Genomic DNA, 136,460 nt, shown 5'->3' on the forward strand with positions numbered 1-136,460 from the left:
ATCTAATGGAAGACTTTCGTGATATTGTTTGTTGCGATAATTCTTGGTTGACCTAACTCTAAAGTTCTACATTCAACTCGATCACTCACACATTCATACAAGAATATATTGGAAATCATATAAAACGAAACAGATGCAGTCACATTATCATTTAGGGCCCTCGCACACGGCGACTTTTTGTAGCGATGCAGTCGCGCTGCTGTTGCGCGTTCGTAGCGCGTTGGCATCACTTCTGTAGTGCGTTACAAATGCGACTAACGCGCGTTAATAGCGCTATAGTGATGCTGTCGAAAAGTCACCGTGGGCGAGGGCCCTTGGTGGTATAAAATTGGGAAAAAAAATTATGAAACTTATTTTAAAATCCTATTGCGGGTGATACAGAGGAACAATTTTGAAGGAGGTATTTCCACTTTCAAATGAAAATATAGGTTTGCTTGAATCGGTCAAGTTTGTTCGTTGGTCGAAAATAATTTCATACCAACTCTCAAGATCATGCTGCTTTACCTCGATCTTATACACTTTATTGCCATTGATTTTTGTTGTCCTTGTTTTATTGTCATTGCTAGGTCTACCAGACTCTACCTTAGGATGACTGACCTCTAGCGAAGTGTCAGAAGACACACTACCTCTAGCATGAACAACTTTCGTCTTCGAATAGTTTCCGTATTCGAAAAAATTCGATACTCAGCCTTCGAATTAAACGATAACGTGACAATTATGATTTTCAAAATATATTTCCTGCAACCATTTCTCATAATAAGTTCTCTTTACGACACGTTCACAAGGGCGCTGTTGTAGTTTTCGTGCTAAACCTTTTGATGGCGATTGGAATACGCAAAAGATTCGAACTCGAAAGTTTTTCGTGCTAGCCTTACAGACCTCTAGCGAAGTCTCAGAAGACACAGAACATCGTTAAGTAGTTGTAGTATTTTTCCTCGCACTTGTTCTTGTTCTACCACAATTCTGGTGTCATTTATCAGTAACATTGATACGCGAATACCTATAATATTCAAAGCATAGGTACTTTATAACCACTTTAAAACATTCATACATAAGTCTCACACACACTCATTCTTCTCAAAATATATTAAAAAAATATAATTCTCTCACTTACACGATACAGTACAGTATAGTTACAGGAAGACCATTTTTTAGAACCAAACTTACCCCATTAAATTGAAGACATATGCAACCAAAACCTAAAAATATTTTTAATGTTCCTAAAACCAAATAAATAAAATGAGGTTAAATAAAAAAAAACAAAAAAAAAGGAAAAAAAATAATAAACGGAATGTAAAAAATAACTTATCACTATTATATTTGGATACAAATCTTACATTTATGATTATACTTTACATCTATAAAGCTATATAAATGCTGGTTTAGTACACAGAAACACCGAAACTACACACAACGACATAATACACTTTTACTATGTTTTTAACCACTTGATCATGTTAAAATTGAAAAATTTAGGGAGTCGAAACTAATAGTAATAATTGACTGGTTGGTAGGCGAAAATTGAAAGGAAAATAAAATAAAATCAAATAAATGAAAGTATAAGTTTAATAAATGAAATATAACTAAACTATAAATGAATAACATCTAAGATACATTTGTGAAACATAATATACGTTTACATTTACTTATACCGATGGTTATAATTTAGATATTTTACAATTACATGTTTATATATTGTCGTTCGCACAGAGCTTTTATTTTTCTTATACATTACCTTATATTTATTATATTTAATTGCTAAATAAGTACAACATTAAAATGTACTGAAGATTATCTACATGCAAGCCATGTACATTTCTTACGTCTATAATGTTTGATTATTACATAATAACTTATAAAATAATATTAATATTAGTGGTATACTTTTATTATTAGTTCACACTCATCTATGCATAGGTAGATACACTTGATTAAATTATGAATAAATATTATATTAAAACCAAAATACTAAATACTTCCAGAGCGATTGAAAAGTACAAGTTATTTAGTTAAAAAAAGCTTTTCAGTTGAATAAAATTGAAGTCAGAGATTATTTAATTATTCAGGAAGTGTATTAATTTTTTCAATTTGATTATTAGTTAAAATTTTGAGGAAGCAATAAATATTACTTCTTAAGATCTAAAAATCAATAGTACCTTAACCTTCACCCAAAACATCGGGGCTTTATAAGGCAGGCAGCTTAAACTACAGTAAAAAAATCAAAATGCATTTAAAAAATTAAATACGTTCATCGTCGACAAGCAAATCAAAACCCTATTATATAGGAGCACGGTCGCAATTGCAGGCGGCGCCTCCGTGGCCCTGCCTGCACTGAGCGTTGCACCAAGCTGACCATCCTTCAGCCGTGTTCAGGACTCGAGCTGACATCAGGTGGGGTAGTGCTGTGTTCTTCTCGCAGGGGGGGCAGCCTGGAATAAGGGGGGAGTGAAAGAACGGTCTATTCCAAGCGACAATTTGGTGTCCTTTGATCACCCATGGATAAGATGACCTGGGTGATCAAAGTGGACTCTAGTTCAATTTATTTCGGTTTCCTTTGATCACTTATAAATAATCACACCTCTGAATAGTCACATGTCCAATTGATATTATTGTCTGTGGTGCATATCTTTTCATAAAAGTTACAAAACTTTTGTTGAACTAAACTTTAACTTCGAACTCCTTCTAAGTTCTTCTGATTTATTTCGTTGCGGGTCCAATGACAGTTTAACTTTCCTCCGGGACAAACTTGACCTTCACTGGTCTGGTTGGGTTTTTATTGCCGGTCAAGCTGTAGATCCTGGCTACACAGGAGTTCCAGCGGTGGGAACGAGAGGTGGGAATAGTCCCGTATAAAATATGTTCGTAGTTATCTACAGTGAAAGAACTGCTAAAGCTTACCACTAAGCACGTAGTTGTCGGAAACGCAGAAGGAGTGGCAGATGGCGCCCCAGTCCACGTCCTGTTCCTGGGCCTTCGCCTGGCAGCTGCACAGTGGGTAGCCTGGGAAAAAATAGGATGAAGTAGAAATGACACGAGATAGGAGCAAAAACACTGGTGAATTGTAGCAGTGCAGAAACGGTGGAACCTGTTTTTTGTGACATTTTCCTGTGAGGACCTTTGCTGAAAATTATCTTCGTAACTGCAGTCACAAAAACGATCGAGATTAATGCAAATATATCTCACAAAATACCTTTTTAACCTACCGGGGGTCCAAAACATTTATGGATCACTGGGATTCAAAAAAGGATTTAACAGTAGATATGCAAAATTATAGAATTATGCAGCTATTAAATAGAGGAAACGAGATACGAGATAGAAAAAAATATTTGTGAATCATTTTCCTCCTTGTATTTCTTTACAATCACTATAAATGAAAATGGCAGGACAACTATTTAGCATTCAGAAGTAAATAATAGAGTTTTTTTAAGAGTTGGCAGGGCCCCCGTTTATTATGGAGCCCTCGGTACTAGTCCAGTGTAATGTACCTGAATGAATGAGGGTTCCGTTAGTGTGTAGTCTACTAACCTAGCATGTTGTCGCACAGGGCAGAGCCGCTCAGAGCCGACTGGAGGCCTACCAGCATCAGGTCTTAGCATCGGGCCAGCTGCTGCTGCTGACAATATCTTACATACATGATACCTACCTCTTTTCTTAAAGGTTACTAAACCTTTGTCACCTGTCATCCGCTTTGTAATGGAAGGAAGTCGAACCTCATCTTCGAGCTCCTATGCTCTTCTGATTAATTTTGTTGCGGGTCCAATGACAGTTAACTTTCCCCCGGGACAAACTTGACCTTCACTAGTCGGGTTATTGGCGGTCAAGCTGTAGATCCTGGCTACACAGGAGTTGCAGCGGTGAGAACGAGAGGTGGGAATAGTTCCGTTATACATGATACCTACAAGTTTTGGGCACACGTCGACCCTCGGCTCTCCGTGGCCTCGGTATAGCTGGCTGCTGATTGGATGGGAATTTTTAGATATTTTCTCCCAACAAGTAACAGGGATACTCATTTGGCTACGACTCGTTGGGAACAAGCGTCAGACCTTAGCATGTCGGGCCGCCTGCTGACAATCTCACATGATAGCTACATGGTGTACTAACCTAGCATGTTGTCACACAGGGCAGGGCACACCTCGACTCGGGGCTCCCCTTACGTGGCCTCCGTCTCGTTGGCGCCGCTCAGGGCCGACTGCAGGCCTACCGGCATCAGGCCTTAGCATCAGGCCACCTGCTATCTCACATACATGATACCGACCACTTTTCTTAAAGGTTACTCAACCTTTGCTTGTCTCCTGTCGTCAGCTTTGTAAGAAGTCGGACCTTATCTTCGAGCTATGTTCTTCTGATTAATTTCGTTGCGGGTCCAATGACAGTTTAACTTTCCCCCGAGACAAACTTGACCTTCACTGGTTGGGTTTTTACTGTCAAGCTGTAGATCCTGGCTACACAGGAGTTGCAGCGGTGGGAACGAGAGGTGGGAATAGTCCCGTTATACATGATACCTACAAGTTTTGGGCACACGTCGACCCTCGGCTCTCCGTGGCCTCGGTATAGCTGGCTGCTGATTGGATGGGAATTTTAAGATATTTTTTCCCAACAAGTAACAAGGTTACTCACTTGGGTATGACTCGTTGGGAACAAGCGTCAGACCTTAGCATGTCAGGCCGCCTGCTGACATTGTCTCACGTGATAGCTACATGGTGTACTCGTACTAACCTAGCATGTTGTCGCACAGGGCAGGGCACACCTCGACCCGGGGCTCCCCGTACGTGGCCTCCGTCTCGTTGGCGCCGCTCAGGGCCGACTGCAGGCCTACCGGCATCAGGTCTTGGCAGGTCGGGCCGCAGGCGGAGCCTCCTAGCCCTGTGGGATGAAGTAAGGTAAGCTAGATGTCCTATTACATTGCTTTCTTTGAAGTGCTTTGTTCGGGCTTGTTATTCGCAATGAATTGCTTATATGTTACTTTTTAATTTTTAAACTTCTTTTACTCATATATTTTCGAACAACAATGTACTTTTATAATGAGGGAAACCTGTAACTATGAGTCTAATTCTTGTAACTAAAAATACTAATGTGTCACTGTTGGTTTCTTTAAATGAATTACTTACAGGGACAAATCTCACCCCAACTGTACACATTGTAAGATGATTTTATCATCTTCATTTGTTATAACATGTCCATCTAAACACAATAGGTACATTAAGGTCATTTAAAAGTAGTTTCGGCAGGTAAGTGGCCAACCTTACTGTCAGTTAAAAATTGTCAAGATGTTTAATCGCCTAGCTTGTATCAATATTTATAACCGTACCTATGATATGTATTTTAAAAACTGTAAACCCTTGAAAAAGAGGCTGACAATAGTGACGTGAGTTTCTTGCGCTACTTCTTCTCAGCACTGCTGCACTGGGCCATTTATTGTCCCGAAGCAGCGGTAGGGTTAATACTGGGACATGTAAAAGAGCCTTTTAAAAGCCTACTTCCAAAAATAATATGAGTTTTATTAAGCCGGCCAAGGACTGGGCATATTCCCAGTAATGTAAAATAAAGTAAAAAAATTTAAAATAAAGTAAAGTATTTTTTTATGGTGCATGCAACAATTATTTAAGTACTTATGTTTATATCCGTTGTCTAGTACCCATAGTACAAGCTTTGCTTAGTTTGGGACGAGCGGCGCAGTGTAAAATGTCCAAGGATGTTTATTTATTTAAAAAAACTTATCCCATAAAACCATATTTTGACTAAAATGTAGAGTTTGTTAAGTTATGACGTGTAGAATTAGAAGCTTGGCTCTTGGCTCTGCATTTTAAATGCTAGTCATATTATTACTAGCATTTTCAAATGTAGAGCCAAGAGCCAAGCTTCTAATTCTAATATTATTGTGGTCTCGTGTTGGAAATATTTTACATGGAAGTGTTTTTGGTGGGTTCCTAATATTCAAATTACTTATCAGGTACATTTTCGGAACAAATCTCAATTTAAACATAGACAGACATAGTATTTTTGACAATAAATAGCAGCACTTAACTCTATTCAAATTGATTGTTTTAGTGTTTTAGTAATTGATAATATTGATAAAATCATATTTTTGGTCTAGCTAATAAGAAATTAAGTTAAGCCAAAATAAGATTTGTGAAATTTTGCTGTATTATCAAATATAAAAAAATTGTTTGATCAATTTAAAACCTTGATCTCTTTTTTTTTCGTTATTTATAAATAAACAATATTAGACATTAATTTAAGCCAGTGTTGTTATACGATTAATAGCAACGAATGGAATTAATAAGAATTAATAAAAAGTGGAAACATTCCGCAATATCGAAATGTTGAACAGTATCTTGTATTAAAACAGGCTTTTAACTATTTGCTTTACTCAGAAAATAAATATTTAACAAATAAAATACAGAGAAAATAATTAATCTAGAAACACAGAATAAAAAAAAATGTGTATGTGGAAGAACAATTTTCATATTACAAAATGATTTTATGACCAAAAAAACAAATGCTTACCTGAGACACTCCTCCTGTATGTTCACCATTTAATTTTCTGTTTCCACCAAAATGAACCACAAAAACCGACTTAAAAACACAGCACAGCACTACAAAACCAAAAAAAAAAACGAAACAAAAAAGACCGACCTGCGTGACACAGGTCCGCACAAAGGTTGTTCCGGGCGCTCACTGACGGCGTCCAGACCCCGTTCCCTTTTCGGAACTGAGCCAGATATATCCTATTCAGTTCCCCTCTATCATACTTCAGTTGTAACACCACCTCGGGGGTAGCTATCTCTCTCTTTCCATCCCCGTCCTCGATTTGCTCGAGGCTCCGACTCGATTGGTCGGCGAGTGCCATCCCTATGACCACGCCCACCGTTAAAAGTTTGAACGCTGCCATCTGTGGAAAACGTAGATTAAAAATATTTGTTCTAAAATGGCGGCTGTCTTAACGTCAAAAGATAAAGGAGTTTGCTTTCTGGGGAGCAATTAGGCTTATTTGAGGAAGCCAAGATTTATTTTTAATTTACTGCCGGCCTACTTTGCAGGTAGCTCGGGTAAATCAGAAATAATCTTCTCTTTGTTAAAAGGCATGAATTCACAGTACACAGGATGAATTTTTAAAGCTCGGCTGACTGCCAAGGTAGTACAAAATGCTGAAAGATAATTCCTTAATTATAGCTCTTTCCCACGAAGACATCCCGTTTTTTTTTTGCAGAAACTATTTTTTTGCAGGATCGCGTTTTGTAGTATACTTACTTTTTTTTTTTTTTTATCCACAACGAGGAAGCTCTTGGCCTGTATCTCACCTGATGGTAAGTTACTTACTTGTTTTAATGAACATTCCGTTTGGATTATCCGCAGTGTTCCGCAAAAATCCGATCTATTCTTTGTAATTCGAATATCAAACACACACTTGTGTGTCCACCCACACGACTAGTCTACTTTTATGGGATCCTGCATTACTGGATTCCGAAAAACTTATATGTCCGCAAAAATATAGAGCAATTCACGAAAAAGAGCGATTTGCATAACTTTAATACAAGAAACAAAAATAAACTTGCCGTTCCAAATTTCAGATTGCATAAGATTGGTAATTCATTTATGGGAAAATGTATTAAATTCTTTAATAAATTACCACAAACTGTTGTAGAACTACCCATTCATAAATTCAAAGCACATATTAAAAGTACCTTAATGAAAAAGGGCTACTATAAAGTCGATGATTATTTAAAAGATAAAAATGTTTGGGATACGTTACTGCCTAGCTCGCATAAATATTTATAACTTTGTACATTTTAAAGCATGTAAACCTTTGAAAAAGAGGCTGACAATAGTGACTGAGTTTCTTGCGCTGCTTCTTCTCAGCACTGGCCCATTTATTGTCCTGAAGCAGTGGTAGGGTTAATACTGGGACGTGTAAAAGTGCTTTTTTTAAGCCTATTTACAGAAATAAATGAGTTTTATTGAGTTTTATTGAGTTTTTTTAACTGGACTGTCATGGTAGAGGGATAACTGTGGCGTACAATATTGTAATTGCATATCAGAATCTACCCACCACCGTGCTCTATATCCTTTATAACTGTGCCCGCGACTTCATACGCGTGAAAATAGTTCGAATAATGATTCCCGTTTTTGTAACATTTTCTTTACTGCTCCGCCCCTATTGGCTGTAGAGTGATGTTATATAGCCTAAAGCCACCTAAAGCCTTCCTCGATAAATGGGCTTCGTTCGTTCGTTTCAGCCAGATGACGTCCATTACTGAACAAAGATATAACCCCAAGGATTTCCGTAACTACCAGTCCTGCTTTGTCCAAATGGGCTATCAAATAAAAACATTTTTTTAAGTCGGACCAGTAGTTCCTAATATTAAAACGTGTTCAAGGAAACAAACAAACAAATTCTTCAGCTTTATAATATTAGTATCTAGATTATCTGGGGAACAGAACATATTTGTACATAATTCGAGGCATATGTGGAAACTTTGGCTCGGGACAAGTTTGGCAGCCCCTCGAGCTGTATGCCCCATATCACACTTCCAACTTGGTGATATTCGCGAAGTACAGCCTTCAGGAAAAGGGTAAAGATATGAATTTATGTAGATTTAGTGGATATGTTGTTTTCAAAGAGGCAAGTTAGAAGTTTTCTCCTTTCTTACAAGTAAAGAGTTCGTTCCCGCAAACTGGACTGTCATGTGAACACACTTGTGTTTGAAATCCGAATGCAAATTCAAACGAATTTTTTTTGCGGGACACTGCAAAGGGGATGTTCGTCTGAACGTATGTATAAAACAGGATCCTACAAAACAGTTCCTGAAAAAAACGGGATGTCTTCGTAGCAACTGGCCCTAACTCTACCTTATATGGAGCACCAACCAGTAACTGACTAAAATGCGCTCTCACCATTTCATAGAAATTAGACTCAACTATACAAAATACCATAGTTTTACCTTCTTTTCCATCGTCCTTGCCTTCTAATAAAAAAATGCTGTAACTCTCGTTACTCAGAGATTAGTAATAACCATAACGAAATTGTAATTAACTAACGCGTATTGTTTCAGCAGGTCGTTCGATTCTGTTACATTTTTGTAGCAACTTTTGACAAATTGACATATAATATTATTATTTTTGACATATTAAACATTGTTAAACAAATAAAATAAAATAAAATAAAATATTTTTTCTTTTTATTTTGACTCGCAAATGGATAAGTAGATGATACCAATCATTTCAGGACTAAAGACTTTATGCCCTGAAAACCAAATGTATAGTTTTCAGTTGCTATAAACTTCGATTTTTGTTTAGAAATAGTCGTTGTGGGAATGTTCTATGGCTGAAATGATGATTTAAAACTAAACGTACTTCAATGGCTCATTAATTGTGAGCTTGAGCTGTGTGGTCGACGCATTGTATTGCTCTTTATTAGTACCTACGCGTGTACTAATATTAATAAATACGAATTCATAACTCTGGCAATTTAGTAGGTAATTTTCAAGTTATGGCACGACCAAGAGAAACAGCTGATTCATTTCATATACTTTGTTAACCTAAATTAGGTAAGAAATCAACCATTTTGTTAGTTTCAAGCACAATAAGACTTTCTGTGACAAACGAAAATTACGCTAGACTGAACGACAACAGAATCTACTTTAAAACTTGTTATTTTAGAAGAGAAAAACTTTTTCATTTCTCTTCAGCATCATTATCTATTTTGCCATCGTCTATCCTCAAATCCAGCCAGATGAAAACTTTTCGATAAAAATTGGCAAAGTTCGAAACGTCGTCTGTCATTTCCCCCTCGGGAGATATAAAAGTTTTGCTATCTAAGAAGAAGTATTATCACCTTGGCTTGTAGGCTATAAAGATGGTGGAATAGGTATTTTGTTATTTACTGAGTATGCGTGTCTTTATAACGAATTAAATTAAGTATCAGTCCCCCAATTTTGAATTGAGATTTTTAATTCGAGCGTGCTCATTTTCAGAAACGAAAATAGGTTTAAATTCATATCAATATTTAAGTAGAGATTGAGCATTCTCTCAAGCTTAAAATCACAACTTAAAATATAAAGAGAGATTAACATAATATTATTGACTTAATACCTTAAATAATAATGAAAAACAACTTTTAACTATACTACGTCCTCATACCTAATTGATTTTATGGCGATAAAAACTGTACATTTATTATGGATCGCTTTTTATGAGCTGTCAAAATATTTTCACTGTTTCCTTCTAGATAGAGCTGGTATGAAAATACTTACGTTTAACGTCATTTGTAGGTTCTGTCTATCACAATCAACTGACCCAAATATATTGATTTCAAATCAAATAAAAATGTAAATTAAGTATCACAACGAAAATGACCCAGCTTTCCTACATCATTGGAAAAGTTATGAATGTTGAAATTCATAATATTCATTCATCATTCATTCCCATTTCCATTGAATTCTAAGATGACTGAAAAGGCTGCATAACGATCAAAATGTACCCTTTTTCAAATAAATCATGATCATTTATCAAAACCATTCTTGTAATAGCAGAAATTGCTCCAGGCCATATTTCAGCGTACCTATATCGCTTTGAAACACATAATTGAGTTTCTATGTACAATTCCAAACGTAGTTATATACAAAAGTAGGTATCTATGTACAAAGCCTCCGGTCAGATCAATACCGAGCTGTTGCTGTCTCGCTCTGCACGTCCTTTTCTAAGGGGGGTGGGTGGGGGTGGAGATGGAATGTAATTTGTAGATTTAGTTGAAAATATGAGCAAATACCAGTAATACTGCTAATATTGTAAATTACGTTGAGATTTCAAGCTTTTAGATAATGGATTTATTTAACTAATTAGATACGGAGTTCCGTTTAGGAGGATTTTGGTCTAAGTATCAGAAAGTTTTATCAAGTGATTGTCTGTACGCATAGTACAAGCTTTGCTTAGTTTGGGAATAGAAGCGTAAGGATATTTGATTTGATTTTATTTACTTTGTTTAACAAAAGATTATAATATAATAAATGAATTCGTGTTAATTTAATGCATACGTGGAATCGGTGGGGACTTCTTTATTTTTTTATAAGTATTTAGTTCTTTATACGAATTACAAGTTGAAAATATATTTATTAAAGTCATTTTCTTGCGTTTTTAGAGCTTTCACATGTAAAAAATAGACAAAATATATACTTAACCTAGCTTTTGCCCACGGCTGAAATTAAATTTGTCACAGATCATTATAAATTATAGCCTTTAAGTTATTTCGATACAATGTAACATAAACAATAATGATTTAAAGTTTTATCAAAATCCGTTCAGTAGTTTTTGCGTGAAAGAATAACAAACACACATGCATACAAACTTTCGTATTAATAATATTAGTAGGATTATTACTGTTATAGATGACCCAAAAACACGTTACAACTTCATGATCCGATAGCGCAGATGGTGGTTTAGATACGCGGCCGAAAGCAAAACGGATTTCATAAAGTTTACGATCTTAATTAATTTTCTTCCACCAACTCGTAATAAATTACTTTTATTAGCCGAAGTTTATTTAAAATCAGTAATTAATTTCAAGTTTAAAAAGTAAGTTAGATAATTGTGCTTTGTTTAGCTGAAAGATTAACATTGTCATTATTATATTTTTTACGGTACATGATTAGAAAATAGTTACAATCAATTAGAAGAGAAACTCGTATACTACATCAGTAGGTATTACTACTCAGTATGCTACAACTCCAAATCCGGTTTTTCTGGTTATCCAAATAAACAAATAAAAATAATAACTAGACTTAGTTAATCTTTCATGTCAATTAAAGACAGGCTGACAATAGTGACTGAGTTTCTTGCGCTGCTTCTTTTAGTATTTTAGGCACTGGCCCATTTATTGTCCAGAAGCAGTGTGTAAAAGTGCTTTTTAAAAGCCTATTTGCAAAAATAAATGAGTTTTATGTTTTTTTATAAAATAAACATAAAAACAGAGCGTCTTTCCTGAATTTTAGAACTATTTAGTTATTTAACTTACATAAATTAAATATTAAACTAAATATTTAACTCACCATACGAGACGCCATATCGGATGACCGCCAAAACCTATCTAGCCCGATAGTGGTCTGCTACTGTCCACAATCACTTAATACAGACCAATGGAGCTGCAGAACCTAAATAACGAAACTACACCTTTTTAAATTTGGCTTTTTGCAAAACAAATTGGGTAGTTCACACCAACCAATACCAAGTCACTTTGGTAACCAATACTTTAAAAAACAGACAAGACCAACTTCTTTAAAACACTTCCGTCTCGCCCTGAAAATGTATCTCAACAACAAATGATATATTATCGAGAGTACCTAGTAGATAAGTGTTGGTATCCCGAAGCAAGTTATAAGTGTCCTAAATGAGGCCTGCATACCTACGAATATTAAAAAATAAGAATAATTTTTAACTAAAATGTTAATTCATTTTAACGTAGGCGCACACCGTTGATTTTTAGTTGGCCGATAGTTGTGCCCGATTTCAAATTGTATGAAAAATCGGCCAAATCGAATCGGCGTAGTGTGCGCACTCCCATACATGCCCATACTGATCAACTGCCCGACTAAACTATCGGCCGACGAAAAATCAACGGTGTGCGACTACTCTTAGTTACTTTGAAAGTCAATAAATTATCACTCGATTATGCGAATAAATGTCATAGACCCCATTTCCATAATGTAGTCGGTATGTAGAGTCACATTTTGAAAGCTCATAGAAAGTAAAATTGGACAAGTCCACGGCCCTTGCAAAAAATACTTTTTTTCGGTCTTAAAGATAAAAAAAATACCTTTTTTTAACCTGTTCGTCGCCCCTTTTTAAATTACTTTCTTCGATTATTAGCACAGGAAAATAACAATTTAAATGGAATTCAGTACACAATCTGTGCGTGAAATACTCTGTGGAAATCTGAAAGCTTTAGATAAGTCTTATCTGCGGGTTTCCGAGTAACCTTTTAGCTTTTATCTGACGGCGCCGTGCTTGCTATCTCGCTGTTTGAAATACCTTATTTTCAGCTTTATAAATATATTATGTTGTACATTCAAAATATTTGACTGGAAAATTGTCCCGTAGGCGTTTTTGTGCCCCAAAGAAAATTTGAATATAGAGAATGTTGAGTAATGACAACACTAAACATTTATTTTATGGTTTAGAGTTTAAAAAAAGCTAGCTCTATGTCTATGGTCACTCTGTGGAAAAATTGCCGACTGAAAAGTTTTGTTTTGGTGTGCTCCGTTGTACTAATTATATTTTGCATGTGTAAGATTGCAATAAACAAGCAAGCGAAGATTATCTAATTAATAAAACCCCATAACAACAATAGAGAACAAATTATACATGACATATAAAAGTAGTACCGCTTACCTACTTGCCGGTGATGTTATTAGTGAAATATTTTGTGGATCAGACCAGTAGTGGCCAGAGAGATACAGGATGTCCCAAAATGGATAAGTCAAACGGCAGGTTACCTTAGGTTTATATGAGTAGCTTGGCCTCAGACCTACCATTAAAATTACGAAAAAAAAATAAGCACATGGCTAATCCAAAATATTCTTATTGAATTTGAATTCAAGGCCTATTTGTCTCCTCCATAGGTTTTATTAGATATTGCAATAGTCTCGAAAATACGCAAGTAGTCTTTCAAATAGCATAATGTTATTACAACTGTTAATACTTTTATGGGAGAACAATAACAATGCAAATAAAGGATTCAACTTATGACAGTAACATTTATTTATTTAATGATTTTTCCACACATTAATTTTATTTAGTTACTTGTTTATTTATTTTTCAAACGAATGTTCTGAATAGTCTTCATGCACGAATGATAGACCTCACCTTCGTTTTGTACCAAAGATTTATTGAAGTACTTTTCCTATTATTTAAACCCCAATGCCACAAAGTAATATATAAGAAAAATGTTTATAATATGTGTATAGAAATATATAACAATTTACCTGAAGAACTAAAAGTACTTGAAGGGAATGTATTTAAGAAGAAATTGATAAAAAACTGAGCCATGGTTTTTATAGCATTGACGAATATTTTAACTTAAATAGATAGTGTATGAATTTTATTGTGACATCTACATTTAACTTTTGACATTGTGAATTTATTAAACTGAAATATTAATACATTAATTTGATTTGTGACATTGTAATGTTAAATAATAATCTGACTGATAAAATTTTTGTACGTCTGCTTGCAGGCTGAATACATGGGAATCATATTAGCTATAAGATCTGCTTTGTAAAACGAGCATGTAATTATGTAGGTATTCTAGCAAATAAATTATTGAATTTGAATTTAGAAACCTTACTAATTTCATCATCAATTTGCAGCATTGTACACTTAAAATATGCTTACACGAATACAAACCACCAACTCGTGTTCCAGATGCAACATCGATTTAATTTAATTAATACCACCCAGTAGGCGTGGTGAAAAATAACCACGCCTTTCACGGGGGTGAATTTCACCCCAAGGAGGGTAGAAAGGGGGGTGAAAAGCGCTCTCAGTGGAAATGTCGCGATTTGTAAGTCCCAGATTTGGGCCGCGAACTTTTTTGATGGATTCGTTTGTAACGAATATGTGACAGTTTTGTCGACGTGTGACAAATATGTGACGTTGGGATTTGCCGTGAGAGCAATTTTGGAATGTTACACGGGTTGGGCTTTTAGCGATAGAAAAGAATAGATTTTTATCGGAAATTATCCCTTCAAATACCAGCGAATTGAGACACATTAGAAATCAATGGTTTCCGAGGTCTCATGCAGCCACTTAGGCTGCGTTGCACCATCTATCTTACTTTAACTTTGACAAACGTCAAAAGTCTGTCAAACTTCATACAAAAAACACCGGTTAGCGTTACAGTTACTGTAATTAAAGTTAAAGTTGGGTGGAGCAACTCCGCCTTAGTGTTCCTCAAATTAAACGAAAATTATCATGACTAAATGCTTGTAATAACAATATTTGCATCAGATTAATAAGCCTTGAAAATCTTAAAGTAAAAATTACGTAAAAGAGACCTCTATCAAATTAAACTTCGCCCTGCTGAAAACACAATCACTAACTGAATAGAATGAAGCACAAAACTAGGTTCAATTTCAAGAATAGCTTGAATCTTTTTGTTGAATTCCAATATTTATACCAAACATACGAGTAGTCATATTCTCAAATAAATTAATCATTTTTTAAGTCTTTGACTTTGTTTTAGACAGAAGTTGGTCACTGACGCTCGTACTCACAAACGATACTTGCTTAAGTGAAGCAGCAAATCGAACGCACAGCGTTGAATAGAGCTCTGTGATTGGTTCGTGTGTCACTGTGAGACCTCATAGTAATGTCTGTGAATACGGGCGTAACTGTACCTATAACAAAACGGAAAGATACGGCATGTGCTTACGTTTCCATCTAAAGATGGAAAACAAAACAAAAAGAGAAACGTTGTTTTTTTTTATTAGAACTTTAGTTCTAATCAAGGCTTCAGCTTTCGTAATAAGGAGCTTAAACTTTCAAAAACCAATAACGAACCATCAAGCTACGTATTTAATGCATCTAGACGTTCCACGCCCACAAAAGCTTGCACTCTGAAAGCTTTTAAGCGATGGAGCTTTATTAATGCCAAAGTTCAAGCATTCAGCGTGGGTGTGTGGGTGAGGGCTGTACGTGGGCGATGTGGTTGTGTGGGTGGATGCTACGTGCGTCATTGCAACCCTTGCTGAGGGATGGGTTAGGCACAGTCCAAATCATTTATAGATGACCTACAATGAACTGTCCAGATTGTGAGGAAGGCGGTTATTAGTTTCGATCATTGCCACGTTAAACAATGACATTAACGTTGAACGTTGAACAATACTGGGTTGTTAGTTTTTTTTTATCCACAACGAGGAAGCTCTTAGCCTGTATCTCACCTGATGGTAAGTGACGATCAGGCCGAAGGTGGAAGCGAGCTTCACCCGGAATCCTCAACACGGAGGAACTGGCTATCTTACCTCTAATTGCCGGAACACAATAATGCTGTTAACATTGTTGTTATGGCGACAGACTTAGCTGGTGGTAGCTAGCCAGGCGGGCTTAGAATAAGCCCTACCACCAACCAAACCGAACAGAAAAATCTGCCCCCACTGGGAATCGAACCCGGGACCTCTGCGTCTGAAGCAGGTGCTCTTACCACTAGACCACAGAGGCGGGTTTTGATTTATCTCCAATTCAAATTATCCATGTAGACCCTTATCAGGGCATTCATGTGGCAAATACCTTGACCTACCTCCACTTCGGGGCGTTACATCTTTCTGTCACACATTTATATTTTTTTCATATTTACATATATTATTTACATATTTTTTTAAGTAACTGTCCTCACCATAGGTTGTCTGGAAGAGATCGCTTCATAGCGATAAGACCACCTAGTTGTACCTTGTGTGTTCCTTTTCTTTCTGTTCTTATCTTTGGTGTGCAATAAAGTGTATTTATTATTATTATTATTTATTACAGGAATTACGAATGTTCGTTCATTTCACACGACGTCAACTCACCTGAAATAAGGCCTTCCCAAAGATTTCTAAAATGAGGGTCCTGCGCTGCCCGCATTCAGGTGCTTCCGTGACCTTTACTAGATCGTCGGTCCACTGAGTGGGAGAACTGCCTACACCGTGTCATTCCAGCAGGTATAAAATTATTCATTAGAAGGTAGGCAGTTTTCAGGGCACTTATGTCATCCAAATATAACTTGCCCTACCACCACTTCAGGACCTCATAATATCGGCTGGTGCTGAGTTGTGGCTGAACAAACTTAGACACCTTTGGCAGCCTCTTGTTATAAGATAGTAGGTACAGTTTTAAGTAGAAATTCCATGTAGGCAAGTAAAATGCCTTCTTGTCAAAAAATAATCAATTCAGAGTATCTTTTTCTCATAAGGTTTTTTCTTACTCTGTAATTTGAACCGCCGTTTTACAAAACAATGTAGTACTTGTAAAAGTAACCTTAATTACACCTACACATTAGTTATTCGCCAGTAAAAATCCTGTCAAAATCAGTCCACCTATCTCGAAGATTTTTTGGTTTATGTAGCAGCAAAAGAACCTATTGAACCTATTCGAGTAGGTAATATTGGTTTCAACCATTCGTCCAAACGAAGTAGGTATTCAGTAAGAAGGTCCTAATAAGAATAAGGCCCCTTTTACGATATCAGTAAAGGGTTGGCCATCTCTTTATAAGCCTCAGTGCTGCCCCCGGAAGATTCCATTCGCCATTACCAGAGGCAAGCCCGAACGTCGATATAGCAAATAGGTCATTCCCACCTCCCACCCCCGACCTAATTCAACCCCCCTTTACCTCCGACCTTTAAACAACGCATGCGCGGAGCTCGGAACCTGAAGCCCTGTAGCTGAAACCCCAGTCAGTCTCCAACCTCCCAAGCTAGACCCAGCTAGCTGAAAGTTGTTCTAAAAAGCCTTCAGTATCTCCTTACATATATGAAAAACATATACAGTTCGCTTAAAATCCGTGAACGTATCCTTTCCATAGTAAATCTAATCAACGACCCCCATCGCCACATAATCATCTGTTTCTCTACCAAAAATATATCCTACAAGTAGTGCTAAAGATTAATTAGTCTAACCAATTTGTTGTTTAATTGTTAAGCAGTTTATTATAAGGTTGGTATCAATTTTATTATTAACTTTTGTAGAAATAGATTTAGATGTTTTTTCACTTTCATACTTCTTCATACATTGTATCATGTGATTGCAATTTTGTGTCTTTTACGCATATGCAGTAGATTTAAAATGGAATGATTTAACTCTCATTGAATCTTTTTAAACATTTGAAAAAAAGAACGTTAAAGTCTGTGGAAAAAAGTGACATTTAAAAATGGCCGTTCTTTGTGTAATGAAATAAAAAAATTAACTATCTGTTTTTTTTTGTTTACAGAATAGATAGACGATAGCAAGTAATGTCAAAACTGACCCTGGACGGCTTTTTTTCATACTGCAAGCAAATAGCTGAGCACATACAGTTGGTTAGTTGAACATAGCCGCCATCTTGGTGTCGTATCGATTTTCTGTGTCCGCCATTTTGTGATTCCTTTGTGCGCATGTACTGAGGTTTCATTACGTGTTCTTACTTTAGATTTTTGGTTTTGCATGTTATGCTTTTGTTTCTAGCAATTATTTATCCAATTATTTGTAGGTAGTTAGTTTTCATAACTGTTTGGTTAGTGAGTTATAATTTTTCTTCTAACATACAGTCATACAATGTGCATCTTTTCATAAAGTTATAACATACTACAACTGAAGAATTTCCATTAGTTAGTACCTATGCTATAAAAACCTATTTAATTTAAGACCTCGTTAGATCATGTTTTAGAAACAAATATTGCTATTTGAAATCATACCCCTGTTTTACTTTGTTTTATCACTACCCTTAATATAAGTCTTAGAAAAACCCACTTTATTTCTTTAGAATACTATGATTGAAATAACGCAGAAGCTCGACATCTTAACTGAATTATAAAGAGCTGTGGTTTTCAGTATTTTATTACAATCTTCTACTTCTATACTTTTACATTTGTACAACAATTACCGGCTAACATAGAGACCAAACGACGACTATTACCCCCAAATTCCCAGTCTTGCTTACAGCATATTTATGTATAATAATATCGTTTTGTCTGTCTGTGCAGGGTGAGAGGATGGCGTCCCTGTCCGGCCAGAGCACTCCCAAGCTGACCTCCTCCGTCGGCAACCTCTACTATGACTGTAAGTCCATTAAACTTAAGACTTTACAGGGCACTGGCAACATAATAGCCACTAGACTTTGAACCTTATTAGTTTATCATAAGGTCGAAAAGCGAAGATTTTTTTGATATGCTGGGCCCTAAAAAGGGTTAAAACCATTACATAGTGGGAAAGCTCTTGGCCTAAATCTCTACTGATGGAAAATGATAAATTAGGCCGAAGGTAGAAGGCAGAATCCTGAACCTCAGAGTTTTTATTTGACACTGGCTGGTCCCGCGAACTTAAGAATGCCATAATAACTTAAAAAAAACTTCATTTGAAACCAGAAACATAAGAATTTATTAAAAGAGATAGACATGTGTGAAGATGGCGGAGTTCCAAACCAAACTAGTTTCTTTGTAATTTTGTACCCAATGGTATTTTAGTAACTATTCTGAAATTGGAGGCGGAGACAAATCCAACGCATCGGTTCAGTCGTTCTACAGTTATTTTATTAGTTTTCTTATTTTATTAAGAAAACCAACAGTAGACATACATAAATCAGTTTATTTTTGCAGCAAAATTGCAACTAGGTATATGTGCAATCGCCTTACAAATATTAGCCCCTACTAGCAAAGTGTCAGATTACACCCACATCTAGCTAATCTACCCTCAGTTATGTCGTTTCCACCGGAAGTGACGCCCTCCCGGAAACCCTGATAAGCGCTGACATTTGTGCAGTGGGTAGCTGTTGTTTTCTGGTTGTTAGCAGTGATGGAGATGTAATTTAAGTTTGGTACTCTATGGATTAGTGGTTAAAGAATTGAATCATCCCGCCCCAGTCTAAGGTTCAAGAATCGGTTGGGACACAGAGATTGAGTGAAAGGTCCCCTCATTTTATAACCATACTAGCTTTCCGCCCGCGGCTTCGCCCGCGTGGAATTTTGTCTGTCACAGAAAAACTTTATCGCGCGCGTCCCTGTTTCAAAAACCGGGATAAAAACTATCCTATGTTCTTTCCCGGGACTCAAACTATCTCTATGCCAAATTTCATCAAAATCGGTTGCGAGGTTTAAGCGGGAAAGCGTAACAGACAGACAGACAGACAGACAGACAGACAGAGTTACTTTCGCATTTATAATATTAGTTGGGATCATAATGAACATAGTTGACAGTATAATGTCGTACAAAAAATATTTTTTAAATCTTTTTTGTAAAATATAAAGTTATATTCAGCTGAATAATGAGTTTAAATAGTTCTTGATCTGGTGACGTCACAATTATTTTTATTGTACAAAATGTATGGAGAGACGAATTTTGACAGCTGATAAAAGGCATGTCAATTGACTGGTGTCAACTACCCTCTATTTTACGACGTGTTTCCAACACTTTAAACTGAGTTCCAAATCAAATCATTAACGCCCGTATTCACAAACATTACTATGAGGTCTCACAGTGCGCGTGGACGCACAGGGTGACACATGAACCAATCACAGAGCTCTATTCAACGATGTGCGTTCGATTTGCTGCTTTACTTAAGCAAGCATCGTTTGTGAATGCGTAAAAAAACATTGACACATTTTAGCTTACACCTCTAAAACATCGATTTAAATCGTCACATCCACTCTAAAATCAATTAAGGACCCCCAGCGAGCCGCGAAGCTAAATTAACTAAGTTATTAATTACCCCAATGACATCGCAAATGGTTGAAGTCACGTGTGCATTAACACTGCTTCGTTGTGACGTCATTAATTGTAAAACGACAAAAAGTGGCTGACTCTGAAAGCAGCGGGTTTGATTCCCTGACTTTGTGAATAAAGCAACGTATTGATTTATAGACAAGTTAATTATCTTTTAAAATACTACGGGTTAATACACAAATTACTCTAAATCTAATATTTTAATAATGAATACAGCAGCAATATGTCAAAATTACATAAAATTGACTTTAAAAATATGATATAATAATCACATCGCAATGGTAGACTGTAAATTAACACAAAAATAAAATTTTTGAAGACAAAAAATACTATATTATGGAAAGTTTGTTATTTTTAAAATTTAATTTACTTTTAAATCTAACTAGGTATTGTTCTCCAGCCATCGAAAGTATCGAAACACATGATGTCGTGCCCTGCGTGCTCTTGTAGCGGAGTATTGAGTTGACACTGTAGGTTTGTTGTCGACACGACAAAAAAAAAGAATTTAACTATTATTACGAATTGACAATCTTCTTTTTGTTAAGTTGGTATATACGTAAGTAGTACATTACCATCCCAGTTACTCAAAATTACTATTGAAAGTATGCAAATTGCTACGAATTAGTGCTACGTACTACGAGTTCTACGAGCACTACGAGTCGCGTGCCGTAGCCGTAGCAGGTGACGGTCGTAGACTGTAGCGCGCTACAGCGTAGTACACGTACGTAGCTACGGAGCCAAAAAATCGTACGTCATACTCATACTTTTAAAAAAATACCGCACAAAATACAGGGTAATTTTTTCAAATTTTAGGAGCAGCTAAAATCAGTAACTTAATCGATTTACGTAAAGAAATCATTTTTATTTCATACTAGCTTTCCGCCCGCGGCTTCGCCCGCGTGGAATTTTGTCTGTCACAGAAAAACAATATCGCGCGCGTATTTGCTCACCGTTTAGACCTACCCTGGACTACGACAAACATTTTAAAACCAAAATCAGGTCAATCGGCCCAGCCGTTCTCGAGTTTTAATCGGACTAACGAACACCAATTCATTTTTATTTATATACAGGGTGTCCCGTAATGCAACGTCAAGCCGGTACTGGGTGTTGAGGCAAGTTATGCTGGTTATCAGAAAAATATAAAAAAAATCTATGTGTCATTTTGTCAAAATAATAGGCATTTAAAAAAAAACAAAAAAATCCACTCCCGGTGACGGTCTTTTTACTCGTGTTGCCACAAATCTTCACATTTTCCAAATTTTTTTTTTGTTATGTTACCCTGAAGAATGCTTCTCTAAATTGTTATCAAAATTACAAAACCAGCTGCTCCAGCTTGGATGAAAAAAATACATTATTCCCAATAAAATTTTCAAAATAAAAATTTTCCCTAGTTTAAACTGACTGTACTGAAAAAAAATTGTACTACGCCAGTGTGGCAAGTGACGTCATAATTTGGCGCATTTAGTAAGAATTCCAAAATGGTATGACACTTGGTAAATTCTTGCTGTAATTGTCGACAATTTTTGGTTTTTTGGAAATAAACCCGTTCTTAACTTTATCTACCTTGGTTAAAAATTAATATTCTAATGTGCCCAAAATAGTTTTTTTTTTAAATGCCCATTATTTTGACAAAATGACACATAGATTTTTTTTTATATTTTTCTGATAACCAGCATAACTTGCCTCAACACCCAGTTCCGGCTTGACGTTGCATTACGGGACACCCTGTATAGATTTAATATTTTTTATTCGCTGTTCGAAATTAACGCACAAATTTGAATTTAAATTTGAAATTTATCACACACGTGGTTAATTTACGTCATCGAAAAATACATACATACAAGTAACTGCAAAGCTTAATATACATAATGGTGCGCGAAAATAAGCCTTAACCTTTAAAAGTTAAGATATAGGCACACGCGAATTAGATTTTCAATACTTTTTTGTGAAAAATACCACGATTAAAAATAGTTAAAAATTAAGGTATTAATTGTTAAATTGTTTTAATAGCTTATTAAAAAAATTTGGACCCGCGTGAAATTTCATTTTCCACAGATCGTCATAAATTATATGCCTATATGTTATTCTGGGTTATAAACAATAATACTGTTAAGTTTCAAGTTTCAAGTTTCTTCAAAATCCGTTCAGTAGTTTTTGCATGAAAAAGTAACAAAAATCCAGACATCCAAACTTTTGCATTTATAATATTAGTAGGATTGGCTTTAATAAGGTAGTCTATTTCACTCAGCACTTGAATCGAGCCGCAGACCCCTAGACCTCGGAATAAGGGATTTACCCGACAAATAGAAAAGTAATGACACCCCAGTTAACCGACCCCGCACGGGACCTAGTGTAAAATTACTTACTCGAGACAACCCTAAGCTTGAGTGTCAAAGAATAAATAATTACAGAAGATACATAATATTAAGCTTTTCATAGGTATAATATGTAGATCGTTTCATCCACGAAGACGCTCCCCACCATTCTTCCGCTAATGTTTGAGTGTTATCGGTACACGCTATATCATCCATGAGTGCACACGCACACTACAATAATGCCGCTCGGATTGCTCGGATCAAACTCCCCGCACCCCGCGCGACCGTGACCAAAGATTGGTGGGGCGCGTCTTTGTGGATGAAACGATTTGTATTACTTTACGTAACCCCTCTTTTATGGCTACTAGGTACCAAATCTATCAGTATTTTTCAATGGGATATTCAATGTTCTATGAAGTTCTCGAAGCTCTCTATGAACTATATTTGAGAAAACTGAGGTAAAGCTATTTATTTATTTATGAAGCGAAGATAAAAAGTAGAAACTTTAACTTCAATTATCCAGTAGCGCGGTAGAATGATAAATATACTACAAATACTTGGGCGAGAAAGAATATGAAAAATAAACTAGTTTAAGAAACAGAATTTTCAAAATTAACCTAACTTTGATGTCTAACGCCCGTATTCACGAACATTACTATGAGGTCTCACAGTGCGCGTGGACGCACAGGGTGACACACGAACCAATCACAGAGCTCTATTCAACGCTGTGCGTTCGATTTGCTGCCTCACTTATGCAAGCATCGGTTGTGAATACGGGTGTTAAACCTCAAAGAAATTACTAATTTCGGTACAGTTTAACCTTCCTCCAGGACAAACTCGGCCTTCACTGATTGGGTTTTTATTAATCTCCAAGCTGTAGATCCTGCTACAAAAAGAGAATTGGAAATAGCTACGTTAATCGACTGACACTTCTACCCTCCAATTTTTAGTCTATGCCCCAATATATCCCTGGATTACGCGCCCATTGCGCGCACACGCCGGCCCATAGACAGCGATTGTTTTCTTTATTTACGGCCATGGACTGCGGTTATTTGTCTATGGCATTAGCTTGGCTTTGGTTTATGGTTATTTATTTGCATGGATTTTCTGAGTGACTGGGGGTAGTAGAGGATTTTCATAATGTCTTTTTAAGATTTTGGAGGGAGTTTGGCTGATAAATTCTGATTTTATGGTTATAGAATGGTATAAAAATGTCTTTGTTTTCTTCTTAATAATTGAATATGGACTTACTTTCATATACATGGTGTTTCTTTGTTCGGATTGCAAACGAAAAGGATTTATCCTACTATTTAAATAGATCCTTAAACTTATCAAAGCAAATGAGAGCCCTTGGCAGAATAGTTTCTATGTTACGCTACGTTTTTTATATGATGTATCACGGCTCTGTGTACAAGCGTTTTTTTATCCACAACGAGGAATCTCTTGGCCTGTATCTCATTATCTTACCATCAGGTGAGATACAGGCTGATCAGGCCGAAGGTGGAAGCGAGCTTCACCCGGAATCCTCAACCACGGAGGAACTGGCTATCTTACCTCTAACTGCCGGAACACAATAATGCTGTTAACATTGTTGTTATGGCAACAAACTTAGGTAAGATGGTGGTTCTTCTTCTTATCGTTTCGACAACAAACCTACACAGTGTCAGCCCAAAACTCCGCTACAAGAGTGGCGTTGTCAGCAGCATTCATTAAATCCTCCTGCGTGCAGTTGCTCGGGCACTCAGGGCACGACATCATGTGCTTCATCGACTGGGGAACAAAACTACACCATTCGTTGGAGCGCGTAGATGCCTGACTTATTCACAATCATAAATAGTTCGATCGTTTCAGCCGAATGACGTCCATTGCTGGACAAAGACCTCCCCCAAGGATTTCCACAAAGACAGGTCCTGCGCCGCCCGCATCCAGTCACCTCCAGCGACCATAAAGTGCTAAAAATTAAATTAAACTTCATCATCCTCATCATCTCAGCCATAGGACGTCCACTGCTGAACATAGGCCTTCCCCAATGCTTTCCATTTTACCCGGTTGGTAGCGGCCTGCGTCCAGCGCTTTCCTGCTACCTTTGTGATGTCGTCGGTCCACCTGGGTGGACGTCCCACGCTACGTTTTCCGGTACGCGGCCTCCACTCCAGAACTTTGCTGCCCCATCGGCCGTCAGTTCTGTGTACTATGTGCCCTGCCCATTATTATTAAACTTAAATCCCTTAAATTACAAAACCAACAATAAATCAACAATTAAATTAAAATGCCAACCAATTCCAATTTAAGTTTAAACCGTACAGGACCCCAAAAACTTATCAATTAGGAAAAAAACACGGAAACTCACTCTTGCTTAATCCTCCCTCCCTATAGAGGGCACCGCTAATTACAAGGCTCAGGGAAGTACGGGGTTCGATGCTCGGGAGGTTTAATTTTATAGCGGCTTTCGATAAGACCCTTATTGATGGACAGTTTTACCGGAAACGACGTTGTAAGTATCGAAATTAGGCGGGCACTTTTGTTTATAAGGGCTGATTTTTCAATCATCGAATATTTTTTAACTGAAGAATAACACCTGTTTTCACAAACGATGCACGATGGTTGCTTAAGTGAAGCAGCAAATCGAACGCACAGCGTTGAATAGAGCTCTGTGATTGGTTCTTGTGTCACCCTGTGCGTCCACGCGCACTGTGAGACCTCTTATTAATGTTTGTGAATACGGGTGTATGAATATTGACAGTTTTTGTATGGAAAATGACAATTTTATTCTGAGATATTTAAAAGATGTAAAACTACCTACCTACGTCACGCACGTGGAAATGCCTGGCCCACATATCGCACCTTCGGTAGAACAAGGGCACAATTGCACTTTTTGCAATTTTACAGGAGAGCTATTTTAAGATTTTTATTGGATTGAATATGGTCTAGCTCTGATAATATTCCTGTGAGGACCACTTTACAGGAATATTATCAGAGCTAGACCATATTAAATCCAATAAAAATCTTAAAATAGCTCTCCTGTAAAATTGTAAAAAGTTCAATTGTGCCCTTGTTCTACCGAAGGTGCGATATGTCATTCTAATGTCACATGACGTTATGGCACTCATTTTATTTTTGCAAGTAGGCATAAACACGTCCCAGTATTAACCCTGCCACTGCTTCGTGACAATAAATGGACCAGTGCTGAGAAGAAGCAGTGCAGCGCGAGAAACGTTATTTATTTAATTTATGACGACGCCAAATCATTGTTTTCCTTTAAAAAATTATTAAAAATATACGTACTAAATGAGATAACAATAAATTAGACATCTGTATTTTTAATTATATACTATTAACAATAAATTAAACATCTATAACAATTAAATTTTATTAATTAATCTCATGCAAATACGTCAAATTCTCTATACACAATTAAAATTACATTTATTGCATACAACCATATTATTTTTTACAATCCATTTAATATGCCGCATCCAATTTACAAAGTTCGCTCAGTGCGCATTACATCCGTGGTTGACTGGCGTGTGGCGACTCGTTATGCTTTGGCTCGAAGTTGTTTGTTGTGTACCGTCACATTATTTTTATTTTTGTTTAAATGTTGATAATTTGATTTTGTTTGTAATTAGTTGTACACTCATTATGTTTAAATAATTTAAATTGAAATGTTTCTCAGGAAGTGAATTATTGTTAATTCTTATGAGAAATAAAGTTCTTAAACCGTTTTTTTTATTGTAAACTGAAGTTTAAGGTTTTCTGTTTTCAGTTAATTTTATGTTGAGATAAACTTCCGGTTCTCGCTTAGCATGGATTTATGTAAACAATTAGTATTGTGAATGTATTTGCATTCGCATTATAAGACATGTAAAGGCCTAGATAAACTCCAACTTTTTCTTCATAATCATCATTCCACCAAAACAAAACTTCAAAACGAAAATGGATTCCCCGACGGCGAACCAAGGAACAGATAAAAAATCCATTTCCCTTGCAAATCCCATAAGCCTCGCTCTATCAATCGCCGGTCGAGCCGTTAGATGTGATGGATGGCTGAATCAATGACTGGCTGGCTGTGTGAATGGCCCTTTATCTTGAGCATCTTGTGGCTTTGGAATATTATGCCCGTGGTTTTTGCGCGATCTTTTGGGTGATATAAAGATTGTTATTATTCTAATACTAGCCGATGAATGATACTGTTTTTTATGCAGAACAAGGCAGGTATTTGACCGCAATCGCACCTGATGTTAAGTGAGATGCAGTCTAGGATGGTACATATCTGCCTTGTAATGTAAGTGCCTATTCCCTCTCATCTTGAAAAGGCCTGGATATGAAGCGAATAAAAGATGAGTAAACTCTATAAGGCAATCGTTAATTGATTTTTAGACATACAGCTGCTCAACTGTACGATGAGGTAGCCATCCGCTAAGAAAGTATTTTCCAAAATTCCCCTTTAGGGAGATGAAACGGGGTGTAAAACGTAACGGGCAAAAGCTAGTAACATAAGTTTTCTTATCAGTAATAGTTTATATTTTACTGAAAGTTACTCGGTCTGTCTATTTAATTTTTCAATCCTCGGATAACTTATAACTGAAGAATAGGTTTGACGCATTGACAGTTTCAGTATGGGAAATATGTCAAAATAACAAGTTTATTCTTCAGTTAAAAGTGTTTTTATTTTATTTATTTCCACACACATTATCACTATCTTTACAGGTACTTAAATCCTAATGCGATAGCATAACTTAATCTATCATAACTTAGTTATCCAACGAATGAAAAATCTGCCCTTAGTAATTACATTATTCAACGACTGGAATAAATCGTCTATCAATAAAAATGCCAAAAGAGAAAAGCAAAAAGTTTATCCAATAAAACACATTCCGTGGGGCAGCCTGGAATGCTGTAATTAAAAGTCTCTCAAACCCTAAACTGCAGCTGTGTTGTTTGTTTACCCTACGCCAGTGGTCCTCAACATTGTACTTGGGAACGAGAATTAACAATGTATGTATGTACTGTGTATGTACAACTTGATTTATTTACATACAGTAATGTCAAACTACAAAACTAAGTGTTAATACCTATGTGCAACAAAGTTCACGTAAGTACTATGTGTTTGTTAGGATGGTTCCCGCAGAAGTACATCTGCTTGTTCTGGCTATTGGACAACTTGTAAATTACCTACCTACATAAAATTTGTTAATTTCTCATGTAAGTGACTGTAAGGTATTTAATGAGAAATAAATGTTCTTTAAACTTAAAAACCTAACAATGTAGGGTTTAGGTGAGTTTAGATTTGAAAATATCCAAGAATTATCAAGATTTTCACTTGTATTATAAAATCTGGTGGTATCTAAAAGTACTTATCACTGCTATTGTGAAAGATGGAGTTAGTTATTCTTATTAGTTACATAAGTTAGAAACTTATCTTATTTGTTACTTCTATTCGTATAGGTTATTTTGTTATCCTGGAAAATTTAACTGATTCTGATAATCTTTAAAAAAAACTATTTTTGTCTCGAATAACTTAACTACGATATTTGACTACACACAAATTAAAACTTGTTTAATGTTTTCAAGTTTTGATTGTCTATTCCTGAAGAGCAATCAATCAAGTAAAGACTTTGTCAAGCAATTCTTTTTGAGGCTTTCTAAATCAATATCAACATTCAGTTTTCTCACTCTCTCATTATTGGTAGCTGTCACGTTGACACGTCACGACCAAATGTTTAGAACCACTGCACTGCACGATAAATTGTACTTTAAGTACCATTTATGGAGAGTGTTTAATCTAAATTGAATCTTAAGTCAAGGGACTAGGGCCGTCTGGATTTAAGTGTGTTTGTGTAGATGTTATTCAACAATCACCCTTATGTTTACTGTCGTAGGAGTGTGATGGCACGTGCCGTTGTGGGGTGGCCAGTATTTTGGAGACTGTAGGACAAATCCTTAATTTTTCCATTATTTTATCTCATTTTATTGAGATGTACTTTGCTTTCCCTTGATCCCTTTGCTTCTTAAGAGATAGGTATTTAAAATAATGGTTTCGGAACGAGAAGGTACCTTATTCAAAGTTAATAGAGATAAATGATGAATCTCTAGAAAACTATAGGCGCGTCAGCTACTTGACTAGAACAAACACCTGTAAGAGACCTTATTTTGGCCAGTAATTTTTTGCTTAAAAATAAGTACTTTAAGTAGCCTTGTATCATACTGTGTGGCTGTTACAGATGATCGCTTAATTAAAGAAAAAAAAATGCAGTTTGGCACCAAATTACTATAAGTGAATAAATTATTTTTTAACCGACTTCAAAAAAGGAGGAGGTTATATGTTCGACTGTATGTATGTTTTTTTTTTTTTCTATGTATGTTCACCGATTACTCCGTCAATTGTGGACCGATTTTCAAAATTCTTTTTTTGTTCGATAGGGTACACTTCTGAGGTGGTCCCATTGTCACCAAGTCAGGATCTGATGATGGGATCCTAGGGAAATCGAGGGCAACCCTCAAATTTTATAGGCACGTATATCGTTTTTCAAACTTTTTCTTAAGTTATTCAAGTATTTGTTCCTGGAAATCATCATCTCATATTGATGAGGTGATGATAGAAGGTACAACTCCTTAATGCTTAGGAGTTGGAGGATAATTCTTTTAATTTTATAGATAACTATAGTTTCTAAATTTATTCAAGTGTTTGCATCAGATAGTCATCATCTCATCATGATGAACTGGTCATGGTAGGTACAACTCCTTAACGCTTAGGAGTGGGAGGATATTTTTTTAAATATTATAGGTACAATAGACCCACAGTTGTATTCTTTCATGTTTTTAAGGTAGGCTGACGGTTTAAGGTCTTTTTAGGTTGCCGATATGATAACCTGTATTTTGTAGGGAATATTATTTTACACTTGACGTGAAGAATATAGTCTCAATGTACTGCCTACCTTCAGTGGTAACATCAAGGTAATAATTAGTTAACTAAAAAGCAAGAAATAAGTTAATTTTTATAAAAAAAATAAAACCGACTCCAAAAAACAAACACTAAAAAGTAGAAAAATAATTACCTACTAATTACTTATATATTAGGACGAATTAATGTTATACCATGATTGATACTTTTGGAGTCGGTGCAAGCAAACTTCACACGTTTCATAATCTTGGCACCGACTCCAGAAGTATCAATCATGGTATAACATTAATTCGTCCTAATATATAAGTAATTAGTAGGTAATTATTTTTCTACTTTTTAGTGTTTGTTTTTTGGAGTCGGTTTTATTGAGACTACGTTGTTGTATGTTCGCTTTCGATACGGATGGGTTATTTTCAATCTGTATTTTATTGTGTATAGTTTTTATCACTTTTATATCCCAACCTCAACGTCAACGAAGGTCACTCCAACCCCAGATCGGTAGTCGGAGTGTAACAAATCGTGCGGAGGGGTTTGTAAGTGAAATTCCTGACGTTCGCGGGCTTTTCATCCCCCGGTCGCATTTGGAGGGTTATGATTTTAATAAAAACCTTTGGTGTACTGACAGTTCTACTTTTGGCATGAGAGTTGTTCTTTTCCAGATTATCACCATTTCAGCCATAGTACATCACTGATGAACATAATATGATGATTTCAACAATGGCCAGTTGGTGACTTTTCCAGATTAATTTCGTGAAAATCTTTTTTTTTTAAGTTTTACATGTGTTTGCATTTGCCAAGGAACGTTTATTTCACTATTTCTCGTTTTAACAAACGTTAATAGTGCTTCTAACCAACAAGTTGACTGACTAGGTAATTTAAGAAACTAGGTACTATTTTCAATCAACTTTTAGCAGACTACAACTTTACCTGCTTAGTACATGGCTTCAAACTCATTTATATTGCAAGTAGGCTTTTAAAAAGCTCTAAAAGCTCTTTTACATGTCCCAGTATTATTTTAACCTTACCACTGCTTTAGGGCAAAAAATAGGCCAGTGCTAAGATGAAGCAGCGCAAGAAATTCCTATTCACTCATTGATAAAGAGCAAATTTTTATTCCAAAACTATTGTTCATCCCCAAAAAATTCATACAAAACGAAAAATGCCCAAGAGAAGTCACAGGCGAAACCTAGTTTAAACAAATATCTCCCCAAACCATCTACAAATGGCATCTCACTGAGATAGCAAAGAAATGTACATCCCAATCGGCTTATAATGTCCAAAACATAAGCTTCCCAAATTCCCCCATTTTCCCATCGGCCCCCTCAGTCAAAACTTAACCTTATCACCTAAAGATAAAGTCAAAAATAGAAAAGCATTCTCCAAATGAAATGGCATCTGGAGTATGATGTAATGCTTGACAAATAAATGCTGCTTTAAGAGCTCTTAGCATTAAGTTGTTGAGTAATGGAAAATAAACCTTTTGTGAAGGTTGGAGGGTTTATATTTTGTTGTAGGTTAGGTGTTTGAAGAATGAATATGACTTGTCTATATTTTGTAATTATTTATTTGTGTTAATCAATCATAATAGGTACCTATATCCCTTAGAATCACATAATATTAAATAGTAGTAATAGAGACTCAAAAAAGAAATGGTGGTAAAACTATTTATAAAAGGTGTCAACCAAACTGTGGAATGGACTGTCGTCTGCGGTGTTTCCGGACGGATACGACCTGCAAGCTTTCAAGAGGAGAGCGTATCTTTATCTTAAAGGCCGGCAACGCACCTGTAACGCCCCTGGGTCTGCGGGTGTCTAGAGGCGACGGTAATCACTTATCATCAGGTGATCCGTCTGCTCATTTGCCTCCCGTCACATAAAAAAAAAGGTAACCAAAACGTATTAAAACAAAAAAACTCCAACACCCCATCTATAGATTTACCAAATGTACAGCTTACTAAGTTGTGGAACCATAGCTAACCAGTCATCCTTAAAAGTATAGTTTTCATCCGTATCAAATTTTTTAAAAAGGAACTACCTAATTGTAGTAAAATTATGGGTAGTAAACTACCCTCAAATCCTAAATTCTTGGGGGAGGCCTTTGTCCACCAGTGGAATAATTGGTTAATTTTCTATTTTCCATGATTAGTACTTTTTAAATGTAACTTAAAAGACGTAGTCTCTGCGTCATAGGGTTTTTTTAACCAAAAAAAGACACATTGAAAGTGCTTCCAACCTCTTCAAAGCGTCCCTCCATAGGGTCGTCGTGCGACTGACAGCCGACTGATAGCATTAACTGCGATTATAACAGCTGGGGCCGGTCGGGCGAGCGAGGGTTAACCTGCCCGTGTGAATATCCTTGGTTGGGCGGATTTTGCTGGGGTAGTGGTAGAATGGCTTAGTGTGAAAAAATATAGGCTCAATTTTGGCCAAAATTATGCACCTGAATATCACCTGTAACAGTTTAAAAAAAAATTGAAAATTACGCTTTTAATAATTTTCAGTATGTAAAAAAAATCAGTACCCAACTAAAAAAGTTTCAGTAATCAATAATTCACTAAGTTTAAAAAATCTAAATTGAATCCATCACTCAATACACAAATCAAGTAAACAAAAATACCAAATAGTTTTAAGTACTGGGCAACAACAGTAATCTCACGCATATTGGCATTTAATTTTTTGATAAGCTTTATTTTATTTCCGTTTATAAATTAATTACCAAATAAACAATAAAATCCACTAAAACACTTCTAAAACATTTTATCACTTTTAAAAGCCTAGGGCTCCATAGACCCTCGAGCTACAGAGGGTTGGATTACGGCAGAACACTTTACCTCCCGGAGTGATTTCCCATGTATTACACGTACTTAGCGAGGGGCTAATGGGAACTAAATGTCCTACATGGAAGACGGTGGGAAAAAATCAATTAATGAATGCACTTTTTAGAGTTAAGAGGATCACGATTTAGAATTATTGATTGCCATTAAAAAATAAGTAAAAGAATTTAAAAAATTAAACCAACGTAAAAAGAAACTGAGCAAGGTTCTAAATTATTATTATTATGTTCTCGTTACTTTTGGCTTGGTATTGACTTCGAACAGACCAATAGGTAAAAAAATAAATAGATAAAGAACCTCCTACTGTTTTAAATTCGGTTTAAAAGTCGGTTTTTTGTAGTGATTGGCCAAACTTATAGGTTTACATCTTAACGGTATTATAATACCTAACATTCAGATGTTAATATGTTAATGTAAATTACTTTCACGTTAAAACAATGTGTTTACGCAACAAAAACTTCAAAACTCTTTTTTTTTAGAAATTTTCATCAAACAAGAAAGTTCCTATTCAAAGTCAAAGCATCTGTTTTCCATCCAGTCTAAAGGGCAAGCTATCCTTCACAAGAACAAAGCCTTGATCAGGGCACAATAGTATGATTTACAACAATACTCTTTATTTATACAACCTACAAACATCTAAAGTACCTCACTGAAGTTCTAAAAGTCTTTATTTTACAGGAATAAGGTTTAAATTAGAATAAACTCATGTTAAAAGCCCGTATATAATGTTTGCCTTTCGTATATTGAAAATCTCAAGGCACATATTGTTATAGCAATACTGCGTGCATTTTTATGCCTTGCTTCCATGGTTTTCTAAAGTAACCCTTGTTGCAGAGCAGCTAAGGTTGGTTTTACGATGGTTTTGGTCAGAGAACAGTATTTCTGTTTTCCCCTTTTGCGATCCGGGACACAAATCAAAGACAGCTGGGAACAGAAGTTGGCACAATATGACATGTTGGGGTGACCAATTTTTATGGAAAATTGTGGATGGTCTATTTTCCGAACATGGGGTTTAGTTTATACTCGTATTACGGCTCACATCTTTGGCAGTAAACAAATTCTCCCTGAAAATATTACATTTCTTACAAAATTAAATAGCCATTGCCATTTACGAAGAAAAATACAATACCTACACGGCCGCAGATGCAAATAGGAGTAAAAAATGATAATGTATAAGTTGGTACCTATGTTTTATAATTATGTAAAAATTAATGAAAACACAGGACCTAATATACAACAGGTTGAAACTCCTTAGTCTCTTAAGGTTTAATTTAACGTTAAAGAACTCCTCTAAACCATTTTCAAGCAAGTCATCTCAACACAAGTACCAATATTACATTTACTTTTTAGAAACGTCTCAGAAAAAGAAGAATAATAATAAATACCCTTTATTGCACACCAAAGAACAGAACAGAACAGAAAAAAAGAAACACACGGACAGGTACAACTAGGCGGTATTATCGCTATGAAGCGATCTCTTCCAGACAACCTATGGAGAGGAGAGTTACATTTAGAACATTTTTATTTTTGTTTCTATTAAAAAATCCCATCCCAAAACCCACACACACCCTACCGCCCGCATTCCTGGACAGGGGTCGTCGCGTTTTAATCAACGGCGCACATTGTCCGCGAGCAGTGACGCCGCATCTGCATGGTTGAAAATTGGAGGGGATTTTGGGAAAAACCGGGCGGTTGGTGCTTTGGACCGTGCGTAGGTGTTTTAGGGTTAGTCTTTTTTAAAACATATCGTATGATATTTTTACTTTTCTTGTCAATAAAGGCCGAAATATCAAAATGGCGGTAGTTAGATATCACCCATCCCTGTCATAAAAGGTGTCTTAGTTAAAGCCTGGTCCGTGAGCACGTAGAATCCCGTCCAATGACCCCAAGCTACCCATCTTTATCGCTCGCGCGTAATTATGTTGCTGTTGCGACTAGGGCATGTAATATCGGAAGGTTTTCAATTCCGATATTGGATTCCGATATTAGATCTCAATATCGGAATTCCGATATTAATATCGGAATTGAGTTCATGTGCTACAAAATTAATATTTGGTTATATTCGTAAGAATTCTGGATTGTTTACAATAAAATAATGATTTTAATCAAAATCTTTAATTTGGTACAAAACAGCACTTCATAAAATTGAAGTATTTTAAAACCATGTTTACGTTATGGGTGTCCATTGCATTTGGTTTTTTATGTGACAAGAGGCAAACGAGCAGACGGATCACCTGATAATGAATGGTTACTGATAATGAGCCTATATGGACTAGCAAATAATTAAAGTGTTTTTGTAAAATCACAGGTATCAAACAAACTTTTACTCCTTCATTATACCTCCTACCCTGTTTTATGTTGGCGGACCGAATTTTAGAGTCATTCAAATCACGTGTTACAAAAATTGTAGAGAGTGGTAAAAAACTTGAATATGCTTGTAATTTGTTCCTTTTTCATATCCTATTGAACATAATAATATAACCTCCTCCTTTTTTGAAGTCGGTTAAAAACCACGAGCCATCATCATCATCATGTCAGCCATAGGACGTCCACTGCTGAACACAGGCTCCGATGCTGATTTTCACAATGGCCGGTTGGTGGCGGCCTGTATCCAGCGCCTTTCTGCTACCTTATGAGGTCGTCGGTCCACCTTATGGTTATGAGTCTTACGTTGCGCTTTCCGGTACGTGGCCTCCACTTCAGAACCTTGCTGCCTCATCGTCCGTCTGTTTTGCGTACTAAGACAGAACCGTTGGAAGACCTTATCACAATGCTCGAAGACCTTAATCGAGTTTCCCAACAGGTAGGCCTTCGGATGAATATGGAAAAAACTAAGCTTATGTCGAATGTCCATGTTGCTCCTTACCCAGTTTCGGTTAGGAGCTCAATTCTCGAGATTGTTGACAAGTAGTTAAGTAGATGCAATTTCGACAAAGAGGTAAATCGTCGAATACGAAGACGAAAGTCTTCAATTAGTGTGTAGTTACCAGTGATGATATACGGCTCGAAAACGTGGCCTTTGAATATAGGGCACAACGTGCTATGGAGAGGGATAAGCTTGGTGTTTCTTTACGAGATCTAATCAGAAATGAGGAGCTCCGTAAACTAACTAAGGTCGCTGACATAGCCCGACGGATTAGCAAGCTGAAGTGGCAATGGGCAGGGCACATAGTACGCAGAACTGATAGTCCAGTAAAATTAATGTTTGAAAGGGAGTCGAGATGTTGTTCTTTGTTGACCAAGTACCTATGGCAATTGCTAAAAATTGATTTAGAACAAGTTAAATTAACCATAAATAGTAAAGATATTAAAATATCTGCAGTGGAACAAAAAGTGATGGTGAGAGACATGATAAAATCATTGGTCTTTGCCAATCATGTACTTTGGGCTTTGTGGCTGTGGAGTTTGAGGTGTGGTTTGAGGTTGTGGCGAGAAACGCTTTGTATAAAATCTCAATTAAAACTTTTATCTGATTCCGATATTACGATATTGGGTCGCTCAATATCGGAATTGAAATATCGGATCTCGCAGTCCGAGATTCCGATATTACGAGATTCCGAGATTCCGATATTCATGCCCTAGTTGCGACTGTGCGACGGGCGCCCGCAGTGAGTGTGCGAGCGCGATAAGTAACCGTGTTGCAACGATATTTGCCTCAGGCACAGGGTTTTGCTTCTGCAGTGGATACTAGAATGAGGATAAGTTCCCGTGGTATAGTTTACACCGATATTGTCTCTGGTACGAGTACATTAGAGAGGGTCGTGCCCCTGCGGTGGAAACCACAGAGACATCCCCTTTTTGCAGGATCTCGTAGCATATTTTCGTACTTTAATATTAACGTTCACACAAACATCCCGCTTGCAAAAACCGGTCCCTCCGAATTAGGACTTCCAAACATACATGTGTGTTCCCACGACAGTCCAGAGGTGGAATTGTGTAAAGCAATCGTAATCATTTGACAGTTCATAACGTACGATAAAGTCAGTTAAACAAAGCGTTTGACAGAATAATCGTACGTTATGAACTGTCAAATGATAACGATTGCTTTACACAATTCCACCCCAGATTTGCGAGATCCTGCATTACTGGATCTCCCATTACTGGATCCCCCATTACTGGATCCCCCATTACTGGATCTCCCATTACTGGATCCCCCATTACTGGATCCCCCATTACTGGATCCCCCATTACTGGATCTCCCATTTCTGGATCCCCCATTACCGGATTCCCCATTACTGGATCCCTCATTACCGGATCCCCCATTACTGGATCCCTCATTACTGGATCTCCCATTACTGGATCCTCCACTACTGGGACCCGCATTACTGGATCCTGCTGAACTAGAATGCCGTGGGAACGAGCACTAACTAGTCTTAGTCCAGTCACTGAATGCCTTAACGACGGTCTAGAGAGAAATCCGTGGAACACAATTTCTGACCTCGGGACTTTGTTTAGCCTAGTTAGGTGGTGAACATAGCAAAAGTCCCTTAGCCCTTGAGCCGGCGGGGAGAGGGGGGTTTAAAGGTACCACTTTTCGGTTTTTCGCTTAATCCTCGGAAACTATGCGTCCTGGTGACATAACTACTAAGAACCAAAAAAAGCTTAATCAATTTGCTACAGGTGAGACCGTCAAGTTTTTCTATATCTTGTATGGTTTTTGCGGCATCTGCTCTAGAAGGTCTGTAAAATTGGAAATTTTATTGTTGTCTTACATGTTCCTTTGAGGAGAAAATCGACTAAATCAACATTGAGCAAACACTATAGACATGCGGGAGCATGTTAAGCCTAGTTCCAGGGAGGGGACTGCACTGTGCGTATATTTAGACGAACCAATTAAAGCCACTTTTGACTCCTCATCATTCAAAAACTGCTGTGCATTAACACTTCAAATTTGGCTCATGTATTGAGACTTGCAAGATAGACATCAGCTTTAAATTTCATAAATATACCTCAAACGGTTATTTAGGTATTGACGTTCAAAAATCGATATTTAGAGCACTAAAATCTATCTATCNAACTGCAGTTGTTTCTCGCAGCGATCCTGCCGTACCGCGAGGACGCCAACACGCAGACGCGCGAGTTCCTGGCGCGCGTCGTGGACGTGCTGCTCGACTACGTGCAGCAGGTCAACGACCGCAACGAGAAGGTACGTCGCTAGCTTTTAAGCTTCAGCTACCAGTGGTTCCCAAACTTATTTAGTCTACTGCCCACTTTGAGAATAAATTATTTTTTAGCGCCCCCCATTTTGTAGTCAAGAGTTGAGCTCAGTCGATGTCTAAGAGTCCTCCTAGTAGATGACGCCTCCCAAGCCTCAACACAACGTCCGGATTTTTTTTCTGGGTCTCTTACCGCCCCCCTTTAAGCCTGCAGCGCTCACAAGGGGGCGTTATCGCCCACTTTGGGAAAGACTGAGCTAAACCAACGCGTGCAAGTCGCGTAGACGATGGCGATTACTGGTGCGTGCATAGGCCAATGACAGGACGCGATGATGTGAACTCATCGCTACAAATTCATCGACATCTGATCGCCTTTGTGCACGCCGGCTGCACGCATTGGTTTGGCTGAAACTTTAGAGATTTCAAATCGATATCACAACAGAATTTTTCAAAATGTCAATGACGAATGATCACGAAGTAGCTGCGTGCTAAAAAGGCAATAACCGAAGCGATTTTGGAACTAAATCTGTCACGAATGTTACCCACTTCCATTCCACCAGCTTCCTTCCATCACCAGGGAACCATTACCAGACGCACGCCCTTTTATATTGCAAACAGCTAGGGACTGGAACTGGACTGCTTTTGTCTTTCCCGTGCATTATAATCCGAATCTCTTCAAGGTAACATTGAATAGGCACGTACCATCCTAGATTGATGTCACTCAACATCAAGCGTGTTTACAAAAAAAAAATACTTAGAACTTTTCATTTATGGTCTATCTTAATTTAATGACCGTACACCTGTAGGCCTAAGATGCGCCCCGCGATAAACGGATATCACGCCATTTTATCGATTTTCCCCATACATTTTGACGTCGATAAAAGTTATCACAGCGTGCATCTTAGGCCTACTGAAGTGGTTTTGTTATTTCTTTTATGTTCCGTACACGAACCTTTTCAAACTTGTTGCACTACTGCTGGACTACTCAACCTCCATTGGTTGAGTTTAATTGGCTTCCAAACAGCAGATCGTGCGTTGTAGGAGTTGCTGTTTTAAAAAATGGTGGCGTTAGTTGCAGGCAGCTACAATTTGCACCCTCCTCCCCAGATCCTAGAGTTCAAGATGCCGGAGGAGATGCTGAAGATCCTGGACCTGCAGCTGCATGAAGAGCCGCTGCCGCTGAAGCAGCTGCTCGAAGACTGCAAGATGGCGCTCAAGCACCAGGTCAAGACAGGTCAGTGCTTGTAACAGGACAATATTAATGTGACGATTCCGAAACAAAATTATAGTCCAATTCCGTCAAATAAGGCATTGGTGATTGACAGACTATTACCGGACAGTGCGCGTGAACGCACAGGGTGATCGAACATACGAACCAATCACAGAGCTCTATTCAAAGCTGTGCGATCGATTTGCTGCTTCACTTAAGCAAGCATCATTTGTGAATACGGTCGTTAAACTCACTCGTAATACAAGCATATTTATATTTAGCTTAAACATTCTTAACGGGACCTGTTTGCAAATAGGTTAGTATCATTTCTATCTTAACTATTAAAGCGCTTACAGAATTCAGTATTAACTACCCCGCAATAGAGTTACTCGAAAAGTCTAAATAATCCGGCAATTAGTAAGTAGGTACGCTGTAGCCTGTAACTCTCTGATGCGCAAAGAGATGTCGTACTTATTGCTGGAATCGCACGGAAAGTGAAGTTTCTTCGGCTATAGTTATAACTAACCACTAAAAACGTTTATAAACTCAGCATTACCTACTCTTTAATACGAGTAGTAGAATAATTCCAAATGCCCCCGCAATTAGCAAGTATTCCGCTCCGGCGCGCGTGATCCTTCCGCGCCGTTTGCGCAGATGATGGGATTGTTTGACGGGGGCTGCGTTTTATAGTGCTGTCTGGTGTAATCCGAGGGGGTTTACTGTGCTAGACATCGCGGGTTCGATCCCCGCACATTGCGAGTAATTTTACTTGTGAGTATTGAATGCACCACATTCCTATTCTTAGGAAACTCACAAACTTTGCGAAATGCTTCTTTTGCTAAACACATAAGTAAATAATCGTTTTTTACTCCTACCTATTTATTATACCTAATACCAAACATAGAGAATTATTAAAACAAAGTGTTTTAGTTAGTTATTTCTAACTTTTTATTTACAGTGAAAAAGTCAAATTAATCATTCAAAACAAACTAATTCTATTACCTACTTGGGTAAAGTAAATATATAATTTATTATCTTAGGTAATTTATCTTATTTTGGTTTGGCTAACGCAAAAGTTAAACATACCTTAAACAAGTTCTATAATCCAACATTCCAGCAAACATTCAATCGAAACTCTTATAGACCTATTAGGGCACTGTATCCGGGCCTCAGAGCGCCCCTGCCGGGATCCGAACCGATCACACGCTCGGTCTAGCGTGAGCCACATCGATTGTGACCGACGGGCTGCTTTTGATGACTTGAGCTTGGAAACCATTTTTCATTTTCGCTGTGTGCACTTGTGCAGTATATTTATACTTCACTACATTATAAAATTCTACGCAAGGTCTGTCTGTCTGATAAACTAAAAAAAAATACTGAACGCTAAAGTCTTCTTTGACAGACCAATGTTCACGCAGGCGAAGTCGAGGGCAAAGTCGTCTCAGCACCAGCCAATTTGGTCTGATCTGAAGTGGTGGTAGAGTTACCTATAATGGGACGTTATAAATAATAATAATAATAAATAACTTTATTAATACACAGTATAACAATACAACACAACAGATTTAAAAGAAAGAGACGAATGCATGTTAATAGGGCGCTCGCTCAGTTTTAGTTGGGACACCTTGTAGGATGTCCCGACACTGATTTTCAGCAGGAATCATCGTGTTTGCATCAATCTTTGACATTAAAGATGAAATTTAAACAAAGGATAAGACTCTATTATCATTCTAAAGTACGCAGGGCTCAACTTTTTACTAAAATCAATCATAAATTGAGTTAGATATTGATGGAGAGCGGATGATAGATATCAGCGAATGGATTACCATAACGTACGGACACAATGGTCCGGGCGATCAATCCATAGCAGTACACAATACACATCGTTCGTACTTATAAAATTGTTATATCTATGTTTTACTAGCTTTTGCCCACGGCTTCGCCAGCGTGAAATTTTGTCTGTCACAGAAAAACTGTATCGCGCTCATCCATGTTTCAAAATCCAGGATCCTAAGTATGTCCTTTCCTGAGACTTAAAACTATCACTATGCCAAATTTCATCAAAATCGGTTCAGTGGTGTAGGCGTGAAAGCGTGACAGACAAACAGTTACTTTCGATTTATAATGCTAGAGTAACGTAGTGTACCAATAGTGACCGATGAATACCAAACTACGGCCCATCCCCAACCGCACGTGCCGTATTAATAACCCCACTCAACTTTGGTTTGCAACACCTACAATTGAATGTATCGAATTAAGCACAATGTAGCAAACTAACCGCACAAGCGTCAATCAGCTGAATGCTTCGTCAGACCGGGACCGGCATAGTAATGTGGCACAATGCGGTTAGTTTTGGAGTATTGAGTTAATACGGGCTGGTTTGGGACGAAATTGAATTGCAAATATTGCAAAATACACGTAGTGTTCTTACGAATACACAGAGCTTAAAATTTACTTTCGTAGTAGATACTGTAAAATAAAAAAATAATAATAAAAATAACATTGTTTATTCTGTACATAGGCCCTTTCCAGGGCACTTACACACGTTCCAAATATAGCTTGCCCTACCACCACTTTGGGGCAACATATGGGCTGGTGCTGAGAAGAAGTGGCAGAAGAAACTCAGTCATCTTTGTCAACCTCATTTTCAATCAAATACAGTAATTTTTAACTACCTACATGACACATAATTATGAGATTTTACTTAATCAAGCGGTCAATAAATAAGTAGTTAGATAGGTGTAGCTTCAAACTTTGTCCCTTATAATAATCCGAAGATTTAATGCTTATAGAAAGCTTATTTTTTACGACCGAACGCCATTTTTATCACAAGAATTAATGACCATTTTATCTTTGCCTTAACCCCTCAAAAAACTATAACGTCTCGATATAATCTGTGGACCATTGACGGGAGATATGGCGGGAAATGCATTTGACAGGAGTCCTCTAGAGGGCGCTGCCTGCGATGGAGTGCCCTAGATTATCTGTGGCGTAATGTATAGCTTTTGACAGGCCATTGTTATGATTTTGAATCAATTTTTGGAGTCTGTGGGATAGATAGAGGAGAGCTGTGAAAAGTGAGGATAATAAGTAGGAGGTCGTTGTCTGTGGATAAAAATAAACAAATATGCAGTTAAATTAATAAACTGGATAACATTTGGGTTAGAGCATTGTAGACGCAAAAAAAGTAATTTTAATATTCTTCTTAAAAGTTTTTTAGCGGTTTACAAAGGTAGGATCAATACCCTAAAGCCAGACATATTGGTTCATCATCATCATCATCATCATTCATCATTTCAGCACAGACAAGACGTCCACTGCTGAACATAGATCTCCCCCAATGACTTCCAGCATCCAGCACCCTCTTGCTACCTTTATGAGGTCGTCGGTCCACCTTGTAAACTAGGGGCAGCAAGGTGGATTTGCTGCCCCATCGGCCGTCAGGTTTGCGTACTACGTAATTATCAATATAATTAAAGTTCCTATAATTATTATAGTAATAGTTAACTCGAAGAACATAATATCACTTTATCAAAATTAATATTACCAAATAATAATATATACAAATACATCTGACATTGACCCCCAAGCCGCTAAGTCCTCAATATCTGAACCCTACAAAAATCTCTAACCCTAATCCAAACAAACAACCATTATTCTTATTTTAATAAATATCCCCCAACGCTGGGCGAATTGAACCGAACAGTTCGCGCGCGTAATTTCTATTAAAACCGACGCTGCTGCCCTCTGGATGCAGATTAAAGTGGGATTATGGCAACACCTGACTCGAATTAATTGTTGGTAGGGTTGACAGTAAATGCATTTTGCGTTACTGACTCTACATTTTCTTACTATAGCCTGACCAGGAACATAAAAACCCTGGCATAGAGGCGCGTCAATTGCATTTGATAGTGCAACACTGAGTACAGTCGTACCTGTGTTAAATTAATAGGCTAACTTTATGTATCAGGATTCAGGATTACGGGCTAATTTGATATTTTCATAAATTAACGAAAAAATATCATTATAGGTAACCTGGTTTAAATAAATTAAATGAAACCATCAATCAAGTTAGTAGGATTTATTTTATTATTCATCAATAATCAAATTCAGAACTTGAATATTCAACTGCAATGTCTGCTCATGAACGCTTCAAACTCGGTACTTCTTTCCCAATTCCATAAAATTCAACACTTAGAAAGTGACAAAAAACTTTAAAATAGGTATTTGAAACAAACCACAGCTAATTTTCATTAAACATGTCAGTCAATTTGACAACCTTTGTCGGAAACATTATTCAATGAAAATATTGTCCGAACCCTTAGTATTTCTCTTCGATAAATACTTTAACACATTGTGGACCACTTTTCTTTCACGACTATAAAAAGATGTTAGCAATTTAATTCACAAAATCAATTGCGCAAATTTAAAATAAAGTTTGTTTACACTTTGACAGCAATAGACTGACATGCAAGGTGACATGTCAATGAAGTTTTCAGTTACTGTTGCCATTAAAAGAAATTAGTACCATTAGTTTTCCGCAACATGGCGAGGGTTTTTATGTTCCTGGTCAGGCTATACATAAATTCTATTTTATCAGTGGTAATTTCTTAACGTCAAAAATAACATTACTGAATAATCGTTAAAAAGGACAGTAAAACTAAGATTTTATTAACTTGAGTCTTAGGTACTTGCTTCATATGGTATAAAATATTATTTATTTATTAAAAAAATCAACGAGATTACTTACACCACAAACTAGATTAAGAACAATAACAGTTGGTTACATGATAAGTGCAAACTAAATACAACGTATAACCTTAGAAAACGACCAAATTAATTTAAATTTCATATTTGACATTTTTGTAGCAGTTGTTGCAAATATGAATTACTTTAGCACTATCCAATGTATTTTTAGAATCCATTCAAGGACTTCCAGATCTTTCTAAAAATTTTATAATAATCTCATCAGTTTTGTAGCAACCCTAGCTCAGAGCCCATCTGTTGAAACGTCAAGCATTCTGACGTATTAATATTTTGTGTCTGGCAACAATGGCTTGCATCCTTCAAAGTTATTTACAACTTTACCGCATGGAATTAAAGTAGCTTTTTGTGCTAGTATTTTTTATGATATCATGTGTCAGTTGTTTTAAATGAGCTGGATGATAAAATGACTTGTAATAACAGTAAATTAAGTGGTTTAGCTTTTTGAATTGAAATGTGGGAATTATTAGAAATAAGCACTGATTCAATTTGTTACTACTAGAACTATGTACAGAGAAATAATGAATAGTGGTCAGTAGTGGTCATACATTTTTCACCTCACGCCCATGTGCCGTTAGCGAAACGGCCGTGTCACGTATTTTTAACCGACTTAAAAAAAGGAGGAGGTTATATTTAAGATGTAGACTAGTGTAGAGTTTGTTTAGCTCAGAATCCTAAGCGGTCGCACAATAATATGAGACTTGTGTCGATTTAAAAAACTCAGTAAAACTCATTTATTTCTGTAAGTAGGCTTTAAAAAAGCACTTTTATTTGCAACTTGAAGAGTTACTTAGGTCTTAGTGCGCGCCCTTATGGCCAGTAGACTGACCTAGCTCACTCTGACATCAGACTGTAACTCGCATAAATAACCTGTCTGACACTGTCTGATCAAACCAAAGTTCAAACCGTCTCGACCAGAAGGGCGCGCAATCCTCATCACGCATTGGTTCCCGCTGAAAACCAGCTTCTCGGCATGACGTTTGTGTCATGTCGCGATTTTTGCTGAGCGGGCATCTATTCAGCATATGTTTTTATTTATCTTTTATGTATACTGTTGCTTTGTACATATACCTTAAATTGTGCTGAATAAAGACATTCTTATTCTTAGGGCTTGTAGAGTTAGGGCGTGTTGACTCTACATGAGATCTGATAACTTTTTCACACTACCGTGTCATTACTTATGTGATTTACTTAATGAATGGCAAAAAAGATGGGATACGTCAGTCAAAGGACGTCACTTATATAAATTCTTCCCGAATGTACGCGAACGTCTAACTAGGCGATGGTTAGAAATCGACCATTGCTCGTCGCAGTTCCTCACGGGACATGGCAACTTTAAACATAAACTTCACGAATTCAAACTAGTTCCGTCTCCTTTTTGCGAGTGTTCCACTGATGATGTCAGTCATGAGCAGTCTGCCCATCATATCTTGTGGGAGTGTGATCTTTGGAAACATGAACGTGATATAATGCTTAATTCAATACAACATACATCTGTTTCCGCAATTTATTACACCGATCTTGTCGCGACAAGGAAAAATTTCCGTGCTTTTAAGCGATTTTGTGAAAAATATTATTGGCAGGTAGTTGCTAATTGCTCATAAGATAGGCCCCCTTAATTTAATTTATTGTCCGTGGTGCATAATCTTTTTCTTAAAGGTTTTAAACCTTTGTTTGTCACCTGTCATCCGCTTTGCAATGGAGGGAAGTCGTACCTTAATTTCGAACTCCTCCTATGTTCTTCTGATTAATGTCGTTACGGGTCCAATGACAGTTTAACTTTCCCCCGGGACAAACTTGACCTTCATTGGTTGGGTTTTTGTGGCGGTCAAGCTGTAGATCCTGGCTACACAGGAGTTGCAGTGGTGGGAACGAGAGGTGGGAATAGTCCCGTACCGTGTCATTACCATTAATGCCTCTTCTTGGCAACATTTATCATGAGAATGTTTTTGGTGCTATAAGGTCCGGTTTCCACAAGGCGGATCAAAGCAGAGCGGAGTAGTGTTTTGGATAACCAATCAGATTTCATTATTTCCACTTCTCCTTTTTCCGCCGCTGTCAAAAACTATAGAATAATTTGACGGCCTGACACTTTTGTGCTCTGCTCCTCTCCGCTCCGCTTTGGTGAAAACCTGGTTTTTAAATATCTCGTAGGAGACTATTCATAAATTATACCATATTGCTCCATTAATTTGCGCCACATTACCGTGCCTCTATCAAGTAAAAGTACATCACTTTTACAGACATATTCAACCCTAAAATCCCAAAAAAACTGTCAATTGATACACTACATTCCCCTGGGCCGGTTTATCGTCCCGACCAGAGGACGGGATGAAATCAAAACAGGGAATTCAAATTAGATGTATTGTCGTGTTGGGGCACACGATAAGATTGGTTTACTCTGGGGACTTTGGGGAAGTCGGTTGAATAACATTGAATTACTAGGAAGAGGCGGTTAAATAGATAAGGTTGTGGGAACATAATATTCTTTTACCATTGCTTTCTTCGCATAGATGTGGCACAAATTCTAGTGCGGAATTTTGCAACATTATGGCTGACTAATATTGACTATAAACTGGTCTTTAATATTATAATTTTGGGAATTTCAGTCTATGTAGAGTCAATAATATTAAATAACTAAAGACATGTACAAACTGATAGATATACATTGACGACTACCATACGAAAAGAAAGAATTATACAGTAATATTAGTCAGAGAAGTTCATCGTCTTGACACATGCCTCTCCCAACTAACAATTTACCTATAAACATTTGAATGTATATTAGTACTGTCGCTCTTTTATGCCATCGCAATTTTTATAGGAATTTAGATAGCAGCATATTTTTATCAGGCCTTCATAAGAATGATATCTACGACCCCACTGCCTTTCCAAGGTAACATGACCGCGGTCGGCCGACTGATAAAAAGAGGAAATTGCGAAATAAAACTTGCAGACGAGGGTGACCACGAGTGCCACGATTCTATAGACTCGGGAGGTATCAAGTTTGAAGCTGATAAAAAATCTTTAGTAAAATAAAATAATTATGTTAAAATTAAAACAGTTATAAACATCCTAGATTGCATCTCACTTAACATCAGGTGCGATTGCGGTTAAATGCTTGCCTTGTTTTGCATAAAAAAAAAACGGATATCACAAGCAGTACGGTCACAAATAAGTAGCCATTTTAAAGACCGTTCTCATCAATGAGAAGATGGCCTTAAGAAAATAACTGGCAGTACTAGATGAAAGATAAATCGTATATTGTGGCCTTATGAGTGTAAGCACGAATGACTCTCGTAATGGCATCGTATTCCATACAAAACCGTAGCGGTGCTGTTTTGTTTTTCATACAGATAAAATGATTAATATTGATATTTTGTTCATGCTTCGAGTACAGCAGTGTACTCCCACAACCTTTAATGTGGAGTCCGACTTAGCATTATTTTATTTACTATACGCATTCATTGGTATTTGTTAGTGTGTCGTCGGTGTAGAGTGCCGACGGTGCACGTTGAGGGTTCATGGGTCGCCCGGCGGTCGATGCTGACGGTGCAGCAGTATGTACGATCGTGCTCGTACAAATATTATCATTGCTTATTGAATATTAACACAAATTGAAGGACTACAAAAGTGTGGTCACCCTAGCACCCAAAACACGCCCCCGGGAATAGCGGGGGAGTGTGAATAGAGGATTGATTGTTTTTTATCATCAGCGCTGGCGAGATAAATACTTTATACTCACTGTAGGGTTTGTTTATTATGTGGGAAAAATATGGTGATGAATTAATACTTGGTTAAAGGCGACGTTTTTGTATGCTCATGATATTTAAAACTGACTTTTTCTAGATTATAAAACTGACGTGAAACCAGAAAAGAAATCATATGAAAGAGAAAATTTCCCTTTTAGAAAGTCACCCAAGTCACTTAGGTTCAGAAAAAATGTGTTTCGTATTAATAAGTCTTAATAATTTACATCCATTAACATTGGGAGTATTTATTATTAAAACTTACTACGAGTAAAACTACCGGTCGATGGCATATCAAGCTTTACACTTTGACCATTTATGTAGTTTTCTAACGATTCTGCAATAAAAAGGTGTCTTACGTGCAGTTAGGTAGAGTCTGAATAAATGCCTCTACCCTACTTTACCTAGAAAAAAAGAGTTTTATAACGCCATAATCATTATCCTAAGGAAATACCTACGTGGACCTCTTTTACAAAAATTACCTCATTCAATAACCGACCTAATGTCAAATTGAAAAAAAAAACGGCGGCCGCAATATGACCCGCCGAACGAGCAAGATGGCGGCTTACGGCTAACGACGTTATAAAAAGGATCTGCGTCGGATAAAGAAGGGATTCTTTAGATTAACCACGTTATTTATGGATGCATCAATATAATGGCAGAGTTCGAACCTTTTTATGACATGATACTTAGGTAGATAGACATTCTGTACTTAATGGATCTTCGACGGGTTAAATTCTGATATTTATTGGACTAATCACTATCGGGATTATTCCTATTTCTCCTCAAGCTACAGCTGTATAGTCAGGATCTACAACTTGACCGCCCATAAAAACCCAACCAGTGAAGGTCAAGTTTGTCCCGGAGGAAAGTAAATGTCATTGGATTCGCAACGAAACCAATCAGAGAACATTAAAATTAATAAGAATCGATTGGATGAAGACTAATCCATAAGCTATTAGGCTATTAATATCAATAAACGTGACACCCTAAATTACTTAACATTGTCTTTTTAACAAGTTGAAACTGAAAGTCGCTTCAAAATATTTACGAGTATTAAGTAAAATCGATACAAGGCAATTGTAAGAAATGGCTAAACCACTTTAAAACTTCACCACACATTTTAAAATACATCCCAAAATCTTCAAAAAGACACCCGAATAGTTTTCCCCAATTGCAACGGATCCCGGAAGTGTTCTCCATCCAACATGGCGGCACGTCCGGCGAACAATCGCGGTGAAATGGCGCGCAGTATTACTTCCGGTGTCGACAGTTTGGTGGACTGTGAAATTGGTGCTGGTAGTGTAAGAGAAAATTACTCTTTGGGGATCGAATATCTTAAAAAACATTGGACGCAAGAAATCAACACGTAATGTGATTTAGGTACGGTTTTTCCTGACTACTTTCGTGTAAAAGAAGGTACGAAATGTAGGGTTGAATTTGTGCTGTAACATTTATTATGCGAATGCGTAATAACGCATGGTTTGGTCAAATTAGGCGGTCATAACTGGCCGTCCAGGGTTCGACCCGTGGTATTCTCACTAATACCACAGAATAATAAAATAAGTACTAATACTGCTAAGACACGACCACGACCAATACCCTCCGCGGTCATCCCACTCTACACTGTGGGACTTACACGGCTCGTAGAAGCAAACTATGCTACTTATTAATATTTTTTGTAGCGTTAAGAGTTGCATCTCAAACTAAATTATTAATACTTTAAAAAATCGAACTGCCCAAGGTGGGAATCGTCAAGACCTTTCGCTTGCCAGGCGCTTGCTCTTCCTACTGAGCTACTTAAATGGATGAACCCGTCGAAATTTTCAAGTGTAATTCGCTGTTACGGCCGCGTTTTATTAAATTACGATTGTATGAGGTACTGTTTCAACTTCAGCTAGTGTGGTTAATCTCTAAGGCTGGTTTTATTGTCATGCGGACTGTCAGTGCGGATCGCTCCGCACGACCGATTTGTATGAACTACTAGGGAGCGGAGCGGTTCCTCCGGACCGCATTACTCTAAAACGCTCCCTAGAAGTTTATAAAGATTGGCCGTGCGGAGCGGGTCCACAGAGGACGGTCCGCGTGACACTAAAACCAGCCTAAGAGCAAAATATTTATTTATAAGACCTTTCCTTGATGATTTATCTTTGTCCCCAGGCCACCCCCACTTCTTCAACCAGCTATCCTGCGGGCTGGACATCATTTCCCTGGCCGGCGAGTGGCTGACAGCCGCTGCCAACACCAATATGTTCACGTACGAAATCGCGCCGGTCTTCATATTGATGGAGAATGTGGTGCTCCAGAAAATGCGGGACATGATCGGCTGGAAGACTGGCGACTCTATCCTGGCCCCAGGTATGAGCAGGAATTTTATTTGGTTATGATTTGTTATGCTGAAGTTCTCTTTTATTTTGAAACTAGCGGCCGCCTGCGACTTCGTACGCGTGGATCCCGTTTTACCCCCTTCATCTATCTTACGCGGTTTAGATTTTTTCATACAAATGTTTTTTCCCGCTAACTCCCGTTCCCGTGGGAATTTTGCAATATCCTGTTGTAACTAAGCTTTAAGTTTATTAAGGTACCTGCATGCCAAATTTCAAGCGTCTAACTTAAGCGGTTTAGATTTTTCATACAAAAGGATTTACCCGCTAATTCCCGTTCCCGTGGGAATACTATAACCTGCCCAGGAGTATGAAGAATAATTGTACCAAGTTTCATTAAAATCCGTCGAGTAGTTTTTGTTTCTGTAAGGAACATAGTACATACAGACATACAGACAGACAGACAGACAAAAAATTTACTGATTGCATTTTTGGCATCAATATCGATAATTAATCACCCCCTGATAGTTATTTTGAAAATATATTTCATGTACAGAATTGACCTCTCTACAGATTTATTATAAGTATAGATTTCTTGAGTAGCGATCACGGACAAATTAGTAAAGTTCGCGGGACTGGATGCGGACTGCGCGGGACCGATCATTGTGAAAATCCTTTGGTGAATCCTTTGTCCAGTAGTGGGCGTGCTTGGTTGAAACGTTAATATTATGTGCTATTAGTGGTGTACCAGAATCTCATGGCAAATAGGGAAAATAAACTTTGTTGAGAGCAATACTGGGGAAATTGGAATAAACGATCTTGATACTGTTTATTTTTTTACTTTTATGACTTTAATATTAATGAACATGAAGTACGAATATACATTTTAGGTAGGTATGTGTATGAAGAATGTTGTACATCGGGAATGTGTCTTGAAAAATAAATAAATCGTATTATTAATTTAAGTAACTAATTTTATTATGCATCATACTTTTAACTTATCACTTCATTCAGAACTAGAAAACGATTCTAAGAATTCCACTTGCAATTTCTTGTTCTTCAATAGATGATCAAAATAAAGAGATAAAATCTTTTTCAATTTTCTTTACATGGTCATAACATTTTGACCATTCCCCTGCACCAATTTGTGAGATATACATGAAAACCCCGATAAAGCAGCTATTAAGAATAATATAAAAAAACATAACCCTCCTTGTGACGTAATTGGGAAATAAACTAAATGTATCAAAATATTTCAGTCCAACTTACTGTCAACTCGACGACGCGCTTTAGAATCAAAGATTGACTTTGAATTATGCCTTATTTTACAATTCACATTGAAAACAATATGACTTGCTTGAGCTTTTTCGATTTTTTCACAAAAATAACAAATAGTCAAGAAGAGATTACAAAATTTTTGCAGCGGCTGACAGATTTCATAATTTTCTTTGACAGGTGACAATTAAACCATAGACAATTGCCATATGAAAAACACACTTTTCCAATATTTTTGTTTGCCATGAGATTCTGGTACACCTATAATTATCAATCTATGCATGATATGCTGAACAAGCATAATAAGATACAATAGATAGGTAACTATTGAAGATTCAGAAACTGAGACTCGAGAGTAATTTCCTTATCATGGCAAAGCATCAGGGGGTGACTCAAGTCGCGCTGATTAGTACTCACTGGCGCATCTGCATGGCAAGTCTACGGTATAATCTCCCCAATCAATCTGTACAGCACGGTGCCTGTTGCTCTGATAATTAGGTCCTCCTGCAGTGGAGACTGCATGACCTGATGATGATGACGTTTTTCTTGCAGGTGGTTCCGTGTCAAACCTGTACGCGTTCCTGGCGGCGCGCCACCACAAGTTCCCGCAGTACAAGGAGAAGGGGCTCACCAGCATCCCTGGACACCTCGTCATGTTCACCTCGGACCAGGTGATTATTGCTACAGGAGGAAATTGTATCACTTATACTTTAGATCTTTGTGGGATATGTTATGAATGAAATGAAAGGAGCATGAAAATGGCTGGGTGGTGTAGGGAAATGAAACATTTTTTTTTTAAAGATTATTAGCAATGTGTATTGCACAAATTACTAATAGTCCCGTTAACCCCTCGTGTTAAGCTAAATAAATTTGTGTTACGAGTAGGCTCACCACAATTAAATAGTCGAGCGGCGGTGGGATTCGAACCCGCGTTCGACGGATCTCGAGTCGGCCACTCCGACCCCTTCACCGTTCGGCTTAATTGTTCAAGTTCTTTCAAGATGTCCGTGTGAGTTCACAGAAAAGTGCCAAGATTCTTCACTGAAACACAAGGAGGGCGGGGATCATTATTTAGTTCAAAGTTTGTACTTGGCACCGGCTAAACATGAAAACCGGAAAATCGATATTTCCAAACTATTACGAATGTTACTTTGTCTAGACTAGAAGACTAGATTAGAAGCCGACCAAACTATCGGTCGACTAAAAATCTATAGTCTGCGAGAAGTTTTAAACGTCCGAGCTCTGTCACGTTTGAATCTTTAGACTCGCAAACTACAGTACAGAATTTATATGGAAACGGCTGACACCAAATCAGTATCTGTGCGTTAATTGCCATGTACTGAGTGTCCTTACTATATTTCACCAATACTTATTGTTAAACTTGTGTTACTTATGGCTGCCGCGTGCGACACAAGCACAGCTTAGTGCAGCAGCCGCTAGAAGAACTGTTTGTAAACCTTTTGTTGGTAAATAAAATACTTTTTACTTTACATTACTTTACCTCCATATTGATACTGATTACCAGCCCAACTATCCTCCGACAAAAAAAATAGACTGCAGGGTTTCTTAGTCTAATCGCTCTGGTTTGTCCCCAGTGCCACTACTCCGTGAAGTCCTGCGCCTCGGTCTGCGGCCTCGGCACGGACTACTGCATCAGCGTGCCCTCGGACGAGCGCGGCCGCATGATACCCTCGGAGCTTGAACGGATGGTGCGCTACCACAAGGACCGCGGGAATGTGAGTGTGGAATGTAGTGTAGTGTAGTGTAGTGAAGAACGAAAGCATATGAAGCGTTGCGGCGCCGCACCGCTCGTGTGCCACAGATATTTCTAATGTATGTAAAATGACGTATCGACACTACTCCGGCGTCGCACCACCGCAACGCATCGTGTGCTTAGGCTTTAATGTTTGTGGGTTTAATTATATCTATCTCAATACTCAATACTCAATAGTTTATTGCTTCCATAATGTTTACAAAAGGTGTTATTGGTAAGGTAAGATACAATTATGGACCCTCTGATATAATTATCTGAAACCGGGTTTTGCGTGGTGCACCTGAAAAACCTATTAGAAACTTTTGTGCTTCCCTGTCTTATACCTTATCATCCACAATTCTATCCAACAGTAGAACTATGTGCTTGGCCGAGAGGGAATGTAGTCTTTTGGTCAATGGCTCAGCCAGCAGACGCAGAATTAATTCAGATTTCATATAACTCATGGTCGGTGCAACGAAAAAGTTGTAGAATGGCGACCACGGACTGGGAAGTGTCTGAATCTGGGCAGCGCAGGCAATACTGGAGATAAGATTCAAATTAAAAATTCAAAAAAATTATTTTGGAAACAAGAAAATTTGTACATGAAAAAGCGTGTACGATAATAGCCGCAATAGTTTCAGAGAACTGTGGTGCGACTACTAACGCCCACTTCCGTAAAAATATTCCATAAACATACTACTTTAGGCGTGCTGTTTGAATGTGTGTGATGTGTGTATGTGTGTGGTGTGTGTATGTGTGTGGTGTGTGTATGTGTGTGGTGTGTGTATTTGTGTGTTGTAAGAGTGTGTTGACTTTAAAAATATAGAACCCAAGTTACCCGTTTAAGAGATGGTGCGATAATTTGCCGAAACTGATCGGGGACTGGGATTCCTAGAGAGGCACTAGGCAGCCTGGCTTTCGCAGTTAAAGTGGAGCCGGACAACAAGGCGAATGTATGAGGCTGCCATTAGTGTATTAACAACCAGACAAGTTTTTCACGACTGGTCAGTTGTGACTGCTCTGAACTAGCTGTACATTTTCAGCTGCCTAGTGCGTGGCCTCTCTTAAGTTTAACCACACCAACGCGTGCAGATAGCCATCGCCGGCGCAATCACGGCGCGATCATAGGCCAATGACAGGTCGCGTGAACTGTCATGTTCAGCAGTATACTTCATTTCATTTGTTAAATCGGTTCTCATGGTGTATGACGTCGAACGTCGCACGTCGTTGAAGCATTAGACGATAAATAGGGATCATGGAAGAAGAGCTTTGTCCAGAAGTAGACTTCATTTCATTTGCTATCGGTTCTCATGGTATCTGACGTGGCAGGTGCCGTTCTTCGTGAACGCGACGTCGGGCACGACGGTGCTGGGTGCGTTCGACCCGCTCATGGACATCGCGGATATCTGCCAGAAGTACGACATGTGGATGCACGTCGATGTGAGTACCAAACACTTTTAAATAAACAAGTATAGAATTGAAATTGGGTAGTTAACACCAATAGCTGAAACCAGCGTCGTGGAAGAGTAAATACAAATCCCATCAAAAACATTACTTGTCAAAAAAACCAAGTCTCGCAACTCAGTTGTTCTACGGTAAAAAGTTGTGAGATCCATGTAATACCAAGTCCAGGCCAGGAAATCTTTAACGTTTTACATAAATATATTGATTTACACGTGTTTTCATGCGATGGCCAAGTCAATATATTTATGTAAAACGTTAAAGATTTCCTGGCCTGGACTTGGTATTACATGGATCTCACAACTTTTTACCGTAGAACAACTGAGTTGCGAGACTTGGTTTTTTTGACAAGTAATGTTTTTGATGGGATTTGTATTTACTCTTCCACGACGCTGGTTTCAGCTATTGGTGTTAACTACCCAATTTCAATTCTATACTTGTTTATTTAAAAGTGTTTGGTACTCACATCGACGTGCATCCACATGTCGTACTTCTGGCAGATATCCGCGATGTCCATGAGCGGGTCGAACGCACCCAGCACCGTCGTGCCCGACGTCGCGTTCACGAAGAACGGCACCTGCCACGTCAGATACCATGAGAACCGATAGCAAATGAAATGAAGTCTACTTCTGGACAAAGCTCTTCTTCCATGATCCCTATTTATCGTCTAATGCTTCAACGACGTGCGACGTTCGACGTCATACACCATGAGAACCGATTTAACAAATGAAATGAAGTATACTGCTGAACATGACAGTTCACGCGACCTGTCATTGGCCTATGATCGCGCCGTGATTGCGCCGGCGATGGCTATCTGCACGCGTTGGTGTGGTTAAACTTAAGAGAGGCCACGCACTAGGCAGCTGAAAATGTACANTTGGTGGTAGATGAGTAGGTCATAATATTCGTCGTGGTTGCGCCGAATTTTGTCAGTGAGTGCGTGCGCGCCGCATACGTATATTGGCGCGCTCACATACAAACCGCGCTCGGTGCGTTTCTATGAAGATGACCTGCTCATTTGTATTATTTACTCTGGTCGCGGCCTTCGTCACTGTGGGCCACATCTGCTGAGTCGGGTCCCTTTGCTCTTTCTTAATGTTTTACTGTATTTTTTTTCAATTGTCCTTTTTTGTGCGATGTTCGTTGCAATAAATGTTTCTTTAATTCCTTTTATAAATGTAAGACACAATAACTTTGTAAAAGCACTTCATTCTAGTCCAAAACCAAGTTTGATTTCGATTTGATTTTTAGTTTTGAAATAAAAAAAAAAGTTCGCGGTCTAGTGACGTCATCAGAAGTCATGCAAAATCTGAGACGATTACGTTTTATGTTGGACGTCCTATGGTTGAGATGATGATGATGATGATGTTTTTTGTATTTAATTTGTCTAGTGATGTTACCTAAAATAACTTCAAGTTACGTTTACACGGTTACGGGCACGTTTTAAGCCCTATCATATAATTCGAAAAAAAATGCAGATGTTGATGATAAACATTGTTGTTGTTCCACCAGGCCGCCTGGGGAGGTGGTCTGCTGTTCTCCAAGAAATACCGCCATCCCCGCCTCACTGGCATTGAGAGGTAAGTTGCAATAATGTATTCCTTCATTTATTTATTAATTTAGGTAACCCATGCCCGATCAGACTACATTTCATTTGTTTAACAATGTTTTTCTAGCAAAATGTCCTCCCTCTTCCCCAACCCGTCTGACCAGCGTGGGAAGTACATGCCAAATCCTTCATTAGCTTCTGGTAAATTAGAAATATACATTTATTACAATATGGACAGGGAGAGATGCGAGGTCCTGCAGTGGACTAAATGACCTGGTGATAATGATGGTGATGATTATAAGAATTTGGTATTGTTTCTGTTCCGTCATCGTAACTTTTCGTTTAATTTTCATAATAATCGCGGGTATCGATGTCTCTGCATAAGTATCAATGTAGTGACAAAACGCAGTCAAACTAGGCTGCTTATGCGCTCCGTCCTTCGAGTTGGAATTTTATTGACAACTTGAGGGCAGTCACGCTATGGAGGCCGCACCGGTCACATCGCCATCTTCTATTCGTATCCAACGGGCCCGTCGACGCGTGTGCTAGTCACCCTCCCATGTGATCTCAACTTACCTCATCATCTACACGCCCAAATGTGCTAGAAACCGAAGGAATTCCCAACTGCTGCTGCCCATACTCGAGGTGGAACTGTCAACGATCTGCTCAAGGTACGTGAGTGCATAGTATTTTGTCACTGCGTACTGCTCGTACAGAACATCGATCCCTTTTTACCGGCAAGCCTTCTACGGTTTGATCCAGGTGTAGCAGGAAGCCACCAATCGCCTTTTANCGCTTTGGAGGCCGCACCGGTCACATCGCCATCTTCTATTCGTATCCAACGGGCCCGTCGACGCGTGTGCTAGTCACCCTCCCATGTGATCTCAACTTACCTCATCATCTACACGCCCAAATGTGCTAGAAACCGAAGGAATTCCCAACTGCTGCTGCCCATACTCGAGGTGGAACTGTCAACGATCTGCTCAAGGTACGTGAGTGCATAGTATTTTGTCACTGCGTACTGCTCGTACAGAACATCGATCCCTTTTTACCGGCAAGCCTTCTACGGTTTGATCCAGGTGTAGCAGGAAGCCACCAATCGCCTTTTAATCGTGGTGCGTTTGCTACAGTTTCTGTTTCTGTATTGTTTCCACAAGGTGGACCGACGACCTGATAAAGGTAGCAGGAAGGCGCTGGGTGCAGCTTGCTACCAACCGTGCGATGTGGAAGTCATTGGGGGAGGCCTATGTTCAGCAGTGGACGTCCTATGGCTGAGATGATGATGATGATGGTTGTGTAAACACACCGTAGATTCATGTAGCTTTTTTCACGAAAAAAACAAATAAAAAACGAGCGAACAGTTACTTTAGCACCGAACTTCAGTGGATAGAAATGCATTAATAAAAGTAGACAATTTAAAACCACGGTTTGATCGGAATCCACTCGGTAATGCGGCGGGCGGGCTTTCGCGCATTAGTGCCATCAATCACGCGCAGATGGCGCTAAACGTGCGCCAATATGCGCGCCCGACCGGGTGACAAGCGGGCCAGGGCTGCCACTAACTATACTTACGAGCAAAAGTTTAATATGGAATCACCCTTGGTACTTACAAATAAACTCAGTAAAAACTCAGTAAAACTCATTTATTTCTGTAAGTAGGCTTTAAAAAAGCACTTTTACACGTCCCAGTATTAACCCTACCACTGCTTCAGGACAATAAATGGGCCAGTGCTGAGAAGAAGCAGCGCAAGAAACTCAGACACTATTAGTCAAATATTTGAAGTAAAAAAAAAGACAAGAGCCTTTAGATGTCTCATAATCGTTTTGCTCTGAGACCAATATTTGGCAAGTATAACCTTTAAACTGATGCCTTTTCAAATTTAATCTTCATAATTATGTGAATGACAATACAATTTTGAAGCCACGATAATGAAGGTGGAATAGCCGACTCGAGATCCGAGGAACGATGTTTCAAACCCCGCTGCCACCGGAATACTATGGTGCAACCACTCGTCACAAAAGCACATTTAGCTTACCACGACGCGAGGGATTTTTATGACTTACTAGCTTTTGCCCGCGGCTTCACCCGCATGAAATTTAGTTTATCACAGATCGTCATAAATTATAGCCTATATGTTAATCTGGGTTATAAACAATAATACTGTAAAGTTTGATCAAATTCCGTTCAGTAGTTTTTGCGTGAAAGAGTAACAAACCTCCAGACATCTAGACATCCAAACTTTCGCATTTATAATATTAGTAGGATGAATAAAAAAAATATAGAGATTATGAATAGTGATTCATAACTCACGTTTTTAGAAAAAATAAAAATGTATATACCAATACTTTCACAAAAGATATCAAATATCAATGCTTTGTAAATGACAAAGTAAAAATACTCAGTTGTAAAAATGAGAGCAACCCTAGAAAATCAAGGATTAAACATCGGCTACAAGAATCGTAGCGTCGTAGCACGTAGCAGCTCGCACGTCACTCAAGCGTCTACGATTAATTGCTACGAGCTACGCCGTAGCTGCTACATGCTTGACTGAACACGGCTTCAGTTATTTTTACCCGATCGTATTTAGAAATAAGAGGGAAATAAAAATAGTAACGTTTTATTAGCGCTGGTAGGGCAAAAAGATTATGAGATAATGTAAAAAACTTAAAGTTAAAGCCTTTAGCTCTAACTTTAAGTTTTTTTAATATGTATTAGTATTTTTTCTCTTTATCTATACCTACTAATATTATAAATGCGAAAGTAACTCTGTCTGTCTGTGTCGCTTTCATGCCTAAACCACTAAACCAATTTTGATGTTTGGCATAGAGATATAATAGTCTAAGATCCCGCTATACAACGACCTTCACCGAGATGCTTATTTGATGAAACATATTTTATATTCAATTTAACATGTCAATAATTATATTGCTTAAGGGTTGCCTAATAAATTTCAGTCCAGGATATGATTAATTAATCATTAAAAAAAGTTTTATTTTTAAATATTTCATCGGTTTGATTATTAAACAAACTCCATACCAATCGAAAGTATGAAGCCCATAGAATATGCAAACGTTAGGTTGCCTATTCTTTTCCAGTCATAACTCTCGGGTTGCCAGGTATAAACAGGTAAATTGATAGAGCATTTTGCATCGGTCTGATAATTTAATCAAATATAAATGAAAATAAAGATTATTTCATTATGAACACGGTGGTATAGGGTTGCCTGCGAAAAATCAGTCCTGAATGACGGTTGTCGAATTTTGTAAAGTGAAATTAAAACTGAAAGGTGACATTTTTCGAGTAGTTGGCAACATTTGGGAAAGACGAGTTGTATGAGGCGTTTGTGTGTCTTGTCAAGAGGTGTCGCTTGGGTGAAGAAATTTCTCCAGTGTTGCCATGCTTTCGGAGATTTGGTCCAAAAATGTCGAAAGTGGAAATAACGACTTCCGGTCAAAAATTTGGATGACGCCTCCTGCAAAAGGGTCGTACAAATGACATTTGACCATTTTCATCTCGATCACCTGGCAACACTTGCAGCTATGGGGAAAAGTATTTTTTTTCGACATGGGTGTCTTTAAAGTTAAGGACGGACAGAAGGAGATATGGCAGAAAAAATCCAAAAATGGGGTTTGGTCGGTTATACGACCCAAATTATGGGAAAAATCCGAAAATTCAGAAAATCAAGATGGCGACCGAGTGAGCGGCCATTTTGTAAAAAGTTTCAGATTTCTGATTTTTCAAATGCATTTTTTGGGCAGTTGGCAACATTTGGGAAACTCGAGTTGTATAGAGCGATTACGTAGTTTGCTAAGGAGTATCGTTTGGAAAAACAACATTTTCCAGTGTTGCCATACTTTGAAAGATTTGGTCAAAACATGTAAAAAATGGAAATAACGACTTTTGGTCCAAAATTTGGATGACGCCTCCTGCAAATAGGTCAAACTAATGACATTTGACTATTTTTATCTCGATTACCTGGCAACACTGGCAGTTACGGGGCCACAAAATTTTGGGACTTGGGTGGTTTTAAGGAATTGTTTCACGGGATTGGTTTAAGTTAGAAAAAAAGTAAAAATGGGTTTCGGCGCGGAAAATGGTCTAGATTAAGCGAAAAATGCAATAAGTATGGCAACACTGGAAAATGTTGTTTTTCCAAACGATACTCCTTAGCAAACTACGTAATCGCTCTATACAACTCGAGTTTCCCAAATGTTGCCAACTGCCCAAAAAATGCATTTGAAAAATCAGAAATCTGAAACTTTTTACAAAATGGCCGCTCACTCGGTCGCCATCTTGATTTTCTGAATTTTCGGATTTTTCCCATAATTTGGGTCGTATAACCGACCAAACCCCATTTTTGGATTTTTTCTGCCATATCTCCTTCTGTCCGTCCTTAACTTTAAAGACACCCATGTCGAAAAAAAATACTTTTCCCCATAGCTGCAAGTGTTGCCAGGTGATCGAGATGAAAATGGTCAAATGTCATTTGTACGACCCTTTTGCAGGAGGCGTCATCCAAATTTTTGACCGGAAGTCGTTATTTCCACTTTCGACATTTTTGGACCAAATCTCCGAAAGCATGGCAACACTGGAGAAATTTCTTCACCCAAGCGACACCTCTTGACAAGACACACAAACGCCTCATACAACTCGTCTTTCCCAAATGTTGCCAACTACTCGAAAAATGTCACCTTTCAGTTTTAATTTCACTTTACAAAATTCGACAACCGTCATTCAGGACTGATTTTTCGCAGGCAACCCTATACCACCGTGTTCATAATGAAATAATCTTTATTTTCATTTATATTTGATTAAATTATCAGACCGATGCAAAATGCTCTATCAATTTACCTGTTTATACCTGGCAACCCGAGAGTTATGACTGGAAAAGAATAGGCAACCTAACGTTTGCATATTCTATGGGCTTCATACTTTCGATTGGTATGGAGTTTGTTTAATAATCAAACCGATGAAATATTTAAAAATAAAACTTTTTTTAATGATTAATTAATCATATCCTGGACTGAAATTTATTAGGCAACCCTTAAGCAATATAATTATTGACATGTTAAATTGAATATAAAATATGTTTCATCAAATAAGCATCTCGGTGAAGGTCGTTGTATAGCGGGATCTTATACTATAACGTTTTTCTGTCACAGACAAAATTCCACGCGGGCGAAGCCGCGGGCGGAAAGCTAGTTTTGACTATTTGTAGAAAGAAACTTTATTAAACTTTCACTTTGATTATTTTAATGCAAATTTTTGTAGCTTTTGCGACTTGTAAATGTGTCGGTTACATAAATTTCGTTTTCACGAAACAATAAAAGCTTAGGTTCTTCTGGAATTGAAAACTGAGATATGATGTCACACTAGCCGTTCGAAGTACGCCTAATTTCACTATCGTATTTATTATACATAATTATAACTAAATTTTTGACAAACGTCAAAAATCTGTATACAAAAACACCGGTTATCGTTATTGTTACTGTTAAAGTTAGGTGGTGCAACTCAGCCATAATGTTTATTTGTATGAAACGCCGTCTCATACAAATTCTACTCGATTATATTCAAGGAGGTTTTATATGCAAAAAAATATCGAATTATTTTGACTTACATACTCAATCAGCACTCTTGATTTGTAAATAAGACATGTCCCAAATCCAGTCGCCCGTATCTTCCTCAAGCGGTCCTCATTAAGCACTCTCAAGCACTCCGCTGTCACTCACAGCCCTCCCTGATTAATTGCCCCCTCCGGATAAAAAACAAAAACGCAACATTCCCGAGCTCTCGGACCATCCATCAAAAGGATTTAAAGCGGCTGCTTTTACACCGAACTGTAACGCAATCTATATACTTACACGTGTGTATATTACTATCATTAATTCAAAATCAAAATCAAAATCAAAATAAAAAAAAATCAAAATCAAAAATATTTATTCAGTTTAGACCACAAGTGGCACTTAAGATCGTCAAAATATAGTAAAAAGCAAAGGGGCACTTTACATGTCTCCTTATCTTTTGGGCCCTACCAGCGCTTCGAGACAAACATATTATGGCAAGTATTACGGTGAGAAATCATTCAATAATGTCATTACGATTGGAATGAAGGAATGATTCATTTCAAAGGAAGGAAGGACAGTAATATTGATGTCATTATGAGTGTTAGGCACCAGTCTCACACAAAAATGTTAAGTACCTACGAAGCATACAACATAGGTACCTACTGTAAGAACTAGTTAGTACCTAATAATAACATAAGTTTGAAAGAGTTTTTTTATTTTTTTTATTACTTACTAGCTGACCGGGCGAACTCTATTCCGCCTTAAAGGCAATAAATAAGTCATCGCAATTTTTCCTTATTTGCTCACCGTTTAGACCTACCCTGGACTAGACAAACATTTTAAAACCAAAATCAGCTCAATCGGCCCAGCTGTTCTCGAGTTTTAATCAGACTAACGAACAGCAATTCATTTTTATTTATATAGAAGATAGATTATGACTGTTAGTTTCGGGTGCGCATTGAAAAGGTTCGTCAGTTTTCAAATTGATTCCTTCAACGAATCGCGAGCACATATTACCTTTTGAAACTATGTTACAGAATAATCTCGAGTTAGAGAAAATAATCTTTAACTGTTCGTCAGTAAAGTTCAAAATTATCCAGATCAAAGTTGTTTGACGATTTATCTTGTCAAGAAGATTATTATGATTGATAAACTAAAACCTTCTTGTTGGTTCAACCTGCCATTATTGTTTCTATTAAATAAAAAAAAAAACTATTGTCAATTGGTCAATATCATCATTGCATTGCACTGATGGGATAGAAAAATAAACAAGCAAAACCTCATTTGTTAGCAAACGTCATATTTATTTAAATGTTAGCAGCACTGTTTCTTGCACTGTTATGTTGGCAGGTTTGACTTTTACAGTACCTAGTGCAAGCGAAAACCGACACTAAGGTGACGAACCTTTTCATTCTGCGACTGTACATAGCTACATATTTATTGTGTACATTAATGATTGTGGAAAATAGTAAAACAATCCATTTGTTACCATTCATTGCAGTCAAATTCCCAACGAACATTATTATTGCAATTTTTTCTCAATTAATTTCGTTCGGTGTAACGCCCAGCCTTAAACCGATCAACCCCAGCCTTTAAAGGGGATCAGGGTTCGCATCCCGGCTGAGTCAACAGCTGATAGTTCTCTCCAATATTTGCACCCTTCTGCGGGAGTTGATAACCAACTAATATGCATTTTAACTTGTTTGTTATAACAGAAGGTAATTTAAATAAACGGATTTGTCTCTAGTGTTAATTGTTTTTAATGTTTACTTAAAATCAAGAGCGAGGTTTGAGTATGCAAATTGTATTTGCAAAAGCTTTGGTTTGTTAAAAATCGCTCTGTGTAGGTCTTTCGAAAAGAAGTTTCGTATTTTACTGGTACCTACACATATTCCCGTTAACTTCTTCACATAAGATAATGTTAGGAATGGTTGCACGTCAATAATCCAGCGGTAGACGGAAATCGAACTAGCGACTTGTCGTTTTGGTAGTTGAATGAAATCGTTGTGAGTCAACTGGGTGACTATTTTCTTCCGCCACTTCTTCTCAGCACCAGCCCATAATATGTTGTCCCGAAATGGTGGTAAGACAAGCCGTATTTGGGACGCGTATAAGCGCCCTGAAAAAGAAAGTTTTGATTTGATTTGATATACTGAAGAAGTATTGTAATTTCTTCAAAACGATTTTGTTGTTCAACAATCGTATATTAAGTAGACCTAGGTAGTATTTTAGAACTAAATGCTATACAGGATGAGTGTTATAATGCGTCTGTACAATACTTACAATTTACTTTTCTCCCACAGGGCCGACTCCGTGACTTGGAACCCTCACAAGCTGATGGGCACCCTGCTGCAGTGCTCCACTGTGCACTTCAAGTACGAGGTGAGTCAATAGCCTGCAAATAAAGAATTATGTCGATTAAGTTCGACAGTTAGAAGTTAGCCAGTTCCTCTGTGGTTGAGGATTTTCAGGTGAAGCCAGCTTCCACCTTAAAGATAAAGATATTTTTATTTATCAGAACATGTGTGGATAATATTGCAATACAGAAATATATTTTTGGTGTTAGTAGGTTTTGTTAGTATCAACATGTCTTACCAATATTCGGCGTGTATAAATTATAATTAGTCTGTTTTTACAAGTCAATACAGCGAAGTCAAAATTATATAATATTCAACCTTTGACCTGATCATCACTTTCCATCAGTAAGATGCAGGCCAAGAGCTTTCTCGTTGTTGATAAAAAAGTCTTTGGTTTTGTTAAGCGTAAGTTAAAAAGGTTCAAGAAAGATAGTGAGTAGTCAACAAAACAAGAACTGGGAGTCTTAGATCGGGATCGGTCGATGGAAAATTTAAGGAGACCTTTTGCCCATCAGTGGAATGGTAGGTATGTTAATAAAGGAAAGAAACTGTTACGTTCAGAAATAAAATTTTAGATACTTTTGAAGCTATCTGGTGTTATGTAAGTTCCACCGTTTTACACTTTAAAAAGTCCAAAAAAATATCATTTTAGAGGATTTTGACTGAGTCTATGCTTGGCAATTTTTTGTTATTTGATTTCTCAATCAGATCAAACCAAAACTGCCCCTTAGTGTCCCCTCTAATGCCTCCTATAATTAGCTTCATAATCACGCAATCAATTATACGCAGAAGCCATTAAGTGCAGGGTAGACTCGTAAACGATGTCTGTGGATAAAAGCTTTTGTCTACTTCGTTGTTAGGCCATTTAATAGGTACCTGTTTGTTAATTTGAAAGAAATAAAATATATTTATTTAGTATCAATTTCTCCTTATACCCCACGAATAGACTCACATGCATACTCCTACCTGTGCTCCTACTTCGAACTCCTCCTATGTTCTTCTGATTAATTTCGTTGCGGGTCCAATGACCGTTTAACTTTTCCCAGACAAACTTGACCTTCACTGGTTGTGTTTTTATTGGCGGTCAAGCTGTAGATCCTGGCTACACAGGAGTTGAAGCGAGAGGTGGGAATAGTCCTGTATGCATACTACTAGCTCACATCAATATTTATAAGACTATGTATTTTATGAAGACTGTAAATCCTTGAAAAAGAGGCTGACAATAGTGACTGAGTTTCTTGCGCTGCTTCTTGCAGCAGTGGTAGAGTTAATACTGGAACGAGTAAGTGCTTTTTAAAAGCCTACTTGTAGAAACAAAATTTATAAAAAAAAAGAATTTTTAAAAAGCATTCGATGCAAGAAATGTTCATAAAAATACTTGCTGAGCAAAGCGTAGCAGAAAACAAATAATAAAAATTGCAATAAGAAATTGTTATTTCAAATTAGTTCCCAATTTTCCAATAGAAAAGTTTCACCAAAAAACTTACACTCAAAAAAGAGCAATCAAAGCTGAAATTTAAAACGTATTCCTTTGGGATTAAGGCTCTAAATGCGAGTAGATGTCAACGGAGGAGAGGAGGGCAAATTGGCAACATATGCTGGCAAGTGTCGGCGAAGGAATTTAATTAAACATGGCACGTGCCGCCGCTGGATAGGGCGGGGAGAAGGGGATATCGATAAACTATTTTTAGGCCTGATTTCGAGAAAGATGGCAAGCGTAGGACATCCACCCACAAGGTGGACACATGGCCTCTTAAAGGTAGCAGGAAGGCGCTTTATGCAGGCTGCTGCCATGCCAATCGGTCAATCTGGAAATAATTAGGGAAGGACAGTATATCCTGTGGCTGAAAAATGATGGTGACGATGATGAAACTGTTTGTAAACAGTTCATAATAATATTTAAGCGCCTGATAACTTCACGATCGTTTTTTCGGAAACTGCAGATTGGAAACTCAGTAAATAACGTGAAAGTGTGTCTGAAACTTTTTCGCTGCTTATCACTGGCCCACGTAATTTTCACAAAGTATTTGAAGGGTTAATGTTATGTTAATGATATCGCAGTTTTAAAATCACATCGCAGCAAAATAATGATCAAGTACTACGCGCGCTACTGATGGATCAATGCACAGCCTAAACCGCTGATCGTAAAGACCTGAAACTTGGACGGTATGTTCTTTATATGACGTAAGCATCTGATAAGAAAGGATTTTCCAAAATTCTACCCCTAAGGAGGTAAAAAGGAGGGGCAAAGTTTGTATGAAATAACGAGATTCCTTCGTCCAATCTACTTAAAATTTTGCATAAGCATTCTATAACAGAATTAATGGAAGACGTGTTTCGTATTTTAGTGAAATGCACCCCCTAACTATGTTAAAAAGGGGTAGAAAGTTATTTTAGTGGTGATTTGCTTCAAAGTTGATATTAATTACTCATTAGTGCATTTTTTACAATCATGACGTCATGTTAACGACTACCATACTCTAGGGGCCTCCACTTAACCTCGGAGTGGGTGCCCGCTGCGTGCGCTCGCCCAACAATGCATAGTAATGCATGAAAGTCATGCCGCGGGCACCTGCTTGCGCTGTATACATAAACTCATTTTCGCGCGAGAGTTTTGGCGGAGGCCCTTGAGGTAGTGGGAGTAGTCTTGAGGAAAAGCTCCTTCTCCCACGGCCAGTGGCATGCTGGAAGCTTGGTGATTCTAGCACCCGTAGGAAAATATAAAAAAAAAGTTTACCAATAATACTGCGGTAGGTGTAGTTTTCGATTTTGTTCACCGGATCAAAGGCCGAGCTGCATATTCATAAAATATAAGAAAAAAATATTTTCATGTTTATTTAACCTGATTTTTATATTTTAAAAGTATTCAAACATTTAGATAATAACGTTAAAACATTTAAAAATAATCGTATGAGAACGTTTTCGACTTCTCCACGGACGAAGTCGCGGGCAAAAGCTATTTGTAAAATAATTAGACTAAATTAATAAAAGTGCCTACCCAAAGTCATTATTCCACGCGGACGAAGTCGCGGGCACAGCTAGTTTATTAATAACAGGCACAGATAAAGAGAAAAATACATTTAATTTTGATAAAACTTGTATTTTACTTTATTGTCAAGTTGCTGATTTGGCAGAAAGTTTTTATAAAACAACTTCTTTCATCTATCAAAATGTAAGGAATAAATTACAATATCGGTATCTCCCAATTTTTCCCCACTCTACCGGAAAAGTTTGGCGCGGGGGCGGAGTCACACGATTTATTACTTAGCATATTGAGTTGGCGTTTACAACCGCTAATCCATTCAATTATCCACACCCTTAAGCCATACACTTAAGGTTGAATATCGCTCTTGAAATCTTAAGTTGTATCCACTTAATGCTTAGGGAAGAAGGTCGATTTTCGCCTGAAGCTGTGAAGGTATGTTAAGTAGTTGGGGGAGCGTGTAATACAAAGTTATGCGGGTAGGATATGTCGGAATGTTTGTAGGAAGAGGATAGAATTCTATTGACTACCCCCCAGTTGAGGTGTGACGTCACCCTATCTATTAAAACGTGCCATTTCAAATGATTTGGCAGCAACATGCGACATAGTCTCAAATAGTGCAGGATTGTGAAAAGGCAAAAATCTTAATGTATAAAGAGCAGAAGAAGCTCTTCCAATTATGATATTTGCCTTTGATAGGCAATGATGTGATTATTATTATACACATGCATGATATTTTTTATTTATGTTGATATACAAGACCTTAAAAAGAAGTTAAGCAGCTATCATGAAATGGAGTTTAACTGCCACTAGTTTCGATCTATTGTTATGATCGATTCGCGTTCTTTGGTAGATTAAAATTTGCGATCGCTTTACGAAACGGTGAAAAAAAATGTCGGGAGCATTATTTATCTTCGTTCTCTCTATGAGCTTATGATGATTTTGTGTTACAATTTGTTACGTTTGTGATCATAGGTTTCTTCTGCCTTGAAGCATACAAGTACATTGATATTATTACTCTTTATTGCACACCACAAAATCAATGAAAGAAAAGAAAGTGTGTTATTGCTAGAAAAAACTATCTTTTCTGAAAACCCTGAGAGCACAGTTTTAAGCTTACAGAATATTTTTACTCAAGACTTTTTACAATTATGTTCCCAGCCTACCTTACAGAATTGGCTGTACTGTACTCACGACTTGACCTTGTTCCCAGGGCATCTTACTGAGCTGCAACGCCATGTCTGCTGAATACCTGTTCATGACGGACAAGATCTATGACCCTCGCTACGACACTGGAGACAAGGTCATCCAGTGCGGCCGTCACAACGACATCTTCAAGCTGTGGCTGCAGTGGAGAGGCAAGGTGAGCTAATATAGGCTGTAAAGGCTTCATTTTAAGGCTCGGAGTCACGCAGCATGCTATTATAGGAACAAGAATGCCAAAATAACACCTCCAGGATTTAGAAAAAGCAAGGAATGGGAACATGTTGCTGGGAGTTACAATATAAGGCTCAATTTTGCTGTTGCTTGTGTTGATGGCATCTTAAGCTTTAGCTGCAGTGAATGATCAAGGTTATAGGCGCTTTAAGATTTTAAAAAGATTCAGTTTCACTGATATTATGGCTACAAGAGAGCTATAACCGCATTTTCACTTTTTCCTAGGTTTTGATGACTCCAAACACATTCTTAGTCACAGCTAAAACCCCCTTCCCCTTGCTAACCTTTTCTAAAAGTAAGTTCATGACCAGTATTATAACCAGAAAGCCAATGACGACGTTCGGTATTTTTCAGGCAATCGTGCGCTCATGACTAACTTACGATTTGCGTGAAGTTCTGTGCTTTTCCTGTTGCAGTTAATAATATCCAGCTTAATAAAGCACGAAATTCCTTATTGCACAAAAAGTGCCTCCCTTATTCATTTACACTCTCTTTATTGTTTTTGGACGTGAAACAATAAGCTTCAAAACACTATAATAACTGCCTGTTCAAAGACCCACCTCGTTCCCAGGGCACCTCCGGCTTCGAACGCCTCATGGATCGCATCATGGAGCTGGCGGAGTACATGGTGCGCCGGATCAAGGAGCAGCCGGACCGCTTCCACCTCATCCTGGAGCCCGAGATGGTCAACGTGTCCTTCTGGTACCTGCCGAAGCAGCTACGTGGCATCCCTCATGATAAGAACAAGGAAATCCTTTTGGGGAAGGTAATGGAATGGACATCAGTTTGTTTCAGCGAATGACCACTGCTGGACAAAGGCCTCCCCCAATGATTTATTAGGACATAATACAACCAAACTACTCAGAAAATTCGTTGCACCAGGTGATGATTAATGTACGAAGAAGTAGTTTTTCAACACTTCGCTCACCCAGTGAAAGGTCGTGGATTCAATTCCCACCTAAAGCAATCGATTATTAATTTTCAGGTTTTTAGAAAGTTAAAATCTTATTAACTGGGGAAGTAAATTGGTTCAGAGGAATCCACATTATTGCGGCTTTTGGTTTGCCTTAAATTTTTCTCCTGATCAAACTGTTTACACGGTTTGAATTTTTATAGCAATCTTGCAACGCTGACTTGACTATTAGGTGAATTAAGATCACGATACTGCCTTCCAGAAGTCCAGAAGGTTTAAGGACCGGTCGTTATGGAAATCCTTGGGGGAGGGCTTTGTCCAGCAGTGGACGTCATATGGCTGAAACGAACGACGAACGAACTGCCTTAGGACAATGCCACTCCCATCTGTGTGGTAGCTTTCTTCCAGCTGTCAATCTAAAGCTTCTACCCTTCACAGGTGTGCGCCAAGCTCAAAGGTAAGATGATGCAGGCCGGCACCATCATGGTGGGCTACCAGCCCGACGACCGCCGTCCGAACTTCTTCCGGAACATCATATCCTCGGCCGCCGTCACTGAGAAGGACGTGGACTTCCTGCTGTCCGAGATGGACAGGCTCGGACAGGACATCGTGGTGGATTAAGCAGTTTGAGGTGGTTACGTGGCGTGGTGTTGGGGTTTGAGATTTGAGATAAAAAAGTAAAAGTAAGTATTTTATTTGCCAACAAAAGGATTACAAAATTAGTCTATTTTTCAGGCGGCTGCTGCACTAAGCTGTGCTTGTGTCGCGGCAGCCAATGTATAGGATGCAGGTGTAAGATGCAGGAAAAGTTTAGCCCTTCAAGTACCGAATAGAAAATAATTGTTACCGCGGTCTCATGCGAACACTTAGGTTGCACGAGATATAAAAATTCTAATGGTTTGAGGCGGTAGCTTAGAGCCATGAGCAAGTAAATTTTACTTCTTCCGATTTGATTTTAAAGTTTAATCAACTTAACTGGATGTAGGAGTAGGAGTATCTTAAGGTTCGGCCAAACCAACGCGATCACTCGCGATCAGCCGGCGTGCAGCGATGGCGATCAACGTATTTTAGTCTGGTCGCCATCGCTATACGCCGGCTGATCGCGTGTGATCGCGTTGGTTTGGCCGAACCTTTAGTTAAATTAAAATTTGGAAATCATTCGTTGGCGAAAAGCAAAGAAATGAAATAGGCGCTCAGCGTATTGTTTCTTATTTTCCTTTCTAGTAAAGTATTTCAAAAGATTTTTCACACTCTTCTCCAAGTCATTCGGTACTCTCTTTAGGTACTTATTTGATGCATAGTTTTTCTTCTCTATGATGCAGAGATTTAATTAGAAAAAGTTATTTATTGACGTCATAAAAATATAATATGAGGACCCCAATATTGCGTCACGGTTCTCTAATTTGGACTTTAACTGTATTGTAGCAGTAGATTTGTATAAAATAGACTTTTTTTAAAGAATGCCTGAGCCTGAATGTTGATGTTACAATAACTATAGCAATTACTTCCATGTTTCTTGATAGTTTGTCATCTTCCAGTTTCAAATGTAATGAATGAGCGAGTGCGAGGTTCCTGTGTCTATTCATTGTAGTAATCAATTATAATAGAAGACCGAAGTCCTTTGTGAAGGCCTAAAATTAAAACTTTTGATTCTAGATCTATGGGAAGTACCTACCCTATAGGTTTGTATGTCCTTGGGAAAAAATAAGGCTCCAATGGCCGTATCCTTAGACTTAGAAGCGTGATGTTTTCAAAGCTTCAAGAGACTAATTATACCTACTTAAATATTTCATGTAAATTTTAACTTGGTACCTCCACGCATTCCTTCGTCTTCTTTTTATTTTGTTTATGGCCAGTACCTCTAGCATGAACAACTTTCGTCTTCGAATCGTTTGCGTATTCGACAAAATTCGATACTCAACCTTCGAATTAAACGATAACGTGACATTTTTGATTCTCAAAATAAATTTCGTGCTACCATTTCTAATACTAAGTTCACTTTACGACACGTTCACAAGGGCGGTGTTGTAAGTTTTCGTACTGAATCTTTTGATGGTAATTCGAATACCAACTCGAACGTTTTTCCTGCTAGCCGTACGGGTCTGGAATATTACGGCCCACAGAGTGACCTCTCCAATGAATTTCGAGAAAAAAGCGTCGACATTTTGACTGACGGACAACAAGGTGTTCCTTTACGTTTAAACCGTTATGGTTTCCATTTTTCCCTTTTGACGTTTGGAACCCTAAAAACTAAGTTAACTTCTAAATTGAATTTTTATTTGTGTTCATGAAATAGGCCTTTACAAAGTGCTCAGGTATTTTAAATAGGTGTTAATATTAAATCACATTTAATGGAAAGAAAACATGGAAGTCTTACAAATAGAGGAAAACATAGTCACAAATGTATGATGTGGATGGAATTGAGTAAACTAAGAAACGCCTAGAACATCTAAATAAATGTATGTATCTATTTACTTAACGTGCAACGAGTAGAGATATATTTTTATTGCATTTTATTACAGCTTTTATCGAATTATTTATAAAGCAAAAACCCTATAATTATATTCTTTAAGAACTATTGTGATTGTCTTCCCAAGCGCTTCCAAAATTTGGCATACACATAAATGTGTATATAAATTACATATACATTATTAAAACTGTCTATGTTATATTATATAAAATCTGTTACGGTTGTTGTTGTTCTGTAGGATATAAATGTGGGTAGTGTGGAGTGTTACATTGAAAATATATTTTCTTGAATTCATTTGTCAAATAAGAATAATATTGTAGTTTGCAAAACGCTCTCTTTCTCTTTAATAGTGGAACAAGTACTTCTGCGTATGATAAATAGACCCCTTAAAACACTGAGCGCCATCTAGTGAACAACATCTGTAGGGTTACACTTTAACGATATGATTATATTATTTTATTTGACAAATGAAAGGTATTTACTTATATAGTGTAATTTTAATCTGACATTTCATGAAGTATTAATGAATGCGCTAATCCAAATAGGCCTAAGACTCGCTAGTCAAGTAGAAGCCAATAAAAAAGTTATATAAATATAATATTATATTATATTATTTAGTAACGCATTAGCTTTCAACTGCCATTAAATATATTTGTAAGAAAAATTTGGTGTTAAAATTCTAAAGCCGTAATTATTGAGATTATATTCTTGCGCAAAGCAGTCATATTATATTTTTTTTTAGTCGGAATGGAAAGAGAATTAAGATCTTTACACGAGTATAATTTATATTTAAATTATATAAAAACTTAATACCTTGTACCTACTTTTCTTTGTAATCAAATTTTGTGATAAAAGAACCTAGATTTTGAGGTTTTCAAATGTTTCATGATTTTAATAGTTTATGTATTATTCGCTTAAAGCTTGTATGTGAATGTCTAAAGAATATAAACGCATAGCGTTAAGTATATTATATTATTGTATGTACTTATATCTAGGTATAAATAAGAAGTGCCCAGTTTTCCAAAACTTGCATCAATAGCATTCTGATGATGATAGTTGATATAAATTCTCAGTTATGATAACACCTCTTTGCCCTCACTGCTACTCTTGAATGTTACTATCCCATAGTTATATTAAAGTTCAATAATTTATTTGCAAAAATAAAGAAATTAAAATATTCTTAGTAAATCTACAATTTATTAATTTTATACAACGTGTCCCAAAATTCAAGGATAAGCCGGCGCCGCAGGGTGGACCTAGACATGACTGCTTTAGGAAAAATAAGAAAAAAATTCTATCTCAATTATTTTTTAAGTTACACAATAAATTATGAAATTCGTCGAAAATTGACACCCCTTATGATATTTTACATTACCACGACTACAATTTTTCAAATAGTTCAGTTTTTTTGTTTGTATCGGCAACTTAAGTAGTGCTGCTGTCCACCCCAATTCTTAAAACCCTCAGAATCCTTGCAGTTTTTACACAAAAGTTAATCAAAATATGATATTTCCTTAAAATTTTGAACGATTTTTACTTACACTCCACTTTGACTCGTCGTTTTGTATAAAAACAGTATGAACACTACTGCGGCAAGTTTTTCATAAAGTTGACGCAACTGTCCAAGATTCCGAAATGGTATAATACATTAAGAAAACTAGTCGCAAAAAGATATGCGTACCATTTTTACAAGCACTTCGCTTGTTAGTTAGTATGGGATAAATCTTTCAACTGAATTTAAAACCAGTTCTCCTTAACCAATTGAGCTGAAATTTGGTATACTTGTGTAAGTACGATGACAATGCAATATTATGGTACCATTGAGCTGGATGGAGTATGTTTATCTCATACTAACTTACAAGCGAAATGCTTGTAAAAATGGTACGCATATCTTTTTTGCGACTAATTTTCTTAGAGTATTATACCATTTCGGAATCTTGGATAGTTGCGTCAACTTTATAAAAAACTTGCCGCAGTAGTGTTCATACTGTTTTTTTACAAAACGACGAGTCAAAGTGGAGTGTAAGTAAAAATCGTTCAAAATTTTAAGGAAATATCATATTTTGATTAACTTTTGTGTAAAAATTGCAAGGATTCTGAGGGTTTTAAGAATTGGGGTGGACAGCAGCACTACTTAAGTTGCCGATACAAACAAATAAAACTGAACTATTTGAAAAATTGTAGTCGTGGTAATGTAAAATATCATAAGGGGTGTCAATTTTCGACGAATTTCATAATTTATTGTGTAACTTAAAAAATAATTGAGATAGATATTTTTTCTTATTTTTCCTAAAGCAGTTATGACTATGTCCACCCTGCGGCGCCGGCTTATCCTTGAATTTTGGGACACGTTGTATATCCGTTTAATACTTATACGATTTGTGTAAAAAATATAATCTTATGTATCTTCTCTTTAAAATTTTTTGGACAATATGTAAACATTGGATTATTGTAGGCACTTCACAAACGTAAGAATTAAGATTTTAGGTATATCAGTCGCATAATATATGACATATCTCCCATTTTGCCAATTATATATTTTATAAAATATGTTAATGACGAGGTATTCATAAAAATGCTTTATTTATGTAATTATTTACAATTAAAAATATTTTATTTTTATATTAACGTTTGTTAAGTTAATGAACTTTTATATATTATATTATTTTAGTCTCATTAAATAGTGAGATATCATAACTGATTAAAATATTAGGCAAATATAGTGTATGTATGCAATAAGTAGGTAAGTAAATAAATTTTTCAATATTTTTAATTCTAAAAACTATCCAGTTATTTAACTTTTTAAGAAATTTTTTTCTATACACATAGTAAAAATGTTAAATGAGATTTCAAATATTTTATATTGCACTTTACGGCATTTAAAAACGCGCAACTTTTATGTTCTTTGAATTCGAGGCATATTGTGTTGAATTTACGTTTTACATATTCAACTTATTAAATATTTAATGTCTTCCATTAAGATAAGCTAAGTTGTAAATTAATGAAATGTGACAATGACAATAGCACAAGTAGATTTAGGATTAAATAAATGTCTAGGTATATAATTTATGTGTGTAAAAGTTATGAGTATAGTGAAATCTTTATTCTTCGAAGTTTTTTTGCATGTGAATGAGTATTAATTTGTTTTGTGGCGCCATCTATTGAATAAATGAAATATTGTTTTTTGTGTAATTCGGGAACCAAATTCAAGCTATTAACTTTTCGAGGGTTATTAAATTTGTACAAAATTGATGCTCATTTATCTAAAATAAGTTGTAAGTCCTTTATATTTTTTATATCTGCTCAATGTTATTAGTTTGTGGTGAGTCGCGCCATCTATCGGCGAGTAGCGAATGTACTGGTAGTAAATGTGTATTATTTCAGAAAATATAATGAAACTGTCTGTCAAATTATTCAATAATAAATGTAAATATGTAGTGTGTGTTCGCTGTCCGTATGAATGTTAGGTATTTTGCAAAGTTCTACCATTGGTATTTTTACTATTTTTCTCTCTATTGGAGTTAGTCACGCTATGTAGCATTTAGCACTTTAACCCTATACTTGGCAAAGACGGTTTTGGTTAATATTTGTGATTTACACTATAAATATTGGATTTAGGACGAGTAAAAATCATGTAAAAAATACGAAAAAAAATCTAAGGTATGTAGTTTTGGAAATATAGTATGTATCTTTAAGTGCACATTGCCAGCTTTGTAGTAAACTAAAAAATGGTTTAATTGTTAGTAAAAATTAGTTATTTAAATGAAAATTACTACAAAACCTTAAGCTATTCCTTATTTGAGAAATAAAAAATAAGTATATTTTACAAAAAACTGAAAACAAAGTAAAAATCCCACTTCAAAGTCTGTAACGCCTTGCAAGTATAGCTGCATTTGGATGTATGAGAACCACTCCATCAGCGTCGTTGGAGTACCTCCTGAACCTCACACCCTTCTTACCATCCAGGAGAAGCAAATGCAGATAGGACACATAGGAATCCTGCAAGAGCATTAAAAAAATACGAGGGGTATTGATGCCAACTGGTACCGAACTGTGTTCATGTCTTCGATTGAAGATAATTTGATACCCAACTTACAGTGGAAACGCAAGATAGCGGAAAGGGATCTCTGGAACTCTCTGGGAAACTATGCAGCAGTCGAACTGGCTGAAATTCTTCAATCACCAGCTTTATAACCAGAAGCATGCAGCAGCCTGCATAGGCTGCTCGCTTTTTGGGGGTGATCTGGGTTGTTTGGAGTAGGAAGATAACCACCCAAGAGAATCAGGAGGCTAAGTGCGGCTTCTAATTCATCAGCTGAAGTGTCACCGCCACTAACTTTCGATCTGGTTCCAGATTTTGGAACCAGAACCAGCATTTTGCGCGCCTGATTTTGTTGCTGCAGCACAAAGTTGTCCAAAAAACAACATTCATTATTACATGAATTAAAACTCACATCGGCATATAATTTACAGCTTTAAATATTACTAACTAATAACATGATCCCTTTTTTATGCGATAAAATCTATGAAAAAAATCATAAAATAAAGTTGACGAGAACCTGGCAATGTGTCTTTAAAGATACATTCAAAATTGAAAGTAAATTATTACGTATCTGACAGTGTGCATTTAGAGATACATTCGGACAATCCGCATCGTACAAGAATAATTATACAAGTTTTGGGATGAAAAAACAGCACTATCATCAAGAAACCTTTATTTACTATCCATATTACTACAAATAATCACCAATATTCTTTAAAAATAACACCGAAAATAATTAAAATTATTAGCCGGTGCGTAGACGCCTGTCAATGGTCTGACAATTTGTATATTACTGATAAATCTGTGCAGCCTGTAGCGATTCTATACTAATAACATAATCTGTAGTATTTGGGCTAATGTTATATTAAAAAAACAATTAAAAATAGTTTTTGGTTTCTCGCCCATATTTTTGTTTTGGTCAACGTATCTTTAAATGCACAATGCCAAGAAAAGGGTTAAGTACAAATAATTCGCAATCTTCAAAATATTTTTTTATTTTTATAAAATCAAATCAAGTTTTTAATTACTTTTTCAGATATTCATAGATTTTTAATCTAAATTATCGTTTGATGGATCTACTCATGGCAGAACTTTACAAAATTACAAATTTTAATTGAATATATTTTAATGTAGGATCCGTGGAAAACCCCTCACTCATTTATTATGCCATCAAGTGAGGTGGGTTAACATTTCGGTGTTGTAGGCGACGTACATAAGGAGAATCGAAAACTATGACCAATAGATATCACGAAAACTTTATTTCATGGTTTCTATTGGTTGTAAATAGGTTTCTAAAAAATTCGAAGGCTATATTCAAGAGTAGTTTAAAATTCGTCTGAAAGACGATGTAATGTTGTTGTAATTTAAGAATCGCAGTGCTTCCACTTCAAAATTAGATATAAATAATTATACTTAAGAAAATATATTTTCAATGTAAACAATGTAAGAAATGCGAGTCTTCCAAAAAGTCTTCCATTTATTTTCTGTCATAAAATTTTAAAATATATGTATGTCTATCTGTAATATAAATAGTATTTTAGCGTTTTGAAACTATAGTGTTTAGAAGCAATATACCTACCGTTCACTTTTTGATCCTCTTTAATGTGGAAAATGTATTAGCTAAAATTATCCTATTATGATTGTTGCTATATGTAAAAAACTGTATAACCAATAAATGGTATTGTTGTTAGTTCGCATTTGTTTGATTTTTTGCTCATATTATATTTTTTTAACACCCATAGAAAAAGATTTAATTTTAATTATTGTTTTATCCACTTGTTTCGCCATCTAGTGGTGAGTAGTGTCATTACATTCCCGGGATGAAAATATAGATGGCAGCTCTTAGCAAAAGAGAACAGCTAATTTTAAATTCGGATATGCGCCACTAGATGGCAGTGTATGAGAATTATAATGTACAAAACTCTAGCTGGGCACTCGTTCTGCCATCTAGTGGTGAGTAGTGTCATTACGTTTCCGAGATGAAATAATTATAGATGGCAGCACATTTCTAAACAAAAGAGCTACAAAATGTCCAAAAAGTTGACAACACAATCTTATTTAAATCGTAACGAAGCTAGACGTGTTGCGAACTTTTTGGTTACTTTGGATGTAATGAACTAAAGCCCGGCGCCGAGCACGTAGAATTTCGTCCAATGACCCCATCCTTATCGCTCGCTCGTAATTATATTGCTGTCGCGCTCGCACACTCACTGCAGCCGCCCGTCGCACAGTCGCGACGAGGACGGGTAGCTTAGGGTCATTGGACGAAATTCTACATGCTCGGCGAACGGACTATATTTGATTCTGACTGTACAAACAACCTACCTAAGCACTTGTTCCGCCATCTAGTGGTAAGTAGTGTTATTGTTCCCGGGATGAAATTATAGATGGCAGCACATTACTGAGCAAAAGAGAAGAGCTAATTTTAAATTCAGATGTGTGCCACTAGATGGCACTGTGAGAAATATTATGTCTAGACAACCAAATCTCTAGGTAGCTGTAGGCACTTTTACCGCCATCTAGTGGGAAGTAGTGTCATTACGTTCCCGGGATGAAATTATAGATGGCAGACATTACTGAAGGAGCAAAAGCACGGCAAAGAAGTCAATGTTAAATGCGGATACTAGATGGCAATGTATGAGAACAATGTAGTAAAGAATTAAATTGGCCATACTATCAGTTTAAATCTTATAACTAATATTTTCAATGTTGGTTTCTATAAAATAAATAAATAAAAAGAATAAATGAGAGTTGCAGGGATTTTTGGAACCTCCGCTGCACACTAGTACTAAATTATCTGTGGCTGCCATTATTTTCGCTACAGGTAAAAAACTGAAAATGGGATTACAAATCAAAGAAAACGTGTCGATTTTAATATTTTTATTGGAAACAAAATAATAATTATGCTATATATTGCACGTGACTCAAGTCGCTTGATTTGCACCTTTGAGCAATACCACTTACACTTACAATATCTTGTCCTGTCCCTGGACAGTTTTAGTCAAAAACCTTACCAATGCGTTTACACTTTTATTTAACCCTTTTATGACTGGCGAATATATTGCCACTAGAATCCAAACCTTCCTCACTTATCTTAAGGATGAAAACCACATGTGCCTTATAGAGGGTCGACTCTGAAAACTACAATCCAGATTTTAGAACGCTGCCATTTAAACCACAGATAATATACATCTACGGTCAGTAAAAACGAAAGTTTATCAATTTATGACATAAAATTGAAGTTTGATTTATAAGCGTAAACGGATTGGTTAGGTTTCTAAAAACAACCAGGGTATACGCATTCACTGAGCGACACTTTAAAATGGTACAAAAATCCTTTTTACTGGAGGTTTTTTGGATTAAGAGCCAAAATTTTAGTGACAGTTTATTTTATGTTACTAATTTGAAGTTTGTAAAATGATTTAAAGATATAGATGACCCACGCTGAACTGTCCCACCAAACTCAATGACAGGGGGGCGCTACCATCGTTCAACTATATGGTTTCCGACATGGCAAAAGTCGGAACCAGCGATCCGGTATTGAAGGTGGCGCCCCACTGTCAATGTCAGGGGTAAGACAGTTCAGTATTTTGGAACTATACTACTGGTATTAAAATCACTGGTTTGAAACTTACACATGACTTTTTTATTATAATTTTGGTGAAAATTCAACTGTCACTAACTGTCAGACTAGTGTCGATCAGCGAGCGCCTACACGTTACATGCAACGTTCATTTGAGATATGCACGACGTTAAAACTATGTAGACATCGATTATTGCAGTTAGGAAAATATTTCACGATTTGTACAATGCGATTTCATTTCGAACTCTGTTGTTTAGTTAGTTAAGTCGAGTTTTGATTGCGAGCAAGGGTTGGAAAAAATATCTGCATCTTTGACATTTTTGACAGCGATTAATAGTCAAGTCAGTACAAATAGCATGCTGTCTTACAAACACACAGAAAATGAAAAGGATAGGGATATTTTTAAGCGCCTAACTCCATTATCAGTTTATAAATATCAAAAATAAAAAACATTATACCATTCATAAAAAACGCCACTAAATCCTGGCTTGAGATCTCACTTGTCATGTTTTGCTCGTGTATTTTGGTGTAAAATACACAGTCTGTCATACTCACTAAATACGTGGCGTAATTTATAAATGGTATAAAATAACTAACACTTAAAAATCACTATCCTTTTCTAAACCATACATAGTGATAAAGATAGTTGCTAGATATTCCACAGCTGCCTGTTGGCCTCTCGGTCGATCCCTACAAGTAAGAAAAGGAGGAGAGATACTCATTAGCGAGTTTCCCCGCTCGCAATCAAGCCCCGACTTTACAAGTTTTTTTGTCGCATGCAAATAACTCTCAATAAAATGGCAGTTAAATCTAAAATATGGAAAATACGAGATTCTTTGAGGTATTGCGTCTGTCATCGAGCAGACGGGCGTTTAAGAGCTTTAAAAACGCTCGTCTGCGTCACAACGCGATTTTTCTTGCAAGTCTCATAAGGGATAGTGTTTCTACTACAAATTAAGTTTTCAAGTTATTCTTAATGGATACATTTACTTATGTTTATCACTAAATGAGAAATATTTATCAGATCTTTCTAGAAGAACATAGGATACTGTTGATAATGACACATTGTAGATTGATATAGAGTCAGATATTACTAGAGAACTGCCTGAAGTAAGATGTTTCGATAAAATAAAATTTATTACAGTAATAAAACTGCCAAACAAGCTTCCGAAAGAGCGAATTTCTTCATAGTAAATCTAGTTTTATCACATAAATAAATTTCATTTACAAAAATCATCTTCACAAGATATATCGGCTACAAAATCGAAATGCCATAAGTGTTATTTGGGTAAAAAAAGTCATTATTATATAAAATTTTTAGTTCTGGCAACAAAATAATGCTTCTGAATGGACAACAACTCATTGATATTTAGGTGGTTTTGATTTTCACAAAAATAACACTTAATAATTCCGGTCTTTTCTTCACGATGTAAAAAACTTCAGCCAAAATCCAGTTTAAACAATTCCGCTTATAAAACAAACAAGAAAAACATACAAAAATTCCGACTCACTTCCATAGCTACTTGAAACTATGACGAAATCAAATCTATGGTCCCTTCACCTCGCGGGATACTACGAAATTAACGAGTGCGTCGCGTCTTACAGCGGCATTACTTTTGGCAAGAGCATGCTTTTGGGAGAAATGCAGTTGGGCACTTATTGCAGGAGCCGAGCCAGTTCAAAGTTTGACATGGTTTTCAAAGGTTTTTATAAAAGCTCCTTCTGTTGCAGTCGGGTAGAAATGAATTTTATTTACTTAGTCATAAGGTCACAGACTCCAGAGGTGGTATCACTGGTAATTAAGAGGTACGTCTGTACTTACTTTTAAAAAAAAATCTAACTTGGTAGAGAGTCTAGTGTTTCCATAACGTATGCCAAAACAGGCACCATGTTTTTAAAAAGTTGTTGAGGAGAATAAGACAAGCAAGTACTTTTAAAGATGAAAAACTACCAAAGAAAAACTTGTCATATGATTTTAAGATGAAAACTACATTTAGGGTATCAAATAGAAGTCGTTACTAAATTATTTCATAGAGCACGCTTAAAATGCCACTGTCAAATGCAGACGCGATGCACCGAGCAAAACGTGAACCAAAACGTCGCCGCACTCAACATGATTCGCACAACAAAATGCAATAATAATCAAAAACTTTCAATATAAACTAGTAAAGACCTAAAGGCTGCGTTACACTGGGTCGGGCGAGCGAACGAGCGGCGAACGATCGTACACACATTAGCAATCCATAACTATCAGGTGTAAACAGTAATATTGTTTTTGAGGACAACAGTTCGAACGTATTTGGCGGACGACCCAATGTAACAAAATGGCCGACCTTTATAACTAAACTGCAGTTCAGATGTAAAGACAAGTAAAGGGTGGTATATATTAATAAAGATTTTAGACTGCCCTGTCGAATTTCTTCTTTTTTTTTAATGGCAATCAAACCTCTGAGGTTGAGGCCAATGTCATATGAAAATTGATATAGGTAACACGAAAAATAGAACATCGGTGCTTTATTGTTTTTATTTTTATTGATTCTGTGTATGATGTTCCCGTTAGCAGGTTTCAAGACGCCATTTTCAATTGGTTTTTATTTCAAAATGGCGTCACTAGTTGTGTCAGTGCATACTTCTCATTTTATTTTAAAAATAGTTGCCATTTAATAGTTCAAAAGGTCGGCCAAATAATGATAATATAATAGAGCCTTTCTCTAGACCTCTAAAATAAAGAGGTAAAAATGGCGCCGAATATAATATTCATAGTTTTTAGAAATCTATGGCCGACTGTCCAGATTTAATATAACTTTTAAATTAGAAACAAATATAAGAAAGTGACTAGGAAAATATACAATTGTACCACTCTTTGAAATTAAATTTCTTTATTTTGCGCAAAAACAAAAACTACAATTCAGATATGGGAAAAGGTGTATTTCTCTCTTCTTCCACTAAGAAAGAAAAGATAGACAAAATAATGAAATCTGGTGGTGTGCCAAAACCGCTCAGGTAGTTTTAAACTTCAACAGGCAAGGCAAGTTTAATCGTTCATCGATTTTCGACCATAATAAAAGGACAGAAAAGTTCAAAATATATGGTTGTCAGTATTTCACCACAGAATGATATTTTTTGCCAAATAAATTTTGAATTTAATCTCTCCGAAATACAGTTCGAAATTGATTGACATTATTTTTTGTCGGTTGTGCCAGCGACATACTTTACAAAGAGAGTTAAAAGTTAGTTTTATTTTAACAGTTCTGACAGTGGACAGCCAGCCTAAAGTCAAATAACTGGTCGACACGAAGGCAGCTCCAAATCTACATTCCTAACACGAGATTCGTATATATTCATCTCTTTCAGACATACTAAACACTCCCATCGTTGCTTTTCACTCTTTGATCATCACTTCAAAAAAATCGGGGCGATTTTGAAACAATAAATATTTTTTTACATTTTCTTTTGTAAATCTACATTTTTATACAAAATAGTTCGCAGTTTTAACTGGCTTTAAATAAAATGCCTCCATTTAAAATATATTTAAAGCAACGCATTAAAAATAGTTCCATTTCTTAACCACGAAGAAAATATCGAAATAAAACTACTTTGCAACAAAAATTACCTTTGTTTTAAAACAGATGACTATTTTTTTATTTCACTCGTGAATGCTATTGTTTTAAAAAAAGTTTCTTTACCTTATCGCTTTTGAAAATATTAAAAAATATGATCTTAGAAGGTAATATTAATATGGAATATTGATAGTAACGTATGTCTGTATAATTTCATTTTTAACACACGTCCAAAATTTGCGATTTAATAATACTTCAGTAACATTTTTAATGTACTATACTCCTTTTTTGCAAAAAAAAATCTCATGATCAAAGGTACAGCCCTTCCAAATATACATACATACATATTTGATACAATAACATAAACGCAACATTCGCCATCTCTCTCACACCACCTCTCATTCACACGCACAACCGCGTTTTTTTTTCATTAATATATAACTAGTAACTGTGCGTCAATTTGTCTGTCATGTATATCTTATTTTTTTATTTACTTCACATAGATGTTTATTTTAATGAAGAAGTCCGTATACGAAAAAAGATCGTCAACGTAGTCCAAAGAATTACTTAGTAATTTTATGAAATATCTGGAAATGGGCGAAGAACTAGGACTTTACAGTGGACTGCGTTCAACTGCCTGCTTGATGGACGGACGATCCGTTAATTTTTTACTTATGTTAAGAGTCACCACAACTGAAGAAGAAGAATCTCGAATCGTTGGGCTATCGTCGCCTTAAAATTCCATGACAATGATCAAAGTGTAGTCAAAAAGTATACATGACAGACAAACCGGCAGCACACGTTTAGTATACCTAACGTCCCCGACTATACTATAATACTATAGCGTTGAGAAGCCGCCGAGCGGCGAGGCGACCTGGCTCCGACTCCAGTGTTTGCTTGTATAAACTAGTATTTATACATAAGACTAGATAAACTGAAGGCAGTGAGATATTTAAATTAACGTTCAGATAAATTGTCAAAATAACGATTTTAGTTCAAACGAGACGTTCAATAATAAAAAAAAGTATAAGGTTAATCTTCTTACAAAGACATTGCTCAAAATTTTAGTGCAAAAAGAAAAACCAATTTCCGTGTTCTATTGTTGAACGAATAGGCAGATTTGACGTCCATAATATTTTTAATCTGTTATTTGTGTACGAAAATTGATTAAAAAATAGCTATATAATTCCCAAGACAGCAAACACTGAAGCTGGAGCCAAAAAGACATCACAGTCAAAACAGTATTGGCTCGTACAGATGCGGCCTTTTAGCGGTCAATAATTAATGCTTTGGTTTTCACAGATCTGATATTTTTTGAGATTTTTTTTCCTAAAATTTTCTGACAAAATTCAGTCATTCTCCTTTTTGGCATTTAACAGGACTTAACAAAAGCTGCCACTAATTGTCATATGAAGGCTTTACAAGACACTGTCATAGTATTGTTCTTGTAAATTGAATAGCCTAAATCAAATTTTAAATAATTAATAACAGATTTTTTTCTTTCGATTGAGATTACTTGAGAGATTTTAAAAAAAAAATTGAGATATATTATATTATTTGTTAAGGTTTTTTTTGTACGCCAAAAGACCGAGACCGCACCTGCACAGTAACCACAGACTACAACACCGACCGACAACCCACCTGCCTATCACCCAGATCCGAGCACTCCTTTTGGTCATATAAATTTCATTTAATTACTTCATTTAGAAAAAACACACGGACTTAGTAAATTTACAAACCAGAAGACACTTTTTCGATTTTCATTTTTTTTGTTTAGTAAAATATATGAATTCATTTATTGAAAAAATTACATATATTTTATAATTTTTTTATCATTTCATTTGAAAACAAGTAGTCTTAAATAATATAAAAATTAAAGCTTGATAAATTAAATATCAAATATAACTAAACAGATGATATTTTAGATATCGATTTTTTTAAAGATTCATATAATTACTATAATATTATACATTTATCTACGTTATTTTTGATATTTTCGGCGACTTTTCAATGTGCATTCAGCTCAAGACTAACCTACAACACAGATTGCTTCAAAATAAGGCAAATGAAAAAAACAACGAAATTCATCTTAAAAAAGTAAGGTGACATTTTAACTTGTCAAAATATAGACTGACAGCTGTCAAAGTGACAGAGAAGAGCCAATTACAGAATAAGGAACTCAATTCTTCAAAAGATTGGCTACAGTAAAGAACAGAGACGTTAAAAAGATGGCTGCATTCAATAACACCATTTTCATATATACTAAAAATAACGTTTTTGAAGACAGTAAGAAATGTTGCATAAGTACTTACACGATCTTCATCTTACATTACTTTTGGCTACATACTGTATATTGGAATATCACTACACTACTTTAAATTCTTCACAAACGATAGATTTATAATTTATACCTAAAACTATTTCGTTTGGCAACCAAAATAGTTTTCAGTTACGTCGAACGGGAACCAACGAATAAGTGGTCGAAACCTGTATAGTAATAGTATAAGTAAGTATATATAATAATTATATGTGAATCTGTCCGTGTGTTACCGTTGTTGCATCGGTGCCTGTAGGGATAGCTCGCCCGTCTTCAGATCGATTTTAACGCCACCTGGAAGGAAAAATCACAATTATCATTAATTTTTCATAAAAAAAATGACGAATAACAAGTTACAACAATCGTGGGTTCAATTCCCGCCTTAGGCAGTTCGATTTTTTTAAGTTATTTATAATTTTCAAATTAGTTTGAGATGCGACTCTTAACGCTAGAAATTAAATAACTAAGTTACAACAATTAAAATGCAAATAAATAAAGGAAGATAGGTTTCTCAATCAAAATAAAAACTAAAAGTATTGTAATATTTGCAGCGTACACTCTGTATACATGTAATGTACACTTTGTATACATGCGGCGTATACACGTAGAGTACTGTATACACGCCGGCGTAACCCTGTAGACCGGATTAGCAAGCTGAAGTTGCAATGAGCAGGACACATAGTATACCCATAACTGACAGCCGATGGCGCGGCAAGGTTCTGGAGTTGAGGCCACGTACCGGAAAGCGTAGTGTAGGACGTCGACCCATAAATATGTGTAGGCCGCTACCAACCGACTATTATTATCATTGGGGGAGGCCTATGTTCAGCAATGGCTGAAATGATGATGATGAAACCCTGTTAAACTGAAACGCGGCGTTCATTCCGTAAACACGCGGCGTAGACGTAAACCCTAAATACTCGTATCGTACACGTGGCGCACTCTGTATACAAGCGGGCGTAAACCCTGTAGACACGCGGCGGCAGCAGCGTTCGCTCCGGCGGCAGCAGCGTCTGCGCCGGGCCCTCGGAGCCTGCTGCGGTCGCTCCGGCTGGCAGGGATGGTACTCAGTACGGCAGCAGCGTCTGCGCCGGGCCCTCGGAGCCTGCTGCGGTCGCTCCGGCTGGCAGGGATGGTACTCAGTACGGCAGCAGCGTCTGCGCCGGGCCCTCGGAGCCTGCTGCGGTCGCTCCGGCTGGCAGGGATGGTACTCAGTACGGCAGCAGCGTCTGCGCCGGGCCCTCGGAGCCTGCTGCGGTCGCTCCGGCTGGCAGGGATGGTACTCAGTACGGCAGCAGCGTCTGCGCCGGGCCCTCGGAGCCTGCTGCGGTCGCTCCGGCTGGCAGGGATGGTACTCAGTACGGCAGCAGCGTCTGCGCCGGGCCCTCGGAGCCTGCTGCGGTCGCTCCGGCTGGCAGGGAGGGTACTCAGTACGGCAGCAGCGTCTGCGCCGGGTCCTCGAGCCCGCTGCGGTCGCTCCGGCTGGCACAGAAGGTGCTCAGTACGGCAGCAGCGTCTGCGGGCCCTCGGAGCCCGCTGTGGTCGCTCCGGCTGGCACAGAAGGTACTCAGTACGGCAGCAGCGTCTGCGCCGGGACCTCGGCGCCCGCTACGGTCGCTCCTGCTGGCACAGAGGGTACTCAGTACGGCAGCAGCGTCTGCGCCGGGTCCTCGAGCCCGCTGCGGTCGCTCCGGCTGGCACAGAAGGTGCTCAGTACGGCAGCAGCGTCTGCGGGCCCTCGGAGCCCGCTGTGGTCGCTCCGGCTGGCACAGAAGGTACTCAGTACGGCAGCAGCGTCTGCGCCGGGACCTCGGCGCCCGCTACGGTCGCTCCTGCTGGCACAGTGTGTACTCAGTACGGCAGCAGCGTCTGCGGGCCCTCGGAGCCCGCTGTGGTCGCTCCTGCTGGCACAGAGGGTACTCAGTACGGCAGCAGCGTCTGCGCCGGGTCCTCGAGCCCGCTGCGGTCGCTCCGGCTGGCACAGAAGGTGCTCAGTACGGCAGCAGCGTCTGCGGGCCCTCGGAGCCCGCTGTGGTCGCTCCGGCTGGCACAGAAGGTACTCAGTACGGCAGCAGCGTCTGCGCCGGGACCTCGGCGCCCGCTACGGTCGCTCCTGCTGGCACAGTGTGTACTCAGTACGGCAGCAGCGTCTGCGCCGGGTCCTCGAGCCCGCTCCGGTCGCTCCTGCTGGCACAGTGTGTACTCAGTACGGCAGCAGCGTCTGCGCCGGGTCCTCGAGCCCGCTCCGGTCGCTCCTGCTGGCACAGTGTGTACTCAGTACGGCAGCAGCGTCTGCGCCGGGTCCTCGAGCCCGCTCCGGTCGCTCCTGCTGGCACAGTGTGTACTCAGTACGGCAGCAGCGTCTGCGCCGGGTCCTCGAGCCCGCTCCGGTCGCTCCTGCTGGCACAGTGTGTACTCAGTACGGCAGCAGCGTCTGCGCCGGGTCCTCGAGCCCGCTCCGGTCGCTCCTGCTGGCACAGTGTGTACTCAGTACGGCAGCAGCGTCTGCGCCGGGTCCTCGAGCCCGCTCCGGTCGCTCCTGCTGGCACAGTGTGTACTCAGTACGGCAGCAGCGTCTGCGCCGGGTCCTCGAGCCCGCTCCGGTCGCTCCTGCTGGCACAGTGTGTACTCAGTACGGCAGCAGCGTCTGCGCCGGGTCCTCGAGCCCGCTCCGGTCGCTCCTGCTGGCACAGTGTGTACTCAGTACGGCAGCAGCGTCTGCGCCGGGTCCTCGAGCCCGCTGCGGTCGCTCCTGCTGGCAGGGCGGGTGGTGTACTCACAGCACTTGGTGCGGCTGGAGCGCGGCGAGGTGCGCGGGCGAGGGCGGCACGGCGGGCGGCGCGGGCGGCAGCAGCGTCTGCGCCAGGCCCTCGAAGCGGCCGCCGGCTTCGAAACCGTTCTGCAAGGAAAAATGATGATAATTATATCAAACGCTATGATTATGTCGTCGAGGTATAACGATTGGAAAAAAGTACCCTAAACTATGATCACTATAATCGATGAAAAAATGACACTAAACGGGACTATATCCACCTCTCGTTGCCACCGCTGCAACTCCTGTGTAGCCAGGATCTACAGCTTTACCGACAATAAAAACCCAACCAGTGAAGGTCAAGTTCATAAGAAGAAGAAAGAACATAGAAGTTCGAAGTTAAGGTTCGACTTTTCTCCAGTGCAAAGCGGATGACAGGTAACATAACAAAGGTTAGTAACCTGGAGGGGAGAATCAAAATGTAAAAGAAAACATCATCATCATAGTGTTCTAATGACGCAAGCTAATAGACAAAAGCCTCATGCATATTTGCAGCACTACAATCTTCAGATCATTAAAACTTCACTGCAGACGACTGATCATTAAAACAACCCTCTCGAATCCATCAGTGGCAAATGGATTATTTAAGTCTACACTTCCAAAGCTGGTCAATTAGTTGCTTTTATTCAAAAGACCTCCATTGCCGGATGACAAAGGCTTCTCTCAAGCAAAGATTAACATAACGACCGGTTCTGAACGGCCTGTGTCGAAGATCCCCATTCCACAAAGTGTGAGTTGGGGAGACTGAATGGGACTGTATGGGAGCGGAACGAAACGTCTCACCGACGTTTGGCCGTCACAAAAACACCCTTTGCTGCTCTGTCACGTCATAATATGTCAATGGCACTGAGTCAGTTTAGTGAATACCTATAATAAAAGTCACAAAAGTCAAGATCATCATAAAATCGTCAACATATACTCACAGGAATCATGATAGTGGGTCGCAGAGGCTGGATGGAAGGCTGCACAGCAGCGGCCGTAGGGTAATACGGGTAGTACTGCACCGGGTAGCCAATGTAGCCCGGATAGCCCGCCGCCGCCGCGTACATCGCCGCTGCCGGGCTATACATCTGTGGAAATGTTTAATATTAACATGGGTCCTTAGCTAAGAGGTGCACTGCTGGACAAACGGGACTATTCCCACCTCTCGTTCCAGGATCTACAGCTTGACCGCCATAAAAACCCAACCAATGAAGGTCAAGTTTGTCCCGGGGGAAAGTTAAACTGTCATTCGACCCGCAACGAAATTAAACAGAAGAACAAAGGAGGAGGTAAGGCACTGCTGGAGAAAGGACTCCTCCAAGAATTTCTGAAAACACTAGTCCTGCGCTTTAAGACCTTTACCAGCTCATCGGTCCAAAGACTTTAACAGCTTCTTGACCTATTAACCAAGTCCCTTGGTGGATTCAATTTTTATCTACTGCATTATATTTCTGATGTAGCCGAGCGATCATGAAAACATTCGTCATGCATGAACGTTATTACCTACAGGTATAGTTGTACATTGGCGATCGCCAGGCACCGGAAAGGACACACCACTAATGAACTGGTTCGATACACTCGGCTGAATACACACCAAGATACTCTTGATGAAGAAACTGGTCACATTGCATGCCGCGATGCAGTTTCAAACATTCATGAAAAAGCTTAAGAGTTTCCCGATTTAATTGCGCCAATGATATACTATACAGACTTGCTCAACATTGTAGGGTGGTCTTTGGATGGCTTTGCCATTCCCCTGGGACCAAGTGGTGGTGCCAGCTAACCCTGTCCGCATCTGAGTGAGAGCCACCTACTGAGAAGCTTGAGCGCTGGCTCCACACGTCACACCGTAGACCTCTGTCCCTCTTTGGGGGCAGGGGAAAAGATAAGAGCGCTTTCACATTAGGGCGTTAGAAGCGCGGCAGCGGCGTTTTTGTAATGTGAAGGGGGGCATCAGCTGTCACATAGTATTAAATTTTCGGCAGCGCGTTTGTCGCGCTGCTAAATCGCCTAAATGTGAAAGCGCTCTTACATACACTCACTGACAGCTACTGGCTAGCACAGGGATAGCCTGGTAGTGCCGCAAGTCATGCCAGCCACCTCTGTGAAGGGAGACAGGGGCCCGTCACTTGGCACAGAGCCAGGCCTGCCAAGGAGACGAGGACTTACCGGCAGCTGCTGAGTATCTTTATCGCTAGATCCACACGTCACACCGTAGACCTCTGTGTGGGGCAGTTGGAGGGGGGAGGGATACACACTCACCAGCAGCCGCTGGATAAGCGGCAAGCTGGCCTAATCGTGCCGTAGTGACGTCGGCCACCTCTCTGTGAGGAAGTAGTGAGAGAGGGGAGGAATATATGCCACTGGGGAACCGCACGGAGCTCCGGTCCAATCACCGTCGCTGCTGAGAGGTGTCTAGAGCGCTGGGATGTGCTGGTGATGCTAAAAGTCACGCCAGCTCCCTCTGTGGGGGGTTTGAGGAGGAGGGAGGGATATAAACTCACCGGCAGCTGCTGGCTCAGCGCCGGGATGGCCTGGTGGTGCTGCAAGTCATGCCGGCCACTCACCGTGAAGAGAGATAGGGGCCAGTCACTTGGCACACAGAGCCAGGCCTGCCAGGGAGACGAGGACTCACCGGCAGCTGCTGAGTATCTTGAGCGCTGGGTCCACACGTCACTCTGTAGACCTCTGTTTGGGCAGGGACAAGTTATACACTCACCGGCAGCTGCTGAGTATCTTGAGCGCTGGTTCCACACGTCACTCCGCAGACCTCTGTTTGGGGCTGGGACAAGTTATACACTCACCGGCAGCTGCTGAGTATCTTTATCGCTGGATCCACACGTCACTCCGTAGACCTCTGTTTGGGGCTGGGACAAGTTATACACTCACCGGCAGCTGCTGGCTGAGCGCCGGGATGGCCTGGTGGTGCTGCAGCTGGTCGTAGGGTGGCGGTGCGTACATTCCGCCGGCTCCCGCGCCCGCGCCGCCGAAGGTCACGCCGTACGGAGACCCGCCTGCCACTGCGGGGGGATTGCGTTACATAAAGCCTTGTCCACTTGAGCATGGCCAAATGAGCCGCTCATTTGCCTCAGCATGCTCAAGTGGAGACAAGGTTTAAGGGTTTGCAATAGCACTTGCTTACGGTCCATTACATAAAGGCTTTGACGCCATCGTGTCCGTTTAAAAACACTATTACCCCTAAAGATTTTTTTTAAAGTTGCCAAGTCCCAATTTATCATATAAATCAAAATTGGATAAGTGTTTTAGGTTAGGCGTGAACAAGAAAAGAATACCTAGTATCCCTAGAGATTAACCGGTGTTAACACCGGAAATAACAATTCGTATTAACCGTCAGACAGCAGTCCTATCACATACACCTTTTGACAAAGCAACATTCGTAAGTTTTAATTGCGTAACCACTTCGCTACTTTTTTGTACGCAACTGCTACTCTCCATGACGCGATCGCTAAATTAAATCTGTCACCATCATAAATGTTAGTCTGTCTAACTAGCTGCATAATGCACTCTCACTCGAACGCCTACAGACGATAGTGACCCTAACCGAGCGTCGGAACCGGTCGCGACTGCCTTGACCCCGCCCGCGCAGTGCGTCGCGGATCAGTTACAAGATTTGCACGTGCCGACATATCCGCTGTTTTTAGGCGTTTGTCGCATCTGAACATGCTTTGGTCTTTTATTATAATGTACTAGCTTTTGCCCGCGGCTTAGCCCTCGTGAATTTCGGTTTGTCAAACTAGTTTTTCGTGCGTGTATCTCCCCAAAAACACCTGCCTTGTAATCACCAAATGCATGATCGTTTTCATTATCATCAAACATGATGAATAACTTCCTAAAAACAAATTCTTTCACCCCTTTTTAATTTCAAATTGTTTCTTTTTAGTTTTGCTACAAAAAGTAGCCTAATGTCCTTTTTCAAGGTCTTGTTCTCGATAACAAACTACGAACACACACATTCATTACACAAAAACAAATTAACAAGTCGCAGGAAATAATTTTGTCGGGCTGTAAGGCTGCGTTTCCACCAGAGATGTGCGAGGATGCGTAGCGAGAGCGAGGGATGTGTTTGTAAACAACCATTAGAATCGCTTTATTTACCTCGCCTGGGTCAGCACAGCTTTGGTGGAAACGATTTAGCAGAGCTAGATTTTTGCGCATACAAAACAACAAGTGAGGGATGTGTGCGAGGAACATGTTGCGAGGTTTGCGCATACTGTATCAGCAAGTCCATAGACGGAGTTTGGAAGTAGAAGGCAACGCATCCTCGCACAGCTTTGGTGGAAACGCAGCCTAAATCAGTAGACCTAAGATGCGCGCCGCGATAAGCGTTTATCACGCCATTTTATCGATTTTGCCCATACATTTTGACGCCGTTAAAAGTTATCACGGCGCGCATCTTAGGCCTACAGTATGAACATATTATAAAGTTGCAGATAACAAATTAGAAGTTGACCAAACTATCAGTAATATCCGACAAAAAGTGTGTCTTCGGGGCAGTTCGGGGAGTCTTATAATTTATGAACTTACCTCCATACTGAGGCGCAGCCTGGTGCGGTGGCGCCGGCAGGAATGGCCCCTGGGGCGGCTGGGGTTGGGGGTAGGCGCCGAGCGGCGGTGTGACTGCAACAACTCGACCCGTGAGCGACAGAAGTGCAGCGATCTCCGCCGCGCGACCACCGCACGTCCGACACCGCCGAGCGTCGAGGCGAGACTGAGCGTTTGACGCGGAGTTATTTGGATAGGGACCGAAAGTCAAATTAAATGCTTCCGAATTTATTTTTGGAACTATTTAGGAAGAAAGCACTCTACATACGTAACTATAGTAATATCAAATTCTATCTACCTTTGAATTAAAATTACAATGTCTATCTAAAAGAATTTCATAGCTTCGTCGGTTAATACAACACTAATATTAAATTAATAAGAAAATCGCTCAGTCTCGAAAAATACTTCTCGACACCCGGCACTGGTATCAAAAATCGTTTGTTGTTGAACCAACAATGTCAGACGGACGGTGTACAGTCAGCCGCGGCAATTCCGCAACCCAAGCCCGAGCATTCACGCTTGACGCAGCGGTTCGACTGTACCAGACCATGTCACCGATATTTCTGGTAAAATTTTTTTGCAAAAAAATACCAATCATCAAACACGGCAACATAATTTAGAACAGTCTGAGCGCGAATGAAATCACAACAACAATATTTAAAAAATCTTTTTTTTTTTCTTGATAAAAAAAATGATTCATTAACGCTTTTTTTCACTGACGTCAGTGTTAACGACAAGCGATGCCCATACAACGCGTTACATTTGCCACTAGCATGAGATTCCCCCAAAAAGTAACGAAAAAAAAAAACTTTTTGAAAAAATCTCAACAGTGAAGTGACTCACGTTCGGTAAAAAAAAGAAAAATAATCAAAAAATATTTTTTTCTTTTCTCTTTTTCCTCCCGAAGCGATTTTACAATGATTTGGTAGGTTAAATCAACGTCTCAACACATGTGTGTCCTACCAAACGTTATTTACAATGCATTCCTCAATGGTCACACTAACTAGACGCTGACCATATGAAAAAGATAAAACTTTTCCATATAATCAGCTAATTTATATTAAGTGCAGTGTACATGAGAAAGTGTGACCATTTTGATTTCTGAATATAATTTTTTGATGTAAAAAAATCTTAATTAACAAAACAGTCATCACACGAAGGACCTTTGTAAAAAAGACATTTATTATTTTATTTATTATAGTAACGACTATGAATTTTGGCAAAGTTCTGTTTTAGCACACATATTAATTTCATTGTTAAAGTTCTGCCAAAAAAAATTTGTAGCGTTCCAAATTTCAAAGTCATGAACGGGCTCCATGAAAGGCGTCCAATAAAAACGTGGATACATCTTGTGAACATTCCTTGAAAAAGAAAACATTATATAAATCTATTCAAGTAACTAACTAGCACTGTACCAAGATTTTCGATAACATTTACTCGAAGACATTTTCATATCATTTTGCTGTTTCCAAGCATTTATGCACGAAGCAGAAAAAAAACAAAACTATGATGAGTGCGTGGAAGGACATAGAAACATGCAAATTGAACAACACAACAAAAATAAACCGCATGCCTTAAACTCAACTTAACTACACTACACTACATAACAAACAAAACAGTATCTAAGCGAGAAAACATGGTCATGCTCGACAACAAAAACAAAATCAGCTGCTACGAACAGCAAAACTTTTATGAAAACAATATCCACGTTAGAATCACAAAAATCCTGGTAACAACCCCTCTTCCAACACAGTAATGATGACTAGTAAATAATCCACTACCAAAAAGACGCCACAATTATTAATTATCAAATGGCATTCTTTTCAATATGGTCGACATAAATATCTAAGCTTATTCCTTTAATGGCAGAAGCGCGGATTTGTTAACATATTTTAAAATACAAAAACAAATCCGGAAAATTACGCATTTTATCAAATATTATCGGTTGGGTGACCAAAAATCAGGAACCCTGTAAAATAATCTGGACCAAAAAAATCCAAAAAGAATGACATAAAAATTGTAATGTGTGAGGTGGACCCTAGAAAAAGGTGTTAAAATTGTCTTTGTGGGTATCATGTACCATAGACTCAAGTCCGGACCATTCAACTGACATACTTCCCTGTCCTTCATTAAGCTGATTGCATGCATTGTCTATGACTATCAGTAAATGGTCATAGACTTTCAGACCGAAAATTATGATATGATTATCTTCTTCTGAACTTAGAGACAGCCCTTTAAGGTACATCATAATAGTAGACAAAAATGTATGTCATTTAGCAATTTGTTAATAAACTCATAATTTCAGTCTGAAACCTTATTCTAATCACACACGCACTAACATTTGGTGTCATTCCTGTTAACATTTTAACAATCCGCATTGACCAACCTTTTTAATAAATTATTAAAAGTAAAAGTAAAATTATCAAACTAAAAAAGGGTGGTCAAAATTGTATCTGCATACTATTAAATATTTTAATAATATACAAATAGTTTATGTTAATCTTACATTTAAACAGTGTAATTAAACATATAAATTGCAAATTGGCACTAATTTCAGTAATCATTTGGTATTCTGTGTAATTTTTAATTTAGTAGTGCCAATTTCACCGTCACCATACTTATGAATAAAATGTCCACAAAAACTGATTAAAAAATCAATTTTTGAGAACAATGAAATCAAACCAATATTTTTTTCGGCCATTTTATCAAAAACTATTGATTTGTTTCCATTGGTTAGTATAAAACACACAATCTTATAGTTAAGAGGTTCAACTTTTTGCTAAAAAAAAGCAATAGAAGCAATGGTAAATTAAACTTATTAACTTCTTATCTTTGTTGTATTAATATGTACATCATTAGATGTCTTTTAGACACACTTTGAAAAAGTTGAACCTAAGCACAAAATTATGAACTATTTATATTTTGTGCTTCAAAAAACCTTAAGATATCATCAAAAATACTTAAGATTTTTTTTTCAAATGAAAATATGTCAGCCTTAGTTCTCTACTTAAAAAAACGGCTAGATAAATTGACATATTTTCATTTAATAAATTAGTTCTAAAATGTTAGCTTACACTAAGTATGAAAAACAAAAAAACTCAAAACAAAATACGACCCTCTCAGTTAAGGGATTCTGATAATGAGGCAAGAATATGATTGAGAATGATACTAATTTATTTGACATTTTTGCGTCAATATCAAAATTAGGTGCAATGAAATTGCTAGCAGAACAAAAATGACCGTACCCACACGAAACACGTATTTTAATTTGGTTTAATAGTCACTGGTCATTGTTGTCTCATAAAATTAAGTGTTAAAAGAAAAAAACAGTTAAAAAAATAAGCTGTGAACTTAAATTTTGAAAAAAGAAAACGTAGCCTTCAAAAAACATCAAGTTTAATTTTTTTTTGAGTCCTGTTTATTTTTAATTCATTTTTAAGATATGCAGTGTGCTCGTTTTAAACTGGTTCAACTTATCATTATCATATTTCTATAGGTTAAAACAGTTATATTTTTTACTTTTTTAACAATAAACAGAACTCAGATGCTTAAAACAACTTATTTTTTTAATTAAAGTGTTAGCTAATTTCACCGATAAGTTTCTATGGTTATATTATTATATCCAAAAGGACTTTCTTACACTATACAAATAACTTCAAGCAAAAAACATCTACTGTACAGCCAACCATTTAGCTTCAATGACAATACAGTCCTATTGGATATATTTTTTTTGACGTTTTATTTTAATAGAAAAAAAATCAAAATAAATTATCTCCATTTAACATACAAACTTATCGGTTTTACGAAAAGTATACTGAAAGTCTGACTGTTACTTTTTGAAATTATATTATGTTTTTTACTGTTTCATTTTGATGAACAGTAAAATGTTTTAATAAACTACACAAAAAACATGTTATTTTTGTAATTTGTAAAATTAACCTTAAAACATGTAGTCAAGTGTAATAAGTGTTAAAAAGAAAAAAGTGATTTGACAATAAGTTGGTGAATGTGAAGTGAGTGACATGACAAAATTTAGGGACGTAATAAAGAAAAATAGCAGTCAGACCTCCACTTACGGGGTTACAATTGAATTAATAACACATACGATCGTCCACTCGCCGATACGCACATATCATATTGTCTCTCTTTAACTATGTTCTCAAAAAGAAAAAAATAAAGAAAGAAAAAGTTCTATATGATAATCATTACATGAACTGTACTAGTTGTCGTCCCAGACTCTGGAGGCCGCTCGGCACCTGTCGAAAGGGCAGCAGCTAGGGGGAGGATTACGGGAGCCATATTATCATCAAGTCTCAACTCATCGTGGACCGTCACCGGCCAGCGCCGGGCAATGTCACATATGACAAAGATACTCAATTGTAGTCGTTGTATCTTCATCATGTGTGTTTTAATTAGATTTAGAGATTATGTTTTAGCATGTATATTGGATCTTCACCGTTTGTGACACCTTTATTTGTGACCGTGTCGGTGATATTGCACTAAAGAGGAGTGATTTAAGATCGGATTGTCAATTTTAAGCCAATCCTCTTGTAGAATTCTGAACGAGTGTAAATTTTTCTTGTCTACTTGGATTTTAATCGTAAAGATTCTACTTTTGTAATATACAGTAAAAAAATTGTCGTACAGTAAAGCAACATGTTTGTGAAATACGTTTCATTACTATGTTAATTGCCTTCGATTTACAACTCGTCAGAATAATTTTATTTATTGACTAACCAAGCAAAGTTTCATGAATAATATTTGACATTTGTAACATCACCAAGGCTGTTTTGGAAATACAATTATTTTGCATAATTTGTCTATTAGATAATTTATTGAACTATGTAAAGAGAACTGAGTTTAGAAGTTAATTTGATTAAGGTAGTTTCTATTGTAGTGGTGGAAATCCTTGAGGGCAGTCTTTGTCTAACAGTGGACATCTTTCAGTTGAAAAGATATTTCCAAAATTTCTCAAGATAAAGACAGTGGAAAAATATTCAGACTTATTTTATTTTAATTGGTTGTTTATTGTCAAAATATACTTTGAATGCATCATTCAGTTATGAATGAAACAAATCTTATAAGAATAAACCCAAGAGAAATATTGATTTTAGAAAATTGGAGAAGGTAACCTGAATTATCCACAGAAGGATATATTAATGTACATGTTTTTAGATTTAGAGACAAACAATGGTCACTATCTCAATAGGTAATGTAAATCAAGTGGGTAGTTGACACAGGATATGCAAATCAATCAATTCTTCGCAGGTGTCAAGATGTGACCTATTTCCCACTGTACCACATCCTTCATTATTGACCTACATCTCTCTGGAAGGGCCCAAAAGAATATTTAAAGACTCCCCATCAAGTATTGAGACTATTTTTAACATTTGGTCATGTCTTATGTGGATAATAGACTATAACAAGTCATAGGTAGAGTATGGTACTAATTTTATCCCTGAGAAAGCCCGTAAATAGTAGTTAGATTAATTCAGGGCAGTCGAGGATTCGTAATGAATTAAACTAAATATAGACATGCAGATTCAGCTCCTCTTGGGCCATTGAATCATGTCGATCACCCTCCATTTTGTATTCACGTACGATTATCGATCTACCTTGCTTCCACCAATTTGTCGACATTCCTACATCAAATTGTATGTATTTCGACCCCAAATTGCAAGAAAAAGAAGTAATTTACAGTTTTAACGGATATAAACTACCCAAAATAAGGAAAACCAAGCCTTATGTGACGTTACATGTGTCAAATTGAATAGTAAGAAAGAACAAAGAAATTAATAAAATAGAAGCGCATAAATACCTTTTTTGTCTGCCATTTAATAAACTACGGTTTAATTATTAGTTAAAACGTTTGCACTAATGGTCTCGATGCGTATTTTACAAAGAAATCGCTTTGGATATGCAACGCAGTCGCAGAAGAAACAACGCACCATAAACAACGATTCTTGCATAGAGAAAAGTAATACATAGGAAATAGAGAACCCACTCTGTCAAATTTTTGAGCCTACTAATTGACAGCCTGGTGTTAAATTCGCTGTACTTTTTTTTTTTTTTTTTTTTTTTTTTTTTTGTTCGCACGGCATGTGCATTTGCCACGACAAAGGTAGGGAAACGAAAATGTAGGAAATATCGGAATTTCGGAAATTTAAAAGGATAGGATCAATATAGGTAGGTAGGTAGATGTAATAAGATATTAAAAATATAATACAAAACATATATATGTATAAAGTACAAAAACTAAACCTTTATATCATTTTTAGATAGGTATAAGGAGATACATTTATAAATATCTTGATTGTTTGTGCATAAAAGGGTATTAATACAAGTGGGAAAAGGGACACGGAGGGTTAACAAAGAGGACATAAAAAGTGAGCGATCATACTTCGGACAGGAAAACAGGATGTGATTAATATCACCTACTTCAGAGCCACAATCGCATAAATTACTATCAATGATTTTAAGTCTAGCTAAATGTGCTGGCGTACATGTATGTCCTAACCGCATGCGAATGAGAATAGAGGTGGCTGTCTTATCGAGCGTCGTTCTGAAAAACCAAGGTTTAACCGGGATATTGGGCTGTATACTCTTATAATGCTTTCCTTTAACCAGGTCATTACTATTCCATTCACCTTCCCAAGCTTTACGAAGATAGGATTTAGGAAGGGTAGCTAAATCATGAGAGAAGTTTTTATATGGGAATATATCTCCACACTGCACTGCTTCATTTGCCATTTTATCTGCTATTTCGTTACCGGGAATATTACTGTGAGATGGGATCCAGGCAAAAATTACCTGGAAACCATTCAGTCGGCACTTGTTAAGTAATATTCTACTATCAATAATTATTGGAAAATTAATATTAGCTTTAAAAGGGAATTTAGCCAAAGCTTGTAATGCACTTTTTGAGTCTGAAAAAATTATGGACTTTTTAAGTTTCATGAGTAATATATATTCTAGCGATTTGAATAAACCAAAGCATTCACCCGTAAATACTGACGTCTCAGGAGGGAACATCTTTTTTTGATTTATTTTGTACTGATAATGAAAAACACCTACGCCCACGTTACCATCAGGTGAATGTTTCGAAGCGTCACAATAAATATGGTGCCAATCATGCCAGCCATTAGATTCTAAAACAAGGTTAAAAGTAGGGAATGCAGAACTACCATATTTTGGAATATCCAAGTCGAAATAAATGTCAGGGGAGAGAATTAGGGATTCATAATTGGAGCAGAACAGAGGCATGTATGCAGATCTATGGCTAGGAGCTTGTAAAGAAATATATTTACGAAAACTTATGACAAGGCACGGTGGAGTTTTATGAGTCCAATAAGGTACAGAGTCTACATATTCCGACAAATCTTGCAACTTAGAATAGAGAGGATGATTAAGAAATTGAAATGCACGAAATAGATATTTATCACTTAAAAATTGCCTTCGAAGACCAAGGGGAGGCTCAACACATTCAATTTGGACTGCATTATTAGGACTAGACCGCATTGCACCAGTGACAATACGAAGGGCTTTAGATTGAACAGTGTCAAGTTTGCGCAAACCCACAATGCTACAAGGTTCCAAAAAGAAAGACCCATAATCTAGAACACTTCGAATAATAGCGTTATACACAAGTTTCAGACTATAAGGATGTGCACCCCACCAAACTCCCGATAAGCATCTTAAGATATTCAAAAGCTTTTCACACCTAGCTAGTATATAGTACAAATGAGGTAAACCAGTTAACTTAGAATCAAGAATTAAACCTAGAAACTTAGCCTCATTATGAACAGGTATAGCCGAATTATCATAATACACAGAAATAGGCGGTGGACATCGCATCCTGGAGAATAGAACTATTGAACTCTTATTTACTGACAGACTTAAGCCATTTTTATCTAGCCATGTCTTTAAAACGTTTAGAGTGGTAGACAAAGACTCACACAAATTTTGAATGTTTGAACCAGTAATATACATAACAAGATCGTCTGCATACTGTAAAATATTAACTTTGTTATGTAAAGATGATTCTAAATCATATGAGTAAATATTAAATAATAAAGGACTTAAAACTGATCCTTGAGGTAAGCCTCGCCAGATTGATCTAGTTCTTGTCGATTCGCCACTTGAAACGTTAATGAATCGCTCAGATAGTATATTCATAATNGTACTTATGTAAATATTATTTTATTTTTATTATTTTGTAATTATATCACACCTAAATTGATCCTATGACGTAATTGATTCGTTTCCCTACCTTTTAACTTTAACCCAATCCCACCCTGTCTAAACGCAATGTCCGCAAAACTTATGGCAAAACTGAACGCAAAAATCAAGAACCCTGTCGTGGCTAAACGCAATCCGCGAGAGCCATAAAGAAAAAAAAAAGTATTGGAATTTATCGACTGAAGTCGCTGTTTGGAAGCAAGTTTGATCGTAGTATGGAAGTTTCCGTACCCTGGATTCTTGCAATCATACTAGTGTTGGGGGCACGACGACCGACGAGCTGTCAGTCGAAAATTTGTTTTTACATAATCGAATACTATTCGACTATTGAATTGAATTTTAATTGAAATTGCAGTAAAATATTTTTGTAAGTACATTTTATTAACAAAAATGGCCAGTGTTGAAGTTTGGCGGTAATTTATTTATTGCTAAAGATTTACCAAAAACATCATGCATATTCATAAATTTCATTGCCATTGTGCAAATAATGCCAGATTGCCTGCTAATACCGAATAATCTGTGTAAGGTGATTCGTATGTTACCATTATCTTTACTTTAACCACGCACTAAAAATCACACAATATTTTGAGGACACAATTTCTTACAGTCCCAATTTGATTTGTTGTGAAGGATAACATGCTAAAAATATTTGTGGCATGCTTTCAACAGCCTTTACATTTCTGTACGGCATGATTAAAAGGTGAAACTGTTTTGGGTAGGATAATAATAAAGTAGACACTTTTTAATTGGTAATATTAAAAATTTATTTACAAAATATCATTTATCCTTAAACATTAAAAACATTAATAATATTTTTATTGCTGTATAAATAAAACGAGACTTTCATTACACATTGGAAAACAACGACCACTTTCCTCCACATCTGAAACAAAAAAATATAAATTTAATGTCACTAAAATAAATAAGAATATCAAGGAATAAATATAAATATTATACATAAATGCTGTTATGGGTGAGTCGAACAAAGTTTTTAATAGTCATTATTTATCATTTTGTAATTCATCATTCATCTATACTAAATATTATAAAGAGGTAAAGTTTGTGTGTTTGTATATTTGTTAAATTGTAAGGGGTAATATCGGGATCTACTGAACCGATTTTAAAAATTCTCTCACCAATAGATAGCCACATTATTGCTGAGTGTCATAGGTTATATAAAAAAACCGAAATTTTCCACGCGGGCGAAGCCAACTATTTAAAATAAAAAAATATTTTATTTTAAATTGTATCGTGATAAGGTTCTGCTACAGTGATTAAATCATGATCGATTTCTATGCTAGGACAACCACGCAGCGACATTAAGTACATAAAATGAACCCTGGTTATACCTGCAAGCTTTCAAGAAGCGCGCGTCGTGCGCCCGCTGCAGCGCGTGCCTGGCGGGCTGCGCGGCGGGCAGCGCGCGCGCGCCGCACCGCCCGCACTGCCGCCAGCGCGCCGGCCGCCAGCCGCCGCCCAAGTACATGTACCTGGAAACACGGATAAATAAAATAAATTGTAAATTAATTAAATTAAGAATGTTTTTCATAAATAAAAAAATGTATTTATTGCCTTCGAACCATTAAACATGATACAGGAAGTTGAGTTTTACAACTACATAAAGTACACCGAAGGCAATTGGACCTGGCTCATGCTATACTATACTTTTACATAATTTATAGTCTTTTTAGTCTGAGCTAGGTTAAAACCTGTTTCAGGAGTGTGTTTGTGTAATAAATGCATTTGCAGTCATAGACGAAAACTAAGTTAATTGAATAATAAAAAATACAGTACAATATTACAACCTACAAATATAATTTATGTAGGAATTGAAACCCAGGTTGTATTTCTTCAGCTTTATTTGTATTTACTCCAGGATAAACCACAAAAAATAGGAACGTCTTAGAACCGTCTTAATACTAATCGTCTTCTGTTTAAATCCCCTCGTTCTTACTTCCTCACTCATTCATTCCGTCTCACTCACTCCCTTGCGTTCCGTTTCACACTCCCACACTCGGCCATCCTGCGTACAGTCCGCCCTCGGACTGTTTCATTTCAAAACTTTACATTAAAGCATCTTATAACTAATCTTGTTTAATACAATTCTTATAATCATCTTTCTCGTATGTTCTAGCTTTCTTTCTTTTCTTGTTATAAACTCTAACACTTCCATCTTGAATTGTCTCCACACATTCTCTTGCCTTTTCTCTTAACTCTGGTCTTGTCTCGTTCATTCTTTCTACGTTTTCCTCTTCTATCATCTTAACAAGTTCATCATCTCCTTTATTAATCCGGTTAAACAGTCCTTCTTTCCCTCCCTCGTGATTCTCTCTTATAATTTCGTTCTGCGTCTTCTCCGGTACTACAAATAATAATTCATCTTCATCTCTTTCTTGGTACAACATGTCATTCTGGTAGGATTCTTTCAGCATCTGAATATGTTCGTCTTCATCTTGTGCTTTCTTCAGTCGTGCAGTCGTCTCGGTAAGTACTAAACAGCTTAGGACGTCGGCTTGTTTCATACGTGATACAGGTCGGTGTTCAATCTGACAGTCGTTACTTTTCTTTATTTCATCTGTAGGCTTGCAGTCTTCTAATATTTTCTCAATTTCAGTCATGTGTCTAGAGTCGTCTATGTCGTGTACTACAACTTGATCATCTTTTTCCAACGGGACAACTTCGGTCCGTCCGAGTCCACTCAACGTCAAACATCTTCCGTCGTCGTATTTTGGGGAGCCGATAGTTTTGTACACGTCTTCCGTCATGAGATTCACCTCGCTGCCCGTATCAATAAGACTCGCCGTAGTTATCGCGTTGTTGTCAACAAATTGAACTTCTTTTAGCGGCCTCGATGTTTTCACACTTTTGTTGTTTACGTCCGATACCATCAAGTTGGCAGAAATGTCATCTGTCAGTTCTGCGTTTCGTTCTACGTTCGGTTTCGATCTCCAGTCAGTTGTTGATTGCGTCGTGTTGGCAACACTGTATCGTTCGGGTGTTTTCGTGAACATCGCTCGTTTCGGACTGGCATGACGTTGCTGACGATTGTCTGACTGCCATTTTGAATTTTCACTGGTCACTTGTTGATGATTTGCAGGTTTTGAACATTCACTAGATCTGTGTCCAAACTCATTACACCGGAAACATTTAACCCCTCTTTCCTTGTGAAAACATTGAGCCGAAATATGGTTGCTTCCTCCACAGTTAAAACATCTTGGTCTTGTCGTCTTATTGTAATTTACCGGTGCCGTCGTGCTGCTACTGGAGGGTCTACGTCGTTCATCCACCATTTTCGCCTTTACTGTCTCGTATACTTTCAGTTTCTCTTTCAGCTCACCGTATGTAGTTGCACCGTACAGCATGATTTTATTGGTTTCTACGTCAACAATGCCGTCTATGATATATTTTATTGCGACGTAGTCGGGCATTTTCCCGCGCCTTCCCAACTCCTTCATGACAAGTAGGTAATCAGTACAGCTCTCACTATTGGCCTTCTTTCTCGCACTCATCATTTCGTGGACTGTCTTTACGTCTAACGAATCCGGGAACTCTTTGAGTAAGCCAGTTTTGAACTCGTCCCACGACCTGAATGGCTTCTCCGACCGCAACCAGAGTGCCGCTGTTCCAATGAGTGATCTGCGTCCCACAATGAGTTGGTGTAATGGTGACCAACCAAAGATCTCAGCGTTCTCCTCTACCTCTTGGACCCATCTTGATGCGGTGACAGTTTGATCTCGACCACTAAATTTTGGGATCAGCTCCTCGGCATAGGCAAAAGTAGTAGGTATGCGCTGCTCCAGGGTCTTGCTCGGGCCAGCATCTTCCGCATCTTCGAAATCATGCTTACTATGTCGTCGTCTCATGATTGATGAAAATACGTCTCACGTCTCAATCCGTCGTAATCGTCGTGAATCGTCGTGTTTCCTTTTCTTGGGCTATCCCGGACGAGCCCCCAAGCTGTAGGAATTGAAACCCAGGTTGTATTTCTTCAGCTTTATTTGTATTTACTCCAGGATAAACCACAAAAAATAGGAACGTCTTAGAACCGTCTTAATACTAATCGTCTTCTGTTTAAATCCCCTCGTTCTTACTTCCTCACTCATTCATTCCGTCTCACTCACTCCCTTGCGTTCCGTTTCACACTCCCACATTTATTAAATTAGGAAACATCACTAAGCACTACTATACAAACCTTATAGAATCCATAGCTACGAGATTTGGTGTCGTTTCACAATACGTAAAATTGGGCTCAGGTGAATACCGTAGCGCTTCAGGCTCTACACCGTACTCCAACTGTAAAATAATCGTTGTAAATTAGACTTTTATGTTTTAGAAAAAATCTGTTAACTTAAATATTTTATCGATTGAATAATCATAATCGGAAACATGCACATCACTAAAATCAAGAATGTGACAGATGTATTGGCGTATTATATTGGTTAGCGGGAGCTCGCAGGCGGGAGATACGAATGACATTTCTATAACCTTGCAAATGTAGGTAATCAATAAAATGTGCTCATTTGGGTGGGAGTTGGGACTAGTTTTAACCCTAAAAAGGATCATTATTTTGTTTATAATTTTTATTTTATTTTATGTGACTGAACTGAAGAAACCTATAGCATTAGTAGACAGACCTTTTTGGCCACTCTGAGTGCCATCATACTTGAGTCATTGCAAGTATCCTTGCTACCTTTTGCCTCTGGTAAATTAAAAAGCGTTGTTCTCCTGTAGAGACTAACGTCCGTATTCACAAACATTACTATGAGGTCTCACAGTGCTCGTGGACGCACATGGTGACACACGAACCAATCACAGAGCTCTATTCAACGCTGTGCGTTCGATTTGCTGCTTCACTTAAGCAAGTACCGTTTGTGAATACGAGCGTAACACTAGGCGCAGACCACCGATTTTTAGTTAGCCGACAGTTGGGCCCGATTTTAATTTGTTTGAAGAATCGGCCAAATCAAATCGGCGTAATGTGCGCACTTCCATACATGCCCATACTAATTAGAAAGAAAGAAAGTAAATACATTTATTTTATTTCGTACACTAGAACAACAAATTACAGAAATGAATACGTTAAAAATAATAATTTAAATGTTATACTAAATAGGCTTCCGCCTTATAACTCAGTATAATGCCGCAGTACTTAGCACCACGACGCTGGTTTTCAGTGGTCGTTTTGACTGCTCGACTAAACTATCGGCCGACGAAAAACCGATGGTCTGCGCCTAGGCTAAAAATAGCCTGACGATGAACAAATTCTGTAATATTATAAAAGCAAAATAAACTTACGTATAAAGGGTATGGTTTCTCGTGCGGCGCGGACACGCTGCACCTCGGGAGCGCCTCCCACACGCGCGGCGCCGTCATCTGCGCGTTGAGGCTCAGCCACTCCTCTGGCGACGAACGGGTTAATTAATAAAATGAACGTAACAAATTGTTTCTGAGGTAGGTACGCATGATGGTCCTTTACTTGGTCACTTGGTAGTGACTAATTGTCGCCACCATGTTTTGAACTTTATTGGGATAATATAAGGTTTAAAACTATATTTTGTATGATGTGTTTAAGACTGTACTAACTTTTGCCCGCGGCTTCACCCGCGTGAAATTTCGTTTGTCACGGACTGTCATAAATTTTAGCCTATATGTTATTCTGGGTTATAAACAATAATACTGTAAAGTTTCATCAAAATCCGTTCAGTAGTATTTGAGTGAAAGAGTAACAAACATGTTGACATCCAGACATTCATACAAACTTTCGCATTTATAATATTAGCACAGAATAATAATAAGTACTATGTACAGAAGTTTTACTTCGCGAAGGTATTTAAAAAAATGTATGCTCAATGTCATTTACAATATGGTGTAATTTAGCCTGTCTCAAGAGTCAAGCACCATTTTGTTGACAAACGTCAGTGATCGGCACTGCGCCGAAGCTATAGGGCTGACTTCGGTAAAATGATGTGACGTGAGGTGCCAAACTGCGGAAAATGGCGGAGGAAATACATGATTTAGCATGAATTATCATGAATAATATTAACTACTTATTTACCTCTCAGTGTCTTGAGGCAACTTAAAAAAGTACATTCTGTGTTTTTATTATTATTTAGGCAGTTAAATACCGCACAGTATTTAGTACACCATTTTCTTTATTTTCTTCCATCATACACAAGAATACGCGTGCGTGAGTCAATGTTCGCTCGTATGTGAGGCCTTGTCGAATAGTATCCTGTAGGTGGGCCATCGTGCGTGTTTTGTTTTCGATGTAAACTCGCGGAGATGAACAGGCCTGGTATTACCTTGCAGCAGGTCGTGCTTGGGCCCGGCGGCGTGCAGGCGGGCCAGCGGGCGGCTGAGCGCGTCGCCGCCGCGGCCGCTGGCCCGTGCCATCACCACCAGCTTGCGGAGTAAGGAAACTGCTGTCGGGTCGCTTAGGATGTCGTAGCTGTTGGTAAAATCCAATAAAGCCCGGACCGTGAGCACGTAGAATTTTGTCCAATGACCCCTAGCTACCCATCCTTATCGCTCGCGCGTAATTATATTGCTGTCGCGACTGTGCGACTGGCACCCGCAGTGAGTGTACGAGTGCGATAGCAACATAATTACGCGCGAGCAATAAGGATGGGTAGCTTGGGGTCATTGGACAAAATTCTACGTGCTCACGGACCTGACTATAGAATTATAATACAAAGTCAGGTTAAAGTGGACGTCATTTGGCTGAAACGAACGAACGAAGTTGTTGGGGATTTTTATCTCAGTGTGTTACAAATTACCTATGAAACAAAATATTGAAAACTCGAATATTTCGCTAGCGAGTACGACAAACAAAATGAAAATGAAAAATATTTATTTCGTTAACAACAACAATTAATAGGATTTGAGGTGGACTCTTTCTTGTAAGTGCAATGGCACCTGTGCCAGAAGGAGTCGCTCTCCCTTAACAAATTAACATTGAGTAACATTTTTATCATATCCAAAGAGTAACAAAATCACCACATATTGGTTGTGTTTGGTGTGTGTGTGTGCGCTTGCGTGTGTGTGTGTGTGTGTGTGTATCTGTGTGCTTGCGTGTGTGTGTGTGTATATGTGTGCTTGCGTGCGTGTGTGTGTGTGTGTGTGCGTGTGTGTGTAAATCTATGAAGATTTTAGTTCTTGAAAGTATCCTGTCAGTATGTCATACACTTCATCTCATTTTTTAAGCAGTCGCAAGTGATGACGTTTGATGTAAACTCGCGCTAAGCACACAGGTCATTGGAAACAGTTTGGAAACAAACTATTTATAAACTTTTACAAAAATCGAAATCAAAAATATTTTATTCAATTTTGACCACTGGTGGCAATTATGAACGTCAAATACAGTAAATAACCCTCCTTCTGGCGCAGTCGGATAAAAAAAAAGGTAGTCCTTAAGGGGAACTTTACATGTCTCCTTATCTTTTGGTCCCTACCTTACAAAAGAAAAAACCATGAAATTGCCAATCAGTCATCATTTTGTTTGCCCTATCTAAACGCCAAAGTTTAACGCCATCTCTCGCTTCCTCCCCGAACTACAACCACTCACCCGTGCTGCGGGCCGCCCTGGTGCTGGTTGAGCGCAAGCAGCGCGGTCAGCGCTATATCCAGCGCTCGCTGCAGCGGCCGCCTTAGCGCTTGAAGCGCTGACACGTCGCCCATTGATTCTGGCTTCGCTTCTAACGCTATGAGGGTCTGTGGACAATATTTTGTTAGTGAAGTCAAGTTTTAACGACTGCATAGTTAACGCCCGTATTCACAAACATTACTATGAGGTCACACAGTGCGCGAGGATGCACAGGGTGACACACGAACCAATCAGAGCTCTATTTAACGCTGTGCGTTCGATTTGCTGCTTCACTTAAGCAAGCAATGGAAACAAGTTTCTCAATGTGGTTTCTTGGGTTTAATCATCATCATCATTTCAGCCACAGGACGTCCACTGCTGAACAAAGGCCTCCCCCAAATAATTTCCACATCGCCTGGTTGGTAGCGGCCTGCATCCAGCGCCTTCCTGCTACCCTTATGAGGTCGTCGGTCCACCTTGCGGATGGACGTCTGACGTATTAGTTTGCAAGCTGAAGTGGCAATGGGCGGAGCACATAGTACGAAGAACTGACGACCGATGGAGCAGTAAGGTCCTGGAGTGGAGGCCACGTACCGGAATCCAGTACACATTCGCTGCAAAATAGACCGTATTACAAGCGCACAAGGACTACCAACTCGTAATGATCCTGGCAGTCAAGTGATCAATCCTCCTATTTATTATTACAGCCTAAAGTCCGGTCGCCGAGCAGATAGAATTTCGTACAATGACCCCAAGCTACGATGTCGCGCTCGCACACTCACTGCGGGCGCCCGTCGCAGTTGCGACAGCAATATAATTACGCGCTAGCGATAAGGATGGGTAGCTTGGGGTCATTGTACGAAATTCTATCTGCTCGGCGACCAGACTTTACAGCACATAATCCAGTACACATCCGTCGCACAACCGACCGTATCACAAGCACACAAGGCTACCTGGTCGTGCGCGTCGCACAGCTTGTCGTCGGGCGGGCGGTAGGCGGCGCCGGCGCAGGCCCAGGCCGCGTGCAGCATGACGCAGCACGCCAGCCAGGTGCCGCTGTTGGACAGCGCGGATGACATCCTGGGGGGATACGTAGTACGTTAAGTTTATTGTTTCTCAAAAATTGGCTTTAAAAATGCACTTTAAGGCCAAGTTTCTACCAAAGTGGGGCGGAGATGTGTATGAAATCCCAGACTATAATCTGACGTAGTTAGTTACATTACAATCTAATCTAACCTAGCACACTTTTAGTTTACAATCTCACGCGTTAAATTATAAACTGACGGAATTCACAATTTCACGATGACATTTTTATATCATTTCCCAGTTCAGCTTCGGTAATTTGATTGATTTTTGACACACCTTTCCTCCTCTCCGCTTTGGTAGAAAGAAACTAAGTCAAGTGTCGGACTACATTTGAGTTGCGCTTTACGTAACGCTTTACGCAGCCTGAAAACTTTCCTCCGGGACAAACTTGACCTTCACTGGTTGGGTTTCTATTGGCGGTCAAACTGTAGATCTTGGCTACACAGGAGTTGCAGCGGTGGGAACGAGAGGTGGGAATAGTCCCATTCTAACTATGCAACGCTACTCCTTTGAATTTTAATTCATAGAACAATAAATTATGTTTTAACTAGCGGCCGCCCGCGACTTCGTACGTTGGGAACTTTAATATGAGAAAATGCCCCAGGGCGGACAAAAATGAAACGTATTTTATTTCAAAGCTTTATACTTGTAGGTATATTCACTTAAAGCGCTATGTTGTGAGATATGGGAATTCTGAGATATGACGAGTCTAAGTTGAAAATATATTTGTCTAAAATGATTTGATATTTTTACATGTTATGTTGTTTGGCATTACAGAGTAACCAATAAAAGTAAATAAAATAATATCCCAACTAATATTATAAATGCGAAAGTAACTCTGTCTGTCTGTCTGTTACGCTTTCCCGCTTAAACCTCGCAACCGATTTTGATGAAATTTGGCATACAGATAGTTTGAGTCCCGGGAAGGAACATAGGATAGTTTTTATCCCGGTTTTTGAAACAGGGACGCGCGCGATAAAGTTTTTCTGTGACAGACAAAAATCCACGCGGGCGAAGCCGCGGGCGGAAAGCTAGTTATGAAAATTAATACCAAGAAGCAAATTACTTTTATAGGAGACTTGTAAATTTAACTACAAACACCCATCCATGGTCCGCCTAACTAAAGTTAAAGTTATATTTTATAATTTTCTATGATTAACGGGACTTTATCAATGTAATAAAAATGAAAATGTAACATATTATTAGAAATATAAGGAATTAATTAGTCTTAGCTCACTAACACTTACTTAAAAGTTTGTCACACAAAGGCACAACTCCAAATTGGACCACAGTCGCGCGGGCCGGATTCGACAAATATCGGCATGTCTCTGATTCAGCCCTTCTAGCGGAAAGATAGACGAAAGTATGGAAGGGGCACAAAATGTAGAACTCTTATATCTGATCATTGTTTTCGATTTCTGTGAAAGCCATCTTGTAGAACTTACGAAAATGTGCCTCTCTAGTACAAAAAGTAAAAAACCAAAAATTTTGAGTTGTGCCCCTATATTATTAAGGGTGCGATATGTACGAGTATATTGCCAAGAAAGGGGTTCTATGAGCCATATTAAAATACGCCTATTTTTCAAAAGGTAAAGACTTTACTCCCGATAGTGGAAGGTTTTAATTGGTTATCTTGAACCAATACTACAGAAATCTAGAGTGCTTAGTATATTCTGTCTACCTTTCAGTAAAATATGCTATAATATTTTTAAATAGGTACATTCAACACTAACATTTATTTAAAAATATCATACCAACCAAACTGAGCACCTCCTCCATACATATAAAACACCATAAGCACAGAGAGCCCAATAAATAAATTATTGTCACAATAATTTATATTTACATTTAACGAAATGCTAGCTGAAACATGTCGCAATCGGGTGCACATAGTAATATATTAAACGCGTTCAAAAACACCGTAGCTTCGGGCTGGCGGACTAAAAGTTTGTGTACTCATTAAAATTAATTAATACGTCACATTTCTAATTACATTTTCGCGTTATTGTATTGTTTAGGCGAAATGTGGTTTTGATGACCGCGACACGGTCCGGTCTAGATAATAATTAGTGTCTCTACTATTAATAACTATGTTTTTACTTTATTAGCCGCATGTTATTTATTTTTAGACTATACCTATATGTTCTTCATCAAAAAACTACACTTTCAATTTATTCCAAGTTTAGCTACTTACCTACGTTGTATTTAAGCATATTAATTATCACAATCTCAGCGCCATCTAGTAACAAATTCGTTGCCTGCTGCTGTCTTTCCCGAAGACTATAATCCGGGCGTTTTCAAGGCGAGAGTGAATAGGCACTTACAGGGCAGATATATACCATCCTAGACTGCATCAAACTTAACATTAGGTGCAATGTGGTCAAATATCTGCCTTGTTATGCATAAAAAAAATTGTTACGTAAAAAAAGGACTTTGATGCTGCAAGTCACAAAGTACTAACAACCGAAAAGTGTTAATTGTAATGCTTGCCGATTTTCAATACAGCTACGTATTTCATCATACAGCCGTACTTTTTGTATGAAATCGCGTGCCGAGTCTGTCATGTCTAAACCGCCGCGTCGAAACATTTTTCCGGCATTAACAATGACAATCACGTCGATGTGCAGACTGGCTGCCACTTACACCGTATCGTAATGCTGACTGTGAGCATTCGAAATAATAAGGGTTAGTATTTTAATATCATCAAAACTATGTGTGATTATTTTAACATTCGTTTCCAATGGGCTTCTTAGTTTATCTACATAACATGGTCTATGATATACCTGTAAGTATTTCGAATGTTATCCAGATCTCTATCCCACTTTGTACCTTATTTTATTATTGTAGTAAAGTTTTGAATAAATACGTGTAGGTAATTTAATAAAATTACATTTAGTACGTTTTATGATCAACGAAGTTCGTATTAGCTAAATCCTATGCTTGCCATAGTTTATTTACAAGAGATATTCCAGTAATTACTATGTGCTTTGTGTAACCGAAAAATAAAATAAAAAAATCTGTAAGGCGCGGTGTAAATAGTGCACTACACTACAATGTTCTGTCCAGTAATAAATTTTATTTCACATTATCCAATCCATGCCCCATTTTTGTAGCCGTAACTCGCAAACCACAATGTCAAAACAGCAATGGATTTCTACTCTTCAAATAGTCGCTCCCTCATTTCACACAATACAGGGTCACTGAAAAACTGGCATGTTCCATTTTAATTGCCCCTGATAGGGTGGGTACGAGACGTGGTATTTTTTCAAAAATAAATAAAAGCAGAAAACTGTTTTCAGCGATGGGTCAATCGAGCCTATGACGGCTGATTGCATTCATAAATATTTTTTGCTTGCCACAGATTTTAATGGTGATTGACACATGGAATGCTATTTTAAACGGACTAAAAGTGAATATTTAAAATCAAACGTCATCTGAATACAATGGACGCGTTTTTGTCAATATCGTTTTTATAGAACTGTCTATGTCTATTAGTTTTCACAAAAATACAAAACTGAAAATATCTTACAGATATACGAGTAGGATGTAAATTTCGGTGTATAATCAAGTCGTATAACGTTTTGCTTTCAATAAATACAAAAGTTTGTCGAAAATAAGTACGAATTTTGTTCCGTTCACGAGATATTAATTCACACTGTAATGAGATGTTAAACTCGACTGGCTCGGCTACAAAAAACTCCTTAGTCTTTGCCCAAAAAGCTTCTCACCCATCTGCGTCACATACTCTGTGCCCGCCACCCTCCAGTCCTCTTATTAGACAAAAATACACGTCTCAGCATGTTCGGAGGTCCAGTGGGGGGTGGGGGGGTTTAATTATCGGTCACTAAATTAAGCCGGTCCGGAATTCCCGCCAGTCGTGCACTTTCGAGACGTGTTGTGTAGGNTTACGCTTTCCCGCTTAAACCTCGCAACCGATTTTGATGAAATTTGGCATACAGATAGTTTGAGTCCCGGGAAGGAACATAGGATAGTTTTTATCCCGGTTTTTGAAACAGGGACGCGCGCGATAAAGTTTTTCTGTGACAGACAAAATTCCACGCGGGCGAAGCCGCGGGCGGAAAGCTAGTAAATAAATAAAAAATATAAATAAAATAATATAAATAAATAAAATATTATTAATACTTAAATTAATATTAGACAACATCTCATATATTACTCCAACCCAAAATAAGTAGCTAAGGCATTTGTGTTCGAAATCGAAACCGGGACCTCAGGATTGGCCCGGCACACCTTGAAAACCGGTGTGTGCGCCTCTCCGCCATGGAGGTCGTCAAAAATGTTACCTAAATGTAAAATAAAAAAAAATATTAAAACTTCATTTTCTCAATATTCCCATATAAGAGAGAAAAAATAAATGCACGGAAATTCATTAGATATTAGTATGTATCATCTGTGATAGGTTTCGTTTGTGTCCGCTACTTTTCGAAAAGTGGGGCAAAAAGTTCCCAATGTCATTTAGTTTGTCACATATCGTCATAAATTATAGCCTATATGTTAATCTGGGTTATAAACAATAATACTGTAAAGTTTCATCAAAATCCGTTCAGTAGTTTTTGCGTAAGAGAGTAACAAACATCCAGACATCCACACAAACTTTCGCATTTATAATATTAGTAGGACTAAATTCGCGCACGCACACTCACTGCGGCCACCCATCGCACAGTCGCGACAGGAATATAATTACGTGCGAGTAATAAGGATGGGTAGCTTGGGGTCACTGGACGAAATTCTATCTACTCGGCGACAGGACTTTAGTAGGTAAAGGTAACATTTCTGCCTGACCTGCACAGCGCCATCCTGAGCTTGAGCCAGCCGTGGTAGTAGTACTGCTGGAACGCCGCCGGCTGCCGCTGGAAGCTCTCCGTCAGTCTGCGGACAAATATTATGGCTTAATGTAGGATGTGTAAAAATGCTGTAGAGCTTAAAATAACGTTTTAGTTCCCACCGTTACAACTCCTGTGAAGTCCTGTGTAGTCAGGATCTGACGAAATTCTGACTGATCGAATATTGTTAGGACATAGTAAGCTTGAATCAATACGAATTAGTTGTTATGTTATTTAAAAGGGATTAGGGCGTACGATCTCGTGCGAGTCAAACACTTGCAATCAGTGCAGGATCGGTCATTGTAGAAATGCATGGTCTTTGATCAGTAGTGGACGTCCTTTGACTGAGATAATAATACGAGGAAGCAGCGTACTTGGCTACAGCAGCACAGGACCAATGTTGTGGAATTTCTGAGACCTCCCCTATGTCCAGCAATGGACGTCCTTTGGCTGTAATACAATGAAGCGTCGATAGCCGAACGGTAAAAGGTGTCGGACTGGCTGACTCGAGATCCGAGGAACGCTGATTCGAACCTCGTCGCCGCTGGATTATTGTGGTGAACAAAAAGGTCTCTACCCACTACACCGTATCATACCATGACCGTGCTAGGAACGTGTCAGGCACGAAAAGCAACACGATACGCTCTACTATGCCCACTGAACGGATGGACGGCGTTCTGTCCAAATTTAATGTCCAAATTCAATATTCTCGCCGACATTGTTGACGCTCCGTGCATGGCACGCGACGGTGTTGGTCGGTGACGGAACGGTCTACTGGGAACAGTGTCATACTTTTCAATACAAATAATATTTATTTGCCTGACACGTTCCTAGCACGGTCATGGTATGATACGGTGTAGTGGGTAGAGACATTAAGCATATTGTACAGGTCTGTCTAATGTTACGGCCTAGTAAAATTGTAAAGGTCGCCTATGTGCGACCAAACTCCTTGGCCGCGCGCCTGGCCGGCGAGAAACTTCTTTTTACTTTTTATGTTTTTATCGATTGTCACTTTTTTCTCTTCCTCTTGACTTTCTACTGAACTAAGCAACATGTAATTTGATTTTATTTTACAATATAATTTTATTTTACACCACAAAGCCTTTCAAACAATTAATCTCTCGTAGTGTCGGTGACGTATTTCGTTCACATATCTTATTTTAGTACAAGGAGTTAATGAGACCAAAATGTGGCTTACCTGTCGTATGTATGTTGCACGGCGGCGGGTCGTAGCGCCAGTAAGGCGTCGAGCGCGTCACAGCCAGCGAGCAGCGCCCACTCTAGAGTATTCACTGCCAGTGACGCTTGCGCAAGCGGGCTCTCTGCAACCGACCAAACACATGGTCATATTAGACACCTTGCATGCTATAGACTTTTTGTCGGCCGATTTGGTCGGGCTGTTAATCAGTATAAACGTGTAAGAAGGTTTGCATATTATAGCCCGACCAGGAACATAAAAACCCTCGCCATGTTGCGGAAATCTAATGGTACTAATTTCTTTTAATGGCAACAATAACTGAAAACTTCATTGACATGTCACCTTGCATGTCAGTCTATTGTTGTCAAAGTGTAAACAAACTTTATTTTAAATGTGCGCAATTGATTTTGTGAATTAAATTGCTAAAATCTTTTTATAGTCTTGAAAGAAAAGTGGTTCACAATGTGTTAAAGTATTTGTCGAAGAGAAATACTAAGGATTCGGACAATTTTTTCTTTGAATAATGTTTCCGACAAAGGTTGTCAAATTGACTGACATGTTTATCGTATAGTACAGTCCACTATGAAAATTAGCTGTGGTTTGTTTCAACTACCTATTTTAAAAAAAATTGTCACTTTCTAAGTGTTGAATTTTATGGAATTGGGAAAGAAGTACCGAGTTTGAAGCGTTCATGAGCAGACATTGCAGTTGAATATTCAAGTTCTGAATTTGATTATTGATGAATAATAAAATAAATCCTACTAGCTCGATTGATGGTTTCATTTAATTTATTTAAACCAGGTTACCTATAATAATATTTTTTCGTTAATTTATGAAAATATCAAATTAGCCCGTAATCCTGAATCCTGATACATAAAGTTAGCCTATTAATTTAACACAGGTACGACTGTACTCAGTGTTGCACTATCAAATGCAATTGACGCGCCTCTATGCCAGGGTTTTTATGTTCCTGGTCAGGCTATAAAATGTAACCTCTAAAAGTCTAAACTAATATGATTGTGATTGAAATAAATGATTACGATTATTATTATCTCTCCTGTGGCAATCACAGCGCGGCCGGTCCTTTTGGAAGCCGTTCATGGAGATACAGATCCAACACGAAGACGCCCTTTCGAGATAATGATAATGCGTTATTATTATTATTACACCGATTTGATATCGGCCGATTCCTCATACAAATTGGGCCAACCAAACAATCGGCTGCTAAAAGTCTGCAGTCTGTGGGTAGTTTTACATAACGAACGGCAGGCAGCTTATAATGATGGTGTATTACTAAACATCGGCACGTCTTTAAATAAAACTACCACTGTCTCGTGGCAAATAGTGGTCATAATTATGTGTCATTTTTGTCAACAAAAATGGATCGTGAGCAATTGTTTACGAACGATTTCACTGAAGAATTTTTGGTCCTTCGAGCCGGATCTAAAGTAGTGTCTATTTACGTGCTTGTTTAACTCATACTTCTGAAGAATAAAAAAATATAATCTTATGTGGCTTCTGCAGGTTTTAAAATGAAAAATGTTCGCTTGGAACTATGGTCACGGGGGTTACTGTGAATCATTGCTTGTGGTCACCTCAGCACCATATTTTTTAACTAATATTCGTTTGGATTACTATAGTCACGGGGGCCATCGTGAGTCACTGTGGGGCACAACACTCACGGATATCGGGCCACAGCGGCAGACGGAGCACGTGCAGGCCTGGGCGCACGGGGAACCGCTCTGCAAGTAATGGGGGCCACTGTGGGTCACTGTGGGGCACAACACTCACGGATATCGGGCCACAGCGGCAGACGGAGCACGTGCAGGCCTGGGCGCACGGGGAACCGCTCTGCAAGTAATGGGGGCCACTGTGGGTCACTGTGGGGCACAATGTGCACTTTGATCAATCATTATGTGAATTGAGATTGTTCACAAGTAACAATAAACAAACTTACTGCCGTTCAGAGATAAGACAATGTACCGACAGGTGGATCAAATTACAATCGTCTGGCGCGTGGCTATACTCGTGTTGCCGAGAATGCTCAGTTCGCATTTTGTGCCCAGCTGGACTCGAGACTAAGTACCTACAAGGGAACGGGGTCATTGATATCGGCCAAGGCTGCGTTCTAAAAGGTGACATATTTACAATACATGCTCAACATGACTACTACAATGAAATGTACATACATAAGGACATTGACATACCGGTCCTGCCTAAATATACCTCATCTCTTAACGATATGATAAACACCTCCATGAACGAAAAGGTGCTAGATAACCTGGAGAATCATGATCAGTTATTTGATGAAATAAACAAAAGAATAGAAGTGCTGAAATCGCAAGATTTACAACTGCTACAGAACAGCAGTGTCACACACTATTCTACTATTTACGCTATACTGGCGATGCTGATAGTCGTCGTCGTCATTTACATCGGCTGCAAACTGAAGGGCCGGTGCGTGTTGGCGAGCTGGCGGGACAGAGGCGCGCAGGAAGAGCGCCCTGTCATCCTCGAGTTGCGAAGCAGCCAGGGTGTCAGTGCCAGTGCTAATAGTGTCAGTGCAGTGCATGATAGTGAACAAAGGTCGAACACAATAGTGTCGATGGGTCGTGACATGAGTGGATCCGTGTTAAGTGTGGATAGGGCCACTTCTCCAACTATGACAAGAACAATTAAATTTGATAATTTACCTAAACCATAAATACCTTACTAATTATGCAATTAATTTTATATGTTGGTTTTTAAACTCTCTTTTTTAACTTTCTTCTTTTATTTTTATTTTTATGTGTTTTTGACATTTTTTGTAGTTGGCAATATGTACGAGTCAACTCGCACATTTTTTATTACTAAGTAATTTATTGTTAACTTGCATTTTATTCATGCACTTTGGCCAGCTACGCCTGACCTACATTTGGGACTTTGGTAGTTTAACATTTTATAATCAGTGCAATAAAGCATTCGGCAGCTAAAACACGTCTTTCAATAAATCCCATCAGCGGTTGATGCGGCGTAGTTGTCTGACATCTTGACATCAGTCTTACTTTGACACCACATCTTACAGTACCTACTGAACATTTGCTTACATTTAGAAAATTATTAATTAAAAAGTGTCATTAAAATCCTTTTATTTTGTTTTGCGATTACGTTATCAAAACTAATTGTGACCCCACTTTTTTCTTCAGACAATATTACTATTATAAAGAACTATTCCCACCTCTCGTTCCCGCCGCTGCAACTCCTGTGTAGCCAGGATCTACAGCTTGACCGCCAATAACCCAACCAATGAAGGTCAAGTTTAAATTGGCTGTGTTCAGGTTTTGGCAGAATGCAATAGGACCACTATGCTCCCACTCTTCCCGTGAATGTCGTAAGAGGCGACTAAAGGACAAGCGAACATCAGACCTCCCCAACCCGTCTGGCCAGCGTGGGGAGTGTAGGACAAATCTATTTGCCTCTGGTAAATAGAGAGAGTTCTGGTAAATAGCAAGTTCCTCCGTGGTTGAGGATTCCGGGTGAAGCTCGACTCCACTTTCGTCCTGATCGTCACTTACCATCAGGTGAGATACATGCCAAGAGCTTCCTCGTTGTGGTTAAAAAAAAAAGAAAATCGTGCTCCTGCACTGGAGACTAAATGACCTGATGATGTCATCATAGAATGTCATATTACTTTAACCCTACCACTGCTTCGAGACAATGAATGGGCCAGTGCTAAGAAGAAGCAGCTCAAGAAACTTAGTCACTGTTGTCAACAAAATGACTCAAGTGGAGACGTGGGATGTAGCTAGTTTTTAATTATTACATTACATTATGCAATCTTAATGTTAATTTTGATTGATAACTGTTGCGTAAGGTCGTTCAACTATAACTGAAGGATTAACTCTCAAATGTAGGTAAAAACTACGTAATAGTTCAAAGTACGAACGATAGTATCTCATCGTTATCATCATCATTTCAGCCACAGGACTGTTGGCTGTCCACTGCTGAACATAGGCCTCCCCCAGTGATTTTCAAATTGACCGGTTGGTCGGCCAGTATCCTTCCTGCTTACCTTTATTTTTTTACTCTGGCCTCTAACGCAGTTGAAATATGTGCTGGAACTTAAGAAAAGTTGATTCTTGGTTCTAAAAGTTAGCGCAGAAAAAAGTGGCAGCTCGAGTAGCGAGCGACCACGGGCCGGAAGACATAGTGTAATCAGGCCTCCCACTAGGTGGACCGATTAACTGGTGAAAGTCGCGGGAAGCACCTGGATGCGGGCAGCGCAGGACCGGTCCTTAAATCCTTGGGCACCAGGGCTTTGTCCAGAAGTGGACGTCATTTGGCTGAAACGAGCGAACTTAGTTCATGTACTTATAGATCGTTTCATCCACGAAGACGCGCCCACCAATTTTTGTTCTCGGTCGCGCGGGGTGCGGGGAGTTTGATCCGAGCAATCCGAGCGTCATTATTTTAATGTGCGTGTGCACTCATGGATAATTTAGCGTGTACCGATAACACTCAAACATTAGCGGAAAAATGGTGGGGCGCGTCTTCGTGGATGAAATGATCTATACTAGCTGACCCAGAACATTCGTGTTTTTTACCACCTACTATTTTTTAAATGTTCGCATATAGGCGGATTTTTAACGCACACTGTCATATTTACGTCAGCGATAATAACTGATAAGAAAACAATAAAAACGTTATCACAACCCCACCCTGCCTCTTTGACACGACAGAGGGTCATCTATACTGATGTAGAAGTAAAATAGTATGTGCGTTTGTTGAAGTAAGATTGATTTATAGATCCTTACCTTTGTAACTCAAAACTTCCATGACTGGACGAATGTCCACTAAGGATTTTCACAACTACCCGTCCTGTGCTTTATTTAGGTCCTCTGTCCACCGAGTGGAAAGCCTACCTGTATTACGTCAACGTCACTATGTTCATGCATAGGAATATGGTCATTGGTCATAGTAACTATTCTGTGAACCATGGAATGGTCGCCACTCGAGAACTTTTCTGCCACAACAGCCATCAGCTCTACGAGCTATATGCCCCGCCCACTGCCACTTAAGTTTGGCAAGTCTGCATAAGCTTTGTAAGGAAGAGAATTCAATAAAGGGCTGACAATTCTGACTGACTTTCTTCCGCCACTTCTTCTCAGCACCAGCCCATATGTTGTCCCGAAGTGGTGGTAGGGCAAGATATATTTAGGACGTGTATAAGTAAATCTGTGTCGGGTTCCAATATAGTAGGATGTCCTCAGGGACTACCCAGCCTTCATCATCATTTCAGCCACAGGACGTCCACTGCTGAACATAGGCCTCCCCCAATGATTTCCATGTTGATCGATTGGTTGCGGCCTGCGTCTCAGCCTTCACTGGTTGAGTTTCATTGGCGGTCAAGCTGTAGATCCTGGCTGTACAGGAGTTTTGTGGTATTTAAGAAAGGTGGGAGTAACCCCCTTGTTTGTCAAAAGCGAGCGAAACCGAGGGCTAATTCTAAAGTCTGTATCTGTATTGATCACTAAAACTATTTATCTCTTAGTAATTAAATTAAGTCGCATATTTAGGTCAAAAACAGTGTATTTGTGTTAGAGGACGCTCGTAAAAATATATCTGAGGGTCAGTGGAAGGTTTTGCTTTTCCGATAGTAAGACTAGTTATAGCTGCTGGATTTGTTTGCGTAACACTCCGACAATTTTAAAAGGTTATTAGGCAGTAATGTGTCGTATCAAATGACTAGTGTGTGTGTTAACCTAAATATGCTTGTGTACGTGCACCATTTATAGTCCAGAAGTTTACAGAGACCTATACTATAGCGTTCTTCGTTCGTTCGTTTCATGCCCGTTTTCACCATTAATCCCTAATTTTTAAGTGACCCTTATGGAAACAAAAGCCCTGTTAGGTGTTACCATAGGGGTGACTTAAAAATTAGGGATTGATAGTTAAAACGGGCATCAGTCAAATGACGTCCACATCTGGACAAAGGTCTCCCCCAAAGATTTCCATAACTCCGCTCCTGTACTTCCCGCGAACTTCTCCAGATCGTCGGTCCACCTATTGGAAGGTCTACCTACACTACGTCTTCGGGCCCATGGTCGCTACTCGAGAACTTTTCTGCGCTAACTTTTAGAACCAAGAATCAACTTTTCTCAAGTTCCAGCACATATTGCAACTGCGTTAGAGGCCAGCGTCAGGCGATGACACCCCCAAAATGGTCTGGTGCCCCCCAGGATCAGCATCGCATCTCCCCCCCGTATCATGAGTACTAGTGTCACCCCTTGATGCTTGGTCATTGCTTATGAAATTTTAATATTGACATCATACATGTTTACGATATATCTATTGAGTCTAAATAGGTGGTCGCTGCCAGTGTGGGGAGTGTAGGCCAAATCCTCCATTTGCCTCTGTAACTTAGAGAGGGTCGTGCTCCTGCAATGAAGACTAAAATAACTGATAAGTTTTAATTTCAATTAGTAAGATCTATTCATATCCTAGCCCTCTACTATTAGTTAATATGTAGGAATATTTCTTTGTTCATCTTATCTATATCTTGTTTATTCTCTAATTATTTATTTATATTTACATTTAAACACGCCCAACAAAATATCCGTAGTTTGGAACTGCATTGAAACTTGAAATTGATATTTAATTTGTTTGTAATACGCATTTAGTTCATTATTTGTTGTGTACTTACAAAAGCTGCTGTTGCAGTCAAGCAGTAAAGCTTTATCTGCCGTCTAGAGCATGTAAATTGTAGTTTTTTGTCCATAATCAATAAATATAGCGTTCAGTTTTATTCCATGGTCATCTTAGTTCAAACCTCGTCGAGTTCTGTTAAGATCTGTGGCTGTTTTTAATTAGTGAAAAGTGTCCTTTAAGTTTTGCTATGGCAAATTCTTTCGATGAAGAGGTGCAGTATAGAGTTGTGCATATGCGCTCTCCTCAAGTAAGTGGCTCTAGGTTCTAAAACTTAGGTATTAATTGAAATACTGTGATTTATTCTTCATCTTACCGTTTCGTTCTTAGCAGAGCGGTCGTGGTCACGTTGAGGCGTTGTTCACATCGGTTGTAGAGGCGGATACAACTTTCCGCACGATCTCCCGCCATCTCTCTCTGTTGGCAGACTGTCTGGCGCAGTCATAGAAATATGTGTTTATTGTGCTGTACTTTATTGTGGGGGTATTTATTACTTAATTTAATTAATTAAATTGATTGTTTCAGCTCAATCGTCTCATGAACGAGATTTACGAGACGGTGACGGCGGCTTGCAACATGGACGACAGAAAGCCGTTCAGTTTCCCCACTGAGTCGACAGACGGCAGCACTAGCGAAGGTAAACTAAATAGCCCGTGTATAGTCTGGTCTGCGAGCACGTAGAATTTTGTCCAATGACCCCAAGCTACCCATCCTTATCGCTCGTGCGTAATTATGTCGCTGTCGCGCTCGCACACTCACTGCGGGCGCCCGTCGCACATTCGCGACAGCAATATAATTACGCGCGAGCGATAAGGATGGGTAGCTTGGGGTCATTGGACAAAATTCTACGTGCTCGCAGACCAGACTATACCCGTCAAGATTTCATTGATGTGAGATACACTTGAAATAAATAATGTAATTTTACTTGAAATATGGCTCCCTCCATGTGACATTTGCTTTTATCGCGATTCCCTCGGTAATTTATTCTTATCATGAAAGTTATTTATTTTTATAATCAGGTTTTTAAAAAGCATTTTTTAACCCTCTAACTGTCATAACATATCTAATTTTTAATTTTTTTTGGACCTTAATACAGGCGTGCTTTTTCGTTTTGTATTTGTATTAGAATGAGTTTGCGTTCACAATAACAATTAGGAAGTCCAATACTGTTATTTGCATCGCGGAAGCCATTTTCCTAAGTGTACAAATAGATTATGTTTACTTTACTAACTGATAAAGGGAAGGTCGGTGAATAGTTATTGAGAGAACTATAGTTAATAATATGGTACTAGGTACAGTTTACAGTATATACATGAGACTACATTTTTTTTGCTAACTAGCAGCCGCCCGCGACTTCGTACGCGTGGATCCCGTTTTCCCCCTTAGGGGTGGAGTTTCGTAAAATCCTTTCTTAGCGGATGACTACGTCATAACATCTACCTGCATGCCAAATTTCAGCCCGATCCGTCCAGTGGTTTGGGCTGTGCGTTGATAGATCACTATGTCAGTCAGTCACCTTTGAGTTATATGTACCTATTTAGATATTTTTTTTTTGTTTTCAGACTCAATCAAACTAACAAGGAGTCTGACCGAGAAACGAAAGAACTACGTACGCCGAGTCTCGTCCCGAGTGGCCTACCTTGACCAGAACAACATTAAGAGACCCCTACGCCATCGGCACCAAACCTCAGTCTGCTCCTACAAGTCCGAAATTATAGACAATCCGTACTCCACTTTCCGTTCCTGGAAAAGTTTCCGGACTTCGCGCTCGAATTTAAACGATTCCAAAATGGCCGACACCACAGAGTCGAAATTCAATCTGACAGATTCGACGGGCAATATATTGTCTATGAAGGATGAGTTTGACAGTGACAGCATAGACAAATACAGCATAGATGAGAAAACGGGGTGCGTGGATATAGAGCTCCCTTTTGAACCTAGAGAGAGAGGGTTGTTCAATATTTGTCTATTGGTTGGACTCAATTATATGACGGGAGAGGCATACGTCAAGAGTGTGTTTCCTAATCAGGTAAATATTTTTTTCCATCTCCTGTGTATAGTCTGGTCTGTGAGCACGTAGAATTTTGTTCAATGACCCCAAGCTACCCATCCTTACCGCTCGTGCGCAATTATGTTGCTGTCGCGCTCGCACACTCACTGCGGGCGCCCGTCGCACAGTCGCGACAGCAATATAATTACGCGCGAGCGATAAGGATGGTAGCTTGGGGTCATTGGACAAAATCCTACGTGCTCACAGACCGGGCTGTAGTTCCGCCCATAAAGTTAATATACCTAGCGGAATAGAGCAAAAAAGGACTGAACGAGCGAGATGTCACTAGCAGCAACACTGTGATAAAAAGAGATACGTGATGCGACGTAACAACCGTTTTTTGCAATAATTTGACAGATAGTTAGCTGAAAATTTGAGCTCTGGGATTTTTTCAGATTTTACGTGGGTGTTTATAAATAGTGCTTCAGAAACGTAGTGACTGGTTCAGTGATTGATTAATGTACAAAACAGTGAAATAATCCTGACCCTGACACACAAATTACATCCAGTGTCATCCAAAATCGGTTTCGTTTGATAGCTCGTGGTTGTTGCTCTATTCCGAAGGAATAATAACTTTATGGACGGATTCCGTGGAGGGTAGTTGAACGGGAAGCATGGTCGATCTGTTTTAATGGTTTCAATTTATTATTTAATGGACTTTAGTGTACAAATTTGGTGTTATTTTGTGTTCTAAAGTGCAGTGAAGTGATAAATTACAAAAAAAACATTGAAACACTTCGAATTTGAGCACATATCGAGTGTCGAGTGGGTTGTCGTATGAACTTGAAACCTGCTTACGGGCATACTTAACTCCACTGAAACACCCACGTTCTATTGATAATATTATTATGTCAATTTTTCACTCGACATTGGCAGAAATAAACCTCCCAGAGAGGTTTGGTTGCCACTATATTATAAAAAAAAAACTTTATGGACATAACTCGCTAGTGGCGCCATTTGGTGAGCGATTGCATTTGGAAATATCATTCTTCGTCATCGTCATATTTAATATTCCAGGTGCAAGTACCACCCCATATAGAGAACCTAATATTTCCTGAGACACTAAGCGCTGCGTCCAAGGGAGAATGGGCGGCTGAAGCTAAAGGGGCACAGTGCTATTCCTTGGTACTGACTGATGAAAGGGGAGAGCGGTCCTATGGGTAAGTTAACTGGTTAAAGATTGACTGGGAGAGAATACCATTGGCATTAATTTCTTCTTGTGGGGCTATATTTCATTGTAATATAAAAAATACAAGCAAACCAGAACTCGGCAATGGCTCGTAAGAACTACTTGATGACTGATTTGTTCAAATTCAATTCCTTCAAGAAATCAATTATTTAATTTTTGCAGTTAAAAATGTTGTTTCAAAGTTTTTGTCTACTACTTTTCTCTTGTGAACTAAACTTATTTAACTCTTGTCCAGTGGGGTCACAGTTTCAGTTAGCCGTTCCCATTTTTTCTTTCGCTCTCATCAAATGGAAATTCTTTGTGATAGAACGAGACGACATAACCTGATATGGGTAGCTGGAACTATAGTAGATGATGTCACATAATAATATAGTTTGTATAATCATAAGTATAATCTGTTCATTTCTTGATAAAAGATTATCGTTAAATTTCCAGGTATTGCCGTAGAGTGCTACCAGAAGGAGCTTCAACGTGTTTGCCCCTATGTTACTGCCTCATAGGCCGGTACAGGGCCCCAGGGTTTTACTACAAGGTATAGTCTGGTCTGCGAGCACGTAGAATTTTGTCCAATGACCCCAAGCTACCCATCCTTATCGCTCGCGCGTAATTATGTTGTTATCGCGCTCGCACACTCACTGCGGGCGCCCGTCGCACAGTCGTAATTCTGCTATGGCCGTAATTCAGCTTGCAAGATATGACTCAAATATGTTTAAAGTTAAAAAAGCTTGCATTTTTTTTTTATTTCATGATTACTCTCCTATTTGCAGGTCCTGCAAGAAATCGAATCTCACCACGGCAGCTCAGAAGTAGAAATACATTCCATTCTCCAGCAGTTATTCGAGACCGACTTCCCGAGCCCTGGAGAAGAATTATCCATAACATACAACCATAAATACGACTCGGATATCTGCATATCAGACAAAACATACAGAAACTCCGTCAATTTAGGCGATATACTCAAATGCAAAACAATGCCAGACATGAGAAGAAGCGGTGGCAACGAATTCTCGAACGAGCCATCCAATGGCTCGAAAGAACTCGACGATGGCTCGAATGAAGTCGGCGATGGCTCGAAAGAACTCGCGAATGGCTCGGATGGTTCTGAGGCGAGGGATTATTCGGATCTGCCCAAGTTTTTGGATTTGGAAAACAATAATGGACCGAAGAAAGTCTTGTTGAGCTTGGAAAATCCAAGGTGAGATTTTATTCATGACTGTACTTTATCAAAGCGTTTCTTTCTTCTATTTTGTTGTTTTTTAACCCCCGACGAAAAAAGATTTGTGTATCTATCCTTGGCACCTTAGCAAGAGCTAAGTTAATCGCATCCAAATCGGTTCACCCGTTCAAGAGAACGGGTGAACCGATTTGGATGCGATTTTTTTATTTAAAAGCAAGTTATTTAGCGGTGGTTCTTAGACATTTTTGAGGTTTTTTAGAGGTTTTGTTTGATCGAGATCGATTCAGCCGTTTCAATGTCATGCGTTCTTAGCTCTTAAAGGAAGAAAACATGCGATTTTTTATCAGTATATTTCAAAACTTCGTTTGTAGTCGAGTTTAAAACTTTGATAAAAAAATAAGAGTAAAAAATAGGTTTGTTTCGTATAGCTAGTTTTTAAGTTTAACTTTAGTGCCTAATAAAACATTATTATATTATTTGCAGGACAAGAATAATAAAGAGGCCTTTAGAGCCTCGCGTAGATGAGGACAACCTGTCTACTCTGCTGGACTCGCTAGGCGCGGGGCTCGTCATCAAGGTCTTCGGCTCTCTGCTGCTGGAGCGAAAGCTGGTCATATGCAGCGACCAGCTCAGGTGGGTAGCTTCACCATCATCATCATCAGCAGGTCATATAGTCTCTAGTACAGAAGCACGACCCTCTCTAATACTAGAGGAAAAACTGGAGACACTATTATCTATAGTCTGGTCTGCGAGCACGTAGAATTTTGTCCAATGACCCCAAGCTACCCACCCTTATCGCTCGCGCGTAATTATATTGCTGTCGCGACTGTGCGACGCGCGCCCGCAGAGAGTATGCGAGCGCGATAGCAACATAATTACGCGCGAGCGATAAGGATGGGTAGCTTGGGGTCATTGGACAAAATTCTACGTGCTCACGGACCAGACTATAGTTTCATCATCATATCATCAACATCCACTCCAGGAGCACGACCCTCTCTAATACCAGAGGCAAATGGAGACACTATTATACAGCCATCAGCTCAGGTATGTAGCTTCATCATCATCAAGTCATTTAGTCTCCACTGCAGAAGCCGTATTTGTGACGCCATCTACCGACTTGCCACTACAAACTGGTGCCAGTCATCACCCAATAGATGGCGTTGATACATGCTTACTATGATACACGTCTCCGCGCATACAAACCTGCATCGCGGTATTAAAGTTTTTGACCCTGACTGAGTATATATAGAAAACCAAAATGGCTTCCTTTAATGCTCCCCTATCCGTCCCCCGGACACGGCCTGAGCCCAGGTCCGAGCCTACCGTGGCGCCCTCAGGCCGCGTCCGTAGTCCCCTCGATCGGGCCCACTAGAGTGAGCCCGCCGTAGGCTGGACTTTGGTCCAACACCGCGGTGGGCAACCCTCTAGTTGGGTTCGCCACTGATCGGGCGCCTTATGCGCTCGATACGGCCCGATCGCGAACGTCGGTCTGCGACCGACGCGGACGAGCCTGCCACACTCGGCCTCGTCGGCACGCGCACCGACGATCGCCAAACGGCTAGAGTACCTTCTGTACTCGCCACTCTGCCCGGTGAAGCTAGAAAAGCTCCTCAAGCTACCAGCGCGCGTCTCTTCAAAAAAAAAAAAAATCCTTTAATGGAAGATCTCCATACGTATAGTTCGATGGGTCAACTGGACTATTACGACCGTATTCACAAACGATGCTTGCATAAGTGAAGCAGCAATTCGAACGCACAGCGTTGAATAGAACTCCGTAATTGTAGACAGGTCACACAACGCACAGCGTTGCCGCGTTGAATAGAACTCCGTAATTGCAGACAGGTGGTGTAGCTTCATCATCATCAGTTCATTTAGTCTCCACTGCAGGATTATAACTCTCTGATTTACCAGAGGCAAATGGAAAATTTGGGGCAGCAAGGTTCTGAAGTGGAGGCCAGGCTGGTATATACCTTAAAGCACAACTCCGGAACCTCCACTCATGACAAGATGGACAGACGACTCCATAAAGGTAGCAACCAGGAAGGCGCTGGATGCTGACCCGCTAATAACCAGTCTGGGAGACCCATGTTCAGCAGTGGACGTCCTGTGGCTGAAATGATGACGATAAAGTAGAAAATACCGCAATGGGTCAAAGCACAGTTCCTTAAGGCATGAATAAAGACCATAAGGTCTTCTTCAAGGAACAGTTTTTGGGCCTTACTATTCCTTCTTCTTTTTTTATTAACACTATTTTCTTATCTATTCCAGCGCCGTATCATCCTGCATGGAGGCTCTCCAAAGCGCCCTCTACCCCTTCGTATGGCAACAGCCTCTCATAGCAGCCATCCCTTCTGAGATACAAAGGGACGTGTTAGAAGCGCCCCTGCCTATACTGGCTGGCATGTTGAAGACTCAAGAGGTGGATTACACTGGAGTTCTTTTTGAGGAGGTGAGTTTTATTAAAGGGGATATTCTGGCTGGGAAAGGGGATTTTTTGACTGGAAAAGGGAGACATTCTGGCTGTGGAGGGGACATTTTGGCGAGGTAGGGGAATATTTTAGCTAGAGAGAGGGACATTATGGCTTGGAAAGGGAACATTTTGGCTGCGAAGGGGGACTTTCTGGCCGGGACGAGGGACATTTGGCTAGGCAAAGGAATATTCTGGCTAGGGAGAGGGCATTCTGACTAAAGGGAGACATTCTGGCTAAATAGGGGGACAATCTGGCTTTGGAAGTGGGACATTCTGGCTAGAGAGGGGGGCAGTCTAAACTAGGGGGGACATTCTGTCCTAGAGGGGATCAATTTCTCTACCCCTTCGTATGGCAACAGCCCCTCATAGCAGCGATACCTTCTGAGATACAAAGGGACGTGTTAGAAGCGCCCCTGCCTATACTGGCTGGCATGTTGAAGACTCAAGAGGTGGATTATTCTAGAGTTCTTTTTGAGGAGGTGAGTGTTTCAACCGACTACGTGAAAAAGAATAGTGTGTTTAACTAGATTCTGAGCTAGAGGGAGAGGGGGACATTCTAACACAGGAGCTATTTTCAATAGGTGAGTTTTTAGTCGACTGCGTGGAAGAAGGTAATGTGGTTATCCAGATTATGAGCTGAGAGAGGGGCAGTCTGACACAAGGGGAGGGGCAATGTGACTTAACAGGGGGGAATTGTGACTTAACGGGCATTGTAACTTGGGGGGGGGATTGTAAATTGGAGGGGGGGGATATTGAGGACTGTCTGGGGAGGGACACTCTTGATTTAGGGGGGGGTAGTCTAGCCAAGGGGGGTCTCCAAAGGGACGTGTTAGAAGCGCCCCTGCCTATACTGGCTGGCATGTTGAAGACTCAAGAGGTGGATTATACTGGAGTTCTTTTTGAGGAGGTGAGTTTTATTAAAGGGGATATTCTGGCTGGAAAAGGGGGATATTTTGGCTGGAAAAGGGAGACATTCTTGCTGCGGAAGGGTCATTCTGGCTGGATAGGGAGATATTCTGGCTATAAACGGGTCATTTTGGCTGAGAAAGGGGACATTCTGGCTAGAGGGGGACAGTTTGACTGAAGAGGGGACATTCTAGCTAGAGACGGGGGACAATCTAGCTAAAGATGGGATATTTTGGCTAGATAGGGGGATATTATGTCCTGGAGCAGGAGGAAAAACTGGCATGGGGGGTACTTACTCATGATATATTACCTCTAACTAGCAAAACAACCTCAGACGGGTTGGGGAGGCCTGATGTTCGTATATTTATCTTTATTCCCCTTTTACTAATCCACGGCAAGAGTGGGCGTGGTCCTATTCTATTCTACCAACCACACTTTTAAGGGTTCCGTAGTCCTGACAAGGAACCCTTATAGTTTCGATAAGTCTGTCTGTCCGAGGTTTTGCTTAGAAACTACTGGCACTAGAAAGCTGTAATTTTGTGGAGGTATGTAGGTATATTACGTCCCCCCCCCTGTAAAAACTAAACTGTTGGCTTGAAAAATTTGGAAAAATTCGCAATAATACTGCTTTTCATGAACTTTCAAAGAAAACTATAACGGTTAAGATACATCAGTTAGTTTAAGATTAATAGTCATTTAACTCATGTATTATAAAATTTCTTAACTAGTATAAATTCCTTAGAAGAAAATATTAAAAGTGACTTTAGATGAAGTAATTGCTTGCTTCTGAAATATATTGTGTTAACGACGGACAAACTACGGAACCCTACAATGCGCGTGACACGACATGCACTTGGCATTTTTTTTTTTAATTACTTTATCTAAACAAACTTTTCTTTCCAGGGCATGCTAATAGACCTAACTCATCCTTCCAAAGCGATTTTCTACCAAGGCGACGAGTCTACCATCCTCCCTACAACATCATATAAGACTTTAAAAACCGCCCTACAAATGGAGACAAACAAACATACAAATAAACTGGACAATAAGACAAGAAATGTGATGATATCGGAGGCGTTTTTGCGGTTTTTCGTCGACATTTTGGGAGATTTTTGGCGGTTTTTCTCGGTGGGGGAGCTGAAAGATGGGGATTTGGGCAAAGGGAATGTGGTTTTTGATGTGAGTATTGTTATTAAAGTAGAATACATTTGTCACCAACCCCTATTCTTCCCGCGGGTGTCGTAGGAGGCGACTTAGGGACTACACATCAAACAGAGAACGGGCAGCAGCGCTCTCTGACAAACATCAATCTTTTAAGCTGCGATCTCCAACCCGCCTGCCAAGCGTGGGGATTATGGCAAAACCCTCCACTATAGTGGAGGAGGCTCATAGTCCAGCAGTGGACTGTAAAGGGCTGTTGATGATTAAAGTAACATTGGTGATTAATTTCACAGCGGGTCCAATGACAGTTTAACTTTCCCCCGGGACAAACTTGACCTTCACTGGTTGGGTTATTGGCGGTCAAGCTGTAGATTCTGGCTACACAGGAGTTGCAGCAGGAGTTTAGTCTGTAAATTACATATCAAAAAATATTGGACACGTTATATTTTTATTTGTCAATGAAACAGTATAGTAATTACGAAGTTGTGATGCGTTGAATTTTCGCATGATTTCACAATGTGCTACACTTTTAAGCACGCCTTGACGTCACGGGCCTCTACTTTTGAACTTTGGCGCGCTTTATCTCATTAAATTTTCATTAGTTTGAAAAAATGACAATACGTGTCGGGTATTTTTTTGATATGACTAATTCAAACTTGTTTTTTTACCCAGGAAACATGATAACTAAAACAAATTGTTCTCCCATTCCAGAAAGAAGCATACATCAAGAGCGTTCCATCCAAACAGAACCAGTATTTCCTCGAATGGTTCACAGAGACAGCCATGTTCAACCATTTCATCCAAAACATGTCTGTGAGCATACGTCTGCAGCCACAGTCACCGACCACTCCAGCCCTACCAATGTCACTGAAATTTGAGTTCGCTGACTCAAAATTGGTTGACACACCACTACCTTTGTTCTATGAAATCTTCAACGAACGATTGTGGAGAAATAAAAGTGCTAAAAGTGTTGATAAAAGTAACTACAAAAGTGCAGTGAATAAAAAAGTGAAGTTGCTAAAGACTAAACTGAGGGATTTGATTACTTAAGTGTTTATTGTGATCTGTGAAAGGGTACGCAGAAATGACTTAAAGGTATAGTTAATACAGTAAGAGTGGAGGCTACCAAAAGCAAAGATTTGTATCTATATACGCTCGCGCTGACGTCTTGCGTATAGTCTGGTCCGTGAGCACGTAGAATTTTGTCCAATGACCCCAAGCTACCCATCCTTATCGCTCGCGCGTAATTATGTTGCTATCGCGCTCGCACACTCACTGCGGGCGCCCGTCGCACAGTCGCGACAGCAATATAATTACGCGCGAGCGATAAGGATGGGTAGCTTGGGGTCATTGGACAAAATTCTATGTGCTCACAGACCGGGCTTTAGTCGGACTGACAAGTCTTACACCCGAATTCACAAACATTTTACATTACTATGAGGTCTCACAGTGCGCGCGGACGCACAGGATCATACACAAACCAATCACAGAGCTTTATTCAACGCTGTGCGTTCGATTTGCAACTTTGCTTAAGCAAGCATCGTTTGTGAATACGGGTGTTAGTGCTGTCTTTTTATTGTGAGTCTTTTCAAATCAAGAAAAAGTCAAGTCTGCGTATGCCCTTATTGTTGATAGTATAGGCAAAACGCCAGTGATTAAACGTAATCGAAAATGTGCCTTATTGTATTCTATTAGAATTTACATTTGTATGTCAGAGTGTAGGATTTGATTGTATGATTTAAAAATCATACCAACTGAATTTAAAACCACCTTTTTGAAGGCAGTTAAAAAGAAACAAAAAAAGAGCTGTGTTAAAACAGTGATCTGCTATTTTGAACTTTAAGCAGTCGGATTAAGATTTAAAACATTTTTGTGTCTAATTCTACAGTCAGACATACAAATAATGTATTATTTTAATGAAATGTAATTTATTTCAAATATCAATGTAGTATGAGTAGATTGTAGTATTAAATAATATTAAATAATAAGAAAGGCCTTAAATGTTTCTTTAAAATTAATAAACTGTTTAAATCGAGATAGTAATTGCAAATTGACTGTATCCTATGTCAGTGCATTAACTTTAGTCAGTGCCTGATTCATAACATCACTCACTAGTGAGCGCGTAAAAAAATGACATTAAATGTATGACGGATTGTACAGCGCCCCTAGCGGAAACGTTAAAGAACTAAAATTTTCATACATTTTTTTTCGCGCTCACTAGTGAGGAGGTTTGATATAAACTCACACTCAGCCCTCTGATGATGCATATGTTACAAAAAAAGTATAGTATAAGTATGTTTATATCCGTTGTCTAGTACCCATAGTACAAGCTTTGCTTAGTTTGGGACTAGAGGCGCAGTGTAAAATGTCCAAGGATACATCTATTTCTAGAAGCTAAAGGTCACTGACTGACTGACTGACTCACTCATCACGAAATCTCAGAAACTAGTGCTAGGAGTCATAAAGCATGGGGGTTCCTTTTAGAACGTAGGTGCTCACTAAGAGTAGGCGCACACCGTTGATTTTTAGTTGGCCGATAGTTGTGCTCGATTTTAATTTGTATGAAGAATCGGCCAAATCGAATCGGCGTAGTGTGCGCACTCCCATACATGCCCATACTGATCAACTGCCCGACTAAACTATCGGCCGACGAAAAATCAACGGTGTGCGCCTACTCTAAGACTCGATTCGGCAAAATTCAACCCCTAAGGGGGTAAAACAGGATCCACGCTTACGAAGTCGCGGGCGGCCGCTAGTTATTTATACATGCACATACAATTATATCTCCATTTATACAGTTCATTAATTTTGTATTGTCTTCAATCGCTATGTGATATAAATAGTTGTAGTAATCTCATATTATCTTTAAATAAAGCCTTGTATTAATAAGGGACAAATATGCGAGCATCAGGCCTCCCCAACCCGTCTGGCCAGCGTGGGGAGTGTAGGACAAATCCTCTTGCCTCTGGTCAATTAGAGGCGTGCTCCTGCAGTGGAGACTAAATGACTGATGATGAAAAAAACTTGGTATAGTTCCAAAATACTGAACTGTTCTATGCATGACATTGACAGTGGGGCGCCACCGTCAATACCGGATCGCTGGTTCTGATTTTTGCCATGTTGGAAACCATATAGTTGAACGATGGTAGCGCCCCCCTGTCATTGAGTTTGGTGGGACAGTTCAGCGTGGGTCATCTATACAGTGTGTCCGGGCATGTAGTGATCAAACTTTAAGGGCGTAATCTATGGACAATTTTATCGGTGAAAATACTTTAAATTTGGGGCTTGACCCATTTCTCGCAAAATTACAAGGATTTAAGTTTTTAATTTTAAGTTTTCACCTCTTCCTTCAAAAACAAGTGATAGCGTGGGTAGTTTAACATTAATAAGCAAATATTTTATATCATGCGATAGCCAATAAAATTATCTTTTAGTAGAAGTAGAAAACAGACACAAGTTTCATACATTTTATGGGAGTAAGAATGGATTTAATTAGAAAAATACATGATTTTTTTAACTTCTTTTTCAGCTATTTTCTAACACAAGAAAAACCAGGTCGTTAAAGTATGTTTTTTTTTGCATTGTATTATTAGTGTTTGAGCTATTCTACAAAACGAATGTAATTTTATTAGTCTACATCTATTAGTTTCGACGTTATTGTTGAACAAAGATACCCCTTCCCAGCCGGTTCCATAGCGCGTCGGAATAGGTTGTGTGATTCTTTCAGGCAGTGCATTTTCGCATGTTAGCAGCGCTATGGAACCGGCTGGGAAGGGGTATCTTTGTTCAACAATAACGTCGAAACTAATAGACGTAGACTAATAAATTTACATTCGTTTTGTAGAATAGCTCAAACACTAATAATACAATGCAAATAAAACATACTTTAACGACCTAGTTTTTCCTGTGTTGGAAAATAACTGAAAAAGAAGTGAAAAAATAATGTATTTTTCTAATTAAATCCATTCTTACTCCCATAAAATGTACAAAACTTGTTTTTGTTTTCTACTTCTACTAAAAGACAATTTTATTGGCTATCGAATGATATAAAATATTTGCATATTAATGTTAAGCTACCCACGCTTTCACTTGTTTTTGAAGGAAGAGGTGAAAACTAAAAATTAAAAACTTAAATCCTTGTAATTTTGCGAAAAATGGGTCAAGCCCCAAATTTGAAGTATTTTTATCGATAAAATTGTCCCTAGATTTCGCCCTTAAAGTTTGATCACTACATGCCCGGACACACTGTATAGTGTTATTGTTATTTACTTAATCTGTGTATGTACTTATTTTAAAATTAAAAGGTACACAGTCAGCGTCAAATAGTTCGTGACACCCAAAGTAGCCAAAAAGTCCGCAACACGTCTTTGTTACAATTGGAATAAGGTTGTGTTGTCAACTTTTTGGCCACTTTGGGTGTTACTATTTGACGCTCACTGGACTATCTAAATGCCTAAAGCCCGGTCTGTGAGCACGTAGAATTTTGTCCAATGACCCCAAGCTACCCATCCTTATCGCTCGCGCGTAATTATATTGCTGTCGCGACTGTGCGACGGGCGCCCGCAGTGAGTGTGCGAGCGCGACAGCAACATTACGCGCGAGCGATAAGGATGGGTAGCTTGGGGTCATTGGACAAAATTCTACGTGCTCGCAGACCAGACTATACATATTTGTCCCATATTTACATACAAGGTTTTTCTATATGTACTTTTAATACAATATCATATCGAGGCTCGATTGCTTAAGACTGAATCAATATTCTGATACTGGGGTACATCTGTCTCTCTCACTCATCAAAATGGTGATACGAGTGAAAGAGACAAATGTATGTACTAAATTATCGCAACAAATGAAGTAGAAATATAGAACCAAACTTTTTTTAATCCTTGTGTATTGTTGTACTACATTACAAATTCATTTTAGTATGTTTCAGAATACATTTTATTTTATATATTTATACTATAACGAAAAATATCGACTTGAATACATTCCTTTTGAAAATTAACAATTTTAAAGTCATTATTGATTGAGCTTTTATATTTTTAAGCAAATGTCAATTTGGCGCTCTGGTGGTGATTTTAAGAAGTAGTAAATTGACCAGAGACAAAATTTCTTGATCTTTCTACTAGATGGCGCTAGTGTGAAAGATATATCGATTTTTAAATAAACTAAAAAAACAGACCTAACATCAGTCACAGATATGTATCAAGATGTTAGTCAATATATTTGTACAAATGTTTGTTAAAGTTCTTCGCAAACACGTCTTCCATACAGTTTTCGCGATATTTTTTGTACAGTTTCACTTATGGGACGACAATCTCGTTAATGAGTACCTACAGTGTATCTCAAAAGAAGGCTTGAACAACTTTTCACACTGCTAAAATATTTGTACAAATATGTGCTTGTACAGCAGCGTCAAATAGTTCGTGACTCCCAAAGTGGCCAAAAAGTAGTCAACACAACCTTATTCCAATTGTAACAAAGACGTGTTGCGAACTTTTGGCTACTTTGGGTGTCACGAAACTATTTGACGCTGCTGTATAGTTCCAAAATACTGAA

General features: G+C 38.6%; 5 protein-coding genes across 6 annotated transcripts; 2 read left to right on the plus strand and 3 right to left on the minus strand.

The window, feature by feature from the left end:
- Positions 1–1,548: 1,548 nt before the first annotated feature.
- Positions 1,549–12,112, minus strand: LOC114355927 (uncharacterized). The gene is made up of 5 exons (XM_028308976.1): positions 12,045–12,112; positions 6,637–6,892; positions 4,717–4,863; positions 2,899–3,000; positions 1,549–2,429 (listed from the first exon to the last, which is right to left on the minus strand). The coding sequence occupies exons 1-5, from the start codon at positions 12,057–12,059 to the stop codon at positions 2,278–2,280; spliced, it is 672 nt and encodes a 223-aa protein (XP_028164777.1). The 5' UTR covers positions 12,060–12,112; the 3' UTR covers positions 1,549–2,277.
- Positions 12,113–16,612: 4,500 nt separating this feature from the next.
- On the plus strand, positions 16,613–69,973 carry Gad1 (glutamate decarboxylase). The gene is made up of 14 exons (XM_028308977.1): positions 16,613–16,688; positions 17,954–18,041; positions 18,705–18,780; positions 37,528–37,637; positions 38,755–38,881; positions 49,531–49,728; positions 51,522–51,640; positions 52,565–52,705; positions 54,052–54,162; positions 55,696–55,763; positions 63,601–63,679; positions 67,851–68,000; positions 68,646–68,840; positions 69,426–69,973. Exons 2-14 carry the CDS (start codon positions 17,976–17,978, stop codon positions 69,606–69,608), a joined length of 1,623 nt encoding a protein of 540 aa, XP_028164778.1. The 5' UTR covers positions 16,613–16,688; positions 17,954–17,975; the 3' UTR covers positions 69,609–69,973.
- A 15,009-nt stretch (positions 69,974–84,982) lies between these two features.
- On the minus strand, positions 84,983–98,277 carry LOC114355920 (extensin). Its single transcript, XM_028308968.1, has 6 exons — positions 98,135–98,277; positions 92,299–92,391; positions 90,643–90,773; positions 88,695–88,841; positions 87,740–87,858; positions 84,983–85,253 (listed from the first exon to the last, which is right to left on the minus strand). Exons 1-6 carry the CDS (start codon positions 98,148–98,150, stop codon positions 85,244–85,246), a joined length of 516 nt encoding a protein of 171 aa, XP_028164769.1. The 5' UTR covers positions 98,151–98,277; the 3' UTR covers positions 84,983–85,243.
- Positions 98,278–101,347: 3,070 nt separating this feature from the next.
- MED16 (mediator complex subunit 16) lies at positions 101,348–117,836 on the minus strand. Its single transcript, XM_028308988.1, has 11 exons — positions 117,660–117,836; positions 116,947–117,115; positions 115,265–115,388; positions 114,026–114,112; positions 109,090–109,216; positions 108,119–108,264; positions 106,857–107,002; positions 105,850–105,953; positions 104,747–104,847; positions 101,904–102,044; positions 101,348–101,437 (listed from the first exon to the last, which is right to left on the minus strand). The coding sequence occupies exons 1-11, from the start codon at positions 117,834–117,836 to the stop codon at positions 101,401–101,403; spliced, it is 1,359 nt and encodes a 452-aa protein (XP_028164789.1). The 3' UTR covers positions 101,348–101,400.
- A 4,266-nt stretch (positions 117,837–122,102) lies between these two features.
- Positions 122,103–132,163, plus strand: LOC114355922 (suppression of tumorigenicity 5 protein-like). 2 transcript variants are annotated; one of them, XM_028308970.1, is made up of 11 exons: positions 122,103–122,198; positions 122,474–122,585; positions 123,511–123,977; positions 125,016–125,158; positions 125,623–125,719; positions 125,955–126,382; positions 126,848–126,997; positions 128,633–128,728; positions 129,657–129,741; positions 130,644–130,919; positions 131,613–132,163. In XM_028308970.1, the coding sequence occupies exons 1-11, from the start codon at positions 122,139–122,141 to the stop codon at positions 131,949–131,951; spliced, it is 2,253 nt and encodes a 750-aa protein (XP_028164771.1). In that variant the 5' UTR covers positions 122,103–122,138; the 3' UTR covers positions 131,952–132,163. The 2 variants fall into 2 exon arrangements, with proteins under 2 accessions (XP_028164771.1, XP_028164772.1); XM_028308971.1 differs by lacking the exon at positions 129,657–129,741 and having other exon boundaries at positions 128,633–128,813.
- The last annotated feature ends 4,297 nt before the right edge of the window (positions 132,164–136,460 follow it).

The sequence above is a fragment of the Ostrinia furnacalis genome, unplaced genomic scaffold (assembly GCF_004193835.3).
Source record: "Ostrinia furnacalis isolate ACB-3 unplaced genomic scaffold, ASM419383v2 OfSCF2576, whole genome shotgun sequence".
NCBI classification, from domain to species: Eukaryota; Metazoa; Arthropoda; class Insecta; order Lepidoptera; family Crambidae; genus Ostrinia; species Ostrinia furnacalis.

Coding starts and splice junctions, on each gene's coding strand:
- LOC114355922 (XM_028308971.1), top strand. CDS start 122,139: ATGGCAAATTCTTTCGATGAAGAGGTGCAGTATAGAGTTGTGCATATG. Junction 122,586..123,510: donor AGACGGCAGCACTAGCGAAG/GTAAACTAAATA, acceptor TTTTGTTTTCAG/ACTCAATCAAACTAACAAGG. Junction 125,720..125,954: donor CCCCAGGGTTTTACTACAAG/GTATAGTCTGGT, acceptor TCCTATTTGCAG/GTCCTGCAAGAAATCGAATC.
- MED16 (XM_028308988.1), bottom strand. CDS start 117,836: ATGCACTGCACTGACACTATTAGCACTGGCACTGACACCCTGGCTGCT. Junction 108,265..109,089: donor TGTGCGACGCGCACGACCAG/GTAGCCTTGTGT, acceptor TATTGTCCACAG/ACCCTCATAGCGTTAGAAGC. Junction 105,954..106,856: donor CAAGCACGACCTGCTGCAAG/GTAATACCAGGC, acceptor GTTCGTCGCCAG/AGGAGTGGCTGAGCCTCAAC.
- LOC114355920 (XM_028308968.1), bottom strand. Junction 90,774..92,298: donor GGCTGCGCCTCAGTATGGAG/GTAAGTTCATAA, acceptor ATCCCCCCGCAG/TGGCAGGCGGGTCTCCGTAC. Junction 87,859..88,694: donor GACCCACTATCATGATTCCT/GTGAGTATATGT, acceptor TTTTCCTTGCAG/AACGGTTTCGAAGCCGGCGG.
- Gad1 (XM_028308977.1), top strand. CDS start 17,976: ATGTCAAAACTGACCCTGGACGGCTTTTTTTCATACTGCAAGCAAATA. Junction 49,729..51,521: donor CGACTCTATCCTGGCCCCAG/GTATGAGCAGGA, acceptor TTTTTCTTGCAG/GTGGTTCCGTGTCAAACCTG. Junction 55,764..63,600: donor CGCCTCACTGGCATTGAGAG/GTAAGTTGCAAT, acceptor TTTCTCCCACAG/GGCCGACTCCGTGACTTGGA.
- LOC114355927 (XM_028308976.1), bottom strand. Junction 4,864..6,636: donor TGCGGACCTGTGTCACGCAG/GTCGGTCTTTTT, acceptor TTCATCCCACAG/GGCTAGGAGGCTCCGCCTGC. Junction 2,430..2,898: donor CGACAACTACGTGCTTAGTG/GTAAGCTTTAGC, acceptor CCCTTATTCCAG/GCTGCCCCCCCTGCGAGAAG.